General features: G+C 38.6%; 1 protein-coding gene across 1 annotated transcript; it reads right to left on the bottom strand.

The window, feature by feature from the left end:
- Window positions 1-32697: 32697 nt before the first annotated feature.
- Window positions 32698-91687, bottom strand: sorcs3a (sortilin related VPS10 domain containing receptor 3a). The gene is made up of 23 exons (XM_067584386.1): window positions 91618-91687; window positions 90303-90367; window positions 89521-89639; window positions 86372-86461; window positions 85765-85944; window positions 78612-78758; window positions 76271-76373; window positions 74635-74711; window positions 73996-74087; window positions 72093-72200; window positions 70851-70968; window positions 70623-70756; window positions 66056-66169; window positions 63350-63521; window positions 55116-55302; window positions 51405-51538; window positions 50060-50183; window positions 49393-49505; window positions 42018-42149; window positions 41819-41918; window positions 39032-39137; window positions 37540-37700; window positions 32698-36319 (listed from the first exon to the last, which is right to left on the bottom strand). The coding sequence occupies exons 1-23, from the start codon at window positions 91677-91679 to the stop codon at window positions 36261-36263; spliced, it is 2697 nt and encodes an 898-aa protein (XP_067440487.1). The 5' UTR covers window positions 91680-91687; the 3' UTR covers window positions 32698-36260.
- Between the last annotated feature and the right edge of the window lie 52492 nt (window positions 91688-144179).

Here is a 144179-nt window from a genome sequence, read left to right as displayed (position 1 = left end):
GGCTGCTGCTTAGCTGGCGAATCTGTGGATGAGTCAGGCTGAGAAGAGTTTGGCTCCAAGGAAGGATGCAGGCTTTGCTGGGTAGACGGTGTTCCACTCGTGCAAGTCAGAGGGCCCAGGTCACTCCTTTATGCAGTCCTCCGTTTTGTGGCTCTTGTACTTGTTAAATCAGCCAGCAGACTTGTGTGGTAGCTGCTGGCACTAGATAACTTTAGTTTCTGAGTCTTAGGCAGGCTCTCGTATCTTCTGCCGTAAAGAAAAAGAGTTCTGTGTGTGTCTGCTGTGAGCAGGCCACACAAGAGAGCAGAGAGCTGCCCCAGCAGCAGCCGTGAGGAGAAAGAGAGAGAGAGAGTAGTTTTGTTAAGTTGATTCCATGGGTGGAGTTTCACACCTTAGGTGCGAACAACCAAGGACTCAGGTTTCTTAGAGTCTTAAAACATGCGGTCAGCTAGTGAGTCACATAAGCAGGTGACTTGAAGCTAGTGAGTGCAGAGAGGGAGGAACTGAATCTCACAGGCTTACTCTGCCACAGCTACATCCATCTGAGCCCTTATTTAGCTCAATAATAAACAGTACTGTGCTCTAGGTTTAATACACAATACAAACTATAACTCAGTGTATATTAAAGGCAAAACACACATTACTCCCTAAAAAAAGGAGTAAAACTAATCCATCTAAAGCAACATATTCCTTTGGCATTTAGCTTGAAACAGCATAAACCAGGGGTGGAGCTAGACTCAGCACAGAGAGTGCAGAGCATTCTCGAGGGGCCTTTGTGTTAAAGTCATTTTAAAATTCACAACTGTAAAATAGCTGATATATCCTATCCTATCCTGTCCTATCCATCAACACAAATTGTCACTCATTGAGCCAAGCAAGCCTATGTCTAAGAAAACATACAGTGAAGCCACTTTGACAGACAAGCTTGTTCTGAAGAACTAAAAAAGAAAACAGGTTGCCAGTTGCGTTCAAATGTTTCAGCACCGAGGACAGCATGTGGTGCTCTTTGTGCATTGACTGATGAACAATTCAGCACCACGGCCGATAGACAGTGACAGGCCAGGTGCACTGTCTCAGACATAGATCTTCAAAAACTGTCCTATCTATGTGGGGAGAAAAGTCAATGTGCAGTAATGGCTGCAAAATATATTAAATCTTGTCATAATCTGAGAGAAACAAGCTCTGTAGTAAATGTTTCTGTGTGATTGCATCTGCAAAAATATCTTTTATTATATTGTATTTAATATTATTGTTTATATTTGCATATTATTGTATAATTATTAATCATCTGTCAATGTTTATAATTTTCTGTCCTGCTTTGGCAACATAGGTTTCTGATCTGCCATGCCAATAAAGCTTATTCGAATTTTAATTTGAATATAAAAACCTAGATACTGCGTTCGAGATATGACGTACGTCTGCGTAGTCGCCAAATCAGGGCGGCCAACAGACAGATTAGACCGCTTGGAACAATGCTGCAGGCATGTGCTGCATTTGGCTGTACAAACAGACGAAACATTCAAAACAGGCATTGCAGGATTATTTTTCACAAGTAGTTGGCAATTTTATTGTATTTTACTTTTATGTAAGTTAGTGAATGTGAAATATCACTTCAGACTATCATGAAAATAACCTGATGCTGTTGTGATGATGGCTACCTAACAAAAACATGGTGTTACTGAATAATTATTAAAGCACTACATGACCAGGGGTTAAACATGATATTTACTTGTTTGATTATTTGTATACTTTACTTGATAGAAAATTATCAGCTGGAATGTGTTTGTGCTCATGAGATAATACACACTAACTAGCCTAAATTAGCTAGATCTAGTAAACTGCTTGCTTAATGCACTGGCTGCACCATTCAGCTATATGCCAGAAGTAATTATGAGATGGCCTTGTTTTTGTCAAAGGTTCCCCAAAGATCCTGGACTAAGGAAAGCTTGGGCCATAGCTGTCAGATGGAAGGATTTTGAGCCTATTAACACATAGTTTTCTGTAGCTGTCATTTCAAGGCAGATGATTTTGACAGAGCTGGGCAAACTGTGATTCAGTTTTTGCATCCTTTCCAGACTATCTGAACAAGGTTAGCGTATTTTCAAATCATAAGATTATAGTGTTCTTTTTGGTAAACCTGTTGATCTTGAAGATCAGTGAAGGCCTGATGATGCTATCCGTAGGTACCGTCAAGGTGATCCGCTCAGCAGAGTGCTACATTCAACAGACCACAAACATTTTAGCTGCAACACATCAATGCAGTATTTCCCTTGTCAACCACATGGTCTGGTCTGACATAGGTTCCGAGGATGTGTTCAATCTTGGTGACCATATTATTGGAACTCAGGACAGTATTGACAATCAACACTTTCTCACATTGTCATTAGATGTCAGCACCTCCCACAAGCTAAGGCAGTACCACATTGCCAAACTTCACACTCTGCAATTGCAAAGTGGTAACTTGAGAAAGAAGCTCTGTATAAATGTACTGTTTCATGGATATTAATCACTAGAACAAAAGGTGTTCACATGTTGCTGAAAAGTGTGCCATGGAGAGGAACTGAGTTTGTCCAAGACAGGGAATTACTTTGACTCTTACCTAGTTGCACTAGAGCCCAATTTTTTTATGTCTACATATGACTGCACTGTATATCTGAACATTGATCTCGAACACTTGACACACTACATTGTATGTAGTATTTATTATTCTCTTATTGTATTATATTATATTATACTAGGTGGCCTATTCGAATATAAAATAGACACTGCGGTCTACAACACTACAAAGCCTATTCAAATACAAAGTTGACAGTCTATAACACCATATGCAGTGACACTGACACGTGCCGAGATGCAGTAAGCATGGAGTTAAACCACAGATTAATAACATTCTGACTGATTTTCTCATTACCAAAATTTAAGTTAATAAAGGCTAATTATGGATGTTTGTAACTTCACTGATCCCCGAAAAGGTGAAAACACCCAGTATTTCCCAAGAAGAGTAGTACAATTAGAGAAAAATCTGAAAAAAATTAACAGAAATTGCTCTCATTTTGCTGTTTTATACTTTTTATCATCTTCTGACCCCACATATTTATCAAGGTTAGCTAAATTAAATCTGAAACTAAGCATTCATAATAGCAGCTCAGACAGGTCATTATTAAAAAAATAAGGTATACATGTCATTTTATCAAAACAGTTACTAAATTCAGAGTGTTTCATAGTGGTGTAATACAACAAACTACATTACATTCAATTAGAAAACTCTAGAATGGCATTTAGAAAGCATATTTATGTCTCAAAAGACACAGACTCAATGCACATACAATAAAAACAGGCCATAGTGCCCCTGCTGGTGCTGTTTGCTGTGTAAGACGAGAACCCCTTGGCAGTGGTAGGGGCTGTGGAAATAGGTGTAAAAATCCAGTTTTTATTTTTATTACACTTTTAATTTTAGGATATTAGAGTGTTAAAATAAGTGTTTATGAATAAACTATCTTAGAAAGGAGATCCCCACACCGGGTCTTGAACTCCAGTCTCCCAGGTCATAGACAACTTTGCTGACTGCTTAGCTAAAATTCTGTATCACTGGTGTGAAGATAGACCTCTACTTATTTATACACCCATAACACAGAGACAGCACACTGTGTAATGTGTAGGGAAGAACTTCAAAGGTGATTATTGCTTTGCACTTTTCATTTATTGCCTATTTTTTTACAAACTGTGGAAAGGAGAAGGGGAACAACTGGTTATGGAGTCCCTTGGGAGCATTTGCATGTGTCAGTAACTCAGCTTTATCTCTGGGGAACACCCCCAACTCCGGAAGTGATGTCCAAATTAGGAAATGTGCATCATGTAGCAGGTGGGTGTGACTCCCCTCGTTGAGACCTGCTGATAGACATAACAGAGGCACAGAGGAGAGAGACTGAGATAGTGATGTAACTGACCTGCGTGCTGGAATTTAACTTTTTTTTCTTCCTACAAACAAATATTTTTTAAATTATTTGTATGAAACAAATATTTGTAAAAAAAACCCACTATTTGTGCTTTGTATTACCCTACTGGTAATACCATGGAAAAAAAGTACAGTACAGTTTCACCTTACTTGCTGAGTAAATTGTAAAACCATCTGCAGGAACCACAGTTAATAATTCCATAGTTCCAAAGGTAAATTTAATAAATGCTTTACATATGGGTGTAGCCATGAAAAATAACTATATAAGAAAAGGTACTTTATTGGAAAGTACTATCTTAATTTCTAGATAGTACATTATTTAACTTTGGCTGTTACCAACATAAATGTTTGACTACTACAACTACAGTTGTAACTTGAACTGATGGGAAATAGAGGAAGTGTTTCTAAGAATTGGTTGCCTGCTTTTCTAGGAAGTATGCAATTATATCTGAGTTATTACCAACCTAAGCCTGTCACAACTACACAGTACTTGTGTTAGTTGATGGGTAATAGTGGACATTTTTCTTAGTATTTCAGCTGTAATCTCTGTACTTACCTACTTATTACCAGTGGTAATTACCCAATAATATACTATAATTTACCATATATTTACTGGGCAAATACTTTTTAAGTAAGGGACTATAAAAGGAAGGAAGAGATGTGTTACTGCTAAATTGAAATGAAGTGGTTTTCTCTTATCTGTTATTCATCCACTACCAGACATCATTTCAGCACCAGGAGCTGTCCACTGGATGACCTTTCAAGTGGCATAAAACAAGATACAGAGGTAAAAATGATTAGGGTACATTTATATAATTTCTCTTGGACTTAATTAGGCTTTACTGTTCTACCTACCATAGGTTTCTTAAACATGCATGCAAGTTTCTAGTCAAGTATTTTGGTACCATGAAATCATAATGTGAAGTTGAGTGCTGTCAAGGTTTTTCATTCCAAGTTAAAATTGGATGAGATGTATTTTGTATTTCAAGGGAGTGTTCAAGGAGCATCGCAGGCTACATCCCACATCTTTGTCCCACATAACCCCAACACTGTGTGTGTGTATGCATTTTTAGCAGTGAAGTCAACAAAAGCAATACAGTAGCAGTGTTGTAGCAGTTGCATGTTGCTGTTAATGAGCTTCAAATTAGGCTTGTTTGAAGTTAAAAGAAATCTCTAGATGAAAGAGATGTGTAACAGCATAATGTGAGATGGAATGGAATCCACAAGCAACACATTTTTAACAACCGAAGCCTCCTCATTTCAAAAAGTTATACATTGTATCAAGTGACTTTTATAAACAAAACAATAGAAAACACTTTGAATTACCACAATGTCAATGAGATGGTCAATTGTATAGGATATGTATATCATATTTCTGTATTACAATTCTTTTGCGTTTCTTGTGTAAACCAAATGAAATATAAGACCACAGGCTTTTTCCTGTTTTAAAGAGAGACTGAGGTGATGCCTCAGCACAGCTGACCAGGTCCTGTCACTGCAGATAATTTAGTACCCAGACCACTGCTGTTTCAATTTTATGCTTTTCTACACACACATTTTTAGGACTGACTACACCAACAGCATCACAATTGAAGCAATCTTTAGCTTTGTGAATACAATTTTATTCATATTTCCAAGGCTTTGAAAACCATAACAGACAAATCAGTTCACCAGTATTTTAAGTTTTTGTAACATCTGTGTTCATATGTGCTTCACTTAATATTAGCGGAGGAGTGCTGTCATTAGGAAAGCAGATTCCATCAGGTAAAAGCATACTCTCGAACCTGAATAAAGGACAAACATTAAGTTTTCTCCATTTGTTCTTTCTGAGTTTGTTAAGTATTGATTGTATTTGAAATCCTGTTAAACAAACATTACATTTCAGTAAAACATCTTCCCATCATAAAATTGTAGATACATAGGTACATAGAAATGTAGATGTGATTGTGGATTTGGGCCTAAGAATCAAAGAGAGACTGAAGGTCATATCAAGGTAAAGTCATTCTTACAACATATTGTCTTTCATGTGCTGCTGTATGATAGTGATGAGTGTATCTGATTTAAAGTATTTTGATGGATGTACACAGCCAAACTCCACTCGAGCTTTTGTATTGTTAAAAAGTGATTTTTCCACTTTCAGTTGTTTAATCTGGTTTCATGGCCCATAGATTTACCCCTGCGACATCATGGAGTGTATTTTTCACATTAAAGATCTGATCTAATAATCACATTTGAAAGAAAATGAATTACTTTCATTCAAGATTTCCCAACATGACTCCATCTACATGTCTTATTAATCAGACAATTGTAATTTGCCATTTACACTGGTTGAATACCACACAATTGTATGTGCGCTTGCTTGGGTTCAAACCAGGAACATGTAAAAAAAAAGAAGTGACATTTGTAGTTTGCTATAATTTCAATTTTCAATTTTCAATTTCAGTTTTATTTATATAGCGCCAAATCACAACAAAAGTCATCTTAGGGCAATTTTCACACAGAGCAGGTCTAGACCGTACTCTTTAATTTACAGAGACCCAACAATTCCCCCTTGAGCAAGCACTTGGTGACAGCGGTAAGGAAAAACTCCTCTTTAATGGTTAGAAACCTTAAGCAGAAACTGGCTCTTGGTGGGCAGCCATCTGCTTTGACCGGTTGGGTTGAAAGAGAAAGAGAAGAGGTGGGGGGCAGAGAAGTAGAATAATCTGTTATTAGTTTCAAATGGCAACTCTGTTGTGAGCATGCAACAGCATCAGTAATATCATCATAACAAACTCTCCTTTATGTATCACTTTCCCAAACTGATTTGTAAAGTATAAAAGCAGAAATTAATGAGAGGCGGTAAGATAAACAATAAAGACTATGGTCTAATGTGAAAATCTATTTAAATTTGGCAAAACCATCCACAATCCAACATCATTTTATGTAAATGTGCTCATTACATGATGTTAGTCCACCCTCGGAGCTAAAAAAATCCCAAATGTGCCACAGCAACGTACATCCAAGCCAGCATGAGCCATGAATAAAAGAGACATCATCTGCCATCCCAAACTGTGATGTCCAGCTGTTAGTGACGATGCAGAATTCACTAAAACAACCTCAACAACCTCAACAACAACTAATAAAAAGAACAGAATCTAGAGCCTCAACTAAATACTTTTATTTCTTAAGTAATTTACTGAACCACTAAAGGCAAAAAAGCCAGATAAGGTGAAAATGTTTAGGGTAATAAATGCATACACATATACAACAACTTTGCAGTTACCAGTAGCTGCACAAGTTGTTTCTATGATCAACAGCTTCCAAGTGTTTGACTGCAGTCCATGCACACTTCCTTCTGTCGCACTTCCGAGCCTGGCCAGGTTGTCTCCTGGGGGAGAGATAGTGTGTGAGAGGAGTATAAAAACCCAGCTTGGGTAATTACATCTGTGAGCGGAGCCAGTGGTGGAGGCTCCAACACAACTCCGTCCCAACGAGCCGGAATCCTGTTGTAGCATGAGGAGACACTATCTGTGCCCGTGCAGTAAGGATTATATCAGTTGAAATTTGTATAACAGTTCACATAGCCCTGAATACCGCTACAAAACCCTACATCCTGCCAGCCTTTTCCTAATGTTGAATTTTCTGGTAACATTGTCTCTGCTCCCTGAAATAAATGATGTCTTCTACATCACATCCCAATGCCATCATCTTTTCCTACAGTCCTGGTCACATTCCAAAGCTTCTCTCTATTTACAGCATGCTCCCTGAGAGACTATGAGGGCTAATATATTCTGTGTCCAAATCTACATGTTGCATCCATGCCACCTGCGCATGTGTTGGCCTTACTCTTTGGGCCTTGCAGGAAACGTCTTGCAGTAACCACACTGTCTGTCTCTCCATAGTAGTCTTCAAATTGCAATTAGTTGTGAAGAGTAGAGGCACAACAGTTGGTGTATTTGTAATAAATGTATAAAATAGGAACTGGCAAAATGGTTTGGCCACATGTGGGCTTCATAATTGTTCTACGCTTAACTCTTTTCAAATTCCCTAACTCCCACATGTTTAATTTGATTTTATGCACAATTTGCACACGTCTTGACTGTTCTCAAATTAGACAACTGGACTATCAAAGCCCTTTTGTCACCAAAATGGCTTGGCCACTTTAGCAGCCTAAATACAGCATGCCAGGTTTCTGGACTCAACCCAGACATATGATGAATGACGTGCCAGAATCAGCTCAGATACAGGGGTCTGATCACAGGTGCCAAAGCTGGCCCATGTGCTGATAACTGGAGCTGACTGTCAGCCCAAGTTGGCCCAAGTCCACACCACCAAAATCTAGCCAAATCTGGCTTGGAGGCCAGAACTGACTTGGACTTACAACTTGGTTTCCAATCAAGGCAGAGCCACAATCATCCTGACGCAGCTGGTCTCTTGGGTGGAAATAAAAGCATAAAACCGTGAGTGATGATCACTCAGTAGCACATCAAATACGGTCAGTGACCATTAAGTCATCTCAGCCCAGTATCACGCCAAAGTGTGTAATATATCCACCTGTCCATCGTGTCAGTGTCATGTTTTGCCTCGCCAAGGTGTGACAAGTACACGCATGTATACTCAATGCCAACAACTCCATCTAGCGGCTGCAGTAATAATGACCCAGAGAAGCGACACAGCTCAGATGATGTCTATAAATGTGACAAGTTTCCACATTAGGAGAAGGCAGGTTGTGTCGATGGCTAGATGGTTAAATGGCAAAAAAAGGACATAGCTGCAGAAGACCGCTGTTCACTTCTTGCAACCGCAAGTGTCTGTTTCCAACCATGACTCGGGACAGTTTTTTAGAAACGGTAACTACAATTGTTGTGGTGTCTACTTGGGGTGCGCTGGAATACAAATACATTATTCAGCAAAGCACAAATAGTGGGTTTTTTATGAACATTTATTTCGTACAAATAGTTTAAAAATTATTTGTTTTTCGTGAAGAAAAAAACAAACATCACATACCAGTGTACAGGTCGGTTACATTGCTATCTCAGTCTCTGTTCTCTGCTCTGCCGCTAAATCTATCAGCAGGTCTCAACGAGGGGAGTCACATCCACCTGCTACATGATGCACATTTCCTAATTTGGACATCACTTCCGGAGTTTGGGGTGTTCTCCAGAGATAAAGCTGAGCTACTGACACGTGCACAGTGCACCCGAGGGACTTTCCATAACCTGTTGTTCCCCTTCTCCTTTCCACAAAGTTAGGTTGTAAAAAATAGGCAGTAAATGTTCCTTTGAAGTTCTCTACATGTTACACACTGTATATTTGTCAGATGGACACAAAAATGACTCAAATAAATGCTTATGTTACTCTTTATCTGGATGGATGTGCAAATAAGCAACTGTTTACTAGCATGTTGGCCAATCACTTTGAAAGGTGATACTAAATGAATTTAGTATTGAACTTCCTCATAGCTGGGTAACTGTGAGAGACGGATTAAAAGAACAAAGGTCAGAGGCCAAGACCAAGACTCTGACTTTTAGTCTCTAGTCCCTGGATCCTACACCTCCTTTGATGCAGTTAAACTCAAAAGACTAAACTTGTCCTTTTAGTCTGTCTATTTAAACACATTTGTGCTCATCAGGGACGGCTGTGGCTCAGGAGGTAGAGTGGGTCGTCCACTAATTGGATGATCGGCGGTTCGATTCCCAGCTCCTCCAGTCCGCATGTCGTCTGTGTCATCAGTGTGTGAATGTGTGTAAATGATTCCATTTCCTCTGATGGGCAGGTTGGCACCTTGCATGGTAGCTCCTGTACCATTCAGCGTATGAATGGGTGAATGTGATTCGTTGTGTAAAAGCACTTTGAGTGGTTGGAAGACTAGAAAGGTGCTATACAAGTACAGTCCATTTACCTTTCATCTTGACTGGTGAATAGACTTTGACATGCAAAATCAGAAGTCTGAAACTGAACAACCATAATCAACATCTCATCACAGGCATAAGAACAACAAACAATTTTCCTTTGCTGACAAAACTGATGACTGTTCACACTTCAGCTGGCTCTCCCTGCTCACTCGGCTCTGCAGGAAACAAATGGACTTCTAGTGATTTGTGATAGTGTTGCTCACAGCTTGAACATACTTTAACTGCCTTTTTATTCATATGTTTATAGCTATTAGTTCATAATTCAGTACAACCACAAAATATCCTGTATATTTTCATGTCCTTGCAATTATTATTATTTGTTTTTTTGTATTTTATACACCCGGTGACACAACCATAAAGAATGTAAAAAAAAAAGATTCATCCATATATACACCTATATACCCATATACACACATTTGCACACAAATATTTATATGTACATACATTGTCTGATATCAGACAGAACTGTCAACTTGTCACTCTTCATCAGTCAACTCGACTTGGTAGAGTGGGCACCATCAAAGGTCTGGACTCAGGAAAGCACATATATACATTCATACCTGCATACAGATATGCCTATATACACATATATACATTTAACTAAAAGGTGTGTTAATAATATTAACTACTATACTAACTATTATATTAACCAACCAAAGAAAAAATAAAAAAAGGTGTGTGTCTCCTCCTCTTCTATGTGCACTGAATATGTCTATATGTTTATTTGTTTTCCCAAGATCTGTCTCTGTCCTATTGTAAATTCTTTTGTTAATCTGAGTTTAAGTAATTCCATAAATTAATGGTATCACTCAGTTATTCACTTAAACCAATGCGTTTATACTCTGTCTCTTCATTTCTGACTCTATAAGTTATTCTCTCCATTTCTGAGATTTCCTATATTGTTACTTTCCATCTGATGGACTTTCTGGTTTTAGCCAATTCCTAGTTATTTGCTTCATAGCTGCGATTCTGAGTATTCTATATAGGTACTCGTCCGTTTCCTGCATTAGCTCTGAAGTTAATTTTCCATGAACAATATATATAAGGTTAATTGTTTCTTCATATTAAAAATACCCATAATATCCACACTGAATGCCAAAATGACTTTAAAACAGGACAGAAAAAGAAAATGTGCGAGTGGTTTGCCTTTGTCTCACCACATTTTCTCCAGCAATCTGATTTCAATGATGTGTTAATTTTAGAATGTACATTTGGAGTAACAAAAACTCTTGTATGTAATTTTCATGAAAATTCCCTCAAATACTTAGATTTGTGGTTTTATGATTTTCTCTGCACACTTACTCCCATTATTCTTCCTTAAGCTGTTTCCTATTTCAGAGATCAATTTTGTCGAATCCTATTATTGGTGTCTATATTGTTCTCAAGAGTTTTATATATTTTTGACACAGAATTTTTGATTGCTTGGATATGATTTTCATGGTGATTGAAAGGAAGTTAATTAAAGTGTGCATTTCTTGAGTAGTTTTTTCTTTTGTTTGAAAGATAGGTCCTTACTTGCAGATATTTATAAAAATTTACTTTGTACCAAATCATATCTAGAGACTAATGACTGAAATGATTTTACGGTATTGTTGGTCAGCTCTGTAAATATGTTTTTAATCCTTTTGATGCCCATGCTTGCAGTATGTTATCTGTTCTGTTTGGTTCAAACTGAAATTAAAAAAAAGAAATACCATTGTTTGGAAGTATATCAAGTTGTTATTTATTCTGTGGGTTTTACATATATTTTTTCCAGCTTTTTAGTGTGTTATCCACCAATCTGTTTAGTCCTTTAATCCTTTGTGTCTATATTCGGTAGTGTTTTTATGGACATTGGTATGGATTCGTTCTCGATCGATAGCCTTGGCTTTTGCTCTGCCTTTCAGCTATTTCGTTATTGTATTTATTTGTGTTGCGTTGAAATAGCTCTGCGGTTTAAGAACGGCTAAACCACCCCATTCTTTTGCTTTGGTTAATTTATTACATTTTATTCTTTTCCTTTTCTTATTCCAGACAAAATCAGTTATTAATCCATTCCACCGTTTAAAAGATGCTGTAGGAATTTTTAAATGTTAATGTCTGAAACAGGTTGAGAAGCTGTGGGGGGATCATTATCATTTTCCACCTGTTCAGTTCATGTTTAATTGTATCATCTTTTAATTAAGTCATGATTTACAAGTTTACTTCTTAAGTTTATATGCCAGAACTTTAATTGAGTTTGGTCCTCCATCAAAATGTTTTGATGTTTTGGAAATATAAGTGATATCTCTATTTCTTCTGTCAACAGTTTATCTAGTTCTGAGCGTTTCTTCTTTAGTTGCGTAGTAATAGTTGTGTTAGGGTTAAGTTTGTGCTGATCCTTTAGGAGTTTAATTTGTCAAATTAAACTTCCTTCCTTATCCTGTATACAGTTTTAGGAATATGGGCTTTTATAGTAGTAGCAATGCCCTTTCCTCTTGAGCTATATGTGGATGAGAATACTTGTGAATTTATTGTTTTGTTTTTTTTTGTTTGTTTGTTCTTTTGTTTTTTTTTTAACCTTTATTTATTCAGGGGAATTTCACTGAGATCATGCTCTCTTTTTCAGGAAAGCCCTGATCACATTCACACCACAGTCTGATCTGCTGGCCACTGAGCAGCTCCACAGCAGCAGTTGAGGTTAAGGGTCTTGCTCAAGGGCACCTCAGTGGTGGTAATGAGGGAGGGGCAAGTGTTGCTTCTTCACTTTCCCCACCCATATTTATCCTGCTGGTCCGGGGGATTGAACCAGCAACCCTCAGGTCACAAGCTTGCTTTTCTAACCTTTAGGTCACCACTTCCCCCTTACTTAGCTTTTTATGTTCTTCTTGTGTCAAACGAGTTTGTTGGAGAAACAGTATATCTTCTTTTTTACTTATTCAATTGTTGAAAGACTTTTTTCTTCTTAATACAGTTACTGAGGTAGGGTTCAACGTAACGCAAATTGATTGGCCAGTCAATGGCCTGTCTGGGCCAGTGAAGACCAATCAGAGTCTGTGACATGAGCGCGTTTTAGGAGATGTCATCGTTTTCAAGACACTTGACTGATGAAATGCGTCGTGATTCACTGAAATACACGTAGGGAAGACTGGGCTCTTAGCCTGCTAGCCTCTTACTGGTGAATCTGATGAGTCAAATATGGTGTAACACTGGTACTCGAAAAAAATGTCAGTGAAAGAAACTTGCGAGACTATGAAAATAAAGAGGGCTGTCTACTTTTGTGGAAGCAACAATAATCCAGGGTGGAAAACAGCGACTGTGTTATGTCTTGTGCAGTTTGCCAGCTAACTAGCCAGTTAGCATAGTTATGTGCATGTGTTCTGTGTGACAGCAGCAGTCTATGCAGAGGACATACAGCTCTTCGTTTAAGTGTTAATCACCACAAACCACGAGGCATACTGGGTAATGTAGGCCCAGCAAGGGCCCTCCTCTCTATGCCAAAACATGACAGAAAGTTGAAACTGAAAAACAGAAAGTTGAAGCTGAAAACCAGTGACACTGAAAAAAAAAGATTACATTTTTTAATGCCAGTGTTTTATTTTTTTAGTGGAACTTTTTTCAGTGCCTATACAACTTTTTCCAATACAAGTGTTTAAATGCCAATGTTTCCCTTTTCAGTTCAGGTTTTGATTTCAATGCCAAATTTTATTTTCGATGCCAAAATTTAACTGTTGCTGTTCTGGCCCCATACCTTTTTTCAGAACTTTGATTTTGAATAAGTCAATGTAGTACTTTATATTATGCAAGTGACAGCACTTTTGGAGAGAAAAAATGCAAAAGGAACAAACTTGACTATTCTTTCCCTCTATTTTTCTTTCTTCTTGACTGGGGAATCATTACATGCAACATTACTCCTAAATCAATGCTGATTGGTAGAAGATGTGTCATGATGTACGTAGCTGTTGGTATTTTCCTGCTCTCAGTTGTTGTTGCGGCAATCTGGCTCCACTGGGGTAATAATTGGAGTAGAGGACTAGATATTGAATTTTTAATTTGCAATACCCTGAGAGGAGAGTGACCCGCTGTGCGTTGAAGTTATTGGGAGTAATTCAAGTCCCATTAAGAATTCTCCTGGTATGTTAATGGAAGTTGATGAAGTGACCAGGAATCCATAGTCACTTAGCAAAAGGGGGGCAAAAAAAGTGAGGAGGAGTGACAGTAATATCCACTTTGAGATTCTCCACTGTGTTCTGATGAAGCTCTGTTACTGAAAGGATAAATATGTGACAATAATGAGCCGGTTATAAGTTAGAAATATTCTAAAATGAACTCAATAAATGTTCTGTCTATTCCCTTGAGTGCAAGCAAAGTGAGAGTGAAAGAGCTTCAAAGCCTCAGATCTGTTTAGCAGTCTGCAGGTAACCAGGCATACAAATTATTGCTCCAAACTGCTTTTCTCGAATGTTGTCTCCCCCTCAGTGCAACTAAAACAGCTCGGGAAGTTTTATGTTTATCTCAGCTGTTCATCTTGATATGTGTCTCCAGGTGCTTTGAAGTGGGTACTTGCCTCCTGAAAGCTACAGCCCATTCTCATCTTAATGAACAAATCACCTTGTAAAATATGTGAGGCACCCTATTGATGAAATGGAAATGGGAATGCTGACCCAGCAGCATCGTTCAAGCACTGACATAAATTACCAATTCGGGCCCCGTGTCTTTCTTATCAGCACAGCTACAGTGATAACTAAAAAGACTAATTAATTTTCATTTAGCACTTTTTAAATGGTTTGCTATTCTTAATCATTTTGAAATATTCCTGACATCAATGTATTTCACTTATTTTTTTTTTGAGATGGAATATTTATGGAAAGATGCTCTAAAGGAAATGTGAGTTGATGACAAAATGCATTTTTAAGGTGCCCAAGAGAAAACTGACATACAGGTTGGTGGACCATTATAGTTGCTGTATGTAACATAACTTGTCCATGTACTAGTTAACATAAAAAATAAAAAAGTTACAAAACATCTTCATTTAAATATAAAGCTCATTTCATTATTTCATTACAATAATTACAGAAAAACAACTGAGTGGGCTGATTAGCTGTCAGTATTGAGACATTGTTAATTTGTTTCTGAACTCACATCTGCATAGCATGTCTCAGGGAACGTTTGACTTTTTTTCATTTAATGATTTTTTAAGTGTCTTGCAGCAATTTCAGCGGTTGAATAATAACAGTATCTTTCTCACACTGATGACATGGTAAATGAACAGCCTCTGGCACACATACTATACAATATCCCTGCCAGGCCTGGACTGGCAATCAGGAACACCACAACTTTTTCTGGTGGCCTGGCCTGCTAAATGGCCCAGCAGGCCCACCGCAGCCTACATATTTATTTATTTTTTGACCCTGAACACAACACTGCCCTGTGCGCTGTGACAGCCAGGCTAGAATCAGGGAGACAGACAGAGAGAGAGAGAGAGAGAGAGAGAGACAGACAGAGAGAGAGAGAGAGAGAGAGAGAGAGAGAGAGAAAGAGAAGTTGGCAGTTACACATTTCATGTGGCAGCAAGTGCATTTAGAGCAGTTAAATGACTTAGCAGCAAGATGGACGGTGGGAAAAAAGAGGAAGGGTGGAGCAGAGAGGGAAAGAGAGAAAAAAAGAAAGGCACTTGTAGGAGATGCCGCTAAATGCCACCAGGTTAGTTAGTAAATAAACATGTTAGCTAGCTAATGTAGCTAAAGTTACTGATGCATCATCATCGTCCCCTGTCAATGTTAAAGCAGCCAAGAAAGTGGACAATCAATGATAAAGTGGTAATTCCCTTTCAAATGTCCTCAAAAACATTGATGGCATAGGCATAGGTATATCTAGTCTAGTTAATGTGGTCAATATTATTTGAAAATTCATCCGTTTTGGTTAAAATTTCAGTCAGTGGCTTCATACTTTGAGCTCATAATTTAAAATTACTGAGACAACACAACATCTTCCGTCACAGTATTCAGGCTACTGTAATTTGTTGAAATTTAAAGGTCTATGTTATTTAATGTTTGTTAAATAATATGATGTTTATTGAGTAGGTTATTGTGCTCTTGCTCTGTTCTTTGAATATGTGGAGAGAGTTGTTAACTGTATTATATTGGTACATTAAAAGATATGGTGTGTTGTGCTCTTGCTTTTTTTTCTTTTTGAGGGTGGAGAGAGAAGCTTTGGTGCCACAGTAGATCAGAAGCCCACTACTTCAGAACAACCTGCAGGTACAAGACATTTTCTATTTTGTTAGTATATTAGTTGTTTATTTAGTTATTTATTATTTAATAAATATTGGTTAAAAGTTAGTCCTTGTGTCGTTTCCCTCCTTAATGATATGTACCTTTGGTTTTATTTGAGGTTCATAACAGTACATTGTACTAAGCAGTTGTTGGCTCATTAGTTTGTTATTCATATGCACTAAAATTCACCAGAATGCGGGAATTCAAGTCTTTGTAACTAAAATGTTCCTAATGGGGGACCCCAAGACCCCCCACTTAAAAAGTGGCCTGACTGGGGCTATATTATGTGGTGTATTTCCCGGCTTGAATGATTTGTATAATTGCGTAATTATACAATTTAAAACTAAGTAGCTTTACTTACTAATAACGAAAAGCTCCTTGGTAAAGATGAGGCTGGTATGTACAGATGGGTGACAAATTAAAGGAAAAACTAAGTGTCTTAGTAATGTGTTTGGTTACCGTGTGCTGCCAGAACAGCTTCAATGTGCCTTGGCATTGATTCTACAAGTCTCTGGAACTCTACTGGAGAGATTAACACCATTCTTCCAAAAGATATTCCCTCATTTGATGTTTTGATGATGGTGGTGTTGAGCACTGTCTAACACGTTAGTCCAATATCTCCCATATGTGTTCAATTGTGTTGAGATCTGGTGACTGTGAAGGCCATAGCATATGATTCATATCATTTCCATACTCATCAAACCATTCAGTGACCCCTTGTGTCCTGTGAATTGGGGCATTGTCATCCTGGAAGAGACCACTCCCATCAGGATAGAAATGTTTCATCATAGGATAAAGGTGATCACTCAGAATAACTTTGTATTGATTTGCAGTGATCTTTCCCTCTAAGGGGACAAGTGGACCTGAACCATGCCAGCAAAATGCCCCCCAAAGCATGACAGAGCCACCAGATCCCCTCACTGTAGGGGTCAAGCATTCAGACCTGGGCCAGTTTCTGCTTATTTTTAATTAGTCACCCATCTATATATTGTACAGGAATGCAGATTTGTCATGGCAGGAGCCCTGTGCAAACTTGGCGTTCTAGTTCAAGTTAAATTGTGCAGCACAATTTTGTAGAAATTAAATTTGCAGTATGTTCACCTTAAACAGCATTAAGTATATCTAACAACATTATGCAGAACTTTAACAGAAAATTAAACCCTCAAACTATGCACAACTAACAATGCTATTTACTGTTTTTAATATTTATGTCACCACTTTAACTTAAAACCATAGAATGCATATAAAGATGGACAAGCCTTGAGTTACAGCTTATGGTCGGCGCCATCTTTTCTGTTTGGAGCCAGGACCTTCCAAATAAAGAGTGCAGGGTGTTGCCTTTCACACTCTGCAAACATGCCCCGCTACCTCGGACAGAAGTGAACACTGAGTGCTGCACACTCGGGTTAATGTTAGCAACTTTAGCTGAACTGTTCTAACAGGGAAGCTATTAGATAAGTATTAGAGGACCTGAATTTAGCAACTGAGGCCACAATGACTGAAAAAAATGATAGCATCTAGTGACAACTGGGGGCATTGCACTTTAAGGTACTTCCACGTTGGCTTCAGCCTCAAGCCATGATAGTTGATACTTGCTTAAAACCAAAGAAAATGACATTTGACTTTTTTGACAAGTCAAGTTGGTGCATTTTAATATGGCAGCACAATGAGGAATCCTCTCATGTTGTTAAAGAAATGAGATGGATTCACCGTGGAATGAAATACGTGAAAGTCACTTTTCTTGCTTTCTTGGCAGCAAATTCAACAGTAAGATCTATGTAATTAATCTCGGATGCAACATAATTTTCAATTGATAGAATAGTGAGCCCACACAATCTGTCCTGAGACACTGATGTATGCAGGCATTAAAGTGGGATTTGGCAGGTGGGGGAACCCTAAGATCCGGTGTAGCAGTGCAGCGGGGAAAAATTAATCACCTCAAAATAACTCCCAGATTGATTTATACTGTGAAATCTGGTGGATTTGATTTTGTTTTTTGTTTTTTTGTTTGTTTGTTTTTGTTGTTGTTGTTGTTGTTGACAGTATATGTGATCACCTAACCTTCTTTTAAGCACCTATTTCTTGCTGTGGCTCTGGGCTGTGCTGCATTTGAATTAACCGGATAACTTCAACAACACATCATGTTTATGTCCACTGCCTGATTAAAAAAAATGAAAATGAATGAAATTACTTATGCAGGCTTTAAATTTTATCATGATCACACATTAGTGTTAATAATGTACTTTCTAATTGGGAAATACTCATTCCAGTTTGAGGGCACTTTATGCTCCTCATACTAGCGGTGGGACTAGTGTTGTGGAGCTAAAATTACCCCCCACCCACACTGACAGCAAGCACAGACAGACCAGGGGAGGAGGACCCTTGTAGGGGATTCCTGACAGTCATCACCAGCACTGCCGGTTGGGGCAATAAGTGTGCCCCAGCTATCTCCCTGGCCAGCGCATGTCAGTCAGGAACTGACTGGTGTCAGCTACCATAGCTACTGGTAACTAGCAAGACAGATAGCTAAGTTGCACATAAAACAGCTTGTGTGTTTGATGATATTTGTGGAGCTCTGTTTGAAATGTTGCATTTGAAATTACCTACCACTTCAGAAAAGAGCAACTCCATTTAGGCTCGTTCCCCTTCTGTTAGCTAGCTGGAGCTGAAGTACCATGACTGTGACTCTATGGACATCTGCACACATGAACCCACTGAAGCGAAGTGATGATGTCTGTTGAGTGTATGGGTGGGGCTGTGAGGTGACTGATTTGTTGAGTGAGTATCTTGATGGCATCAGCTGGAAGGAACACCAGGCTGCAGCAAATGAACTTGCTTGACATTATTATGTATGAAAACTGCCAATCGCATTCATTGAGTTATGAATCGATGGTGCTAAACCCCCCCAGATGATTTTTAGGAAACATGGGGATTGAAGTGCTGTAGTTGTTTTGTTCTCTTAGGAATCATATCTCTGAGTATCCTCAGTTTCTGGACCTATTCTGGTACATTTATGTCCTGAGATTTGGACATGCTCAGTCTGTTGCAGTGCCTTTGACAAGGGCGTAGGATTGGTTTTAACTTTGGTAGGGACATTTTTTGTCAGACAGCCAAAATAATTGTGTATGTGTACTTGCTCTTTGTCACTTTTTTCTCTTTCATACACATGTGCACACACACATACACAGATAAAATCATGTAAGATGGGTGGGGAAAAATAATTCAGAGTTTATGGGCCAGTTTGGGTCAATTCATTCAAGGAGCACTTTCATCTGAAGAGCACTTTCATCTGTGAGACCTTTTTGGTAATTAATTCAACTGCCTACTAAGCTCCTGTGAGACACGTTTTGTTCTGAGTCGGAGTGAAAATCAAGCTTAATTGACCTTTAAACTGATATTTAATCTTTGCCAGATTGCAGCATAGGCATTTGAGGAGCTCTTACCCTGTTGCTTGCTGTCAGTGTGAGTCGCAATAAATAACCAACACGGACAATAAAACTGGCATCCGCTTTCAATCACATGCTGTAGACAATTGTTGGTGCCTCATTCTGTACAGCCAGCTGTATAAAAGCCAATCTCACTGTGGGTCTCCCAGTATTTGGGTGGAACAAATCTCATTGCCAATGTATTTTATGATGAAATGTAAATTAAAATTTCTGTTCACAGTGTAGCATCTTGGACTGATGTGAAGCTGCCTGATGAGTTTTCTGTACTTGAACTCAGCGAAGACTTCAAGCATTTATAGGCAAAATATCAAATACAGCTCAAAAAGAGAGAAAAAAAATCCTCCCATTTGGCAACCAAATCACAACACCCATCCTTTCAGTGAGGCGCAAGGCATCAAGGACAAGCACCAATTTCCCAGTAGTGAAGGAATACACCAGGTTGCCTTCTTATATGCAATTCCAGATGCCTCATTAGGGCTTGATGTCTTTCATCATTATTCTTTCATGTAATTCTGTAGCACACAGCATCTGCACTCTTCTCACAGTGTTTGTTATTTATGTAAATCATTTTCATCAAAAAGCAAATAAACATCCTTTGAAAAAAAAAAAAATTGAAAATCACAAGGTGAACAGACAACACTGGCCCAATCCTAAGGAATTTATAACTTACACAACGCAGGTCAAATGGTTTCTAAAACTGTCAATCCTCTGCTATCTTGAGAATGAAAGACTTTGGACGACAGGTCCAAACAGAAATTTTGATGCAAAAATGCCAAAAAGGTGTGTCTATAAATTTTACACAGGAACAGTGCACACAAAGTCCAGTGAGTTTCTGACCGACTGCATCAAATAGTTTTTTGCTAATAAAGCTGTTATGGACAATGTGTTAGCAAAGAGTGGCCCATTTAAACACCCAGCAAACATGGAGTAACATTAGCATTTATTTAGAGTTGTATTCAAATATATATCCAACAAAATTACACAGTTATTTTATTGTCACTATAAAAATATTGATAAGTGCAGCTTTAAGTTAACAGTTAATTTATTTGCTGATGAAGACAGTGAGATACTGTAGAAAGCTCCAGAACAAGCAGTTAAGTGTACCTTGAGAGTGAAATTTCGAAAGAAACAATGTAACTCAGAAGCAATACAACCACAAGGATTTCAGGGAAAATGATTTTATACAACTTGGATTTTTATTTTTGTTGCCCCAAGCAAGTTTGTATAATTTATTTTGATGAGAAAATGAAGGTTAAAGGTAAATTCACCAAAACTAGTCCATTGTACATATCCATCACAGTTTGCAGCATGACTTAGCCTACTAGTTCATCCTTGACCTATGACATTTGCTGTAGTTGCATGGTTTTTCTGTGCAATGAAGGATTATTATTGACATTAAAAGTGTGCTCACTTTTAGCTCCAAATAAAGTGGCCAATGTGGTAAAACTATCATCCTGTTTAGAACCTGTATAAGTGTCTTGTCACCTATTTTTAGGAATGTGGCGGTGTTCTGAAATCTCAGTCATTCATCTGGTGAGTACAATGTTATCATCAATAGATAGAGCAAGTAGCCCAAGCCACGTAAATAAAACGTGGCTTGGGCTACTTGCTCTGGTAGGTTTATAAAAGTTGTTATAAACCTAAGTTTATCCAAAATTTTCCTTCAACTGCTTGTTTTGTTTCCTGTGGAGATCTTGCACATACATTTGGAATTGATAGGTAAGTAATTTTAGATTGAAATGTCATCCTCCAAAGACATATTGCCCACACAAACAACCAGCAGGTTAAACTATTTTAGAACATCACTGAACTGGGTGCCTCTCATGTATTGCTATGCAGGGTATGCAGTGGTGGGTGTAACCTTATTTCAAGGTTTCTCACTGCAGAGGTGCATACTCCCAAAGAAGCCAGACTCTGCTTTTCCTTGATTGTTGTTGCTACCTCTAAACTCAAAGTTTATAGGGGAATAAATAAACCTCAAGGCACGTCTTGCAGTGTTTATCTCCAATGGCCCAGCAGAATAGGATCACAGTGTATCTCACATCAGAAATCAACCCTTTCTGCACTGTCTTGAATTTGTCGACAACACAAAGCCAATCTTTTAATCATTCTGGAAAAAGAAAAGATTTCAAAATGCATCTGCATCCAAGCAACAGGGTGCACGGATGAAACCTAAGTAGCAGCATAAAGAGCTGAAAGATCTGCATACAAAGTGACACAATAGCTTCAGACAGTCTCCATATGGGGCTTTGGAGCCAGTAAAATTGAAAATGAAAGCACAGATGCTGTCGCAATACATCGGGGGATCACAATTCAACAAAGAGTCTTAGAACTGTCAGGATGTGGCAACAGGACTGTGACTACCATTGCTGAGTAGAGGCACCTTCTGACAGCTTCACTTAGTGCATCATCCCTGTTTTTATGGGAGCCAAATTATCATATTTCATATGTCAGTCAAATATGAAAAGATGGCTGTTATCCACAGGCTAGAGCAGCAGTGTGAAGTGTTTTTCACGTCCAGATAATCTTCTTTATGAAGTACTTTTTGATTAAAGACTTTAATAAGTTTCAATCCATTTAGCCCTCTTAAAAGTAATCAAACTTAGCAAATGCCTCAGTATCTCTTATACTTATCTTTTAATGGGTTATTTTAATGGGCACTGCTAATCCAAATATCTAAATTATTATCAAGATACAGCAATCATATTGATGTTAGACTCTCTGCATCTGATATATCTGTCTCATCTATCTCTGCAGCCTTGCTGACCCCTCTAATTGGCCTCCGTGACCTTCTATTCAAGGCACAGAATCGTGCTCTGAGGCTCTGCCAGTTAAATGAAACTAATTATTTGAAACAAGATTTGTTGTTTTATGACATGCTAAGCATACTTATATTTTCTACCTTGTACCTTCTGTGTTGTAAGCTTGGTGTCATATTTGTACAATTACTGCACAGCTGATAAGAAGCTTGACACTGCGGTGGTTTTACAGTTGTAGAATATCAAATCTAACAGGGTATCAGATAATCTGTAACACTGATTGAAATGAATACTGAGCAAAACAGTCCCAATTTAAAACTGGGTCAGTTGATGTTGACAGTCAGGACAAAACAATTGGCATAGTGTGTGGTGTTTAAGAATTATAATTGTTAGTCTGATGATCCATTTGCAATTCACACTATGAATATTTTCAAAACAGAATAAATACAAGGGTAAAAAAAAGCTCTAATAAATCTATTGTACAGACGGATAGATTTCCCTCAGAAGTTTGTGGAGACACTAACAGAGCTTAATATTGGAATTACATTTGTCAGGTGGGCAGAAACATGATTTTGAATGAATGCTAATTTTGCTCAGTGTCTGCTGAAAGTGTGGTTAGTCAATTGTTTATTGACAAGACCAACACGACAACTTTTTAAGGCGATAATGTTGTGTTTTCAGCTTATTCTCCTGCCCCTCAGTGGACATAAAATCTATTTAATGCAGCTTTAGGCATGTTTGATCTTTACATCTGGAATTACATCGACATCGTGAGTGAGCCAAAGAAATAATAATTGAACTGTTTGAAAATTATGAAGTGAGCCATGCAACAGTAACAGTTTATAATCACATCTGTAGTTCACTTCCTACAAAGTTCAGTGACCTTTAGCTCTCTGCACAGTTACTGCAATGCAAATGTGTGTTTTCCTGTTTCTTAGAGTAAAAAGTAGAAAGGAACATGCAAATTCAGATTCCCTCCAGTGTGTTACTTTCTGTATTTACTTGGTTACCCTTCCCTCTGACAAAAACAACAACAAACAAACAAATAAAAAAGTTAATTAAAAATAGTTATCATCTGTCTGTCAACCACACAAAACAGCTGTACAGCTGTGAGCCGTACAATAAGAGAGCTCTATTCCTGATTGTTTCATACGACTTGAGTGGCACTTAGGTAGTTTTTTTTTTTGGCACAGTTTAGCTCGGTACGGAACAATACTAAATATTCTAGCTTTGAATTCATGACAAATAGCCCTAGGCCTGCCGTTCTAACTGATCAAAAATGCCAGCCTCTCTGACATCAGGTAGATGATGCATATTAATGATTTCCATCTGTGAGTATAAAATAACAAATAAATAAAAAAATATCTTTTTTCAAAGACTGGATTTCTGCATACATGTTTTATGAAGATCTTAAAAGTTTTGTGAGGCAGTGTTGGGATACAGAGATCACTCCTAATTCTTATTGTCTTTATCCAAGTGTTGTAAATAATGATTACTTAATTGCATGAATAAATAAGAGAGAAATTGGTCATGTTGGTGGATCATTGCTCATATGTTATTCATATGGTAACTAATGCAGGGGGAGGCAAAGTTTCCTCTCTGTGAAGCCCAGTTTAGTTAATTGGGTATGAAGCCTGTTTTTTTATGACAGCATTACAAAGGTCAGTGTCCCTGCAGTTTGCCTCACTGGATAAATGTTGATGGAGCTCCTGAATGAGCAAAGAGCTTTTGATCTCACTAAGTGCCTCTGTTTATGTAATGTGCTCTGCTCTCCAAATGAGATTTGGTGGTAGATTTAATAAATTGATTATTATTATTATTACAGAAGTTCAGCATGCATACACCCAGCCTAATGGCTCTGTTCTAAAGACAGTCCTGTGCAAAACAACATAGACAAGTTCCGCTTTGGTCAGGAGTTTTACAAAACAGCTCAAAGTCAACTAATTGATTTAATTAAGTGTTAGCTACTTTGTAATTTCATTAATTACATTACCCTGCACAGGTGCAGCGAGTAGATGTGGTGATAGAGTTTGCATTCCTCTATTAATAATCTCTAGCAAACTGAGCATCTGTATCCCATGGAGATCTAGTTGTTGTAACCGTCTATATGTTTCATAACTCCCAGATCTTAAAGCACATGTCAAGGATAATAGACTCATTTAACTTGGAAATGTTGATATACTTGCTTATAGGCAACACTTGAACTATTAAAATGTGAAATGTTTTGCTCTTTGTTAGGATAAAATCATTGAATGACTTTATAATCTGCAGCTGTGACAGTCAGTTAAACATACACAGTAATTACACTAAAATTAATTAAGAGATAAATCATTTTACTGTATTTACCCTGTAAAAAAAGGAAATAAAGAAAACATATTGCCGCTGTCTGTGTTATATATATTACATATGGATAGATTGAGAATTTCAGCATATGCAGTATAGTGTTACCACTAGAATGCTTTTACTGTGAAACAGCTGCAGGAAATGTTAAGGCTTGCCGCCAAAGGTCATATCAATCATTCTTTGACTAAAGTAGGTTTAAATCTTGACTTCAACATTTTTGCATTTGTGAGCTCATTCTCCTTTAGACGTGCGGTTGGGACAAACTGTAAAATGGTAAAAAGCCTTTTCAGAAGGTCTGATAAGCGGCGACAATTGCTTCTCAAAACTGACAATCTGGCAGCTTGGCCTGCTTTCTGCAGTGGCTGGCTTGCTGTGAATAGGTGTGAAAATAAGAAGAACTCTTTTCCCCATATTTTTCACATTCCCACTTCCGCCATGGTCCGCAATCATCACAGTGTGCTGGCAGCTAAGGATGGAGGAAGGACTGAAATCAGGATGGAGTTCTGAACAACAGCTGGGACAGATAAACAAACCTGTATTCCACCTGTAAATGTAATCCTTTATTTTGAGTAGTCTGTTTATCAATGTATCATGATTAGGCTATTTCTCCTTTCATTATGACAACCAGCTTCTTGTCCCATCTTCAAATATAGCTGTCCTTAAAAATATCTATAACTTCACCCAGTCACGTTCTGATAGTCTGTAGTGGTAGGGTGTGGTATGATGTGATGTAGCCAGTGATATTGTTATTAGTTGGGAAGGTAGGTTTTATTTCCTTTCTACCATTTATTCTAGTTGATCCACATTCAATCTATGATGTTTGCAGTTTGGTTGTAGTCCTCTCTCGGTAAGTATTTCTTTCATCCTTAAATTCCCCTCCACTCAATAATGTGTTTTTCTTCTTGTTCCTTCAGTTGGATGTTTGAGCTTCACTGTGCACAATGATGTATGTGCAGAGTTTGACTCTAGAGGAGGGTCACACTCATCTGCTGAAGGGGGAAAGTTTCTCTGTTTAATGAGCGTACCTACGAGCAGGATTTATGACATCACAAGTAGTTTAGAGTCAATCTTGGTCCATTATTCAACTGATGTGGAAACATGAAGCCTCCAGCGCACATGCACTGAGAATTGACTCGTCAGTATAGGGGACATCTTGTGTCCAGCAGTTAAACGATTAGAATGAAAAATATTTGCATATTCATAAGTTCAAAGTAATTGATTTTTGAATTTGTTGAATTGAATTTGTGTGGAAAAACATATTAGACAGAAATTATTATTCAAAGCTGTGTATTTTATGTCTTAAAACCTGTCTGGAGAGGATCTTTAATTTTCTGCATATACAGTAAATGTGTAAATCTATAGTCTCTCCTCATGTTGCTTCCTTTCTGTTCTGCAGTAAAAATGTAATAAAAAAATCAACCAGTGCAGAAAGTGTAATACTGAGACAGTGGAAGCCAACCTTTACCTGTTTTTTTCCACATAAGCCTGCACCGCTGCCTTGGTCTGTGCCTCCGTCCTCCACCTGACATGCAAGTCTATCAGTAACCTGCACCAAGGGTTAGAGTATGTGTTCAGGATTCTAAGAGCCCTGTAATACATTGTATCAGGCTCCCAAGGTGAAAGGGAGAGACAGGGGCCCAAGATTAATTCGAGCTGCAGTATAATGAGGCTGCTCTCAGACTTCCCCGGTGAATAAAGACAAATGGCTTTTGTTTGTGCCAGCTTTGCCATCTTGCATTGGTAACTCCAATAATTCCATTTCATGTTAAGTCTCATCTGCTGCAGCCAGAGAAAACTGCGAAAAAAAAGTGATATAAACTGTAATTGAGGGAGGCTTTTATGAAGTGACAGGGTATTTTTTATACTCTGGTGGAAGTAATCCCGTGGGGGTGGGTGGAAGCAGGAAGAGCAGGGGTCTGGAGCATCTCAGATGACAATGCTGTCCACTTTCAGGAGAAAAGTCTTTCATCGAGCACAACAAATATCTTGCTTCTAATCACTTTGCTCTTGGCTGAATGGACATTTGCATACAGGTTTCTTATAGAATCCATCAAATGAAAGATTTTACTTGTCAGGGTCAAGAGATGCTAGCATGGATTTCACTGCCATACCGTGAAGTCATACAATCTCTGTGGTGATAATTAAAGCCCCAATCAATAATCGCTGTAATTGCTCCACCACTGTCATATCGTGGCTGTGGCTACATGGTCTACAAGGTCAGATCTGTCACATGTAAGCTGGACCAATCATGTCTACACGTGACCCTAAACCTGACCCTAACCCTTTCAAGTGCAGCAAAGCATGACAGTGTAAAGTGAAGTACTGCAACTCAGTCTTTAAAACACATCGAAACCTGCTTTCTTATCAGCTTCTTACTGTGAGCCATGGAGAAAACACAATATTTTATGCAAAAGTTAAAACAGTTTGGGTTATTTCTGTATCTGAGATTTTTGTGTTTTGTTTGTAAATATGCTCATGTCACCTTTTTTAAGTGGGCAGGGATCTCTTGGAAAAGGGTGGTCTGGTTCTAAATGTCTGTGATTTAAATAGATCACTGACAGCTGTTTCTACAGGTTGGAGAAGCAATCCACCAATCAGAATTATGTATGCAGGAAAAAATGTGGTTGTGGTGACACAGTTTAAATGGACACATTTGGATTACTTCATGTGAAATGAAATAGCAATTCAGGCTGATTACCAGGCTAGGAAAAGAGTGATGTCATGTGCTTTTGTGCACCAATCAAGATTTAGTAACATTTGAATTAGAATCTGATGACAGTTTCTAGGCCACCAAAGACATTTATTCAAACCACAGTCAGAAACTCCTGATGAAGCAGATTACCTGAGTTTTTTTTGTTTTCAATTCTTGAATCTGCATTTTTAATCACAAGAAGCTGTAAACACAGCACTGACATATTATCACCTCATAAAGCTGACATTGCAAACATAATAGTAAACTATTTACACAACCAGCAGATATGGAGAAACATCAGTATAAATTCAAAGTCATGTGTCTGTCCACCTGACAAAAGTTAGATGTTTTTAGCTCTGTTTTAGTCTTCACTAATTTGTATTTATTTTTTATCTTTCTAAAAAAGGGTTGCTAAAGCTGCTAAATGCTCCACTATGTTCACCAGCTAGACAAAAACTGTGTGTGCTGTTTGGTACTGAGCAAGGAGCATAGAGACAATTTATCAGAGCTTTTTTGCTAGAAACAGCTGCCTCCTGTTGCTGGAATCAGGATTGATGAGAGCAGTGAGACTAAAGCAAAACAACACATTTGCAGACCATAAAGCCAAAATAATAAGCTGAAAGAGGCTAAAACACTGTGTAGAGCTGAGGGGAACACAGAACTGAGTAATAATTCTCTGTTGCTTTGTCACTTCGAGTTACACCTTTCACATAATATGTAGTCATTTTTTATTTGTTAATATAAAAATACTGATTATTGCAGCTTTATATATAAAATAACACCTATATATATAAAAAAACACCTTTCAGGGGCTATAATAATAATAATAATAATAATAATAATAATAATAATAATAACAACAGTAATAATAATAATAATAATAATAAGAGGAAGACAAAAAGAATTGACAAAAGTTATAAACTAAAATAAACTATTAAACATTTTCACACACAATTAATGATAGATTAATTACAGACTTGTTTGCTTTTTCCAGCCTTGATGCTAAAAGCTTTATTGCTTCTTGTTTGTCATCTAGATTTGACATCAACAAATATAATGTACGGTATTATTTTAAATGACACAGGCACTGTCTATTTGTTGTATTTTTTCTAAACATGATTTAATAACACTATAATTATTGGAGCTGCTTCTTTTGGATCTTGTCAAAAACATTACTATTCTGGCAGAATTGAATGTGTCTCTAATTAGAAATGGCCTATCACTTTACCTTAGTTTTGTTTTTCCTCTTAACTGCCAGCAAAGCTAAGTGACAAATGACCGCAATGACAAATGACAAAAAAACACATCCAATGTGTCATTAAGTTATATTTGGGGAAAAAAACTGCAATTAATACGCTGTAAATGATGTTAATGTCAGTATATTTGTCAAGGCAGCAGTATGAGTTATTTAAAAGGATAATAAATCATATCAATCAAATCATGGTCTCAAATCAACAAAACAAGATCATCCAACCTTTTAAACCTTAACTCATAGTGGCTTGTTTACCCATAATATACTGTAATGTAAGAACTCACCTGCCTGCTGATAAGTCCTGATAACAAACTCCTTACATTGGACCGACAGACATGTGGAAGGAAAATCCCACCTCCTTACAGAGGACTGCATTAAGCTCACACAATAAAAGCTTATGCACAAGTGAAAGTGGTTGAGGGACTGCTGGGTACAGAGTTAAGCCCAGAATCTATTTCTCATTTTCAGTCACCACTTCGTTCTGTTTTTGTCTCTCCTCATGTCTTAGTGCTTTGAGAGTTCAGCTTAACACATACACATCAAAGATGGTTAATTCTTTTAGTAGTGTAGTTTCTGACTTAAAAGAAAATGGGATTTTTATTGTGTCTCATGGTTGTAGTTTATCTTAAAAGATAATTAAGGTTTATTAAAACTTGAGTCTTATCTTCTGAGCTTTGGCCATAATTTCTATTGGTTATGATAATATTGTACTTACCAAAGTAATTGCTGAGATCCAGTAACACTGTGACGGCTCATCAGGGCAAGACACACAAGCAGCTCGGCATTCAGACAGGTTGAAAACAGTCAGATTATCTAAAGCACTTTACTGGAAGGTAAAACTAAAAGTGAACACGCACAAATAATAATCTGTATAATCCCTTACTCAGAAAAATTGTGTGCAGAGACACTCACTACTGTCATTGTACATGATTTTTTGTTTGTTTGTTTTGTTTTTGTATTTTGCATGAAAGCTCTGTTGGAAACAGCTTTACAGTGGACTCCAATAGTGCCAGACGTACCAACCATAAACTGCTTGTTTCAATAAAAACAAAAACTGCTCATCGCTTAAATTTGAATCACTTACACAACTCTCAGAAATTCTATAGCCAGGTAAGGTCCTGTAAAGAAAACAGCAGCACAGGGGTAAAGTTAGGTGATAACAGTCAACTATCAGACTCGCTCTGCAATGCAAAATACATTAGTGATGGATGTGTTTACCTTGGTGTAGAATTACTAAAAATAGCTTTTATTTGGTTAAGAGGATTGAAATTCTTCATTGCAATCCATTGTAAAGCTCTTCTCTGCAGGGACCATGCTTATCCTACATTGTATATTGGCTATTCATATAAAATAAGTCCCAGATTTTCCTTTAATCACTGTGGCACTGAGTTGGGTCAAACTAGTGTGACTCCAAATCACCTTCCACATTCTAATTTACATACCTGTAGGTCTGATGTTGTGCTCATTGACAGCTGTTTTACCCAAATGGAGAAACAATCAAGACCAATCAATCAATTAAGGCTGTTTAGGCAAGATTAAGAACGGGAATGACATTTTCCTGTGCCATAGCCAGAAATATTGGTATCGGTATTCTTGAAAAATAGCATAATGAAAATGGTGACAAGCTCAACTGGGATTGCAGCAGCTATACAGGTTGTTGTAAATCAACTCACAAAAATTGCAACTCTTGAATTGTCAAAAATGTTGACTGCTTCTATGGCAACCACTATCGCAGCTTCCTTGTCTAAAGTAATGGTATATAACTCACTACTAATTGATTATGCAAAACAAAAGACCCCACCACCTCTGTTTGAAAACAGAAATCAGCTACTTAGCTACCTAACTAGCTTCCTGGATTCATCCATGAGAAACAGCGACAGAAAAACGGCCAAAAAAATGAAAGGAGAAACATGGCTTAGATCCACACAGCTGCCCATATTGCCATAAGTCAACCTACAGAACAAAAGAAAATGGCTATTCAGTCTAATTATCAGGCTTAACAGCAATTTTCCATTTTTTTCACTCAGCACGACTTTCCAACTAATGTATTTCAGTTGGAAGTATCTTTTATGTCTGCACCAAGTTTTTCCTTTTTTCCTTCTTTAACTATAATCGCTACATTACTGAACATTTAATCACAAAATTGACAGACTGACTTGTGTGCAGAACTCCATTCAAAAATGTTGAGATTGAATATTGCTGTCCTTTTCTGAAAGTGGACTGCTCACATAAAACATGATAAAACCTGACAGTTTGACTGACAGACCGACTGAATGTGACAGTTTAACAACAAAATTTGCGGGATTACAGGCAGAGTTTTTATGATGTTTTTATGAACTGTTGAATGTTGATTGAAGCAGGCTACCTAATAGGGATAATAATAATAATAATAATAATAATAATAATAATAATAATAATAATAATAATAATAATAATAATAATGTGCAGAGTATTAGTATTTGTATTTATCAAAGCAGCAAAATTATTTGTATTGTATTTGTATTCAAATAAAAGTGGATAGAGGCTTATTTTTGATTTTATTATGCTTTTAATTTTTTTTAAATGTTTTTAAAGTGTTTAAGAAGTGCTACAATAAGTGATCATGAATAAAATATCTTAAGGAGGTCCCCACACTCTTTTTAGTGGAAACAGTGACCAAAATGACTCATCTTCAGATATTACAATGCAAGCACACAAAGAATGTGTCTTGGCGTTTGCTCCCAAAAAATAAAAAAAATATAATAAGGTAATGATAATAATAATAATAAAATAAACAAAGTAATATTGAAATTAAATTGAAATTTTAAAATTTATTTACAGAATGGAACAGTAATAGTTTTGAAATGGGATATAAAACTTGAAATGAAATATTGGCTGTACAAAGTACTATGGACAAAGAAATGAAGTGTATGAAATATATGAAGGTGACCAAAGCAACAGTTAAATATGACATGTGCATAAATAATTAAATTTTGTGACAGTAAAGGTTGAATGCAATGTACAATCTAAAGTCAAGTTTAATGAAATGTATGACAAGTGACAAGTGCAGGGATTAAATGAGGGGCGTGAAATTTAAAGTCCAGTTTGACAACCCCGCCCTCAACGTGGCATTGATGCACACACACACACACACACACACACACACACACACACACACACACACACACACACAGCGTTGGAGTACTTAATTGGATGAGATGGCTCAATATTAATTGAGGAAGATTGTATGTTTTAAGATAGATCATTTCATATTAAATATCCTCAGCCACATATTCTAGGAAATATCAAATTAAATGAGCGATTTCACATTTAACAATCACAGGCTATAAAACACCTTTTGTGTTTGGATTTGTGTTCCAGCGGACTGGCAACAATTTGAAATGGAATGAAGCCCACAGATGTTAGACAACCCAAAACAGTAGTTCAACGTACCACATCCACCCATAACACAATACCTACCACTATCAAAAACTGACAAAAAAAAATTTTATTTCTCAGAATCAAGGGAGAAATAATAGGTCCACCTAACGGACTGACGCAGACTATTGACTGTAGGCTACTGATAAAATTAAAATAAAGAGGTGAAAACAAGGAAAAAAATCTTAGTTAAAAATGTATAACAATACAGCTTCTCGATTGACAGAAAAAAAAAACGTGATGCAGGCACGAAACATATTTCCAATTGAAATACATTAGTTTGAAAGTCATGCTGAGTGTCACAAAAAAAACGGAAAATTTGTTTTCATGTACATGAATCTATAAATTGAAGTTAATGACTATTTCACAAACTGCTGTGACACTGGGTTGTACCTCACCATACAGCCATGGGCAGCCTGTGATGTACGTTTTGTGGTAGGGATGGTAGGAAATAACATTGCAGCAATGTTACCATTCAATAGTAGTGCCGTATTTGGTTGTTTTGATTACTCCAAAAATTCTATAAGTACAGGAAGAAGAGGAAGAAATGAACAAAACTGGTGGTTTTCTTACCTCTGTGTGCTTCTCCACTGTAGATTACTGGTACATTAACTCATAAACCGAGCAGTTTAATTTGCAATGAGCATAATTTTCTTTCCACCCCTCAGTTCACAGGAATTTCATCACCCAGAGACCAAATGCATTGATGTACAAAAATACATTTATTTGAAACAATTTCAAAATGACAGTTTCTTTACCGTAGAAATATCGAAATAAAGATGAAACAGAACATTACTGATGATGCATGCATTGTAGATTTTTGTGCACTGAAGAACATTATAATGCTTTTGCCTTCTGAAGTATGCAAAAATCTTGCTTCCGTTTTTTAAAAGTATGGATTCCCCCCCAGAGATCTCAAGCTGGTTTTTACAGTATAATGTGGCATTGAGTTATCAGATGAGACAGAAATTTCCAGTGATCAAAATGGTGATTGAATGAACAATGAGGAAATAAACATCAGGAAATTACCCAAATTACCCATGAGCTTCTTTTACTGGTGACAATTCCAATATATCTGTGCAGATATAAAGCACAACATTATCTGATAGCCAGTCTTTCCTGTCTTTACAGCCTGTTATGAAATACTTATTTTCTTATCCAGCAACAGCTGCTACCAAGCATTATAGCCTGGTTATGAATACTGGACCAGTGTAGTTGTCATACATTCTTCACAATTCCAAAGGGTCCAAGAGAAGAAAAAACAAACAAACAAACAAACAAAAAAACACAATAAAAACATGACTAGAGCTGTGGTTAAAGTTTTTGATATTTCTTTTTCTATTCCCCCTAATCCTGTTTTACTAATAAGTTTCAGAACAAAGTGACACCATCAAAGCCCCCACCCAAACAAAAATCCAGCCAAGCAAACAATCCTTTGCTCATGACATGTGTTGAATACAACAAAGCTATAAAACAATCTCTGTTCAGTGTGTATTCTGTCTGCAGTAAACAAGGCCTGGCCTGGCTGTTTGGTTTGAGATGAGAGCACTCTGTTCAAGGTAATGCATATGTGATGTGACAGCCTATATCTCTGTGCAGTGTTCCCCTGCCCCTCTCGCTTCTCCCGCAAGCGCTGTTTACTTGAGCCGAGCATTGTGAGAACTCTGCATGGGGCATCCTCTGCTCAGCTGTCCAGCTTTCTGATTATTGTCTCGCTGGATACCAGGAGGCTTATACGAGTCAACTCGAGGCCACTTAGCTTTTGTAGGGCTGGAGAACACAGTGCTGGTGGAGAGTTGCATGCTGGGAGGACGCTACTACCTCATTTCAAACTAAGCAGAGAGTCAAGTGTTGGGTAGTGAAAGGAGCCTGATGGCATCAGGGAGAGTGGATTAATAACATAAAGCCAGCTTTAGTGTATTGTTTGTACACTATGAGATGTCTAAATAAATACAAATGCTTCTATTCTTCATATTTGGAGACAATATTTTGGTTTTGTTGGATGAACAAGACAGCAGTGTGCGGGCTGACAGAAGGAGCAGAGTGGGCAAATAATTCTGAAGCTCTGTAACAAGTGACAAAGTAAAGCACTCTTCATGCTGTGTGAAGGAAACACCCCAAAACCCTGAGCAAAGGACCCAGTAAGAAATACTGCACTGAAGGGGTTCATTCCAAATTACTCTTATATCCATTTATATATATAAAAAATACAGAGTTGATACATTTCTTCAAAAAGAATTTTTGATATTTGATATTAAATTCAATATAACATATGCATTGTTATATCCTCTAAAATACAAATATGCTATAGGCCTACTTAGTGTTGGGTTCAATAGCATGAGGCTTTAAACACATTCAGGTGGCTAAATATAGACATACCTAAGACTCAAATATTCAATTTAGCTCTCTAGTCACCTTTTGAGAAGGCAGACAATTTTCAGGTTTTGAGTTTTAAATCTAATCAGTGTTTACTGGTTATCTGGAAATGGGATGAGCAGTATAAAATACACCATGTTGTATCTGACATGTAGAAATCATGTAAAATACTTACTCTGCACACTGTATTTTTCATGAACTTCTTGATCACAAAACCAACAGTCCCAATTCATGATCATTAAATTGACAAGCTTAAATTACTGATATAACATGCATAAGTTTAACTGGGAGACTGACCACTGAAAATGACGTGATGCGATCAGCAAGATTGTTTTAATTGACTCAACACTCTGTTGGTCCCGTCGACCTACAGAAACACACACAGTCCACTCACAATCCTAAAGTGGTGTTTCAGACTGATGTTTCTTTCTCCTCACAAACAGCCAAACCAGTTTGCAGAGAACTTAATGTTTCCAGATAATAGCCAAACATTTCATTTTGTCCTGTCATTAAGTTATTTATGGAATTAACATTAATTAATAGATAAATAATCTTTCAATTCCACCTGTAAAAATTCTGGCTAAAGATGAGAAGATTAACGTTATCTGAATGTTTTGTACAATAATCTTGCTAATTAATAATAAAAAAAGAGGGCTGAACGATGAAAAGAAAAAAAAAAGATTTATTATCATCAGAGTTTAGCAAATTTGGACAGGAACCAAATAAAGAATGGAACCCGCCTACTGGTATTTTAGAGGATATACATACACACACATATGTATAATATCACATTTCAGAAAGTTTTGGAATGACTGTCATCATGTTTGTCCCAACATGTGGATATTGTGATTTTGAGCACTGGCAGCCACAATATAGTAAATATTTCATCCTGATTCAGCTTTTGTTCTGAGGCTAAATCAGAAATTTCAGAGCCATTGAATCAAAGGCAAAATTTAATGCAATGATTCCGATGACAAAATAATGCTTGGTTCAGGTAGTTTAAAGACTGTCATCTATGTAAAAATGTCAGACTATCTACTGTACTGTATATGTTTAATGAAAATATAAACACATAGAACATGTTCATGTTGATCCTTTTCATGTCATTTCCAGGGAAAAGGAGGGAAGTTAAAACTATAATAAGCTATTGCAGTTCTACCTGCATGAGCAGATAAACCCCCTGCTACTAGATACATGAATGAAGAAAATAAGAGCAGAACAGAAGTTTAGGCAAAACTGATTGAGCTCTTCTGATGAATGATTAGAAAATAACTATTTACAACACTTGCTTATCTACAACACAGAAATCGTGTCCTCAATTAGAACATGCACAAGTCAAGGACCTTATCAAAACAAAGTTGATTTCTTTAAGTTATGTTTGACTTTTTAAACACACTTTCAAAAATGGACCACTGTCAGATCTCCTGTCATCGCCATGGTACTCAGACTACGAGCATGTAGAAAGTAATAATATATACATTTAACAGAACAGATAATAATATTGTACATTTCAATAATATTCCCTGTTTGATTGAAGACTCATACATTATAGTCTATATATAGGCAGAAATGATTTTCAAAGCAAACTCCTTAGGAAATTTACATAACTCTTCATAGATTTCCACGACAGATATTTCACTCTGCAAATGAATGTTGTTATGTAGCATCCACAAAACAGAGTATGTTCGCCAGTAATTACAATGATCTCATTGAGTAAATTGACATTTGCTGCATGGATGTTGTTGAACTAGACATCCATGCAAGTCTGTATAAATGAGGTCCCTTAGAAAACTATTAACATCAGTTGTGTTGAGAATTACAAAACAGAAAAAGAGAACCCCCGACACTGTAATACTTTGCTCTGTACATAAACTGTTGCGCTCTCCGGCTTTACACACTAGTACAGTTTGGAATCTCCCTTGTGCTCTCGCAGGCATTTCCAACTCCCCCTGAGCAGAAACAAATGAAACAAAAGGAGACAAGCCAAGAACAAAGACGCTTTAGAAACAAGCCAAGCCACGAACAAAGACATTGGCGCTTAAATGCCTGTAAAACAAATAACTACTTTGACACTGATACCACACATTAAGGTCCACTGTTGGACATTACACATTGATATATACATATAAATATATATATTTTAATTTGTCTGAACAGGGCTTTTCGACATTTGTTGTTATATCTTCTTGGTCAATATGAGCCACAACCACTTCACTACTGTCAAGTCAAGCTGCTACATGATTTCATAACTGACTGAATCTACTCTGTGGAGGATTACAGGTTGTATGCAAAAGGTAGCAATGGACACCCAACCCTAACCCAAGCTAAATAAAAATACAGTATTCAGCTGGAATTACAGCAGAATACTGATGTTTGGTGCTTGAGGGTGTCCATTTCTGTGTATGACCTGTTTCTTTTTTTCTACAGCTATTCTAAATTTCTACAGCTAGGTCAGAATCAGCTTGCAATCCTAAACTGTGAAACTACAGGAGCTTCAGCTGTCCTGTAAACTATCTCCGAGCCAGATGAATCCAGAGATTGCACTGACCAGATGACCTGCACTACTTACTGTTGGTAATGTAAAACAGACTGTGAGCATCATATAAGGTCAGAGTAAGCGGTATCTGACTAATTTGCTTTCGGCAACCTGTTGTTTTTGTGATGGACTGAAATATTTCTTTTAAACAAGTCATATTGTGACTAAATACTCAAGTAATTAAGGCCGCTGCCTCTGCGCTCCAGCTGGCCTAATGAATCCCGAGGCCACATGCTTAAATGTGTTGGTTTTATTAATTATTCATTGTTCTTGGAACTGCAAGTCTTGCTAGAATCCACTCTTTACTACATTAAAACCCTTCCAGTATTGTCTCTAATCTGTAGCTCCCTCTGCTTTCATGTTCTCTGAATAATTAAAAATGCTAAAAGGAGATTAAGTTGCCAATTCTCTGTTTATAAAATAATCCAAATTCAAATAACTAAAGTATGCCTAAGGGGTGAATGTGCACACATTTATACTGTCTATTATCAAGTTGACTTTTACTCCAAAATCATCTTATGTATTCACTCGCCAAACCACAAGCCCTTTCAAGGATTGGACAGGGAACTGTCAGTCTATGAAAATGTTCATGAATGAATATCTTCATTACCTTTATGGGAGCTTTTCACTTACTTTTGACCCTGGCATCCAGTTCCTTCTCCATGAGTTCTTTGGATGTGGAGAACTCACTCAGAGTGATTTTAGGCGTGCTGTCGCCCTGGCCCACTGAGCCAATCATCTCCTGCTCTTTCTCCTGGTTCACCTCAGCGTATATGTTGATCCAAGGTATTTTTCTAAGGATTTACGAAGGAAGAGAGTGATAAAAAAAAAGATGCTCAGAACAATGTTAGAAAACCATCTTGTCTTTCTGGCAATATTTTGTAGGAAAATAGGTAACCCTTTATTTTACAGGTCTTTAAATTTTAAATACTAAAATATTAAATACTGATTTACGGGAAATTTTCTGAGTAATTAGCAGGTATGTTACAGTTCATTTTACAGAAATGGTGGCACGGTTTGGTCCAAATTATAAGAGAAAAACAGAGAAAGTGGTTGATTTATTTGGTAGGTGCAGATTAATTATATTTGGGTTCATACAGAGTTGTTAATTTGTAAAATTCTTAATTAATTGAATTAGATAATTACTTAAAAACTCTGCAATGATCACATTACCTATATACTACCAAATTACATATCCCTTTCAAAGAAATGTCCTCAGAAATAAGAGTTACACAGCAGCTACTTTTTAGGAAAGAATGCTAATATATTGTTTTACACACAAAACTACACAATAAAACTATGTTCTGTTAGTTAAAGTGATGTTAAGGGTCTAATTTATTTTAGCTCCCATGAATCTAAGATTTACCATTCTTTCTTAGAGTGAAAACAAACATGTTAAGTTTTTTCTCCATAAGTCATTAATAACTCTGAGATGACAAACTTTTGTTAAAAACCCATTTATGTATATCACAACTAACCTCAAAGAAAGTTCCTCTGTTTCATCATGCTGATATGGACACGCCAACTTTCCTTTCAGTTGTCTTGACTATAATTATTCCTCAGTAACTCATTTATAGGCAAATGACAGTAACAGTGGTATCTTTTCCCATCTGTATTTATAACCACTAATATACATCTTTATTTAGTCACTATCCAATTTATTTCCAATTACTATTCATTTTGGTTATTAATTGCTCTATTTTGTAACTGTGAGATTTCTTGAAAAACGCATCCTCTTTAGACTTAATAGGAAAAATTTCATATCCATAATTAATGACAGCTTTTCCATTTCCTTCCGACTCTTCAAGAGAATCATTTTGAGTATGAATTATTTATTCAGCAAATAACAGCCAAGGCACAGCAACTGCATATTAAATGGTCGTTTTCTCTGCATTTGATCACTGATTAAATTCCAATGCATGTGCCTCATGCATGCTGCAAGTATGTCTACAACCTCTAGGGGGATATGTCAAATCTCCAGACGTGATTGTAATTGATTGGTCCAGAATGTGCTGCTCTGGTATCATCAATAATGGATGATATAGTAATAGATATAAAGTATACTAGGGTTCTATATGATCATGCTGTATGTGCAGCAGGTGGAAGAAATCACAAAGGTGTGTACCTCTTGAATTTGTAGATGAGGAACACTGCTAGCCCCAGGAACACCACTGATAGAAGCATCAGCATAGCCGAGCTGCTGTGTCGAGGGTTTGAGTCCACCAAGGGTGCTGTGAGAGTGGGACAGAAGACAGAGAAGATTCTGCTATTGTTACATGTAAAAGTAAAGTTGTCAGAATCCTGCATATAACCATGTATAACTGTTCATCATTTATAATTCTGGCTTATTTCCATCTGAATGGTCTAGATGAATGTGTATTGTCCCCAGGGTGCAATTTGTGATAAAATCAGGGTTGGGGGTGTGTTTTTGTACTTGTCAGGCTAAGAAAACAGTCTGCTTTGATGACAGACTTCTGTCTTTTTTATTCTTTCCTGTGATAGGGTCATCATTCTACCACAGGATGTTATCACCTCGTATCTTACCATATATAATGTTTAGGCAGTTTACATTTACTTCACAATAATGTAAATTCATGTGTATTGTTCCCAATAATGAAGCAAAATAAAGTTAAGTTAGGTTATATTGAGTTGATGGATGCCCCACATACAGCAGTAGGTATATAACTATATAACTATATGTATACGTGTGGATGTGTATGTGTATGTGTATATAAATATATACACATAGTAAAATAAAGAGGTAAAGTAATGGTAAAATAAATTAAGTTGCTGAAACATATAACCTTATACGAACACAATAGGATGTAAACTGCATATACTAACCAAGCACTTTATTGTGCAATCTAACGCAAACCAATACAACAGCTCTGCCATTAATTCTACTTTTACGAAGCTTCTACATTTTCAGTTTTTGTTGAGGTTTTCAGAAAGGTGATTATTCTACTGTATGTTTATTATTGAGGTCATAGGTCATGGGTGGCGCACTGGACTGCATTATATTGAAAAGTATTCCTAATATTTTGTCCTCCCCTTTAACATACATGAGAGGGGCAAAATATTAGGAACATTTTTCAATCTAATGCACATCACCACAACCCACTACAACCTAATTGTGAAATAGCGCCAGTTGTCAGTTGAAATAGTGCTCCCATCACTTACATTGAAAGCACATTTGAAGGAGATCTTTTAACAGCCAGTGTGAACAGGGTGAAACATTATAGCGAGTAAAACCTGTTTCATTGTTCACATGGGCAACTAACTGTTGTTTTAAGACAGGCTTGAAAAATTGTGAACTTATCTTGTAACTCAACAGTGAACTTTGCCACTGGAGACAGCTGTTCATTCCTGTTTCTAACTACAAGAGCCACATTTCTAACCACAAATCCGGCCAGTTTTAAAAAGGAATGAAACTACAATTGTCCACTAACCTTAACCCAGTGGTTATTATTGTAGCCATGACGATGAAGGTGGCCTAACTTAAGGAAGTAGTACCTTTAACCCGCACTACATGTTTCTCTAACCTTAACAAGGTAACCATTTTAACCTAAACCATGATCTTTTGCTAACCCTAACCAAGTGGTTTTTGTGCCTAAACCTAACCAGACCTTAACCACAGTGTTGCCACATCATAAAATATTATTATTTTTCTAACATATATATATATATATATATATATTCACAATAATGATGCATTAAAGATGCATTATAAGATGAGGCACGTATATATAATATCTCAAATGTCATGATTCTGATGCAGATAATTCATACATTTCAGGATATAAAATGTTTAAATGCACTAACTTACATTTATCTCTGATTAATGTCACAGTACATGGTTTTGCTTTGTGTTCACCTTAAATTCTTCTCATTATTTTGTAGAGTGCAATAGTGTCTGTCATTGCAAGGAAATCACATTGCATTTTCCACCATTTCCATGTTAGCTCTTCAGCTCAGAGACAGAGGCGCATATGCTGGTGACCTTTCTCGAGCAGCTTGAAGGCTTTTTAGACCTTTTCTGAGGAGGTGAAATATAAAGAGGGATCCAGCTGGGTACACCTCCAATGTCATTAGAGTGCAGCACACCACAGAACGTCACAGAGCAGCACATGCCACCCTGTTAATACCCAGCACTTTGAGCTACAGACAACTCATGGCTGTGTGCCTCCAGAGAATGTGTGCCTAATGAAACCAGCCAAGCAATGAATACAGTTTAAGATCTGTCCAGCAGTAGGACATAGGAGACATAGTGAGGACTACTGTGGACTAAGCCAATAAAAGTGTAGTTTTCCCAACCAACCACAGTATTCACAATCGATGCACCTGCATGAATCCAGCATGGACTTGAAACTCATAACAGCATTTTGTTTTTTTTGGTGGAAGTGCATTTAAAGGTCTCAAACGTCAACCAACCATTCCATTTTCAGCAGTTATGAACTAAACAGTGCTGTTGACTCTTCAAGCATTCTGAATTCTGCCTCTGCCCTTAAATTGTACAGTGTTCTTTCTCAAGGACTAAATATTCAACATAATTATACTCAGTGTAACACTCATTTTGTGGTTGAATGGCTGTAAAAGAAATAGAACAGATGTTCAGCTTTTGATGGCAGGCATAAAAAATCCCTCGTCTCAAGGAGCTCCACTTAAAATCAAACCCCTCCCACACTCCCCTGTGTTCTTTTGCCTGGGATGGAGGGAGACTGACAGGAATTTTAATTGGTGGACCAAAGAAAAATTCTTGTTGTCAAAACAAGATTATTACATTTCTATTTCTTGGCACTTCAAAATGACAAATAAAGAATGCTAGTGCATAACAAAATTACCCCTGCAAGTTAATATTATGGCTGATAACTTAATGGCAGTATTGAAAGCAGTGAGAGCAAACGTTTCTTACCCAGCGTTAATTGTGTGTTGTACACAATCACCCTTACACCAGGCTTCAGCTCAAACTCCACCAAATTTTGGTTCAGTGCACTTACAATTATGTCAGACACCTGTTAAACAGACACAGCATGGTATTTTCAGTCAGAATAATACAGCTTGATATGATTTCAACAATTTGTCATGTAAAATGCAATCATAGTCTTCCATACCTGCTCTAGCTCCTCCTCACTCTTTTTCTTGCCCTCTGATTGGTTCTTATGAGGTAACAGGAAGAGCTCAGCAGCTGTTGGAACTCCTGGGAACACAGCTACCAAAACCTGCTCTTCTGGGAAGTCGGACACCTGTGGTGAGGCAGGAACATGCTCCATTAGCTATCACACTGTGACAGGTAGCTTTAAAAATAAAATAAAAAACATGTGTCTTTGTGCTGTCACTGCTGGGCCCATAAAATCATGCAATTACATCAGTTTTGTCACCCAACTCATATGAAACAAATTACTAAGTGAATCTAGAATAGGAACTGCATTTATCTTTGGCATCAAGACTCTGACCTGGTCATTTCTGCCAAGGATGCACCAAGTCCAGCACAGCTAGGAGTGGGGAGTGACAATAACTTCCCTCTAGGCACAAAGCCTCAGAGCAAATGAATGTGCACAACACCAACAGCTTAAATACACCACCCTAATTAAAAGAGTGCGCTGGATAAATGTTGCAGTGAGAAGAGTATGCCATGTGAGTGTAGTGGCAGACTCGAGATGACTGCCTGAACTAGCTTTACTGCATTAATTGTGCAGTTGCTGTAGTCACTCCCTGCTGCAACAAAACAGGCCAGTTTCTGTATAACAACTGTTACCAGACAGCAAATGATGACTTTATGGACTGTATTAAAGCAAGGCAAGCAATTTTTTTATTTATAGAGCATGGTTCTTTAAAGTAAACTCAATGTGCTTTACATGAAAATGCAAGTAGTAGGTCTATACCTTTTCAGAAACTGCAAGATTCTGCATAACCTTCCATGAAAAGTTACTTTTCAATTTATGTCCTTAAATTCTCATTCAAGATATAATTGCCTGTCAATGAGTCTCTGCTGGAAGATAAGTGGTTGTATAAGTTTGGAAGCTTAAGCTAGAAAAGCAGCAAAGGTTCAGGAGTTTGTCCTGAAGTACCTGATTTTTTCAACCTCTTCTCACAGACTTTTAGATGCCTTAATGCTTGCTTGTGGCATTACATGTCATTTCTGTCTGGAATATGTTTTCTTTTGACACATTTTGAGTAAATGCTTCAAACATACAAAGTAAAAAAACAAACCCAAATCAAAAATAACATTTGAAGTATTACTGGTGTTGCTAGTTATTCTTTTTTTAAAGGTTATGTTTTAAAAGTGAAATCCACATTTTTATGTCAGTTACTAACTGACAAGACAGGCCATGATTTTTGAAGGACAGCAAAGATTTTGACTGAGTATCAGTAAATAATGTGAATATATGAAATGTAAAATAAATCCATAAAATCAAAGTGATCACAAACATGATGAACTGTATCCAACTGTTCTTTCCAGTTTGATTTTAGTATTTTAGTACTATTTGAATCAGCATTCACCAGTGCATTAGTGTATTAACTTACCATCACCGACAGGCAGTGAAGTTACTATTTTCCCTCACAACTACTGCTGTTCTACACTGTTCTTTAATTGAGGGAGGGAAGCAGAGACCAAAAAAGAGATAAAAGAGAGGCTGTGAAACTGAGAGAGAGGGTGCTACAGATACTGATAGCAAAATAGTGAGAGACACAAGGACACAGAGTGTTAAATGCATAATGACCTTTATATCTAGTCTTCCTCTAGTCTAGTAACACATCAGGCACCGTGTTCATATTGTACAAATGTGTAAAATGTTCAATGCCAGGTTAAGGTCAGGTGACTAAACTGAAAAACTGGGATTATAGTTAAATACTGTATTGGTCTGAATATAAGATGGGGATTTTTCCCTGGAAATACATCTGAAAAAGTGGGATCATCTTATATTCTGGGTCTAGACAATTAGGTGTACTCCTATACGGAGTATTGCATTATGGGTTGTTTGTAGCATTAATGTTGCTAGGCTAGCGAGTGTCTTACAGTCTGTTTATAGTGAGTGTGTTAGAGTCAGTTAGCCCTAAAAGTGTTTCATTAGTCCAGTTTAACCTGCAGGAGTTTCTGAAGGTTCATGTAATGTGTTTTTCTTCCATGGAGGACATAAATTCATGATGATTGAAAACGAGTCCAAAGCGACTTTCGACGTCTCTGCTGCAGAAACGGAATATGTCAACCTGCCAAATACCACTGTCACAGCTGATAAGGAGCTCAAAAAGACAAACAGTCTTATAAATGCTAACTGCCAGAGAAAATCATTTTTGACTGCTTCCAAGAGTGTAGTAGGAGAGATTTTATTATTATTTAAATGTACATTTATTTAAGCATATCATAAGGTAGAACAGTCATGGAATGATTACAGTGACTGAATGTCAAAGACTAACCTGCCTTCAGGCAAATAGAGGTCATTCATAAGAAACAAACAATAGGGAACAAATTTGGTGAAAGTTTTCTGGCTTCATCTCAATTTCCATGGATGTCAAAAGCTTATTTTTCTTTTTATAAAAAAGGTGAAGCCAAACAAATGTTCTGTCTTTTTTGATGTTGTTTTTTTTTGTTTTCCAGAAAAGGATTTTTAAGCCTTAAGTTTATACAAGCATAGAAGACAGAGTCTAGGTGGTGATTACTCTTCATTTTAGAGTCTGTGATGTTTTTATGTTTTCTCTGTGGCCTGGGCAGACAATGGAGTGGGTATAGCCAAAGCACATCAATTATCAAGCACAAAAATCACTACCTGAGTACCAAAGTAGTGAACAAATGATAGCTGCGGGCAGGACTTGCTATGAGAGAAGGGGTGGTGGAGGGGGAGATAAAGTGAATAGGATGACGGAAGAGGCAATAGCCCCTGAAAAAAAAAAATCAATACACGCGGACCATGTTTGTTCTCATTGCAATAAGTTATTAGTTTAAAAAGCTGGCTGGCTGCTCTGGAGTGCTCCCTTTCAATGCCTTGCAAATGTACTGCTGGATAAAAAAATCAGATTGGGATGGTAAGTAGGAAGGGAGGTGAGGCCTGGCTCAAGTTGGTTTGATAAAAAAAAATATTCCACAGTGCAATATTTATGTGCAAGTTTATTTGAAGAAATACTATTTGAAGAAGCTCTAGAGGGACTCAGCATGGAAGCAAAATCATGTGCATTCAACTGAAAGGTATTATCTTTCTACACATTCAATACATTTTGTTTTTTGCATGTACAACTTGTTTTGAAATGCATTTGTTCTTTTTTCAAATAGATCTATGTATATAGTATTTTTGGCATTTCCATATGTTGTTTAGGTAACACTGTCACCTGGATAATCCAGTATTCATGCTCAACTAACTGTCAACAAGAATAGATGTGTGCTCCAACAGAAAAGGAAGTGAGTTCTTGCCTTGCACCATTTGAGCAAATTGATTCTCCCCAAACAGTCAATGTACCAACTTCACAGACATTAGCTATAAGCTAGCTAGAAACTGACACTCAGTCTGTGTGTGAGACTGTGTCGGTGTGTGTGTGTAGCAGCTTAGCCTCTGACTGATCTCACAAGAGAACTATTTTTTTCCTCTTGTCTCTGCACGTTTACAAAATCGATTCTTAAGGTCCTGGGATAAGGAAGAATTTTTACCTCAACTTGAAACATTTTGAACTCGCGCAGATGTGTCTTTGTCTCAATTTTTACGGTGCTGAGCATATTCATACATATTTTCCAGTCTTTTCATTAACTTTACATGCAATCGTGGTACTTCTAATAATTGCATTTTGTCTGAGCACACGTTAAGAGTCTACAGCCAAGCTAGCCTCTCTGTGAGGCTGTTCTTAGGCACACCAGTGCTTTGAACTAAATGCTAATGAAAATGTTAACATGTTTATGTTTAACAGGTAATATTTACCTTGGTTGTCCTCTTCAATGAGTTTTTGCTAATTAGTACTAAAAACAAAGTACTGTTGAGGCTGATAGGGAATGTCATTACTTTTGCAGGTCTTTGGTCATATATTGGACAAATGCACATTTTGACCTGATGTTGTCAGGCACTAGAGGACGCACCACCAAAGTTATTATGGTTCATCTTTTGGGAAAAATTATGCAGTACCAAATTTAATGGCAATCCATCCAGTTGGACCTTAGTCAGGAAATCACTAAGATCATGGGGATTCATTATCTGGGAACCCTGAATGTCTGTATCAAATTTGATTTGTGCAAATCAATCTTGACAGTGTATGGACATGCTTTATTTCACTGGATAATTAAAATTTATAACCTACTGTTGGTGCCAGATGAAACATGAGTCAAGCCAATAGGAATCATCCTCTGGGGACCTAAACTATGTTTAACACATTTTATGGCAGCCCATCCACAAATTGTTGAGATATTTCATTCGAAAACCAAAACTGTCAACCTCATATTGGCGCTAGAGAAAAAGTTAGGGGATTACCAGAGTCAGTAGGATTCATCCTCTGGGGACCATGCACTGTATGTTAGTACCAAATGTCATAGCAAATTTCCAATACCTGTTGAGATATTGCTGCCTGGGCTGAGGTAGCAGAACAAGGGACCAACTGACTGACATTCTCATTCCTCGAGCTATGGGCTAGCATTACTACAAAGATGTCTTACAAACTGTAAGCTGATGTGTTGCTCCCACTTTGCAGACTATACAGTATAACACTTCCACTGACCTCTAACACTAACTTATGTATTTATAAAATGAATCCTAATATTAGTTGGGATCCAGATTGTTTTTCAGTTGTTAGCAGAATCACTTAAAAACCCAATATTCATTCTAGTCATTTGAGAGTAAGTTAATTATCAAAATTGCAATTGTTCAACAGAGTGAAAAGAGGAAAATATCACATTACTCTGTGTGATTTACAATACATCAGTTTGATGAGAAAGTAGTTTGTGCCTTAGGGGAAGCAATAGGACATGATAGCTTGATAGCTTGCATTAACCTTCAAGGGAAGCTGTGGGGGAGTATGAACATTGTAAACGCTATGAGTTTGAGCTGAGGGAATGTGAGAGGGAGGTGGCTGGAGATAGACAGTGGAATGAAATAACCTCTATTACTGAACGTGCATTCAGGACTAGTAGAGGCAGTGGCACTAAAATGAGCCTAGGTGAAAAGTGCAAAGTCATGACTTGAAAGATTCAGCAAGTGGGCTAAGCGGCACAGCACCCCAGTTAAATGGACCTTGACTTTAATTGCAAGTTGTTCCCTTTCTCATCTTCTATTTTATTGTTGGGGAGTTGTTTACTATGTTGAAAAGCCATCAGTTCTGTACTGACTTCTGTCTCAAGCAAGAGTTCTCAACCATAACAAAATAGAGGAAAAATAACCCTTCCTGTCACCACTTGGATAATATCTTTGATTGGAAATGAACTTTGTGTCATCTCCAGCCTCATAAACAGGTCTACAGCCCCTTCATATGGGTAGTGATATCAAACTCTAACAGGATAAATTGAAAAGATGAAAACAAACAAAAGTGACATGTCAGCCACTGTCCACAAGCATAACATCATAAAAAAAGCACATATCGGAACTGTCATCATTTTCACCTACTGTTCCATGTTAATACTTCACTTCAAGGGAATGCTGTAACATTGGTTATATTCTGTAACCTTAGTTCTATGATTACTGGTAGAGCCCCTCTAATGTGGCTCTATAGATTTAGCCAATCATTTTTGCATAGTTGGGCACTGAAAACTATGAATGCATATGATCAGTTGATTAGGAAGAGTCCTTTCAAGTGAGCAGGGGTTCCCAATATAAAACAGCATGACTGTACCTGGCCCTCATATAATCTAATCTCTAATAGACAAGCTTTTTAATATAAATTCCAAATATTGATTGTTGATGATTATTGTTAATGACACTATGATTTCTCCTCACTAAATACAATAGGCTGGAAATTAACAAAATTGTAGGCGCTAACTATGATGTAATGGAAGAACAAAAACAAATTTACAACTTATCACATGACCACAAACTAATTGCCACATTGCAAAGCCCTCTGGCCTTCTGAGAGTCTGGGGCCCCTGGGGAGTTTGTTTTTTAACGTGCTCTAATATAAAGCATAATTGTCAATAAGATAATGGTATTGAACAAAGTACCTTTACAAATAAAGCAGAGAAAGGTGTGACAGAGTATACACTTTTTATATAGCTAACAGCAGTTATTTGAACCATGTCAATATTGCAGCCCTGTGACAAATACAAACACTTGCACAGTGTATAGTGTTAGCAGCTTATCATACAACCATAAAATAATTACAGTGGTGCAGCACTGTCCACTTTTTGTAACTATCTAGCCATCTACTCAACCCACCCCCGAAGCAAAAATCATCTTATCAAGTCACTTTATATTGACGTAACTTGAACTGCGTTACTTCCCTGGATCATAATTGCTACGGCCACTGGATGGCTTAAACATAACTATAGGTTGTTTTTGCTGGCCTGAATTTTAGACCTATATTGTCATTTCTCTTGTGAGAATGGGCTGTGAATTACACAAGCCTTTCATAGCTTGTGAATGCATCAACAACCCTGGTGATTAATTTAAGGGTGAAATTTACAGCTTCAGTCCAGCGAGTTCAAACATAAACAAAGCCAGTGTGTGTACAGGGTGCTTAATATTGATTCAGTCTAAACAATGTAGCGGAAAGGTGTTACCTCTGCTCTTGATGGAGAAAAGCAATTTCTCAATATAATTTCTTAATACAATAAAAAAAGTAATATAATGAAAATTGAACAAAACTTCTTTTTCAGGCAAATTATTTTACTTTAAATGACATGACAGTCCAGTTTGAGTTGTAAAATCAATCGACTCAGAAGCATAGGCGTGTGTTTGGGTTATCTGGGTTATTCATGAGATCCCCCTCAACCATTTTAATATTCTTCCAAAAGCGCCCACCTGCAGCTCTAGCATTCAATATGTTGGTAAGATGCCCGAGAGCACAGCACCACCAAATGCAGTCCACTACTCATAAGCTGTGAATGGGGAGATGAGTAGCACTTAACAATGATGGGTGAGCATCCCACACAATATTAGAGCAAGCAGACCCCTCCTACGTTCAAGTACACTACCACATACACACATTAGACACAGTGACAGGTATTGTCACTCGTAGGTCCCAACCAAGCCCTGATTTGATATATTTTTATCTGCGACTTTTAAAATGAAGGAATCAGCACTCATGAAGCCATCTTGGGAGAGAAGGAAAGCAGAGGCGTCTTCACACCTATCTGATGATGAATCACAGGGTGGCCCGAGGGCGTTCTCTTGCCGCACCAATGAGTCCAGAGTATTGGGCAGCACAAGTAATAGGGGTATAGGAAATAATTGAGAAATAGCAGTGTGAGAAAGAATGTAGGAGATAAAAAGACAGAAACTAAAGCAGCAGAAGATGGAGAGACAGAAAGATGGGAGGAAAAATGGAGTGAGAGGGGGAAGGTGAGAGAAAATGAAAATCACTCACTTGGAGCAGAGCCTTCTTAATTACTCTCCCCACATCCTGCCTCCACTCGGGTATGTCGGGGTTGAACTCGTCCAGATTAGGGGAGAAAGATAAAAGTAGAGATTTGAAGAATTCTGTCGAGGAGAGTCAGGGGAGAATCAGCCATTAATTCACCCGGATCCGGGGGCATTATTCTCAGGGAGCTGTGCCAACTGTCATTTTGCTCAAGTTGAGTTTCAGGTAGTTAACACTTGATGAAAAGAAGAGGGTTTCTCATATCCCCTGCACTTCCCTTTGGCTAAATGTACCAGATGCACTTCTAGATAATTAGAAAATGTCACAGCTTTACGCCAACCCATCCGCTGGTAATAAATCATTGCATTTTACAGATACTTGCAGTCGGATTACTTTATTCCAAATGAAGACATGTTCTTTTGAAGTTCTAACAGTAGGCTAATGTGATATATTTTACTCAAGTAGGAGCAGTTTTATTTCGGAAACATTTTACACAAGGCAGAGTCAGAAGATGACTCTACAAGTAATCTAGATGGAAGTATTTGGAAGTATTTAACTGCTTCCATTTCAACAGCCCTTTGTTAGCATGTTACTAATTTAGAGGATGCCAATAGTACAGACTTGTTAACATGTGTTATGAGCTCCCACAAACAATTAGAAAACCAGTACTGACCTTTGACAGCTATGGTCTTGCTGTCCTGTAGTATGGTGTTGGCCGCAGCCACTTGGACTGTGATGGTGTGCATTCCCTCGTTGGGGAAGGTGTGCGAGATACTCCCATCCAAACTTATCACTGGCTGCAAGCGCAGAAGGTAAAGTTTCAAATAATGTTCACAAGCGTGTGGCATGACTTTCTCCCAGTACACCATGCATCATTCATCAAGCACTTTAAGCTGTGTTGCCTTCTTCAGGTGGTGTCCAAGGTCAATCAGTGGTATGACTTGTAGATTCACAAAAAGCAGGATTTTTTATAGAACAATATGAAGTAATCCTTAAGTATTAAGATGGAAGAGATATGTACTATGTTTTGAAAAACTGACTACAGTTCTTCTGATGGGGGTAGATGAAAAGTCAGGGGATCACCAAAGTCATTGGGATTCATCCTCTGGGTACCATGGATATCTGTACCAACTTTTATGACAATGCATTCAATAGCTGTCAAGACATGCCACTAGATGCCTTTCCATCCACCTGTTTTTATTAATATTTTCAATTTCTGCATAAAAAAAAGAACTGAGTGGAAACGCTGACAATGGATCATGACGTTTATGAATCATGTGACTTAAATATTCACTGAAGCTCCTGCTCCACCGAAGAGATGAGAAACAGTGGCAGACAAAAACATCAGATCTGTGTGGATCTTTGAGACTGTATGGCTCCTCAGATTAATGCAGGAAACAAACAGAAATGTTATATATAGTTTAATGGCCCCCAGATCACCAGATGTTGATCTCAATAACCTAACTTTAAATAATACCGCAGTAGGTGGAAACATGAATTCATTTGAAATTTCTTTTGTTGATTTTCTGGAAATTCGCTAAAAAATTTCATTACATTTAGATGGAAACCTATAGCTGCTGAAAAACAAAGATAGTGACCTTAAAATGATGGACCAATGAACTGACCAACACTGGCATTCCTAGAGACACAACTATGAGTATAGAATTAGTCAGAATCACTTTTTCGATGGACCATATATAAGGAAACAGTCTTGGACACCACACTGAGGAAGGATAGATGGCCAAAAACGTTTGGTGAACAAACACAGCATACTGGAGAAGAGGTGTTTCCCATTTTCATTAGCTTTGACTGAAGCTCACCTCACTTTGTGCAATCTCAAAGTTAGAAACACATCTTAATTGCATTTGGTTAGATGCCACACCTTTCAAAACTGTATGACAGATGCAATTCTTCACAAAAATAATGATGCTTTACAAAAATAACAGAGATAAAATCCAGCATTGCAAGCAACAGAAACTAAGACTGAAATTTATATTAATGAGTCTTAGAGGAATTACCTCAGTATTGTTGCCTAGCCACCAGAAGTAGGTGACTGTGCGTGAGTGGCTTGGCAAAACCACTGCTGTGATGTTCACTTCCTTGTTCCTTATGACCACGAAGGGAGCAAGAAGCTGGACATGCTCCACTGGACCTAAGAAAGAAACACCACAGAGGAGTTGATGGCTACTTCTAATGAGGCACACTTGAGTGTGTGGTTCCCATTCAAATGAGAAAAAGCCAGTTGGCAGGATCACAATTCCCAAGTACATGGGGTGTAAGGCTTATTTCAGGGAGAGAAACATTACAAACAACATTCCCAGCACTTTGCTTAGTGCATTCGAGGATATGATCCACCCTCATACCCTGGGCAGGATAAGTGGATAGTGTGGATGGATGCGTACATTTTAGGAACAAATGTAGTATAAATATCACTTCCAGAGAAGATTTACTGTCAGAGGCAAACTATCAATGTGTTGCCAACTTCACAAGCATGAAGCAAGCATTAATATGACATAATGGATGGAAAGTCTTTCAAAACTCTAAAATGTATTGCGTCTTATAACCTTTTGGATGTAACTTCAAAAATGTGAATATCAGCTTCTCATTCATGGTGACAGATTATTGCTACTTGTCAAATTAGACAAGTTGGTTCTTTTTATGTCATTTGAAACAGTATGAGAGTGAATTAAGGAAATAATATACCTTGAATCCATCCACATAAAAACAGTCACATCATGAAAAGATGGCAACAAACAGACAAACATTGTAATGGAATCATTCTTCCTGTTTTGTGCCTGATTTTTATACTACAATAAATGCAAAGTTAGCTGCTTGCTGGCAGGTGTAATGAGATTAAATACAGTATAGATGTTTTAACAATGTGCATGCTGTGATGACAGGAGATGAAAGACTGTTACACTATGTGTTCTTGTGATTTTTCTTCGTCTCAGATTCAGCGTTGTTTTTGTCACATCAAGTTGTGACAATTCAATTGTTATAAATAACTATGACAGTAAGTTGGTACTACATGTTTATTAAATATCTTATCCTCATTACATATTTGTCATTGCCTTTTGTGTCTTTGAACAGGTTAAATCAGACTTTGCTGAAACAAGGTTGCTAAATACAGTGTGCATTTATACATATTCTGGTTTGGTAAATTGATGACATATTCTAAATTGTTTCACCTTACATTGCTTTTATTTCACTAACAGTAACGCAAGAAGTGTAGTTAGCTGTTGTCAAGTCAACCTGGTTCATTGTCTCTCATCTGCTCCGCTCAGAGGACACACACTCACATGCACGGAGCGTTCACCCACGATGAAACATAAATGACAATAAAATGCAGTAGACGCTCACACTGAGCTGAAATGAAATGAGTGTACATTAATTAAGTACATAACATAAATAAACAGTGTCTACTGTGTTTTGCTATCATTTATGGTTTCTCTCTACTTCTTCTCTCTACAGTTTCTCTACTCTGTTTCACCGCGAGTGGGGCTGAGCACTCCGTGTGTGAGTGTGTGTCCTCTGAACGGAGCAGAGGAGAGACAGCGAACCAGGTGAAGTACTCGAGTTGACGACAAATACACTTGTTACATTACTGTAAGTACAATAAAAGCTTTGCTAGTAAAAAGCCAATAAGATTAATTTATCCCCCCTGATATCATTGTCCATCTGAATGTTTCACAGCAGACATCGTCATATGCCAATTCTGTAGACATCGCCCAACCCTAGTTTACCATGTAGCATTATAGCATTCTACTGTTTACTGAAGAACTATGAAGATGAAAGAGAGACTCATTGCCACCATGATGACCATTCCAGAGCTGTACAACACTGCCACAAGGGAATACAAAGACATCGCCATGCACTCGCTTGACATTGTATTGGGCTGCAAGTCGGAACTTTTAGTTAGTATTTCTATTTGTGTTATGATCAGATATGTCAAACAAATGGGCCATGTAATGACACGCCCACACCTTTAGTTTGAAGGCAGTCTTGTTTTGTCAGCACTGACATTTTAGCCAATACCATGATCTTTCCCTTAAAGCTTAAACAAGTGATTTGAGTTGCCTATTCATAGCTATAATATTCTTAATCATGCTTTAGTTAATTACAAGGGGATAGTGTAGAGAAATCAAAAGAAGACATGATCATTAAAAACCTTCCCTCATTATGTTGATGCAGTAAAAATGGTACTCCAGGCAATACAATGTTTCTTTCAAAAAGCATTTGCTGCTGCAAATCATTTGTATGTAAATGTAATATTTAGAGGACAGCATAGTCACTCCAGTCAACCTTGAGCAATTAGTTGCTAACACATTTTATTCACAGGCCTACCAAAAAGCAAATTCATCTCCAAGATCACAAAAACATTTATGTGTGTGCTATAAAACAACAGATAATCAAATCCTTTCTGACATTCAGACAGTAAAAAGTAGTGACTGCAAAAAATCATCTCAGGTCTACATGGGTGTGTAACTGTGGTGATGGCACCTAAAAAAGTCCTCCTCTAATACTGAAAATATGTTGACGCCATCATGTATTTTTTGACATACCTTCTGGGTAATGCTGCAAACCTCCCCACTAAGAACCTAATAGGACCTGACAGGGGTCTAGGTTGCTTTACACTAATCTCAGGGATGAAGTTTCCCGCCGCGGACAGATGTAATTCACTACTTTCGTGGAAAAACTCCAACGAATGGTTCGTGCAGCGCTGTGGTCTGGGGTGTTCGTCTCGCCGAGGCTTCTGTTAACTCTCATCCTCTTTAACCAGAACTAATCTTTATCCCCACTTTGAGATGCTCAGTGTGTGTATGTGCGCATAAGTGTGTCAGTGTGTGTGAATGAGAGAGAGTGAGAGACTCATTTGGTATTAAATATACTCAGCTGAGAAATCATTGTAGTAGTTTTTGGCATTTCCCTTAAAAGCATCACCTGCACTGTGAAGTAAATCCTGCTAAAATTACTGCCGTCAGAAATGTATGAATGCAGAACACACTGGCTGACACGTCGGATGGCCAGAGGTTGAATTAAAATGGATTGAACAAATCAATGAAAGAGCAACACACAAGATAATGAGACGATTCAACACATACTGAGATTATTCCCTTGGAAACTTAAATAATATAATATTTTATTCCTGCTGAAACCATGACTATACTGTAGTTTGTTAGGTATGCGTAAAATGTGCTCCACTTTAAAGTAAGCCATTATTGTGGTGTTGTACCCTCAGATAACTGGCAATTAGCTGCAGTGGCCTTAAAGGCCCATTTCTCAGTCTCACATTCTGCCCACAGTGAAACCATGCATAAGCAAGTTAGTAATGACCTTCCTCAAAAATGTTGTTTGTGTTTATCACAGCTGCTATATTACATAATCCTGTGTATAGGTCAGTACAGTTCATTTCAGATGAGTTTAGCATGGATCAACAGTGTGGCTGTCATTCAGGTGACACCTGGAGCTAGCTATTGTAAAATGTACAAATGAAAAGAACATATTGCTGCTTTAGATTCAAATGTTTGTCTCCCTTATGAGTTGTGAAAACCATGTTTGCAGGATGTTAAAAAAGCAGTTTTCTTTTTTTTTGAGGATGTACTTTTGAAACTGCACAGTGCATTATAAACCCAGGTGTTGGACGGAAAAAACAACCCAATAAAAATTTTAACATATTAACTTCAAAGCAGCAGCATGTCATTTTATTTTGTCACAATATGTACACTTACATGTTACATGCAGGAAGAGTGTTGTGGTGTCATAACCCAGGTTGTTCTCTGCCATGGCTGTGACACGGAATATCCCAGCAGACTTGTAGACATGTTTGATCCCCTCCTCAGTCCAGCTCAGGTTGGAGTATGACACGGCTGTGCCATCACCGAAATCCAGCTGGATGTTGGTCCGTAAAGAGTCACCCTGAAACACAGCACCGCAGGGCTTTTTTCAACTATAGCTTAACACCCTTTATAGAGAGGATGCACTGACACCACTTTTTCTCACCATGTGAAACCCCCTTCCTACTACAGAAAGGCAAAAAACCCCTAAAAAACATCAGGTGACTGCTTCAAGAGAGGAGAGCCATGATACAGCGAGCAACTCAGTGATCTGTTGATGTTGAAATGTGGGTTTTGGTGACACACATGAAGCTCAACATTGGTAACATTCACTTCATGTATATATCAAGACTACTGAAGGTCATTTCAAAAGACAAAGAATACCACATTGGTCTAAAATATAACAGAACGTGCTATAATTTCATGATGTAATCTCAATCACCAGCTAAAGCTCTGGGTGTGAGTGCACATTAGTGTGAGCAGCAGTTTTGGTGACAAGTGCAATCCTGGAACAGCACACTGCAAATTGAAAAAGAGGGTTAATGTTGTGTGTTATCAGTAAGAGGAATACAGTATCAGGAGGTGGGTGATGAGCTGTGTTTTAATACTGACCAATCATGTCCGCTGTAAGTGCAGAAGACAGGATCCATTTCTCTGAGCAGAAAACTGTTCCTTCTCAAATTTACCGTAAGCCAAATATTAACAAGCAGCATTCCAAGCTGAAATAGTTCAGGAGACAGTGAAATTTCTGTCTGTACATAATGACATAGAAAGACATGGATATCCATGCAATCAGGCAAGGAATGCAAATTATATTTTTGGTAAGAATCTATTAATCTATAACGTTTATGTCATAAAATTGTATTTTGGTGTGCTTTGAAATCTGTGTTCGATGACACAACGCATGTGAAACTGAATATACCTGAAATGTTTTTGTGATTTTAGAGAGATCTGTTTTGAGAACCTCAAGCCACCAAAACTATCTTTTGCGCTTTTGTTTACAATAAGAGATGGTCTGAGCAGATGGAAAGACAAACACAATTTTAAGAGAAAATGATTGCACTGCTGCACCTGATCATAAACATAACCTCAGCAGCATCACTCCACTCATCTGGAGCGATGAAACAGGTTCAAGTACATAGAACAGATCAACAGAAATGGCACTGCGAGTGCATTAGTGCTTTACATTAGCACTAGTTGCATTGCAAGACCTATTGTAGGAGGTCTTTAAGCAGTCCCGTCAGGAATTTGAAGCTAGTGATTTAATGCACCCCAAACAATCCCAGCACAAGATGCAACAGCTTGCAATTTTGTCCAATCTTAACAATATTTTTACACAAAAAATAGTATTCTCTGTATTACTGTATTCTCTTAGGAAGTTGGATTTTCAGGCAGACACTTATTTCCACGCAGTGTGTTACTGCCTACACACTGCACCAATCAAGACTCCAGCTTTACTCTACGTATTTGTACTTCCTCCAGTTCCTTTCAGATGGATATACATGAATAAAGAAAAGGAGCAACCAAGAATGGTCAGGTCAAACAAAAATGAAATAAAAGCTTACAACAAGCTTAAGCTTGTCGTAATGACAAGGAGAAGTAAGCTGCACACAGATCACCACATCTACACACAGTTCACACAAGTGAAAATTATGCACACTGATCTTGAAATATATAAGAAGTGAGTTTTTTTTAATTCATTTTAACAGCATTTGTGTCGTCTTTTAAAATGTATGTTCATTTTCACCAGTTTATAGTCATGCTGTATAATTATAGTACTTAGATATAATTGTATAGTTAGATAAATACAGTTCTTTCAATTATTCCTCTCCCAGACTAGTAAGTTCAAGTATGAATGTCTCTTGTATGGAATTAATGCTGCTGGTTTCAAAAGTTTTGTCTGGATAGTTCAGCAGGAAACTATTTTTTCATATTTGTTTTGATAAATGTAGCAGATACTAACTTGCTAAACAAACTGGTAAACATAAATAAATGTAATACAGACAAATATTCGCAATTATGAAACTCTGTTCTAATGAGTTCTTGCATACAGATGATGTGTTCAGAAGTTAATCCATTAGTAGAATAATTATGGGTAATTATTTACAGTCAGCTTTGATTTGATCCTTGTGTCCTTAAGTTTTGAATATCACAGTTATTAATTACTTGATATTTTAATGTTAAGATGATACAGCATTTCTGTATATCAATATGTGTGTGTGTGCAAGAGTACGGCTGTGTGTGACAGGAAAAGAGAGAGTTTTGTATGTGTGTGAGACAGAGAGTGCACATGTGTGTCTGTGTAAATATGCACCCACCCCACCATGTTTGCCTTTGCATGGTGTGTGAGTCTTCAGCTGCCTGCACAGAGTCCTCTGGGAATCACATCTGGCACTATCCAAGGATCAGCACACAGCGCAAGTGTTGGTGGCTCCAGCTGCCACTGCAACCAAATATGCGCTCACAACCCCCCTCCAGGCCTGCGAATGCAAACTCCCAGCCTCCCCTTGGCACATTGTAGCGCAATGCTACTGGGATCTTCATTTGTAACACTGCATTAGCATGCCGGCTTCACCAAAACTCACAATGACACTAAATAAATAAACCTATTATTCATTTTCTCTTTCCTGCTCTTTGGCTCCTGCCATCCCTCGCTACCTGAGTCCCTTCTTTGTGTGCATCTGAGCGTGAAAACGCAGGAGGTTTCGTTGAGTGTTCTGGGGATATTTCATGTCACTTTGCCTGGAAAATGATATCTTTGATAAGTGGCTGGAGAGAATAGAGAACAGCTAAGAACAGGGTTTGATAGTGCGGGCATTGTTAAGAGCTGTAATGAGCTGGCGCACAAACAAAACTCGGGCTTGGTGGCGTCGATGTCACTCAGCTCTTCTCTCTGTTTCCTGTACATTCTGTGTTCATGCTTGGTCTCTATATCAGCCACCATGGGATTTGCTAATCTGCATGAGACTGATGCTGACCCGTCTCTCTAAATGTCACTCTTTGTGTGTGAGTATCTCCCAGGGCTGAGCAGATCCAAACACATCATGGCTGGAGCTTTGAGGCTGGGACATCAGTGTTGATCCACAATAGAGGAACTGTTGTACATGTTGACAGGGGTTTGGATACACAAGGCAAGCATTTGTTCAGGTGTGTCAAATCTGAACCCACAGTGTCAATGTGATGAGTGACAAAAAAAAAGACACTGCAGCTGTAAATGAATGTGGGAAGTTGTTCATGTTTTTTCCACAGTATACAGCTGTAAAGTATTTTTTTTCCCATTAGATAGAGCTATTCATGACAAAGATACCACTGGAGAGAAAAAATGTCAACAATTAAAATCTATGACATGTAATTAAATTAATGTAATGACTTAATTTAAAAGTGCACTTATTAATATTTTATATACACAATGGATCAAATGACTTTGTAAGTTAAAGGTATTGCTCATAGTCACAAACACTGAGAATGACCTGTATCACCAACAAGTAATTAAATGGTTTCATTCCAATGTTATAATTGATTGTTTTCAGTTTTTTAAAGATGATTATTATTGTTAAAGATGTTATTGTAGTACTGGTACTATTATTGTTCCTATGCCCAGTGTTATTTGGTATGTCAGTCATGTTGAGATAATTAAAGATAAATGCTCATTTGTTATAGTAATGATACCTTGCTACTGGAACTACGTAGGTGGCACTTTTTTCTAGTTCTGCTTTGTACATTTTGTTGTGTTGTGATTGCTTGCTGGCTCTGGTGTGGACTTGAAAAGTTCATCTGCATTGGAGTTAAAGCGTTCACCAGACTGTGCCGCTGTTTCCACATCCTCCACAGTGAAGGAAGATAAATGTTATACTCCTGATCCTGAGTAATCCTTCCTCCTGCACATAGATATCTACATATCCTTTGTTGGTTGAAGCTAACATTATTTATAACAATGGTAATTTATGGAAATGGTTATATTCAATTTTTTAAGAAAATGTGAAATATTTGACACAATTATTTGACATATTTGAGTTAAGAAGCGGTTGCTCTTCTACACTAAAGAAAGTCCGACTTAAGTAGCTTTTTGTTTGTTTGTTGACTTTTTTTTATACTCTAGAGCTGAACTTGAAATGGGTAAGGAAAGCTAAATGATCACAAGAGAAAAATGTGTAAACTAAGACTAGATGTAAAAAAAAATTATAGAATGGTTTGAGCTTACTCATTATTTTTCTTGTATGCATGTGTAAACAAGCAACTGTTTGCTAACACGGTGATAGTGTGTCGATATTGTACTTTCAGCTCGTTTTGCTGCCCCCAATTGGCCAAAAAATCATGAGTTGCAGCTTTACATATTACACTTTTACCTAACTGGAAAGGTTACTTGCAACTTGGAAGTGAAAAATGAGCCAGTGCCTGATGGGAAATAAGATTGAAAGGGTTTTTTGTGTGTGTTTCTCTTATTAACTAATTTGGGCTAATAGCTAAGCAAGTCAGCATAAATCCATCTAATATTATGATTGAACAGAGTTTAAACACTGCAGTTAATATTTTAACTGGGAATCCACAGAAGTTGTGCCTGTCATGTTCAATCAGAATGTTTGTCGGCAGGATATTCCATCTAGCTTTTCCACTGGGGCAGAAATAAGTTTCACAAAAAGATAACATGAACAAGAACAACTGTAGAACATTTTCTCCCAAATGTGACTAGAGTGTGAAACAGAGAACTGGCTGTTACAAATTCAAACTGACAAATCAATTGTTAGGCAGATCACAGGAAGCTTACATTAACCAAGAAAGAACCACTGTGTGATTCTTTTAAATTTTAACCCCTTTTGGTGAGGACTGAGGATGCCATGTGATGCAGTGATAGCCACACACAAATCGGAAGAGGGGATCAGACCACACATCTACAGTATATCCAGCTGAACACTACTGTAAGTGAATAAAATCCAAAAATTCAACAGTTATAAATAAATCCTTTCAAGTTTTCACATCCTGAGGCGACAATTAAAAAGCTTAATAAAACCCAAAATAACCACTGACAAATTGACTGGAAAACAAAGCCATGTCTGTCTATGAGAGAACAAAAATAAAGCATGCTGTCACCAGCGTCTCCTCTCCAACTTAAGCACTGAGCTGGCAAAGCTTTTCGTTACTTTAGCTTTGCCAGCAAAAGTGAAGCCAAATCTGATTCATGACAACACTCGACCAAGTGGGAAGCCAGTTTATACACAGGCAGGATTTAATCTGTCGTACTTGTTGATATAAAAATAAATCAGCCACCGAGAACAAAATTTGCTGTACAGTATGCATCTTTTTTCAGGTTTAGTTTGACAACAAGCAGGGCTGTAGTGAGGACTTTAAAATATTGACGTCATTAGTTCAATATCCCCCAGCCTAACCCTCCAATTTAGACAAGCTGCTAAACTGCTATAGCTGCCAATGAAAAACTTCACAGTGGCCACTTGTGGTGTTTTACAACATACTGTTATACATTGCTTTTCTAACCCAGGCTAGCACCATGGAAAGTGAAGTTAGGCAAGGCACTGGTAACACCTCATACTTTACAGAGAAGACATGTACAAAATATCACTTGTTATCTGTGTTCCAGAAAATGGAAATGAAAAACATTCATTAATTGTATAATTAATATAAAGAAAATGTGCGTTAAGTATTTATATGCCTTATATACATTTTATTACTGTATAAGATTAAAACGCCAATTATATCATGGGAAAGTTTGACTGACAAATACCATTACAAATAAAATATGGATCTAAATGCTCTTTTGCACTGTCAGGGATATAAATCTGTAAATACCCCTTTATTTTATTGATGATTTATCATATTCCTTGATATAACAAGGCTGATTCATTCTAAACACAAAAAATATCAGAATCTCCCTATACAAACCTACCATGTGTAATCCTCTTGGGAGAGTCTTGACAACAGTATTCACTAGAGAGTTGCTGTAGTTTTCACAGAGCCACAGGTTTAGCAGTGATCTGTTCCTTGTAGTCAGTTTGTTGACATGCATTATTTGTATAATTTCATCATGCAGTTATTTGTATTTTTCAGCAATGAAGATGAGCCTAATGCATTTCAGACATGCTGTTTAAACAAGAATACTAAGCAAAGATTCTCAACACTCCTGCTGTATATTCCTATATAGTTTCCTCCACCACACTCAAACTCACACACACCATAAACTATAAACACCAAATTATTCTAAATGGCACAAAGAAAATACAGAGAATATCTAAGTGTCTCAAATTCCCCCTGTATCCTTCCTTTGATGCCAAATATGGAATGGCAGTTAAATTCTTTATGAATTGTTTGAGATTTGGTTGGTGTCATTTAGGCACAAACCAATCACTCCTCTGCCAACCACTTAGTGAAAAGTCAGTCGCCTTTACAAAGCCCATCTGTAGCTGTAATTACTGTGTTGCACTGAAGGGTTCCCAGCCAATACAAAACCAGTTTTGACCAGGAAAATATACCATGTGGTCCTGCTGATCTTATCATATCCCAAAACATGTGTCCATTTTTTCATAGTTTTCTCCTTTATTTCTAAATGTGGATGCGTGCCACAGAGTCTTCAATCCATTAAATATTTAAGGCCATTTGCTCTCCCCAAGAAATACACCCATTGCAGGCTTCATGAATATAAATTAAACTTTGAATTCATCTTGAGAATTTTCTCAAATAGGGCTGATGCCACAAGGATTCTTTACCCCACCCCTCTCTTCTTTTATCACATTGCTTTACCACCCACCTCCCTCCCTCCATCACCCCCCTCCTCTTTCCATCAGACAATCCCCCTCTTAATGAAAGAAACGGGCCTCCATTCCTCAAGTCATCACACAGTAATATGACAACTGGGCCTGGACAAGACCCTGGGGGGACACACTTTCCTTGAGTTGTTGCAGAGGCAGGAAAGCACGGAAAGCACTCCTGTTGCTAACGCCCTAAAGCCTGCTGCCAGCATCAACAGACCGTATTCTACCTGTGTAACATGTGAGCCAGTTTCTCAGTGACCAGGCGGCCTGGAGGGCCTGGCTCTGAACACAGCGTTCTCACTCACTAACAGGGTCTCTGGTGAGGTCTTTTACTTTTGCCTCTGGCTGAGAACTCTAGCATTGCGTGGGCGAATTGGAGCCATTTGACTCTATTAAACTTTAGAGAGTGTTTCGAACAAGGTTACTTTCCTAGACAGAACCAGACAGTGTATTCAAACTTCAGCATTCATTTTCTTCTGGTACAGACTTATTCTTTGGTCTGATTCCTTGTTGTGCAGTAACAAACACATTAAGTTTATTTCATGTGTCTTAAAACTTACATTAATATATATTTACATTGAGTAATGCCCAACTATTCTATAGAGACAGAGCAGAATTAAGTACCACCTACCGTGGAGGGGAAAACAGTTCATTGCTCTCTGTATTTGTATTTGTATCTATATTTGTTGAGGCAGCAGAATTATTTGTATTTGTATTCGAATAAAAGTGGAAAGACACTTAAAAATCCTGCTTTTGTTTTTATTACACTTTTAATTTTAGAAAATTAAAGTGTTACAATAAGTGTTCATGAATTAACTACCTTACGAAGGAGGTCCCCTCTTTGCCTACATGTGCAGCAATGCAATTTGTCACTCGTAAGTCAAATATCTAAATGTCAATTTTAGGCTAACTATATTTCTGTTAAGCTAAGTTAAGCTAAAGTATTTTGGCAGAATGCAACTTGTGTTATAGTGGAATGTGGATAAATCAGAAAGCTATGCAAGCAAGCAAGGTAAGGAGAAGGGATAGTGAGAAAGACAGAGAATACTGAGTTTGTCAATATACCATTTCCTCTCTGGTAGACAAAGGGTGCTAAAATAAAATAATCCTTTGACATGCTGCAGGCATTTTGTTATTGTTTCAGCCCTTTGTTCAGCCCGTTGCATATTTTGGCACCAATTTTTTTCCCCTCCGTTGGGCGTGGTTTTCAGAGTATGACGCATTGCGCTCTGTCTCTATGGACCTTACTAGCTTCTCTTAGCTCATTATCTCTGCCCCCTGGTGGACAAAAATCATTGAAAGCAGCTTAAATAAAAATCCAGGTATCTATTCTGACTAGTGAAGGAGCCGTGTTGGTTGTGTTCTCACCTCATCCAGATGCACCAGGAAGGTAACGTTGCTGCCCAGGTTGGCAGTAAGTTTGCCATCTTTGGTGGTCAGCAGAAGTCCTTTAGGAGGTCTGTTGGGGCACTGTTGCTTTCTAGCCGTGTACATTTCCTTAACTCCTTTGGTGCAGTTGTTTAACACCACTTTACGGTACCTTTGAAAAGATACACAAGTTGGAAATTCAGAGTATTTCTATTCTATTATATCCTATAATATATATATATATATATATATATATATATATATATATATATATATATATATATATATATATGCACAATATATATAATCTACTCTAGTCTATATATTAGTTTTTAAAATTCCGCTTGATGCTACATGAGCTTGTGATTTAGAAACAATTTTGTTGAACTCAGCAGAGTGGTGTGTCAGTACAGCTGTTGTGTTTGAGTGGCCCCACTGTGAGAAAACTAGACTAGATGACAACTGACAACACAAGCTGTGTCAGAGGCTGAGACACCTTGCAAAGCTTAATCATAGCAGTGGTGAACAAAACACTACCACTGTGATTAAGCTTTGCAAGGTGACTGTCCCCTGGAGAGCCTCAAAAACTAACACAGAAGACACATCTCACTGACACAAGAAAGAAAAAGAGAATTAAAGTAAATTATTACACCACAGCAAACAATATGAAGTTATTATTAGTTTATAAAATGTGCAAGCTGTACTGCAGTAGTAGTAATTTTAACTTTATGTGGTAGTAAATTTGGGTACTGAAATAACTGAAATGACAAAGCAAATAGAAAATAGGGACGCTCTGATCAATTGGGCAGTGATTGGAAATTGTCAGTACTCATTACAAAGTATTTCATTGATGGTCCCTAGTTGATCAGATACAATTCAATTTCAATTCAGTTCTACAAAGTTGATTCCCTGATTGAGTCCTTGAGGGTGCAATTAGAATGACAGACATATAAAACAGACAATAAAACAGACATTAAAAATAAAACAGACATTAAAAACATCTACAAAAACCACATTGATAAAGTGCAAAATGTATGGTTTGTTGGCATCTAAGGTGGTGACAGGGGGGTGGGGGGTGGGGGGTGGACAGGAAGTTAGATGCTGACATTAAAGAGACAAATTGCCTCAAGAACAAATGTCCTTCTTCTTCTGACTGTCAAGAATCTAATGCTCCGAAGGCGTCTTCTAGAGGGAAGCTATTTAAAGAGGAGTTGAAGATGTGTGTAGGGTCTTGGAGGATGGAGCTGGCTTATTGGACAGTCTGGATTTGGTGAAATGAAGCAATACAATTTTTGAACAAGTGTTAACGACAGTGTCAAGGCACTTCTTGTTTTGGATATTTAAGAACTGACACCAGCAAATGAATGAAATGTAAGGATGCTTTCAATAAAACAATTGTAGAAAGAGATGAGTATTGTCCTGTTGAGTTTAGCTTGTGGAGGAAGTATCACCTATTTCAATGATGTGAAATACCTGGAACAACTAAATAAACTTTGTTACACTACCTTTAAGTATGACAGATAAATATGATGATGTCTTCAAAGAAACTAACTGAAGAGAATGTTGGGGAATGAGGATAAATTCAGTGTGTAAGTAGCCTGTAGCATCTTGTAGCAACTTGTAAGTAAAAGTAGCAATACTACACTGAAAAAAAGTCCTATACTCAAACTTTTACAGTACAAAATTGATATGTACTTAAAATATTAAAAATAAATGTATTCATTATAGGTACAGAATTCCCCCTTTCCCTATTTTTTATCTTGTGTGAGCAAAAGATTATTGATTCATTAAAATGTAGAACAGCATTTAATGTGGCTGGTTGAGGAGGAATTAGTTTGAACTATTATGGTAAATCAATGACCCTGCACACCCATGCTCCACCTTCACAGATATTTTCACTTATTTTTCCTGATTAGATCTTTTCTCATGGCTGTGTAGAGACGTACACAGCACTTGGCTTTCTGGCTCTCCTTTTGGTGTTTTTGTGGGAGAAATTATAACTTAATCATTCTTATTAGTAAGAACTCAGTTTGGTGACTCATGTAAATCCCTCCAAGGTTTTTCCTAGGTGGGTATAGAGAAACTACCTTTAAAAATGCATTATATTTTTTAAGTTAATCATATGTTTTGCAGGTAAAATCAAAGTAACTAATAACTACAGCTGTTAAATATATGTAGTGGAGTAAAATGTACATTATATGTCTCTCTGAAATGTATTGTATTATATTATAAATTGGAAACACTCACATGAGGTACTTTAGGTACTTGTATTTGTACATGAACTACAAGTACCTTCAAATTTAACCTAGGGACAGCATACTAGAGTTAATGTACCTCATAGTGTACACTTCTGCCTAGATCCCCACAGGCTCATCTCTGTTAGCCGCTGTGGGACTGCTAAATTCAAAGCTCTTTCCTAAACAAATGGGACTTTGCAGGGATTATTTTCATTGATGTATCAGACAGTTTTATGCCCACAGTGTAAGGCAACATGTCAGAATCAGGTTGTGGGCAGCCGCTTGTAGCTGCACAGCATCATCATTCATTGATACTTATCATAATAAAAACTGTGATTGCTATCGGTTCTAAAAAAGCCCGATTGAGCATCCAACAGAAAGCCTCCAAAACACACACATTTGTGCAAAAAATAAATTCATGTCACATGAATGTATTTAGCAGTAAAGAGTATAAATATGAAATCCTCACCCTGTGCTGTTGAGGTAGTTTTGACCCTGGCTGCAGCTTCTGGAGACAGTGGAGGGATTGAACCAGAAGGCAGGCCTGCAGTTCCCATCGCCGCGGCGCTCATATCCATAATCACTGTCAGACAACAAAGCACATCCACACAGCATCTGATCAATATCAGCATGTGAAAAGGGACATATTGTCATACAGTATGTTCCACATCCCTCTCTTATCTATTTCTTTATAACTGGTGACCAAGGGCCTGTCTGGCACAGAGGCACATCATTATTATGTATTGATTAAGGCCACTGTTGACAAATGCGCCACAGCCGTGTGATGCAGTGTGTATGGATACACATCCAGGGGGGAGTGTGTTTTCTTACACAAGGATGACTAACCCTGACCTGCCTGCTGAACATGATTTACATCTCACAAAGCAAGGTAAGCAAGTGCCCATTCTAATAACAGTCATGACATTGATTTATCAATTAATTAGCAAGCCAGAACAAATAAACTAAACTAACAAGCCTGTGGCTTACTAGTCGAGTTTGATTCTGTGACTACGACAGTGTGAACTATTCATTAACAAGATGTCAAGATATATTGGTTGCGCAGGCACATATGACCAAAGAGGTAAAAGTCAGGACGGTGTCCATTTTGGGACAAAACAGCTAGAACATATATTGTGAATGAGCTTGTGTAGACCTGTGTGAAAGTTAGATGTGCACACAGAATTGGGATCCTAGTTCAACCATTTTATGGTATTAAAAATAAAATCTTTCTATATCATCAAAGAATAATTAAAGACTAAAACTGTGTTCAAACAGAACCTTGCATTATTTGCACAAGTTTGACCGTTGGATCATTTCTGCTTATTTGCCCCAAATAGCCAAAATAAATTACTGTAACTGTGAGCTAGCTAGCAATGGCAGGCACCGACCATGTCTGTTGGAGAGTGTCTGTGGGTTTGTGTTCAGTTCAACCTCTGACTGAACCCAGAGCTCATCACAGACCCCGGTTCTTTCTATTTCCCTCCAGTCTCTGTCCTTTTCCCCTCTCTTCTCTTTACGTTCATGAAGTACATTCATAAAGCCTGCAAATTATTCACCTAAGTTGAAACAATTTCAACTTGCGCGGACGCATATTTGTGTCACCTGGGGCAAATTTGAACCTACTTGCTTCTTAGCGTTGACTTGTGTCATGCGTATGTAATTGTGCCGCACTAAAAATTTGCTTTGCACTCTGTCTGAACTTCATAAGACTCATTCAGTGCCAACTGTAAGTACAAGATAGTTTTTGATACTCTATGCTACTTTTTGATCAGTACTTAGAAAGTATCAAAGTGGATTAGTCCTAATCTTTAATGAATCAGCCTCTTCAGCCTCTTCTATTGTAGTGTAAATACAGTATAACAATGCGTCATATACAGACACGTCTCCACTATGCAAAGTCATTTAACACAAGTCTAATAAATATGCACTTGGGCTAATCATGTGCCAGACACTCTTCACACCTCAAATTAAGTTAAAGGATTTGGGCTTTTTCTGCTTTGGTGGTTTTTCAAGTCCTCATTTTAGAATTTTAAGCATGCATCAAATAATACCCAGTAGAGACAGAAAGAGTAAGATAGACAGGCAGAAATCAGACTCAGACACAGAAAGAAAATAAACTTTACACTAGTTCAATGGGAACCAATTAGCACTCACTCTCTGACTTTCTACAAATACTATTTACATAACTGCTGTATGTTGGGATGGCTTTTTTTTTCTTAAGATAAAAAGTACAACTGTTTGGGATTAGCATACAAATTGAAACTATTTACACCCCCACATCGTCTCAACAGAATTACAAGCATAGCAAGCTAACAGACAGACACTATGGAGACAGACATTATGAGCAAATTGTGTAAAATGATCCCAAACTTATCAGATTATTGGAAAACACGCAGCAAATGGAGCAAATTAATGAGACACATGAATAGCATATGCAATGGAATTCATCTTAAATGGCTGAAAATTGGCCTACAGAATGAACAGTGCAAATGGTGTTTGCATAGAACTCCTCTCTTGTCCAGGCTGCATGCTTGAGTTGTTGCACTGTTAATTCACTGATCACAGAAAATGAGACACACCCTGCTCACAGCTAAGGAATAAATCACCCACTTTGCATATTTTTGAATGGCACTGACCATCTCTAGTTTGTAATTTTGTCTGTTGCTGTAATATAAACTCTGCTCTGCTGCTGAGAAATCAACTCTGCAGTATTCCCATGAGAGCACACACCCATCATGCTAATTTTCTTCAAAATATGTCCATATCCACAAAGTGAATTTAGTAACAAAACCGTTAAGAAAAAAATATATATGTAAGAGGACAAGTGGTCTAAAAGTAGCTTTATAGCTCAAAACAAATGTGTTATCTCTAGCCTGCTCCTCATTTCTGTTTGAGGCTAGCGTCTCAAGGCTACGTTAGCCGCTACTAGTATAACCAAGTGGCAACGTCCAGAGCTGAAAAATGAAGCCAAAGCAGATGTGCCAAAACCTGCAGTTGAATGACCATTTGAGGTTGGCTCCAAAAGCGAGGCAATCTCCTTAGACCCCCATGTTAAAATGCCCAACTTTACAGCAGGAATAAACATGTTTACAGCCTGGTACAAAAAACGGTTTTGGTCATTAAAGCTTATTTCCCCTTTCATGAAAACTCTAACAGGGTTGAATTTATTTATAACTCACCCGTTTAAATTCTATTGAGCCGTAAAGTTATGCATAATGAAGAACATGGCTGCTTTGAGTGACAGGTCCGCCAGCCGCTAGGTGGCTTGTTTCAGCCATTCAGCTCGCCTCTTTGCCCATTTTGGATTGGCTGGGAGTGAGGCAGAGTCACGCACTGCCAAAATGGCGACGGCCGGAGCGGCTCACTTGGAGCTTCAAAACCGCTCTTCAGAAACCAATGAGTGGCGTCACGGTAACTACATCCATATTTTTATACAGTCTATGAGTGTAACACACCTGAATCTCCAACCCAACCAGTGACTGTATACTGTATAAAGATGGACGTAGCAAGATGTGTCGTCACTCGTTGGTTTGCATTGAAGCCAGTCTGAAGCCCAGAGTGGCAGCTTTTCCGTGCCAGGACTTTCCAAATAAGGAGTGTGGGGTGTTGCCTTTCACACTCTGGAAACATGCTCCATTACCTCAGACCTAAGCTAACACTACCTTCGGGGAACACCAAGTGATCCGCACATGGGCTAATGTTGGCTACTTTAGTTAAATTGTGCTAATTTGTGTGCAAATCACATTAAACTCACTGAAATATTGCGACAATAGTCTGGCTCAGTGTGAGTCCCAGAGCTGGAGAGAGCAGGTAAGACAACTGTCTATCACAGCTGTCAATCAATGCTAACACAGCAGACATCAAAGCTACTATAAGTCTTCAAGTCTTATAAATGAAGCAATAAAAATGACCACCAGCACACTTATTAGAGGGCCCACATTTATTGATTGTGATTATAACGATTCAGTGAATAAGATGATTGACTTTGTATTTCTAGAGAGGAGCTGATGCTTTTTGAATGGGAGTCAGTTGGAGCCAGGGATCTTTTGGTGCCAGCATCCGGCGGCCATCAGTGGTATTGCACTTTAAGATACTTCAACATTGGCCTCAAGCGTTGGTAGTTGTCGCTTCGACCCAACTGTTGGCTGTCAAACTGCATTATGAGTAATGTATGTGCCAGATTTTGACATGGAATACAAAGACTATCTCTGGTTCTGCTGCATCGATTTTGATCCCTTTTAAAACCGTTCATCCTGAGTCTGACAATATTGTTGAGCAGAAGTCATGACATCATGTCTGCTTCTGTAACTCAAAGCAATTTATGATTCAGCATTTCTTTCATCTGTGTTTCTGAAAAAATAAAGTGTTCCTTGGGTTTACTTTACAAAATCTGGGATAAATTGTCAATTAGAAGTTGAAATTTTTGCCATTTTAACAAAGTTAAACAACAACAAAAACTACAATAACTTTGATGCTGTAGGGAAATTAGGTTTTGTAAAATATTGAATAAACAATACCATCCTTATCTAGACATATGGAGCGAACAACACAACATATTGTTGAGAGAGGCTATGCTCCAGGGCTGGACTTTTAGTAATTTACATTAAGTCAATGGGATTTTAAATGAGGTTTTCCTACTTCTGGCACTTGAGCTCTCTATAGTTGTGCAATGCTAAATCTGTGGAGGACTCTTTTAATGGAAGCTGGATGGTAGCTATTTTTTAAGAAGCCAGGGCTGTTTCTTACTATTACTTTTACATACAGTAGCATTTAACTGGGTATAGCATTAGCTAAATGGTCGGTTGGGTCACATTTATACTGTTACAAACTTTCATACTGTAGCTAGCATCTGCCCAATTCAAAATAATTAAAGTACAAACACATTAGAAAGTTCTGAAAATATCAATGAAAAAACACATCCATTGAAAGTAGTGCTATCAAATTAACATGAAGTGCTCCCTTAGCAGACAGTTGAGGGAGACATAAACCCTTTTATGAAGGAAAGAGCTACTGAGCAAAGACAAACTTCATCTTACCATTCGAAATCATGGGCTCGGCAAATACAGGACTCAGCTGAGAGAATTCTGGAGTAGTCCTTTCCCAGCATACAGTAGTTTCCAGGTCTGCGCTTCATGTAAATCTGTTTTTGTCCCATCACACATGGCTCACCCTGTGGGAACAATGAGCAACATTACAGAAAGTGATATTGCTTTTATTGCATGAACTTCAGGCATACCTGAATCTCACAATGCTTTTTTTCTTACCTGGTTGTGCAAGTGCCAGGTTTGATAGTCTTCCTCTGTGCATCTCCTGCTGAAGATGGACTTATAGTCTATCTTGATGAGCTGCCATTCAGAACGGTGGCTGAAGTGTCCAAAAAAGCTGCAGTGGCAAATGACAAACTTCAAGAAACTGATTATACTTTAAAACCATAAGAAACATGTTTCCTCTTTACTTAATGATAATTGTGGTTTATTACAACTTGGGTCTAATTTTTTGTAATTTTTACCATAGTTTCAATCTGTAATAATTCCATTGTACTCCAAAGTAATTACTGAGACATGGCTAAAACACTACAACAAAGTCAGATGGGGCAAGGAATAAGCAATAAGATGACCAAACAAGTTGGAAACAAGCCAACAGTTTAGCCAGATGGGTTATAACATCTCAAGGAGTCTCAAGAATATTCTGTGCAGTCAAGATGATTAAAGAGATAAGAAAAAAAAAAGAAAAAGAAAACTGCAGCACAAATGTTTGCTTATTTTTCTTGACTTTTTTCTACTTTTTACTTTTGTCTTGTGAAGTACTGGATATGTTCATCTCTTCAGACTTTTAAGGGCTCTTCAAGTGAAACAGTTTGAGAAGGAAGTACTGTATCACTCTGTGTTTCAGTTGCTCAAGACTCAAGCAGACATTGCTTCATTTTAAAGGGTCACCAGTCAAAAAGGTCGAGAGCCACTGGTCTAAACCACTTTAAACCACTTTATTTGGGGATTAACCCCAAAGTGAGCACACCCAAAAGGTCAGTAATAGTCTATAATTGCACAGCTTAACTGTAGGAGCTCACAACTACAGTAAGTACACTAGGTCTAAATTGAATCAGGAAGTTGGTCTGTAATCTGTTGGATGTACACTAAACACTTTAAACGATTTTATTACTGACTTTGTTTGTCACACTCCAAATCTCAGCTATTCACTTGGTGAGTGTATACTGACCCAACTGTCAAGAGTTAAGTTGCATTGTGGGTAATGTATACACCAAAGAAGAAGAATGAGTGGAATAAAAACAACAATATCTGTCTGACTCTGCTGCATTGATTTTGATCCTTTCTTTTTTTTATTGCCCATTATGTGTCTGAAAATGTTATAGGAGTGCAATGCTAAATGAACCGAATTGGTAACATACCTTTCAACTCACACTCGGCCCAACAATAACCCCTAAAAGGACACAAAAATCAACACCTTTTAACACGTCATTTGTTCCTTTTGGGATATTTAGGACTTACGTCATGATCTGGTTTTCAGCCCCAGCCTCCACCAAAACGCCGTCCACGAACAGAGGAACTGAGGAAAAGCTGTGCTGGATCCACTGCCTCCCCTCATCAAAGCTGACCCTGTGTATGTGTGTCAGAACGCATTCCCATCACAAACCCAGCAACAGCAATGGCACAGAAACAGACACTCTCTATTAGAGCCTGGTCATAGGGGAGGGTTTAGGTGAGGATCAGAATGACTGGCTTGTCTAAACAGACGAGTCTAAGACTACGTCCACATCAATACATTTTCATTTTGAAGCATTTTAAAACAAAAACGATCTCTGTCCAAACAAGCGTTTTAGAGCCGTTTCAGAAATAATCTCCATCCATACTAACACGCCTGAAAACACATATCACATGACCATTCATGTACAGTGGGTATGAGCGACTGGACACAGGAATTGCTGCAAATTGCCCGAATAATAGCTTGCCTATAGTAGCATTATAAAATGCAGAATTTAACTGCACAACAGCTGCTAGCAGAGACAGCAAGAAACACCTGTAATTCGTTATCCATGTTGAATTAACCATTGGTAGTCAAGACTGATGTGTTTTTTTCTGGAAAAGTGTCACCGAATAGAGGCGTGAGGAATCAGGGAAGGACACGTCGTGACTGATGAGACCCAATCAGGAAGCGAACGTGGGTGTCTGTGTTATCATTTTCAAAAGTCACCATTTCTGCCTGTCCAGACAAAAACATGGTGTTTTCAAAAGTCTCCATTTTAGAGGTTCAAAAAAGCCAGAATAGTGTGTAAACATAGCAAAAGTTATGCGTTTTAAAACAAAAACGGGTTAGTGCGGATGTAGCCTCAGAGCTTCTGTAGCTTGAGGTAAATATCAAAAGCCTGAGCATTAAAGGGATATTTAAGAGACAATCTGTCTGGTTATCAAAGCAAAGATGCACAAAGCTGCTTTCAGAGCACATGAAGAGAGGGAATGTTTTGGTGTCAAAAAGAAAAAGAGCCACGTCACGGGTCCGGAGTAAAGTTGACATGGGTGAAAAAAACAAGACCAGAATAGAACTTTTTCATGTTCAGCTACAAAACTGCAAAAAAAAAAAAAAAAACTGGACAGCTTTCATCATTGGGGCCTGGACTCTATTGATTCTGACAGCTTATCAACATTGGTGCAGAAGTGACAACAACTAGGAGTACCTGAGTGTGACATGGGTAGAAACACTGCTGAGGCCTGTGCTTGGAGAAAGAAAATCCTCCCATACCGCCTCTAAAACCCCCCCACTGCCTTCATTTGGCTAAAAGCACTGACAACAGAAAAAGCGTTGACATGCACCTATTATGAGATTCAGGTCGGGGAAGTGTTTAACTTTACACTAGCTGAGAAAGCAATACTGTTCAGTAGCTGCTGTACAGAGGCCATGTAGATACACAGGCTTCTTTCTTTCTGTTATTTTTTTTCTCCTCCTCTACCATCACACTTAAATTGGTTGGGAGACAAAAACCCAGCAGGCTACACTTCACTGGCTCTAAAACTAATTTCAAAATTGTTGCAAAAGCGACTGGAGAACAGATCTGGTCTCACTTGGATTAGCCTGCACTGAGGCAAAGCGTAGGCATCCGATTTGGCAAGAGGAAGGCAACATGTTAATGAAAACACTAAAAGGGGGGGGCTCAGACTGGCTGGCTGTTAATGATAAGTGGCTTGAAAAAAAATCTCTCAAATTAGATTGCCTATGACTTTTCTGCAGGAGCCACAGTCAAAGTGCATCGCTAAATGGATCAAGTGTCACATATAATATATACATGCTCTTTTTTTTGGTGCATAAGGGTTGAATTAACCTAAAAAAAAATAGCTGTAGGAAATAGGAAAAGTAATTTAAGACAAGTGTCCAAAAAAGTTATCTAAATGGACATACCACAAGTGTCTGGTTGGCACAGATGGCTGTTTCACAGCAACAAGGGCTCCTCCTTTATCCAGAAACCACACGTTGTGCTCCTCTTCAAAAATCTGAACAGACATATGCATACATTCAGCCTCACAGGGAAATAAAAATGTAACAAAAAACGACTTTCATCATTTACAGGAAGTTCTGAGATGAGGAATTTGGTAAACCCCACCTCCAAACAGCTATTGTCCAATCATAGCTTAGCGACCAATGATTTCTCAACATGCAGGAGCTCTAATAAGACAGCAATGCTCTGTACACAAAGAGTTTGGAGGGTGATGCCTTTTCTTACTCGAGGACAAATTTGTTAGGAAAGAATTAAACCTCGTGTTTATCTTCTCTAACATTAGCTTACAAATGTCAGGATGTCTGATTATGTTGTTTACTTCTACTAAGTGGTAAATCTGCTACTGGTATTATTGTAAACTGCATGTGTGCCATGCTGTAGTTGAAAGCTTGACATGCATAGCAACAGTTATTAAATGTTTTTTAGGATAAGACATGACACCCTAACACAATATTACATTTGGAAAGCCATTAGCTATTCTGTCAACATTTCACACTGTTGTACAAATCTGTCAGCTGGCTTGATCTCTGTGTGTAGCTCACCTGTCTCCAGCTATTGCCAGCATCAGATGATATGAACATGCCAACATTGTTGTAAGACAGCTCTGCTCCAATATTTCCTGCAGTGAAAATGCCAACAGAATATATGACATAACATAACTGCAATGAGATCACACAGATAAAGGACCATATGTGTTTTAAATACATGCTGCCAACCACACAATCCACATCTGTGATTAATTTATTCCTCTGGCTTGAGCCCCAGATCAGCTTGCTGTCTCTCGATTCATGTGAATTATACAAAGAAGACCCAAAGTTAATTCCTATGGATGCCTGCATCATTTAGACAATATAATGTGAGATGTGGAGGAGGAAGGCAGGTGCCTCCTTCACTCTGGCAGTTTGCAGTGTTACAACACAATGCCTCCAAAGCTTTTTTTCCTGTGAGTGTGCAGCGAGTGAACTGGCTTCTTCTGTTGATCTGCTCTACTATCTTGGCCACGACTCAGTAAATAGGCATGTGTTTGATCTGGATGGTGTTTGTCATGTTGGTGAGATGATCTCTGCACCAGCTGATGTCTTAAAAGGCGCAGCAGGCAAAGTGAATCACGGTGCCAAAGCAAAAGCTTGGCCAGTAATACACACACACAGGCCCACACAGACATACTGTGCAAGCATGGCAGCGGAGATGTATGTTTATTCAGCATTCTCACAAACCGAAGACAATACAGACAGATCCAAAGTCAAACACACACTCACGCATGAACGTACACACACACAGAGCAAAAAGGCAGACTTTTTTCTGCTGACACTGCCACTGGTACTTACACATCTATTTTGTCCTCATCTTTCTTGCTTCAACTCTCTTACACTTGCAGGCACACTGACACATCACAACACAAACTGTTGCTTTTTCTCAAGCATGCATAACTGGCTACATGTCCTCAAAACAAGTGGATATTTTTGATTGAAATAAATAAAAATGTGATCCACAACAATAAGTTTGCCCATAGAAGAGGTTTAGATCTTGCCCAGTGTAGCTAAAAGTCCCCCTCCACTCAAAAATCTGTTTTTCTTCTTGTTTCCTTAGTTGGATGTTTGAGCTTCACTGTGTAGAATGATGGATGTGCAGGGTTTGATGCTAGAAAGCTGTTTTCACAAATGAAATTGGAAAGTTTTTCTGTGCTCATTGAAAATCAGATTTTTAGGGAAATGACTTTATAGTAAAGTAGGAGACATCTTGTGTCCAGCACTTATACTTTTGAAATGGACAATATTTGCATATTCATAGTTTCTGCAATTTTCATGAGGCATTAAGAGTAGATGTAATTTTAAGGATTTAAAAGTGGTAATCCTACTTTTTTTTATGCAGAAAAACCATATCAGACACATTATCATCCAGCAGAGTATTTTATATGTCTTACTACATGTTGAGAGTGGGGGATCTTTAATGAGGCAGAAGCTTAAGTAAGAGGGCATGGAGGTGTCACTTCAGTGTTGCATTCACTCACAGTACAGCCCTACATCCAAAATACCTTTCTTTTACCATTTGATATGTACTTCATTTTGCAAGCTGAGGCCAGACAGTGTAATCATTTTTAAAAAGAAAAAAAATTGTCGAGTAGAAATATGTTATATTTATCAATACTGTGTGGTTTTACAATACACAACTTCTCACCTGTGGCAACTATGACCCCTGGTGCAGAGCTCTTGGTAGAGATTGTTCCTGACAAGTAAGGGTTCTCTGACATTCGCAGTTGGAGATGAAGTGAACAGAAAGGCTGAAGAAGAGGAAGAACAGCTGAACTGCATGCTTACATGGAGGAAAAAAATAGGTTGACACAGATACAAAATACTGTACATTCATCCAGAAAAATTCTATGTGAAAACCATCTCTTAGTTAAGCCAGAAATCATTTTGAAAGAGAGCACATCACTTTGTTTCTTATGTTAGACCATATTTACTGTAAATATGATATAAATCAATCTTTTTCTCACTGTGCATCAGGGTATTTAGCTACCAGGTAATGACAGGGGAGAGGAAATGTGAATAATTTATTTGAAAATGATAGGGTCAGAACAAAATGCTAGAACAAAAACAAACCATCAAAACACGAGCCAGATTCATTAGTCTTCCATAGAGAACCAACTGTGCCTTCATAAGTTTTGCTAATTGCATTTAATCTGTCATTAATACAAAGAGCGATGGAATTTGCATTAAAAGTGTGAAGCCAAGTCTCCGGGGCATGCACACAACAGAAGACAATTACATTTGTTCACAGAGCAGAAAAAAACGTGTCTGCTTTCATCTCCGCAGCAGACAGCATGTCACTGGTGTAAGGACATCAAGGGCAGTGGGACTGAACAGGGTAATCAAAAGGAATCTGCGGCAGTAATTAAAATGTCACATGAATGTGCAATCACAGTGAACCGGTAAGCCACACCACACAGCTCCAAAATCACCTCTTAAACCGTGTGAAGTCCTCTTAATGTCTCAAACATGATTCCTCCTAACAGTCAGCCTATTAGTTTTAGTTGCAGGGAGGCTGTCTAATGAGGAAGCTGACAACATCAGCAAATACAGTGTATCTGGATCTGCCAAGGTAGCACCTTATCTGACTTATTTTAAAACCACAACTTCCACTTCCATAAGCATATTCAAATAACACTAGCATTAAATATACATAAACATCATTATCGTCATTAAACAAAGTTTATGCCATTGTATGATCCCAGTGCTGTAAATTGAGAAACTAAAGTATAATATATATGTTTTTAACTTATTTTTTTCTAAATCAGTCTCTTTCAGTTATGCAGTATCCATCAAAGCATTTTCTGTTTGGTACAGTGACGTTTGGGTGGTGAAAAGTCTCTGTGGTTTGTGTACATTATCCTCTAGTATTACACTTGCTTGAGGATGCTGAAAAAAACCCAATAAAGTGTTCTTAAAACAAAGACTTCAGCTATAAATGTTAACAAGTTGTTAATAAAACCTAATGAGCTAAAGATAAGCAGGTGTGTGACTGGAAGTTCGCTTGTTCAATCCCAGAACTGGCAGATTAAATCTGGCTGGGAAGACTTGAGCCTCTCTCAACACCACCACCTAAGTGCCTTCGAGTAACCCAAACTGCACAGGTGGAGCTGCTCAGTAGCAAACACATCAGAGTGTTTGCACTGGGAAGCTTCCAGGTGTGACTGTACACCCCTGGACTAGCTGAGCAGTCTACTACTAAAACCAGTAGTTAGCGATGTGGGCAGTTACTAACTACTCATGCGTAATATAATTTTAGTCAACATCACTTGATTTACAGTAGCTTATATGAAAAACACTAATGTCTGTATATATTTACATACAATAGGTTCCACTACATTCATTCAGGTGTGGAGCAACGACAATCCCCATGTATCATATTGGCTTATTTATCTCTATTTACCAGCACATTGTTACTGCAGGAGCCCAGCTGCTTTCTTAGCCAATCAATTTGCAGTAATCTGCAGTAATATTGATAATTTGTTAGACTACTGATGGTACTAACACACCACTTCCTATGATTGTTTCACAATAAATACATTGGAATATTGGGGCAGTTGTATGCCTTTACTGTGAAACAATCACAGGAAATGTTGACAATGCTAGCGAGGAGCACTTGTTTCGACCTTAGAGATTTTTCAGCAAGATAGTTTGAAAGATTGCATGGATGAAATGGGTCATTATCTGGTAAATAATGGTAGAAGCAGACAAAAAACAGCAAGAAAGAACAAGAACACCCATCCGCTGTTCTTAAGAATAGCCACAAAGATCTATAAAGCATTGGTAAATTATTTAGTAACCACAAATAAAGCCATTAATTCCAGCTTATGAACTCTTTATAAAGGGTGCTTTATTACAAAGTGATACGACTCATTCAGAAATTCTGTATCCCAGTTTTGCTTCACACAGTTGTGCATGGCATATTTACATCTAATTGTAAACATAAACACAAAAATCTTTTGAGCTATAGTAAATATACAGTGTCTTACCAGTATGCAGTGGATGTCGTTTCCATCCAGGTCAGTAGCAGGGGCCTGCAGGAGCCTCCAGTCCCGGCCTTTATTGTAGGTGATGAAGGTCTTCACCTGGTTGTCTTGCCTCTTGTTAGCGATCAACATGCCTTTAATTCCTGCCACCTGATGGACACAGACACACAGGTTGACTCTAATCTTAAACCATTAATGCAAACCAGCAGGGAGCGGTTTACATCTCTCCAATGCCTCCATAGCAGTTTGGTTTTCAGTTGCAGATAACATAGCATACCTAATACTCTCATCAGAAACGGCATTTTGTGTATCGAGGCAGAAATCTTCACAACACAAGCTCAGTAGGGCATGCTTATCCTTTCTTGCTGTGTCTGACAGTCTGGCAGACACCACCAGCAGAGTTGGCTGCATTTTCTTATATCAATCTAAGTGCTATCTGTAATTATATCCTAACACGTCTCAACAATGCAGACAGTACAAAATGATGGTCGTTGAGAAGTGACACCTTGTCTGTTTTCTCACAGTGAACACACGTACACAGACACACATAGCACCAGCCAGTTGTTTCCCAGGGATTAGACACATCCCTCAACCAAACGGAGGCGTGATATGCAATGGAAAGGACAGAGTCACTCCAAATGGTTGCCATAGTGAGGAGCTCCAGTTGGATATGTTCCCTCCCTGAAGGGGCATGTCTGTATAAGTGGCACTAATAGGCAGCACATTTGACATTGTCATAGAAACATGGTGCTCAGGATGGATGCAGCTAACGAGGGTCCTCCAGTCCTTATCTAACCCCACCTGTCAATCACTGCAGTAATTATTTATTGCCTCCACCTCCTCTACCATTCGTGCACACAAACACACACACACACACACACACACCTGCACGCAAACAAGGAGAGGCATGCGTTCCCACAAACATACTTTTCTCTTTATCCATCACTCACAGCATCCACTCTCTTGGCGACAGAGTGAAGGACGCAGATGTAGAATTCTCTTCTACAGCACAGATGACTCTCAGCAGTGTAGCATTAAAGGGATACACAAACATTTTGGGGGATTTACTTGTTTGCTGCTTTTATGCGCAAGGAGTTCAAGCAGTTCTGCTATTTGCTGCATGCCAAGTGAGTGAAAACGAAAAAGAGAATAAAGCATGAAGATTGTGCTGCAGCATGTCTGGAGGAAAGACATTGAACATCCTGCTGGTTTCAATAATGTCTTACCTTCGGCAAAGCATATCTCAGTAATGTGAGTCATAACTTTGACTACGATGTACAAGTGGCGAACAGTGCAAAATCTTATATTTGATCTCTTAACACTTTTTTCACACAGCCCATTCTGAGGCAGTGGACATTGCCTTTGGAACTTTTGTGAATCTACTACAATTGACTCTGAACAAACATTTCTATTTGCTGATACTGTATTCAGCACAGGACACTGTTGACTTAGTTCTTCTATAATACAATAGGGAATTCTTAAATAACACGGGGAGGGGGGGGGGGGGGGGGGTGGATTTGACTGGTCAGCATTTACTGCTCATGGTATCTCTATGCATGATCCTATTTTTGCATTTCAGACCCAAAACGTCCTGTACACTTATTATATTTCACAATAACTTGGACTAATATTTATTTTCATTATCATTTCCACCTTTGTGTGGAATCGAACTATTCACTGTATCACTGTATCGATTTGGCAAGTGTTTTTAATGTATTGACCCTTTTTATTAATTAAACAAATATCTACTTGAGAGCTTGAGATTGAGAGCTTGAGAACATTTGTTTCCTCTTTAAAATCATATTTTTTTCTGTCAGAAGAATACCAGTGGGTTATAAGGGATTCCTGGAGCCCTACACTGAATGACATCTTCAATTTGTCCAAAATTCAAAGAGATTCAATATACAGTCTAAATACAATCTCAAACAAAACCACAGCTGTGATGTTTTACATTTTTGTTTGATATATTTTTTAACAATTAATTGATTTTAAAAATTGTTCTTTTTTTTAATTTATTCATTTGTTAATCGAACTAATTAATTATTCAGCTACTCATTTCATCACTACTTTGTCCTTAAATCTGCATTTCTTTATTTTTCAGTCACTCCGTGGCAGCAGAACAAGCTATAAACACAACGCTTACATATTATCACCTTATAAAGTTGTTAAGGTGAACTTGTTAGCAGACAGTTGCCTATTTACACATACAGTAGACACTGAACAATGTTGACATTCATTTTGAGCTGACATATGGCAAATCTAAGTCAAACATTCACTCTTCTTTTAGCTCTCTTTCAGTCTGCCATATCCTGAAGCAAATACTTGGCTCATTAGCTGCTAAATGCTAGAGACTAGCTGGTGAACAGAGTGGACTATGGCCACGTGTTAATTTGAAAATCTTTCATAGATTAAAACATGGCTGCCAATCTGAAAAGGCTGCTTTTCATTGAAGATGAACTGTCTTTATTGAACAGCAGGGAACAGCCAATTATTTAATGTGAAGCAATTTAGCTTTCCACAGAATATTATATGGCTCATTTGTTGAATCACAGCGTGTTGGAAGGAAAACAAACATGAAGGGCCACATCCTCATGAGTGTCAGCATCATCTAGATCATCTATTACTTTCCACCTACAACAAGCCACTCCATGTCTTCAATCAGTCATTCAGAGCTGTTTATAGCGATGCGAGAGAGAGATAAATGATTTCTGATACAGTGAACCCAAGCTAATCAGAGTGATAATTGTCGGAGAGCCATCTGCTAAACCACCTTCCAGACTGAAGGGAAGTTTAGCGGATGATGTCGACAAAAAACTAGTTTGCACAACAAAAGCTCATGATTACAGAAATTGCTCTTATGCAATCCGATTGACAATAAAATAATTCCTCTAATTTAGAAGGTAATTGTGCAATTTTCTGTGTGGAAATAGCATAATTGATTTTAGGAAGGAGGATGCAAAGCAAATGGAGGCCCTCAGGGAAGAAACCTGACTTCTAAGTGGAAGAACAAAACAACTTTCACATACTTTGCTGTCCCCCCTCTGGTCTGACTGGAGCTGTGTCCTCTCTGTGGAACATTAGGTCTGTGAAGTGCAGTTTGTCAAGGCCTAGCAGCAATAAATGGGATGAGTTCCATAGCATATATCTTCCCTTGTGTAATGGGTCTGATTTATCAGAGACAGCAGTGTATCATCTATCTCTTGTTTAGGCTCAGATCAGGAACGGAGCTGTGACCGTATGACAAATGCAATTAAAACGCCTTATCATCTAGTGCTGCATGGTGAAATGCCTAAACTACTGCTGCATGGTAATAGGAACTGCACACTCACACACACACACAAACTCAGACCCACACACACACCACATACTGTGCAGGAGAAGTAATGGCATTGTTAATTACCACAGCGCTGCCACTGCTGCTGGCCAATATCTCACTTCCTTCACTCTCTCAGTCACACCTGCCAGCGTAGGAGTGATAAACTTGGTTCACCAGGGAGTGGAGAAGATGGGAATTTTACTTTCCTGCTATGAATGATAACGCAAACACATACAGTAGCTAGCCAGTAAGCTAACAAGGTCATTATAAGTCCAGAGGTGCATGGCAGTGAGCTCCATTAAGTATGCTCTTTACACTGTGTATGTCTGCTGTCAGAGAGATAGAGGACCACTGGCTGTAATGCAAACTTATCTATACTGTATAAGACAAGTAACGGCAAGACCGTGTGAGCATTATATACATTGGGGTCTATGAGTCTAAGACTACTAGTCAAGATACTGCTATTTTGCATTCATTTTGAATGTAATACTGTTTTTTTTCATTACAAATGATAATATCAGCTTATTAATTTGAGTGAAAAGTTGAATCTTTGGAAAATCTACATGAATTTTTGGAATATCTTACTATTTGGTCCCCCTTTTGCCTTAATGACAGCATTAAGGGTGTGAATCTTTGGGACAAAGATTGTTTTTCTAACGATTCTATTCCATTCTGATTCTTGGTATCCCATCTGCTTCAGAATCGATTGTCAGTTCAAAACTCGATTAAATGAATAGAAAAGGAGGCACTGTTCTCAGTCTCTTGCTCCTGTATACTGTGTACCATTGAAACCATTGACTGGTGTCCTTATTCCACTGAAATAGAATATGAAACTTAACTGGCAATTAAGATAAATGGCAGAGTTTTTATTTTAAAAAGTTGAATGCATTAATTAATTAATAAATCTCATCTCCTTAAATACACCTTTCTGTTATTGCCATAAATCTCAAACTTGGATTCATCAGTAAATAGGACTTTTTTCCATTTCTTAGCTCACCCTAAGTGTTTGGCCTTGTTTCCCCTCTTGAGAAGTGGTTTAGAAACTGCTACTTGTCCTCTGAGACCACTACAAGACAAGAGTCTTATTTTGACAGTACTTTTGCTGATTGGAGTCTTGCATTCTTTATTTAGCAAATTCTGTATCTGTGATGAAGTTGCTTTTCTATCTCTCAGGGAATTAAGCTTGATGTATTGATCTTCTGATGGTGTGGTCAATTTTGGTCTGCCTGATCTTGCTTTGGATACAACTGACCCAGTTTCTGCAAAGCATTTTAGAGTTCCATGCACCGCCCCTGTAGAAACCTTTAGTCTAGCTATGATTTTATGCTGAGAAAGCCCATCTTTGCTTAGAATAACAATTTGATTGAATTGAATTTTGGTTAATTTTGCTTTTCAACCAACACCCATTTTACAAAAAGTTGTGATGTAGTTTTCGTTTGTGAGAGCTGTCCAGCAGAGCTAGCTTGTCTGCCCTGGTTAGCTTGACTTTTAGCTCATCCTTCTTCACCTCAAAGCGTTTTCAATGTGTTTAGTCATAGTAACTCTTGATGGCATAATGTACTGGGGCTTGAGGTACTGAACTAGCTCTTTCAATTACTCGCCCTCTACCACACTGATTGGCAGCATATCTGTCTCAATTATTCGGGCCACCAAATGAGTGATGGCAGACCGTAGGATTAGCATGCTAGGCTAACAGTCTGTCAGCTGTGTGACTTTATATCCACACCATGAAGTCTTTCAGAGCACACAAGCACTGTAAACACACCTGTCATCTGCCCAGCACAGCACTGTTAAATTGGAGACACTGCAGCTACACTTTATTTTTAGAGAGTCTATTGGCTACACACAGCACAGCTATGCTATGCGCCATGCAGGGTGGTAAAATGGATCTGTCACATCTCTGTGTATCTGCAGGTTGGTGATCCTGTCATTGTCAGATCCTCTGTCTGAGACACTTTGGTCAGTAAAGATGTGTATTTAAAACTTATGGGGCTGCGGGGCTGTGCTCACTCTCAGTCCTGCAACGTACCAAAATTTGGCACCCATTGATCTAACGTGAATAGCATTAAGTCATGGGTTCAGTATCAAACCTATGCAAATTAACCTATAGACCAGCATGCGTAACTGGTCAAAAATATTCTCGGCGGTTATCTGATTAACGGTTAACTGTTGACATCTCTAGTCCTAAACCGATCATAACTGAAAATATTGGCCTGTGTCACTCTTACATTGCCTTGCTTGTAAAACTTTCATGTCAGATTTTGTTGTTGTCCATTGTTGCATTAAAGTGGTCCTCCAGTGATTTAATATTGCACTTCCATAAAGCTGGTGGACTCAAGGGACAGACTAAAAACACAATGTTCAAAAAAGATATCCTGACCTTTAGTCCCTATTATGGGTCAAAAATGCTGGATCCTACACTTCCTATAATGCAAATCATTTTCACCAGACCCTCTGTGCCTGGTACACACCACTAAAGATGTGCAGAGGGCCCAGTATTTGTATTTGTATCTGTATTTGTTGAGGCAGCAAAATTATTTGTATTTGTATTCGAATAAAAGTGGAAAGAGGCTTAAAAATCCCTTTTTTGTTTTTATTAAGCTTATATAATTTTAGAAAATTAAAGATGAAAATTAAAGTGATGTCCAAATTAAGAAATATGCGTCATGAAGCAGGTGGATGTGACTCCCCTCATTGAGACCTGCTGATAGATGTAACAGCAGAGCAGAGGAGAGAGACTGAGATAGCGACTATAACTGACCTGCTCGCTGGTATTTGACATGTTTTTTTTTTTCTTCCCAAAAACAAATAATTTTAAAAATAATTGTGTGAGACAAATATTCATAAAAACCCCACTAGTTGTGCTTTGCCGAATAATGTATTTGTATTCGGGCACACCCCGACACACAACATCTTTCAAACTCCATACCCACAGTTTGTAGAGGAGGCTTTCCGTTAAAAATGTGTAGTCTGATGACATCATCAGGGTTATTTTCTCAGAACAGTCAAAGCTCCTTTAGAGACACAGAATACATTATACAACTGATTTCACATGCTGTGTACCACTAATGACAAGAACCTGATCTCAATGTGTAAAATTGGTGGACCCCTTTAAAATACCTTATATAAATAATAAGTACTCTAATGGTAAACACATGCTCTTTTCTCATTCCAAGTAAAATAAGGGCTGTATTTAAAATAAAATATATAACAGAGAGCTTTTGAAAAAATGTGCATCCTAAAATAAAGTAGATCGATCATATTAGGCTCTTAGATAATTTATTTTCTGTGCCTTCAGTTTGGATTTGAGTGGATATGTTTGCTCGAAAGATTTGTGCTGTCTCATAGTGGTGCTTCACAGTGGTCTCATTTGAGACATATTGGTTTTGAATTGCCTGTGGGTCTGTCCATTCTTGATTAAAAGCTCTGTTTTCGCTGTCTGTTTTTCTCTTTTTAGAGCACGTCATGTGAAATTACTTCTCTGACTCGCGTATTCTCCAACTGTAGACTCTCGTCTCATCTCTCCCCTGTGTGTGTGTGTGTGTATTTCACTCACTGACTCCAGTCGCAATGTATATCATAATACACAGATTTGATTGGCTAAGTAGCATCATTTGACATGATTTACAATGCATGCAATTGGTCTGTGAGTTTCCTCGGCCGCTAAACCAGTTACAGTGAACTCACACTCGACACTGCACTTCCTTGGGTCCCCAGCAATACACCCACCAAGTGTTAAGTAGATTGGAGGAACGGTTGTCAAGAAAAGCGAAGAACAGACAGACATACAGACAGAGACTATTAATAGTTGTTGGATGACCAATTTCATCAGGTGCCTACCTCGTACAGGTCCAGCATCTGGTTCCCCCCGGTTCCCCTCGTGGTCTTGACATTTTCCATGGCCAAGGTGAAGTAGATCCCTCTGGTGTCAGACAGGTAGAGGTTATAGGTGTCGTTCTGGTTCCACTCCTGCACCGCTGCAAATACCTGCTTCTCATCAGTGCTGACAATGTGTAAATCCTATCAGGGAGCATGGAGAGATTAAGAGGAGTTATGACTGGAGGCGGAGAGGTGAAGGATTAGAACATGCTGACCCTGTGGGACTGGTCATGAGATCAATGCTGTGGTGTGAATATAAATGGTTGATGACATATTGTAAGGTATAGCTCACTCAGGTGTTCACTCTCAATGTAGTACTAGAGGTAAGAGTATGACTTACCTGTAGGGCAGTAAGCCAATTTTTAATTGAAAACAAACTTTTGACATGCCTGTGGCTTAATGTATCTACATAAATTTCACCATTGTGACAGTATCAAATTCAAAGGTTTTTCAGGAATATGGAAATACCTAATTCACTATATCACATTCTGAAATTAAAACAGATTTCTATGAGTCATAGAAAGTAAAAAGTAAAAATACTTGTCCGGTTAATTTTGCTGCATCTTACCTTTGGCAGGGAATATTTAGGCAGTTTGATTTGGATGAATGAGTCTCTCTTGTAGGATACGTAATAAGTGGCTCGTCCTGATGTAGGAACCTACAACACATAAATCTCACTTAGTTGCATACACTGAACTTTGGTTTAATTCTAGCTTAAATTTAGCAACATTATTCTTCTCTTTGATTTTTTAGCACTGCTGTGATGGAGCTCTGCAGGTGAACAAATGCAGAGAACACCTTGTATGAAGGCCTCAGGTGTACCTCATCACTGAAACCAGATCATATTTCCTCCAATCAATTAAAGTTGTGGAAGCACATCAATCTCTCATTTTTTTTTGTCCTGGTGGCTTTCAAGGTGCTGCTGGATACACAGGGTATCCAGGGGCTTTTGTTTTGTTTTGTTTTTTTCTTTTTTGGCCATTTATAGTGATCTCCTGGCTTGCATTCAGAGGATGCCCTCTCTCGGTGTTAATGCACTTGGTGGTTTCAAAGTGGACTTTGGTAAATATCTCGTAGGACAATCAATACTCTCATTATTCTTTGTCAAGAGAAATCTTTAAGTTACCTAGCCAAGCCTCATCTGCTGTCCAGGAAAAAAAAAAAAAAGTTGTCCTTAATGGTCTAGACCCTTTGCAAACACTCCAAGCTGTTAGTTGTTAGCTTATGCAGCAAGAAAACAGGGCTGCTCGGTGTTGGAGAATTGTCATTAGCCTTGAGGCCACGGAAGCTGCACTTTGTACACAGACACACACATAGAGACACACTGAGCAAAGTGAGACTGCAGCTTCATAACCTACTTGCTTTCCCGTCCTATCAATAACAACATGAAATTCATTAGAGGAAAACCATCAAATCAAACTTGTGGCTCTCGGTTGAAGAGAAGTGATATTACGCAGTATTAATGTGGTATGACAGGGCCAATTCTTTTACTGATCTTGTCAGTGCTCTGAATGGCTCAGAAGAGAGAAAACAAGCTGTGAGAGGAAATATAGCGGGCTAGCAGTGAGCACTGCAGAACAGTCCCACATGCAATCGAGTGAAGGAGCAGGAGATCGATGGCCAGGTAACCAGAGGCGGTTTGAACTTTAAGAGGAATTGGTATGATTGATTTTTTTCCCATCCCTTTCAGGGTCTTTCGTCTGTGACGCATACGTGTTAAAATGTGGAGGTGCTTGAATTGAAGGGGAGGTTTAGGTTGAGTACTTGTGAGTTTACTTGAAAGACTTCAGAGAGGTCAAACAGGATTGAAGGATCTTTGGAGAACAACTCTATTTCTTTGTCTAATGTGCTGCCAAGTCAGTGAGGGTTCTGGTCCCTGTAGGTAACTCAGGTAAGTAGGTTTCTGAAAAATTACTTTTCTCTACTGAATTTTAGTGGGATCAAACAGCAGGAAGCAATATTAACACTACAACTTAAAATAATACAAATAATTTCTGAATTTTTAATAGTATCACTTATTATCTTCTTAAAATATACTTTTAATAACTCAAAGATAAAAGTACATTTAGTGCAGTAGGATTATCCAGGGTTACACGGTTTGCACAGGCTGATGTCAGAATGTGTGATGTTTGCTATGTTGTTGGAGAGGTGAGGGGATCAGGATGTGGAGGATTTTATAAACGTCAGTTGTAGTGTCAGGGAAGGTTTTTAGAGGACAGAGGTCATCTACTCTCTAGGGCAAGAGTACTATATAAGTTTAGAAGCACTTTTGTTCTGAAAATAGTGAATTTTATCAGATGATTGCAAAAAGAGGTGCCAGTAGATGCATACTGGCCTTTGCAACAAGATAAACTTTTAAGAGGTGAAGATGTACTCACAAAACGTAACCAGATACTTTTTTCCCCTAAATGCAGGTGCTGAAATCACCTTAAACAGACATCAAGCATCACAACCGTTTTTGAGGTAAATTTGAATAAAATTGGTGTTGTTGTGGACTAACCATGTAATTATTCTGACTTGTCCTGTTGACTTTTCAATGTATGAAACCTCATTTACACAGTGTCAAAGTAAATAATATTCACACTGTAGAGGAAATTAAAATGCAAGCCATAAATTTTATCTGTGTTATTTGGAATTCACATTATGTACCATTTCAGATTTTTCTGTGGCACAAATCATGATTGATATGACACACTGGGCAGTGGCTAGGATGAATATTAAAACTAGTCTGGCACTGAAAACAAAGCACAAATTTTCAGTTGAGGTTTAAGTACAATCATTTTTAATATTTTTTTCTGTGCTAAGCAACATTATGTAAGAGGGATTGTGTGGAGCCTCTGCATAGAAAACAGATCTCCATGACGACAGCAGAATTGGAAATATTAAGATACTACAGAAGCAACGACCCCAAGAGGACCTAAAATTACACGTGAACTGAACTAATTTTATATGAATATTCAGTCAAAGGATTCTGTGTGACCGGATCAGGTGATTGGGTCTTGCATAGAGCCAAACTCACTCAATGCCCAACTCAGTTGTGAGCAGCTATTAGGTCATTATTTAGATTTTCTGGCCAAGACATTAAGCCTGTATTGTTAAGTCTCACCATTCATCAAGTCCCATACACGATAATCTACCTGCCCAACACAAAACAGCAGTGAGCCAATGGAAATATATGGCTAGTAAATAAATCAAGTGTCTACGCTAGCAAGCTAAAGTCTGAACATATTTTTCTGAGGAGCTAGCAGAACAAACCCAAGATAGAAAGTGACTGGATAGCAGAAGGTGACCAAAAAAATTATTTTAAAAGGATGCTCGTGTTGTTCTGTATCTGCTGGATCTGCAAGTAGGCCCCTGTTTGCTAACAGGTTAGCCAAAACTAAATAAAGCTGGATCGTAGGTTATTTTTTGTGAATTTGTTTAATCTTTCTGCCAGAAAGCAATCAAAAGTAGCTAATGAAGCTTAGAAAATTAATATGCAACATAATAGGTCATTGTAACACCAATTAAAATTCACATTTCATACAAAATAGCTAAGTTGGTCATAGTGACTCCTCAGTATACTGTATAACACGCATTACGTCAGGATTGATAATGTCTAGCATTATCCATCATGTTGGATGTTTGTTTATGTGAAAGTTCCTTAAAATCGAATATATTATCATTATTATTATCATGTCCCAGGTTGCAAGTGGGCCTCACTGTTTAGAGACCTACCTGTATGAATATGTAGTCATCTTGAACCACCAAAGAGCTGATGTCGATGTATCCAGGGAATGGGTAGTTCCTGTTAGCTTCTGTGCACATCTGAGCTCTGCATGTGACATACTGCACACCTGTTACATTGGAAGACATACAGGAAATGTGAGAGGTTTGTAACTACCGATGTTAGTATGCGTCTTATGTTAATATATAGAGCTGTAGCAATACCTTATCTGTTACAAGTGATACATTTAGGTCTGTGTATGGTAACAGTTTTTTCTCAGTTGTACACATAATTAAAGTAATGCTCTAAAAAATATTTATGTGACTTGCTTGAAGTGTGTAGCGTTATATTCCACCCATCCATGTAGTCTGACATTTTCCCTGACTAATTGCCTCTCTTTTTTATTGTGATTTTTTCTTATCATGTGTAGATATCACAAACAAGCATCTCCACCTGTCAATCATACAACCGTTACATGAGAAAAAAAAAACAATGCTTATATCTCAGAGAGACGCAACTCCGACATCACAAGCTGGCATAAACAGTTCCACCTTTGTGATGTATGGAAGGCCTTGGTAGTATTGCCATTCAGAGTTATGGAGCTGACATTCAGAAAGTGAAAGGGAAGAGAAGAAAGGCCATATTAATCAAGAATCATGCACTGGGTTTATTGGTGGGGCGAGCCAGCACTGTTTCCCTGGGGACGCTTTCTATATTCTGGGAGGAATTCATTCCTATAGAGATCTATTCATTACTTCTCTTTGATGTGTATATGTGTGCAAGAGAGACTCACTTCCATCTGGTGTGTGAGCCTCCATGTGGACCAGATCTGGCTCCTTGTCTAGGCCTGAGACAGACCTGCGAAAGAATGACAGACCTTAGAAGAATACATAAGCATAATGACAAGGAATAGAAAAGGATGTAAAAGAAAAAAAGAAGAAAAGAAGACCAAAGAGTTGTCTGTGCAACGAAAGGGATGGATGAGGGAACTGCAAAAATAAGGGAGAAGGCTCTAGCAGAGGCATTGTGTTCCAGTTATTTCCAGTTCTTTAACTTGGTAAAAAATAGAAGAATACAGGAAAGTTTCCACCCTAGTTTAAATGCCACATTATGCCATCCCAACAACTCTACGATAGGTCCCCTCCAGCAAAATTCAACAATACAAAGAAATACAAATATAGTTTCCCCATCATTGGTTGGGTGGTACAGGGTCATCACACTCTGCGACTGTAAGTATCTCAGTAAAATCTTGCTTTCTTGTTCATTTCACTGCTTGTGGATTAGACTGGATGGATGCAGCTTTCCCATTGTGGTGATATTTCATATCCCTTGGAGGCTGATGAAGCCATTGTCTAAATGCAGCCAACTGGAGGCCTGCCTTGCCATAGCTACAGGGCCATCCAGTGTTTAGATGTCCTTGAAGGGGCTTTGGCAGTGAAGGGCAAGCCGGCGATGGATTGTGCACATTATTTAGGATTATGCTACAGTGGCATGGAAGCAACTCCAGATTTATACAAGTTACCGTGGATATAGCCAACGGCAATCCCGGGCACACCCCAGTCATCTCAGAGAGAGAGAGAGAGAGGAGCAATGAGCTGGAATAGATCTGGGCCTACGTTTGTGATGAGTGTGCACTTTTAGACATAGTAGGTACACTGCAGGGGGAGTGAGCAGCAGACGTGACTGGATGAGAAGCGACAGGGACGGCCCGGATCCATTATTAGTCATAGCTCCTTGTACTGTATGTATGCTTCTGTATCTGCATGTGTGCATCTGTAGAAAACCTCCCCCCTCCTTCTACTGCTAATGTAAAAATAACAATTTAACATTTATGTGCAATATGTCTGATATGAGCAGGGCGTGTATGAGAAATGAAGTGGAATGCCACATGCCCTCAGATTCTGCATGCAAAGTGTGTTCTGAAGGAGGGGATAAATCTCTGCATGATTGTATCAAGGGTAGAAAATGCACAGAATTTTAGCAGCAACCACCTTGTTTCAAGTCGTCAATATCAATATCACTTGTTCAGTCACGCAGAACACAAGCAACAGTTTCTGCATTTCAAAACTTTGGTGAAGAGGAATGGAACAGAAGGAGAAATGACTCACCAGTAGAATCTGTTTGGCGTGACGTGTTCGTGGATGAGCTGCCATTTTCTTCCAAAGTCCATCGAGCTGTACAGCTGCAGAGATAAGAGGAGAAAGTCTTGTTAGCAAGATAAATGCATATTTCTACATTCGTCCGGCTTCTAATTAGACTGGCTGATTTAAAAGTTGTAACAGTGACAAGCGAGCTTGAGACATGGCCTGATAATTCTAGGCAGAAGGTTAGTCTGGGGCTATAAAGCATTATCGGGAGATAGGCTGACATAGCACTGAACTGCTATCATCATTACCAACTGCCTATTGGAGCTAACATATTGTCACAGATATAAGCATCTCTATCCCCTCTCCCCTTACAAATGAGAGCTATAGGTTTAGAGAAAGCACGTTACAGGATTAATAGCACGCACCTGAAATAGATATGAAATGAATGTGGTCACTTTAAGCTTGATCAGCAAAAAAAATCAGTTTGATTCATTAGGTTTTAGACTGTTGTCGTATTAAAAACAAATGTTGGACACAGAGCCGCAGCAACCAATCAAAACCTGCAGAATGAGCTAACATGAATGCGAGGAATGATATATAGCTAAGTTGACATGTAGGTGTACAGCATGAAGCCAGTGGCCCAATTTCAATGTACTAATTACATTTTCTGGTGCTCGGGCAAACAATTAATAACCCGTGTATTTCCCAACGCTGTATTGATTGATGTTGTAGAAACAGCTCTTTACATCTTGCTGCGTCTGTGCATTGTTATTTCCTTCCCGTGTGGTGAGTCCGTGGCCCCAGTTGAGCTCTACGTTAATGTTCCTACTCGTTGCCTTTTATCACAGCAAATCTGACACTTACTCTGATAAAAGGATACAAATTTGTCACCCACTGCAAATTTATTTGTCAGCTTTGCAAGGGCAAATCTATCTAGTTATGCCAGCAGGTGTGTTTTCCATAAACAAACTATAATACCAATGTTCTAAAACATGTACAGCAACAGTGCCAGACAAACGCTGATTGCAGTATTAATCTGCTTCTAATTTGAAGATGGCGTGATTGTTTGGATATCACATACGGCATGGATGTCAAACACTATCTTATAATCATTCCATCATATAATCAGCACTTGGAGGCCACGTGACTGTTTGAAGTGCTTGACAATGACAAGCAATGGCAGGAGACCAAAGCATTCATCTTAGTGTCCCCTGCATGGTGGTGGGAATGGATCCAGTGTTAGCTGGCAGCAAACATTTGTCTAAACCTTTATGAAGTTGAGCAGAGTCTAATATACCATAACCATAGGCATCTATTCTGTAGAAATGTTGATTTCTGATTCTTCCAACTTTAGGAAAGAAAGGTGCCCCACTGGAGCCTTTGGGTCGGTATAACAAACAGGCAGGGTCCCTCATCACTTTGGACAGTGACATATGATGCCAGCGGGCAGGCTCAGCCTCTCCTCTCTCCATTCATCAGTTCAATGACATCTTAAATTTTAAAGCTTCTGAGCTGTCACAAAGTAAGCTTCATAGTTTCCCACTCACTTCGATAAATCAAAAGCACAGCCAGCCAGCTGCCATGCCACCAGTGGAGTCGGTGACAGCCGAAGAAGGACTGAAACTCAAATGGTGATTGAGGAATTGCAGAGAGCATGTTAAGTCATCTATTCATGGTGATGGTGGATTTAGAAAACATTTGGTTGCTCTGACCTCATTAGGTTGCAGGTGGGTATTAAGCTGAAGGTGCTGTAGATTTAGAGGTCTACAAATAATGTCTTTGTGGGGTAACAAGGGGACCAGTATTAACTTACTGGCTCCATATGCTATTGCTCAAAGTAACAAACCAAAGTATCCACAACCAAAGCAAGAAAACTTAATAATAAGTCAACTTTGAAAACTATATAGAAAGGTATTATAATTTTCATAAACTAATAAAAACATAACAATAATGTAAAAGATGAATGAATTGATTAATCTGATGACTGCTGTAATGCAAAGTCTCATTCAATGCATCTGCAGAATCATATAGTAAAACTGTATATTTTCCACCTCCCCACAATATCTGTTGATTTGGCTGCAATTAACCATTGCACTAAGAAGCAGCAATGTTAGCTAATGTTACGGGTTCTTGGAAGGAAAAAGTAACATATTTATGGACTAAATTAACAATACCACATTATTAGACAAGAAGAGACTACACGAGAACCATGAAGGCCCTGTTAACACCTGCGTCTTGAGTGACCACTTGTGATCAGATCTCACTTCCCCGCTATATATGCAAATAAATATGTAAGCTACATCATTTCAGCTTCAAAGACTAATTTAATCCAAAGCTGTGTTCAGCTTGTTTGATTGCAGGATAAACAAATGCACAACGCATTGTGTGCCCTCTCACGAAGATCAAATGCCCGTCCTATTGATTTGATTGATTTGCTCAAGCACTGAAGATATATATATATATATATATATATATATATATATATATATATATATATATATATATATGTAATAAATATAGGGTTATATACTTCGATCTCCCCACAGCTTCCCATTGAGAGAAGCTGTGCACATTTCCACATGAGGCACGGCGGCGTAACTTCATTGATTATTTAAATCTCTCGACACACCAACAGGATCGGTCAGGATCTAACGTGAATGTTCTGCGTTCTTCTACACCTACAAAAGGTCAGCAGTTACACACATAGTCAAGGTTCATACACTGAAATTGTTTAAAGCAGCCATCCTCCTGAGAAATCTTGAGCTCATTATGTTGAACAGCGCAGCAAAATTAAAAGATGTAGTTATCAACCTGACAGGACAGAGGAAACGAGTTGTTTTCTGGTTTTGATTTAATTTCTATTCCAACTGCAGATTTGAAGAGGAAAACGAGTTAGGGGAAAAATGGGGAAAAAAACAGGAAGTGGATTTGTTTTTTTTTAATTCACATGAAAAACGGAAAAGCAAAATAATGCTTTTTATCCTGTTATCAAACAAGTAGAACACAGCTTTGGACAGAAGATACATGGAGTGGGAGGCAGCAATGTAGTGCCTAGTGTGCTGGAAATAGAGGACGTTAGTTGAGTAGGTGGTCCTTTAATGTGGCCCAGGACACATTCGCATGCACACTGCTAGAAGAGTGTGGCCACATGCAGCCCAGACCTCCTCCGAATGTGGCCTGAGTGATTAGTTGTCAATGTGTTCTCAGTGCGTCTTGGGTGTGTTCAAACCCGTACTTAGGGCTGTCCACTTGTGATTGGATCACCTGAAAACTGAAACCAACAAAAATCAAATGACTAAAATGTGACTTAAACTATTGTATATTTTTGTCAAAAGTCTAAGACTAAAATTTGATCAAAATTAGGTGTCAAATTAACACTGATTGCAACAGTTCTCAGAAGAATAATGGTAGTTGCATATGCCATACTACAGTGTGATTATTTCTTATGTATGCCTTTTTTAGGCATACATGCAAAATATGCTGCCAAAGCTCCTGTATAAAAACAAAAACACCCAGGGGTCGAAGAGGCCGTTTCACAGTGTGACTAAGCTTCTTTATCTCAGGAGTAATTCATGTTAATGGAGATACAGTGAAAGGCACTCAAACACTGTTTACACATAAGGTGTCAAAGCCAAAAAGAATGTCTCACTCTGTGGTATAGATCAGAGTTAAGGCCTTGGAGGGCCATATCTCACAAGAAATTAATTCCAGGCAGCACCAGTTTTATCACATTTAGCCATTAAACAATTTAAAGTTCACTGCAGGCATATAGGCATAATAAGCAGGTTTTGTTTCAGTACTCTTAGCTTAGGAATTACACGGAGGTATTGGATTTCACTGTTTACATATGGGGAATAAATCTTAAGGTTTATGTATTGGTCTACATGTGTTTTTCCTCTTGTAGGCTTGACTTGTGCTTTACAGGAAACAAATCTACACGGGGAGGTGAGGTAAAACAAACACAGGCGGAACCTAAATGAGAGATGAATTGATTCAAACTCTGTTCTCTCACAGGAGAGCTTACATATCAACCATTGAAAAATGAATTTCATGAAGCCTTTTCATGACTTTTTTTTCCCTCTCTTGGAGGTGTGCAGGGAATGCTTTGGGGAAATTCACATTATTCCATTTGCTGTTGCTATCCAACTATTTAAAGCCTGGTGTAAGTGCACTTTTGCTCAAGATGAAATATGAATCAGAATAAATGATGAATGACTGTGCTACAGCGGCTGTCTTCCCTTGAAATCAATTAAAAAAAGGAGTCTTAGTGATGATGGTGCAAAGACATGTCCCCTGCGAACACAACAACGTGGGTTTTCAATGTTCCAGGCAAGGCCAACCTGCTCCCACATGCACAAAAGAAAACTGACCCTGCTGCTCGTTTTCTGATACAAACGAGCAGAAGCTACTTGTTAGCAGTGAAGCTGCAGTACCATCTACTAAATCTACTGATCCTCAGTCACAGACAGAGATCATAATCATGTATTTGCTTAACTCTCACTGTGAGCTATAAAAAGCCTGCAGACAGAGACAACCCATTTTTCTCACAGCACATGATAAAATGTGTTGGACTTCTGCAACTAGTGACAGGTGGCCTGTGCAGGACTGTTTTTTTCAACTCCACAACCGTTCATTCCCACAGGATTTACGACCATTACCAGATGCACCATGCTACTCCCGCCTGAACTTGCAGACATACCGATCACTACGGCCTGCAACAATGCTCTCCATTGAAAGTCTGTCTGCTCCATTTTGCAATGACAATAAGACATTATGGATTTTACTGGAGGCAGTGGGAACTAAAAGTGGATAAAAAATGTCGGGCTTGCGCCCATGTGTCTCCCGTTGTTTATGTTGTTTCCCATAGCAACAGGTACAACCAGATGCTGAATGTCAGTGATAGTGTTATTGTTTACAGACCAGATTAGTATTAAAAATGATTAGTGTATTTCTTGTAATTAAAGGTTTTCTGTCTTATGTTACCTCTAGTGGTGTCTAGGCTTTATTAATATTAATACAATGGAGGTGATTGGGATTTCAAATGTGGTGCTCACAGCATCGAAACATTCTATTTAAAACATTTAAAAACAACATTTCTCTCCAGAAATAATGCTCCTGATATTGTGAATAATCAAAAGACCTCACTACCATCAGCTTTCAGTGGGACCTCATTGGAAAGTAATGAAAACTGTTCATATTGTGTTGGGATTGAGGAATAAATCTCAGAGAATGGTATCTCAAAACCTGGGAGAATAACACCAAACCTATATGCATGGCTACATCGAATTAGAGGTAAGGAGGAAAATGTGCTTTTTTGTGATTTGGGTGATCTATAGCCTGGTTCCATACCCACTTCACACATCTGTGTTTCAAAAAGGTATAGTGTTGTGCTCATTGACGGATGTTCCCCGGTTGGAAAACAGCCAAGCCAAGCTCAGAATGGAGACATCATCTTGCTGTGCTAATTCCAGAAAAAAACGCTAAGCAGGCCCAAAGATGACATTTTAGCCCATGAGTATTTGCAATGACAATTTTGACTGTCCACTCCTACCCATGTTAGCATCCTGAACATGGAACATTTGCATTGACTCCCTTGCAGTGTTGTGTTGTGTTGACCCTCCTTTACAGTTTGCAGAATGATAACACTAAACTGGACCCTTTGATTGACCCTTTGTGACCAAAAAACAAAATATAAAGCAAGAAAAAGAAGGTGTATCATACACTCAAGAGAACCTCCTCTCACTGAGAGAAATTTTCTTTCTTTGCTTCAAGATATGGGTCCAATTTCATCATGGCTTTTGCCCTGATGTTGGGATAATGTGTGTAAACCTGAAAAACACCTTTGCTATGACACACTGCAGTAACACAAAGTAAGGCATATGTTTTTGCCTTTTTTCATTTGCACAGTTCTTTCTGCAGTATTGCAGAGGCAACACTCTGCCACCCAGAAAAGCTTTGTGCATTAACATCAAAGCACAAATAGCTCCACCAACACATAAAAGTTCTGAGAAAAGAATCAAGACTTGGGAGTTATGGAAATGATAACTGCCACATTATAGGCCCCTGTGTCCCACACAATTACTATAAGTCACTTTTATAACTCCTAATTAAGTCTCCTATAAATTCTTGATGCATCTATGTACAGTGCTCTAAATCAAACCGCTTCTGTTGGCATCGCCTTGGCATTATCCGTATGGGAGGGAAGGGGAGGACTGGTTTTATACCCTACAATTTATGGAGCGTGCAAAGTACACAGCAGTGGGGATGATCCTATGGAGGGAGGTATAGGAAAGGGCTATGCAAATTAACCGTCAGGATTGTTCTGAGTGAGAGTCCATAGGAGTCCAGAGTATAACCTTCTCATTACTTGCTACTGTATATCTGTCAGTCTAAAGAAAATGGTACTTTTAAGATGTTAGTTCATCTGTCTTTTCAGATTGGCATACCTTCTTTTTCTCAACAGACACACATGAGCATTAGAAGCCATATTAAGGATTAGAAAGTAACATTTTTGCCCCCCAGTGCAAGGACCCAGGGTTTGATTTTCCAACAAACGCAATTAGCCGTTTTTGCTCGTGGGAAGCCAGTGAGGGATCAAGTGAGTTCAGACAACTGTTGGCTGTTTTAGCCATTGAAAGGCAATTTATACTTGTTTGGCGCAATTATCTAAATAAAGGTGCACTTACTTTGCTTTTTCCAGAGCTTTCAACTGTGTCTTCATCAATGGATGGAGTTTTCTCTCTTGTCATGGAATTGGCTAAGTTGTCATCATAGAACTTAAGTCAAGTGATAATAGTTGGGTGGAAATTGTAAACTTCATGACAACTGAGCAATCCTGCTTATTAAAATCATGAGATGTTTGTTGAAAGCTCTGAAAAAAAGCTTGTGAACGGACATAAAGATTAAATTATTTTGTAAAACTATTTTCTAGGTGAAGAATGAACTTTCAAGCTCCATATAAACCTGGATTTTCATAATCTAAACTTTCATAATAATGACAGATGTGATGTATCATATACAGATATAAATAGCGACCACAGTTTACTCTAATCATAAATTCAAGAAGCTTTGAAAGTTGAAAGCTTTAATATAAAATCACAGCACATCAGTGGGATAATTATGATTACAGCATAGCTATTGACCTCATAGTGTCATGCTATTAAGCTGACACTGTACATTTATGTAAAATAGGTCATCAAGGTGCCTAATCCAATTATTTCTACAGCTAATCACAAATTGTCCATATTTGATCATGCCCTTTTATCACATTACATGCAGGGAATACTCAGAGCCATATTTTTCATCTTAGGAACATTGTGTGTCTACTCAAAGATCAACAGTTCTTATTATCACAGCCTGTACTAAAGGTGCTTCTTTCTGAACCAAGAACAAATCTCTAGATTTATTTTTCTACATGTATTTACTTTGCCTTGAAATACATTCATTTCACAAAGCAGAAAGCATACACAAATAAAGTGTGGTTTTCAACCACTTGCTGTTAGTGCACACTCAACAAATTAAAATATTATCCTGTATGATTATCAGTGTCAAACACTAATGTGTGCCCAGTCAAGTCTAACAAATGGATTCCCTCTGGCTTTGTCTCTTCTGGGTACCCCCAGTGAATCCTTGTTATGCTATCTTGTTGCCTTATAGTTACATAACAAATGATAGCAGGCAGCACACCTGCCTGGTAGTCACACAGGTACCACTTGTAGTCTCAGATGACAGTGAGACATGTACTTCAGTTCTCTCTTCTGTTCAGCTGACCAAGCACTGTAACAGCACGTGCTTGGAAAAAGAAAAACAGCCCCTAATATCTACTGTATAACGTTGGTTGCTGGAGTTCATTGAAGATTCCCACACTGCTTTTAATTTTAGCCTGTCATGTACCGTATAGGCTGACATGTAGAAAATAGCTCTCATCAACCTGGGCCTTCAGGCAATCTTTTTTTTTTTTCCACTTAGCAATAATTATGCTGTGAATTGCTGTGCCCATATGCATGAAAAGGAGCCCTATTATATCCATTGTGCTAGCAAGTGCACTGTCTATATTGTTCTGATCATGTGTTTCAAATTAAAGTCCATTAAAAGTACCCTGGGAGGGCGGGCCCGCTGCAGCCCGATGGAGCGCAGCAGAGCTGTCGCAGCTGAGGACAAGGGAGCTGAGCACTAAAGATACCTGCCATCTGGAGAGTCATTGAGTTGAGAAGTGCACTGCAGCAGCTGAACAGCCTTTTTGGCTCGAGCTCGATATCACCTTTCAGACAAGGGCAGGAAGGGGATCTTTTCAAAAAGACACACTGTGATAGATTTGCAGTATTTGTTTTGTTTCATGAAAATCTTTACCAACTGCCATTTTGGTTATCACTCCATTTTATATGACCACTTTTTATATAAAGTCCAAATGAAATTACCTTTTTTTCTGAAATGGCATACAGATCTTCCTAAATTATATATCCTATGCTCCCTTTCAAAAAATCAGCACCAAAAAGTGATAAATGTATATATATATATATATATATATATATATATATATATATATATATATATATATATATATATATATATATATATATATATATATATATATATTGTTTGTTTGTTTCATGACAACATCACATATAGCCTATTATCATCACAATTCCTTGTTTTTTTTCAAATTTTTTTGTATAAAGAAATAATGTTACCCTTCTACTATTGGTTGAAAGTGACAGCCAGACAACAGTCACTACACCACACATTAAAGAGCCTCAAACTGTGACCTGCGGCCCACATTAGCTTTCCAGCTAATGTCTCCTTCTCCTCCCACAGGCTTAGATCCACATCTTGTGTTGCACCTTGCTGCTGATCAAGCTATAAAACAAAAACCAGGAAGGAGTGCACTGATAATGTTAGTTCACAGGTTAGAAAGCTCATTAGCTACAGCTGAGTCAGTTAACTGGTCCTTATTCTTTAATACCACTGCTAGCTTAGCTTCTGTTTCCACTGCAAGTTTGTGTCTTGTGCCCCTGATGGCTCAACTGTCAATCAAACGTATATATCTCCTTCTACCTTTAATCATAAAAAAATATTAAACATACATTTTAAAATCAATTTAACTTCATTTGAATATTGACTGAAGAAGGGATCACTTGTATGATTTCAGCTGGATTGAAAATATAGACAGTCTGCTAGACAGGTGTCATTATAGATCTGCTCGAGGTCCTGTAACATTATCGAAATATATGTCTGCAGCTTAAGCAGAATGTAAGTTTAATCGGAGGAAAGTGGCCCTGCTGGAAACCACTCTTGGCTATAATTGGTTTGCTACAAAAATTGCTTTTTCACCAGTGAACTGCTTTACTCTGTATGACGTTATAACATCCTTTTACATATATATGTCACATATCAGAGGTTTAAAGGAAGAATCATATATAGCAAGCAAAAAGGTGTCAGCTGAGGATTACAATGACACAGAATGATCCTGAAAGCAACGCACTCAGGGATGTAGACTCACTGCTTCCTATTAAATAAGGTTTGAATTAAAAGAGCTTATCTAAAGAGGACTCCTCAATACCAGAATCTATAGCCACAGACAACAATATCACCCGTATTAGTAATGTTATAAAATGGAAAATGCAAATTCTTTTTATGGACTCAATGCAAATGAAAAAGAATGAAAGAAAGAAAAAAAAAATTAATCCTGAATAATGTCTTCTCCCTCTCTCCCTGAATACTTTATTGAGTCTGATGTCCCCATTGCATTTCTGAAAACGTTTAGCCAGGATACGATTCAGCTAGAAATAATTAACAGCATAAATTTGCATCATTAGAGTGGATTAAGTCAAACAATGTTTGCATATTGAAGGACTGAAGGGACTGTGCAGCTCTATCAGAGAGGCGGTTATGCCGGTTCTTTTCTCAGTCAAGGTGGGCTGTTAGATTCCCATGGGAGCAGATGGTGGAAAATATTCCCACTTTTTCTGGGAGACAAGTATGCAGACACATCGGTTGTGTTTGTGTCTTGGGGAAACAAAGGCATATATGTTTGTGTATGCCTGTATACTAGCATGAGTATGTGTTACGCTGTCCACACATGATCAGCAATAAAACCGCTCTGCGCTGGCTGTGCCATTGTATTCCTATGGCGAGGGCGGGGACACCCAACTAGGTAGAAGCGCCTCCCTTGGCATGGAGCACTGCTCAAAATTGCCACCAAGCGCTGCGTTCAAAGTGCAAATTATTTGAACTTTGACTTCGGTTGCTGCTGACCTTTCAAGCGTGACCAATGAGATAACAGCTGTATGTGACGTAGCCAGAAGCGACACACACAAGCAGGGGAGGTAGAGAGCCTCTGCACCAAGTATCTGCACTATGCCTTGACCCCTTCCTCGCGGTAAGCGAAGAGCAAATTGTTTCTTATAATCTGAAGGCAGTTTAAGAGAACAGCAATGGAAAAGAATGGCAATTACAGGCAGCAGTGTAGTGTGTTCTAGTTGTCCCCTGAGCCTCTTCCAGTCACAACCTTAGCAGTTAAAGTATTTTGCCCATTTTCCTAGACAGAGCAGTTTCCCATTTCCCACTGCTAACACCCGCTCCAAAACCTATGACCCTGAAAGACTCGGGCAGCTTATCCAGATGTGCCTGCACCTGTTTATGTATATCCCTGCAAAGCATTTAGACAAAAATGTTTTTGCCACTGAAATATCTGTCAAAGTCTGTCAAACTGTGTCCAGTTTATGAAGGTGAAGCCTAATCAGGGGCATGTGACATTTGACAAGCCAGAATCACATTAATTGTACAGGCCTTTAGACTTTAAGATTATTCAAACCTATCAATAATTGGTAAAAGTAAGTAATCCAGCCTTCCAAAGACAGTTTTCTTGTCTTGACAGGCTAGCACATATTTCACAATGGATTAAAGACGGAAGACTACAGATTAGACAACAGATTGCGTTATAATTAGTTATGTGACGAGACAATACCCAAAATCCTGCGAGAACACACAATCTTGTGTGTCTCTGTAACAAAACAGAAACCCATTAAAAACTGTTTTCCTAAATTGCACTGAAAGACATAGAAAAAGGCAACGCTAAACTTTTTCCACTATGTGATGTCCACAGTCCAGATTACAGTCATAAAAATGTACCATTCCTTAGGTGTGGTTTCCAGCAGTAACTGTTTTCACAGTTCTAGGTCACCTCGTATACAGAGGAATATACAGTAGACACGAATAAATCTACCGTATTTCCTCAAATAAAAGACGGTAGTCAATTAAAAGCTGGGTCTCAACCAATCAAGGCCAGCCCCAAAAACAGGCCGGGGAAAAAACAAAGGTGGATAAACTGGTGCCTGTTATGTAATGTGCATGCCAGTTAAGCATAAATAGTAGTTACCTGGAAGTGACTCCAGTTCTATAAGTACAGGCATAGCCCTCTAGCTCACAGAGAGGGAAGGGGGATGGAGGAGATGCAATATTGTTTAAATACAGGAATAACTGCGCATATTTTAATAATAATCATGGCAGCAACACTACATAAGCATGGTAACCAGGGTAATGCCGGTGAACATACAATACATCCATGTGCTACCCACATGCTAAAGCTAAATGGTACACTGCCAAAATATTCCAGGTGGAACTCAAGCGTTACAAGTATTGTTCCGCATGTCAGAGTAAGTGGATTACCAGTAATGCAATAACAAAAATTTAACAGAGAAAATGGAAGCAGATCAGAAAAAAAGGAGGCTTCATACTAAAATACTAGCAAATATACTTATCAAATAGAGGGAATTAGAAATAAAGGCCTCTTTAGAATATAAGCCAGCTTCCAGTAAAAGCCTGGTATGCTCTGCTCAGGTAAATAAAGGCCCCGGTCTCTATTTGAGGAAATATGGTAAGGTACACTTTAGGAGAGCTCGGCCTCCCAAGAAAAACGACACTCAGGTCGTAATGCCAGCCGCCAAAAAGACCTGTAGTTACGTTTGAGTGACAGACGCCATCTAGCGGCACAAGTGGTGCAGTTCATATGACATCTATATAAGATGACAAATTTCCACATTCAGAGGGGGCAGGTTGGGTGGCTGGTTAGATCCTGACAGAGACCACTGTTCACTTCCTGTTTCCAACTGCAAGTGTCAAATTTCTAAGTTTGAGTCGGGACAGTTTTTTTTTAAAAAAAAAGAAAACATAACTATGATTATCATGGTGTTTACTGTTGAAGTGATGACAAAGGTTGCCTTACTTTAAGAAAGTAGTAACTTTAACCCACACCACGTTTCAAGTGATCATCTTAATCCAAACCATGATGTTTCCCTAACCCTAATCATGTGGTTTTTGTGCGTAAACCTAACCAGACCTGAACTACAGCATTATCACACCATGAAACATCATTAATTTTTATTGGTTATTTTAATGGTTTTGGAAAGCTCCGATAAAGGATGTTGTCCTGCCGATTACTGCTGATAGAGGCGCCTGATTGGAAAACGCTCCTATGGGGCATTCTGGAGTGCATGGTGAAATAACCTGTTTGGTCATTTAATTTGGAGGACTTGTTGCTTTAGGCACATTGTTGAGGAGCAAAAAAAGTGTCTTTCTTCTGATGGACTGAGTTGTGACTAGCGAGTAGATCAATGTCATGTAACATAACTGTAAAGATTTGTGCTTTTATCTATTCACAGACATGAACAGATGTACACTTGAACCCCAATATTGCCAAGGTGATAGCCGTCCAACAGAAGACTCCTGGCAGACTTCATAACTTCTTCAGGGAACAAGTGCCAGCAACAACATTACCTCAACTGAAAATGACTCTGTCAACTAAGCTCAGTCATCACCATTAGTCAAGCGGAAGAGTAATTCAGCTTATCCCCATTACACATAAGACAACAATATGGCACAGGGACGTCATTGGGTGCAAGACTGGAAAAAAGTGATGAAGAGCTCAGTGAAATGAGATTAAATTTAAACAAGTGCAGCTACTGTCCTGGGGGCCTTACATGGATGCTCTTTGAGCAGATAGGTGGAGGCTGCATAATGATGAGACACTTAGTTTCCCTACTGTTCAGATTTATGGGCTCCAAGGCCTGTTACGATCATTAAGGGGATTGTGAAAGGAGAAGGGAAATGGGGTTGAGACTATACGGGCTTGGGAGGAGGTGGAAATTGCACAGAGATTTTTTTCTGGTAACACAGCACTTTTGAACCATAAATCTTTGATCCTCTCCTCCCTATTTGTGCAATGGCATTTTATAATGGAAGACTCCCTATAATTTCACACTTCAATTAGTAAATTACTAATGGTGTCCTAAAATACTAGACTTGGGGTGGTAATAAACAAACAGGTCACACCCTGAGGGAACCTTCTTGACTGAAGAAAAACTATATATTACACAAGGTTAACAAAATGTAGTGGCTTTTGTTTGATTGTGTTCGAGGTTAGTCAAATTACCCCCAAAAGAACTATAGCAACAATGAAATAAGGAGGCATTAAAGGAAAAATAACCCTTGAAACAACAAAATAATGACTGTTGCATAATGCCTGCAAATAGACCAGAAGAAACCAAGATTCCATGAGTTGTTTTTTTTTGGCAAGTGCTATACAAACATCAGCAAAATCTTACCACCACTAAAACACAATGAAAAGGAGTCATTAGGCATTTGGAACATGTTGAATAATTCATATTGCATAACCAACTTAAATCAACAAACATTTTCTTTTATGTTACCTGGGGTAGATTTATAATAGAAAAAACTGTATTGTTGCCCTGATGACTCTTAGTCTCTTGAGATTAGCTCAGTTTTTTGCTAATGTTTGCTGTGGAAAGTACAAGGAAACTTGTGCATTTAACTGTTTTTTGCTACCATGCTGAAGCACCACAGGACAAAAATATATATTAACTAACCCATGAATGCAAAACATCCTGGGATGTGGTTTTTCAAAACTTGCGTTAATTTTATGGGGGTAGGTTTACATTTTTGACCTTGAAAGCAGCAGTTGACAAAACAATCTCAACTCAAGGTCCACCTACTCACTTATTCTGGAGCTTTCAACCATGGTCATGAATGAATTGTCCACCTTGAGCAAACATGGAGGTCCTCAACGTGCTCAGAGCCATGGAAACTTCAAACATCTACAGTTCCATGACAATAGAGCAAATTATACTGCAGACTTGTGATACAGTTGAAAAGTAAAATAGCAAGCAACAAGCAAATACAGTAAGTGGACCTTGAACTGAGATTATTTTGTTCATGTTAGTTTTGATCTGATTTGAATAAATCCAGTGTTTTTGCAACCTTCTTGAGCTGCCAGTTTTAGGACTTCCAGTGGTACGAAGTACAAAAAATGGATTTAAAGTTAAAGCACTTATTTTTATTAATTCAGTGTATCTTCTACCATGCAGAGCAGGTTCACACTGGTGACAAAAATAGTACTTTCCAGTACAAGTTTGCTAGATTATGTTTTGTGCCCCCTTGCTGCATTGTGTTTCTATACACTGACAGACTCGCTCGTGGGATGGCGGTGACTAAAATAAATGTCATAATTGCCTGTAGCCTAAAAACATACACCTTGACTCCTTACTGTGAGAGAACAGCTCAGAGATAAACCTGCATCCATCCTGCTGCCAGCCACCGCAGAGACAAGAGGAGTGAATGATATAAACTGTCACATCACCCCCCACAGAACAGAAATATGCAAACCTTTAAAGTGTTTTTTCTTACCTCTGTCGGTGTGATAAAAGGGAACGAGTTTGATTCTAAGAAGTGATTTTAACTTAGCGTGTCATATCAGGGGTTGGCTCGGCTACAGCATCAGCAGGGCAGACGATGAGGGAATACACCGCAGGCCTGTTTGAAAACTGATAAACAAGCCAACAAACAGATCAACTGATATCTATTCATCTATTGCTGCACCAAAGGATGTCAGCAAAGCCTCCATAACAGATAGAGATGGGTTATTTAATAAGAATTCAAGCATGATCCATCAATCTTCATTTGCCCTCATTTATTGGTTCATTTCCTTCCCTCTGTTCCTACGTCCCTACCTTTCTCTCACCCCAACCCTTCCCTTTACCACACACACACACACACACACACACACCCACTGAACACACACACACACACACACACACACACACACACACACACACGTGCCTGCTAACAGCCCCCTCACCTTCAGTCTCTTTTCTCTATCACCTGCACCTGACAGCTATGTTTCTCTTCTGAGAAGAACTAAAAGTGGACTGACAGGCCCACACAGCTCAAGGGGAGCAGTGGCCACGTAAAAGACACGTAAAGGTTACGATGAATGTTGAAATATCAAAGGCCCCTCCTTCAGCTGGTGAATTCTAAACACCTTCAGAGGACAAAGGGTGTTACCAAGGGCAAAGAGGCCAGTCTCTATGTCCAAACCATCCTCCCAGAGGAAACATTCCCACAATCTTTTGATATAATGAAATATTAACACTGTGGTATACCATACAGCATACCAGTTTACTGCATGGTATTTGCCTGGTCTGAAACTACTAAGGCAGCATACTTAGATTAATCTGTCAGGGGTCCCTGGGTTAGAGTTAGCGTTAGATTTAGAAGGTAGGTTGATAGATTCACAATTTATTAACTTTGGGACCAGCATTAAAAAAAAAACAATCTCAACTTAGGTCTGCTTATTTGTTTGCTCTGGAGTTTTTGATTGTGGTCAAGAATGAACCGTCAAATTTTGACATAAATTTTGACACCGTTAAATTTCTACACAAAGCCTGTTAGGTGATAAAGCTTTAGTAGTGCAGTTTCCACGTCAAATTTGCAATTAATAAAATGACAAAAACTAAATGATATCAAGTAAAACCTTGAACCTAGGAGTGTGGGGCCCTTTGGTAGTTACCACTTTGCCCAATTGGTAATCTAGCCTTTTTTACATTTTTTTTCCTGCAATTTCAAAATAAACAGGTTAGGTAATAACTAGTGTTGGAAGAAGATTTTAGTACTCAGATCCTTTACTTAGTTTAAGTACCAATGCGACAATGTAAAAATACCCCATTGTAAGTAAAAGTTCTGCATTCAAAAATTCTACTAAGTACAGCAGCATTATCAGCAAAATATACAGGTACAGGTTCTGCAGTAAAATTGCCCCTGTGACTGATATATTATTCTAATTGACATTATTAGATTGTTAATACTGATGCAACAATGTGTAAGCAATATTTTACTGTTGTAGCTGCTTGAGGTGGAGCTAGTTTATTGACTTTAGTAAGGTTATTTAGTTCAGTGGTTCCCAATCTTGGGGTTGGGCTGCCTTCAAAGAGTCACAAGATAAGTGTGAGGGACTGTTAGATGATTAATGGCAAAAGGAAAGAAGGAAAAATTAGTTCAAATTGTATATTCATTTTTTAAACTTTTCTGACATTTGCTTTTTTTTAATGAAATATTGGATACTTTTACCTCTTCGGGTGTTGAACAGTTATCTAAATGAAGGCATGCAGTCTAGAGGGGAAATCTCTCTTTGGAGGAACTATGAAACAACTCGTAAATCAAGATATTTGAGACATGGCATGATGATCCATGTGGATGCTGTTTTTTTGTAAGGAGCCACAAGCCAAAAAGGTTGGGTTTAATCTTTGAGAATGCATTGTATTTTATAATCTCAAATTAGGCAATAGACATAAAATGGATATACTGATAAAAAATTATTTTAACTAAACTATTTAGCATTTATAAGCAGTACATAAACATTATTAAATGGTTTATAGCCCACTGTAGAGTAGTAAACAGATTTAAGGTCATTTTAAAGTATTTATTAATGTATTTGTCAACAGCTAAAACTCCTTTTGAAGAATTTATAAATATGTATAAATGTATAAATAATTAATGAAGTTTGAAGTTGAAGTTTGATATCATAGTATAAAGTAGATGCAATCATATATCTTCAGCTGTTCCAAATATACTGATCACAATTTTAAACTTGCCTGTCAATGATTTGTACATGTGTGTAAACAGTAATAAATTAGTTAGATGTGTTAGTGAAATAACACCTACTTATTGGAACTACTGTTTAATTTTGCAATATTCATCCCTGCTGTTGCTAAGACATGCCTAGGAAGATATCCACATTGTGTGGGCATCAATAATATCAACAAATCACAGATAATTCCACCTTAATTCACAGAGGTCTATATAGGATGCATATCCATGCTCATTAAAAGTATATACCTAGTAGTAACAGTATGTAGGTTAAGATATTAACATTATACTCAAGTAAAGTATAAGTACTTAAAGTGGACATGAAACATGAATGATTTGGCACTGGTAATGCCCAAATATATTAGAAAAACACCTGGCCTAAAATCAGTTGTTAAAACCACAGATATGACAATTTTATTTTCATAATTTCTACCTAGCGTTCTAGCTAGCAAGCCGCCATTTTGGAGTGATGTCATTGTCTACATTACAGGGTTACGGACATTTATAATGGTTGTGGTCCATTTTGGTCACCTTGCCATCTCAAACTAAATTTTATGTCATTTTGGCTGTTATATTGTGTAGCCAGGCTCCCATCAGATAAATCCTATGCTGCAGTGATGCTATGGAAATCTTTAGGTTTTGGGACATGTGTCGGACTGTGTGTCCAACTGTGGTTCGGGGTGGGGGTGGGGCAACAGGTGCTCATGAATAGTGCTGTTGGGAGTGAAAGATGTGTTCAATTACCCTGTACCACTGTTGTCAGAGCATGTTGGGCGGTCAGTAGAGCACACATTATAGGTGGTGAAATTGAAAGCTGGAGGAACTTGAGGCTGGCCCGACCACTAGCTTGCCCAACTCAAAGGTCTTCTCCTCTATGTAATCTTCCTCCAAAAAATGTTCACCGCAAACCCTGGACTCAGTGCCCACCGTAGGAATCTCTCTCTTCAGTGCCACTAGCCAGTGCAGCAGTACTGTTCTCCAATTCAGCTGCAGTTTATGAAAATGGACTGTTTTGTCCTTTGCTTTAACCCAATAAAACTCATTTTTACATCCAGGAGCAATACAATAATGGCCTCTTTTTTGTATTCTTCTGTCCTGTGGCTCCCCAGTCTCTATCTGTGTCTCTACCATTGTATATGTAGAACTCAGCCAGTCCAACCAACCCTGTGATGTCACAGGCTATAGTACTGCAAGATGGTGGCGTCCTTGTCACAAAAGATATAAAGTGGTTTCTCTTTTCTTTTATATGTTTATATTTGTCATGTTTGTTCTATAATTGTTGATTAGAGTGGAAATCCTTTTTAGTAAATTATGTTAACTTCATTAATTGCTTTATATCCACTTTAAAAAGTACAGTGCTTGAGTAAATGTGCTTAGTTACTTTCCACCACTAGTAATAACGCAAAGACTCACTCAAATAAAGCCCTAAAGCACACAAAGCACAGTCCAATTGTGGCTTTGTTCCCATGAAATCAATGAGCTATATATAAAGACTGAAGTAAAATCTTAAGTGAGGGCAACCAAGGAGAAAAGTTTCTTCTCCTCATTGCTGTTGCCGCACTCCACCGTCGGCTTGGCAGCACACCTCCATCTGCTGTTTTGACAACGGATTACTATTCCATCAGAACGAGTAACTCCATCTGTTCTGCCTGCCTTTCCTTGCCATGTAGCTGTCACTGCTTCACTGTATCCATAATTTCCCTTTGATTTCAGAGCTCCTTTCCCTGTTTCATCATGCCAGACGCAACAAAACCACAATCAAACATTTCCCGATGAATCAAGCCATGCTTGACCTGGTGTCATCTCTCGCTATCTCACTCTATTTCAACTTCATATCGTGAAGTTTTCATATGCCTACTCAATTGCACAGATGCACCTCCCACACAAACTGTCTGAGGCTTGTAATAATGTTTTTTTCATTTGGTGTTTGCTCTCTGTTTGATAGTACATATGCTGTATGTGAGGGGTTTGCATTTCCACAAAGTGATTATGACCCTGCCAATGCTTTTTCTTCTCAATACCAAGCACACTTCTTCTACTGTTGAGAATTAACCTGCCAAAGACAGCTCCCTCTATGATCATTTAGTCATGATCTATTGTATTATTACTGTTTCACTTGGAGCCATCCATCACCTGACTAATGACATTAATCCTTCTGTCTGTAGCAGGCTGCCAGCTCAGTGCCATGGAGAGTGTTGGTTGAATCCCATATGTGTTCCAGTTGAGACTCAGTAATGCCGCTGAGACATCAGCTCCCTGCCACAGCAGCTGCCCCTCCAGCAGAAATACAAACACACAAATTAAATGTTTGCTTGGACCTAAGGTTTGTTTTGTGCCGTCTTAGGGTAATGCAATTGTGGTGCAGAGTGAATACGCACCGCATTTCCGTGTGAATGATTCTTTATGAGGTTAGGGCTGAACCATGAAAGCCCCTGTCCTCGTTAAATTCAACACTTGCAGTGTGAATATACACTTTTGGCTCTTTTTTTTTCTCTGAAGTGCAAGTTCGATTATTTGCTGCTCTGGCGTTTAGGGTTCAAAAGACATGCGAGGAGGGGGAATTTCAATTTGTCAGTGTTCGACTTGTGTTTCTGCAGGCTGGTCAGAGTGGAGCAGACCAGCAGGAAATACACTTTCTGAGTGTGTGTGTATGTGTGTGTGTGTGAGTGTGTGTGTGTGTGCTTGCGTGCGAGAGACCGCTGTTCAGAGGTGTGCTGGAAAGTCACAACAGGCGCCTGACAGGAGCATTTTTAGAACATGAGAGCAAAACAAAAATATGTCAGTCATGGTCTTGTTTGTGGAATAGCTGATACCAAATCATTTAAAATGTCATGAATATGATATGACTGTAAACAAACAAAGGGAACAAAGGTACAGTACATTATAGACTGGATTTTAAATGGGACTCAGCCAGTTTTTTTATGCACTATTGAGCCTGTGAAAATAGTTGTATAATGTCTGCTGTGGCTATGGAGGAAGTCTGAGAAAATAACGGTGATGATGTGATGAGGGTTAGATGTTGTCATTAGGGATTGTCTCACCATGGCTTGGAATTTTTTAGAATTTTTTAAAAGGAAGTCTGCTTTACAAAGGGGGGATGACATTGACTACTCTCACAAGTCCCTGAACTTCATGGCAGTCCAACGCTAAAATGCTGGAGTACTCTTTAATAATATGAGGGATATGGAAGCTCATAATGTTGGTAATAAATATGATAATTATTAATGACAATTAGCAGCTAGAGGCATATTCCATTCAGTCATAGGTCAGAAATTCACATGAGGAAATAGCAGATTGCAAAACAAGTTGTGATTACAGTGTACAGCACTGTACTTGTCTCTGATGCAATTATTGGATGAGTTAATCACTACACAGACCATTAGAGAGTCATGGCCTTGTCTTTCAAGTTTGTTGAGGTGTGAGGGGAGGTATGGCAATATTCTGCTGTGACTGACTCACTGTTTGCAAAAAAAATCCCACAATTCCATTGCAAATGACATAAAGGTTAATGTTTATCTTCTTTCTTTATTCTTGGAGACATGGATTTCTCTGTAATATCCTTCAAACACTAATAAGCATCTGTCAACACACCATTAGAAATATTGTAGTTTTGAATTCAGCTAAAGGATATGAAAGTCCCTCATGAATAAGTGAAGACATTAGAAAAACCCACCTGTTATTGTCTGAGCTTTAGTCAAAAAGAAAAAGGCAAATGATTTTAGGCAAGATGTCCTAACATTCAGTCTCCTGGGAGCTTGGATGGTTCACAGGGAGTAAAATAATACAACTCCTATTTATTCTTTGTGTGGAGCTTCATTTCTCTACTGTTCTTCTGTGAAGGCTGTTTACATAACTCACTCACTTGGCAGCAGCAACATTGGCCTTATTCTCAGAAGCCAACTTGGGACTACATCAATGAGTAATTGTCTCCACAAACACCTAACAGCCAAGAGATAAGCCTGGTAAGGTCACTTAGAGTTCTAAATCTAAAAATACCATCATTTACTCAAGGATGGGTCTGACCTGAATGTTATTTTTTTAAGTCATAAAAGAGAATCAAGAATTACAACAAAATACTTCACTCCAACCTATTTGTCCTGACATGGATCTGATGTCTTACTAAAGAGTTTCACTCCTGCCTCGAAGTTAAGTCCTCTGGGCTGCACTTAACCACGGCTAAGCACCAACTTATAGCTGATTAAATTCAGAGTGACCCAGTCTGAAAACTATTAGCCAGTTACAAGCTGAGAACGAGCATATTAAAGCTTCCCGCTGCTGGCTCAACTGTCAAGATGAAGTGTCGAGGCTGCGAGGGAAATCAGGTCAAATTAAGCGACCAATAATATCTGTGTAAATCTCTTTTAACTAACTAGACGAAGAACATATTCTTTATTTGCAACAACAGCCGTGGGGAGGTAGTTGCAGTATGCAGATGACACACTCAGGAGGGGAATGAAAATGAGTCTAGCAGAGGTGGTAATCATGCCTGGGCCTCTGCTTTGGGTGCCAAGGTCCTAGTATTAATGCAAATTAAAGCCACATTAGTCACATTCTCATAATACCTACTGTAATCTTAATTGCAAGCACTGACCTCGACTACCTTGTTAGTGTTGAGATGCCAAATCCATGTCTCAGCTGCTTCAGCCTTCTTGAACTCGTCACTGCTTGATGTATATCCTGCCTTCATGACTGAGCTGTATTTAATCAGTGAGATCAATAGCTGTTACCGCCATCATCTGAGTCTATTTCATAGGCGAAGCAGGTGCACCTCATATTTTGTATACGCTGTAATTTTCATAGAAAATGTAAGCTGCTACGGGCTGTTTTTAATTAACATTAGGAAAGACTGTTTTGGAATAATATATCAGCGATGACTGATGAGTATTTTTTACTCCTTGCAATCCATCAGAATAATTCTGTGTTTTGCCCAGAACCTTGGCTGAAGGCAGACAGCACCTCTCTTTGAACTATACTCCTACCCAGACTTCACAGGGAGTTGAACTTCTTGAACTTGGCTACCTTGTTCATCTTAATAGTTACTCTAAAATAGCAGCAGCTGAATTTTAAGGCTTCACGCTGAGTTAAAATGCTGGAGCGAAGTTGTAGAGCTCAAATTAAAGTTCTGACTTTTTTGCTTCTTGTGACCGATGTGTGAAAATAAGATTCAGATGTAGATGAGAGACTTGAAAGAAGGGAAGGATTCTGTATAAAGCAAATCTCAAATGCTACTCAATTAGCCAGAGTCATAATATTTAGAAGTACATAATACACTCAATTAAAAGGATGCAAATAAGTAAGAGATTCTTAATATCTGGTAAACATAATCTACTGTACAGGCACTGTATATGTATTCAGTTGATGGATGTATTTATACATGTCAATGTGAATTGTTCACCCATTGTTGTAACTCCTGTCTGCCAAGAAAAAGCCTGACATTGGCTCATGCAGTGACAACCTTTTCAAAGGTTTGCCGTTGTCAGGTTTGATATGGCCACCACTGTTCACCAATCATCACCCTCCTGCACCATGCCTCCCATGTGGGGAGATCACTTTGGCCCTCAGGACAGAGTCATTGACCTTTGCTGGGTACAATCTTAGAGTACTGTGTGATGATGGTGAGCAGAGCTCCACAGTGTGACAAAGTCCAGTGAAGGTGACACTATGACAAGGACTGGTATAGACTGGTATACCAATAGTTCTGAAATAAAAGTCAACATTCAAAATAACAGCCAGTCTCAAAAAATAGCTGGGGCTGTGCTCTGCTCAAACAAAATGGGACAGTTCCAAATAAAACCAGAGAAAAACAATTTACCTGCACCTTAACTGTTATAGTTTAGGCAATGGATTAAGCATAATCTACATTTCCACAGCATTATTTCCATCTGTACAACATAGTGGTGCCATACTCACCAAACCATGGCTTTGAGCTTCTCTTTTATACAGAAATACTGTTCTCACTGACTAAATCCTTCTGAACTATTGCATTTTTAATGCCCTTTCAACAAAATTCAACACTTCCTGCAAATGTTTCACAATGAAAGAACCAAAAACTCATAGTTGAAAATTCTGAATTTCACCTGATGAATGTCTGAGAACTGAGGAGCGGTAAAACTGGATCAGTCAGACCACACCTGGAGGCTCACACTGTGATCAGATCTTAGCCAGGTGTAAATGTAATCCATAAAGCCTGACCACATTCTTAAGAAGAAAAATCACCCAGCAAGGTGAGAGGTCACATAACTCCACCTCTTCCTGCTACTTTAAGGAAGCTTGGCAAAAGCTAAAGAGTAGTAGAAGTAGCTTTGAATCTTCCCTCATAAAAAATGAATGACACACATCCAAAGCATTGCTTCCCTTGACCTGGAATCTGCCATGTTTGTTGACAAGTCAGCCAGCCCTGCCTAGCTAGCATGTATGCTTTGCATGTTGAGTTCTCATCACAATATGGGTAGAATCAAGATAATAAGGGTGCTTATTAATACCAGATGTAAATGCAAAGCCTCATGGATCAGATGCCATTATAAGATAATGATAGATAATGTATCCTGTTACAGATCACATGTTAATATCAGGTGCAAATGGGGCCCATAAAGTCAGTACAACTGATCGACAGTGTTAAAGTCAGAGATCCAATGCACCTGTCAAAAAGACTTTCTGGTACACAAGAACTTTGTGGCAATTGTTATGTTAAGGTTTCACAGTTAAGTGTCTTCCAGGGAAGCAAAGTAATTGGTGTGTGGGTATCAGAAAATTTCCACACGGTGACTACTTGGCTGTGGCTAATCATGTTTGTGGCAAAACAAATAATGATAGGATATCTAGATTTGCATTGGTGTCCTGTATTTTTCAATATTTTTGACAGTTCTGTCTGTTCCCTCAAAGGTCAGGACTATCAAGATGGTTGGGCTTCTTACTACAATATGATAATATATACCTAAATAATAGGTGATTATTCTGTAGAAATAAAAGACTGTAATGATACCCTGTCTCAAATAAATACCTGGTTCTCTCTTCATTTGAAGGAAATAAAGGCTCTAACTACTCTTTTACAATTTACAGTATTCAACAGAAATTCATATTCAGCCAGTGAATAAATGCTTCCATCAAGGTAATTAGCTAAATTGATAAAAAGCATGGGCCCTTGTGAATATGTTCTTTGTATAACACAAAGGTAGAGACGGTGCTAAGTGAATCACATGCAGCTATTTGTGGCACAGGAAGAAAAAGATGACATCAAGCACAATCTCACCTTCTGGTCATGACTATAGGCTAAGGCCCAGTCCTCTTCAGTGGGGTGGAATGAAAGGCTCAGGATGTAGAAAGTGAGGCGATACTTCTGGTAACTGGCTCCCTCATCAGAGCTGATGAGCACACTGCTCTCAAACTCCGGATCAGTCAACACCATAATCTGAGAGCAGGGAGAAGAGAGAAGTAGAGGAAGGAGAGACATATGCGTGGGAGTACAGGTGTGAGTTTTTGGACGAGAGAGAAGAAAGGATTTGAAGGGCGAGTAAAGATGTGGAGAGATGAGGATGGAGATGAAAGAAGGTAGAAGAGAGATGTTAGAGGCAGGAGCAGCGTCAGCAGAAAAGCCCTGGCTTTTGGCACACATCAAGTTTATGCTTGGCAAACAACTAAACTATATTTCCAACTTCATTTCATGAATGTGACTCTGGCACTTCTGTTGCGATCGCTCTGTGACTCTTCCTGTGCACTCTGAGGTGAAGACTTGGAGTTTTCATCATCTCTCTCCAAAATAAGATGAAGGTTGTTCACAGCAATAAGATGTGAACTGCTGTGTAAACCAAGACAAACCAAAAAGTACACTTGAGGCAGGTTGGTTGTAATATATTACAGCCAACATATATTACATATATTACAGGTGATGGAGCATGTAGTCTAGTTACAATTAAGTTCTACATACAAGGTATTAAGCAGCCGTGCATTAATCTGCATATACAGTATGTTACTTTCTTTATCAGCTAGTCCTTTAGCATGTAATGTCTTTGCATTTCTCCTTCCAATAAAATTCTAATTTAAAATTTAACATTGCTACTGTGGTAGAGGCCCTAATTTCATGCTTGGGATATTTCTGCCAGAGCTATCACAGTTATTACAGAATTCAATAAGAACAGGAATTCCACAATGCATATTTCTTTCAGCTAATGACATTTAGAGTCTTTGTGGAAGCAGATAAAATGGTCACAGGAATTCCTCCTTGAATAAAGAGAAGGTGTTTGAATAGGTGTGTAAGAAAATTGTATTCTTTTGAATCAGACTATACTATTACATGTTTCCATATTAGAAGATTTTAGAATTTCAAATGTTGGAAGAAAAATCCATCATCAGTACATTTAACTGGATATTCCATTCAACTGGATAACTGAATAGCAATTTTGTGGGCTAAATATTTAGAAGTCAATAGAGGTGTTCATTCAAACTATATGATGTTCTTCTACTGGTGACTACATATTCCTTATCCTTTCAGAATCAGATTCCAAATCAGAAAAGCTTTGTTGTCTATCACAAGGTGATGAAATTATATCATTGACATGGCTCACAAGTAGGTAAAAACACACAGTAGACATAGAGTAAAAGATGACTGAAAGAAGATAAACATACTGTGGTAAATATGGCGGTGCAAGAAGTGCTCAATTGTAAGCTAGCCTGCAAAATCCAGTGCTTGTTTCCATATTAAAGCTGAGTTAATTAATTGATTTTTTTGGACACTTGTGAGCAGCAGACTAATCTGAAACGCAACATTATCATCTTATAACAAATGCTATGGCAAATGTGTAACCAAACAGATGCTTATTTACACATACAAAGCAAGATAAGCGTTGTTAGCATTTCTTTGGAGAGGGGGTGGAAAATATGGCTGTAAAATAATAGTTGTTGACTATTGATGCAAACAGTCACTGAGGTACTAACAGTAGTCAGCTGAGTCCAGCTGATCAACATTGAACTTTAAGCTAACTTCAACTCAGTGCAGACTGTGTTGTGTAAAACATGACCTTGCTTTGTGCATTGACTGTGACTGCAACGCTAGCCTCTACTCTTCTCATCTTTTTATTTTTTTCTGTTGTTGTGACGTGCCACTCTGATAAATTACCACAAGTGAATGTATGATCTAATGATTTATCAATTGTTGTCACCCACGCTAAATTAACAGCAGGGCTGAGCTCAGACTGTACTATACTGTACTGTAGCCAGTACAGGTTCATGTTATCAAACCTCTTCCACACCACTTAAATTGTTCAGTTTTTTAAGATTTATACAAGTATTATCATGAATGATATGATATGGCACACCGCAGTTTGGAGTCATGTATCTGGCCACCTGACGCATGTTCAGTCTTCTGCTGTCTGAAAGCAGCACTAGCCTTAACTTGAGTCTTTCATCTGGCTTAATCTGCAACCCCCATGCCTCTACAAGGATTGTGCGGTGGAATTGTGGGTATAGTGACTGCGCTCGTGGCTCAAATGGCTGTTTTCTCTCGTCAATTCTGTTTGAATTGGAAAAACAGCAGCACATTTGTCACTGACACAAATGCTAGTCCTCTTTCCAGAGATTTAACCAGAAACCCTCCCTGGTGGTGATTTAGATAAATTGTTTTTCATTAAGAGCCAATAAACAGGCAGCACATTCTCAACCTGGATTTCTCATTGGCCCGCGCTGGCCGATCTTGCCATTCATTACCTGTCACTGTGTAATGCCAAGGCCTCCTGATATCTGCCAGTATTGTAGAGGCTTGTCAGATGTAATTTACAGTTTTTAAGCAGTAATCATATTCTATAATATTATAGTAAGCAGCAGTTAAATAGAAAAGTAGAAATGCCTTGAAGAGGTGTATGCACATACATTTTATATTAAATCTACCCTTGCTCTCTGTTCAAGCCTTGAACTGAGTGATGACTGTTATGTTCCCCTCTCAATGCTCTCCATATTACTATAGCCTTCAATTGCGGTGCTTTATGCTCATCTTTTCTCAAGCCTTGGTTCAGGGAGGCTCACAATGTGCTTTTTTAATACTGGGAACAGGGCCTAGAAAGTATCGTCACATTCACATTACTCATTTACTGCCATGTAAGTGTGAAAACAGCCACATTATTTCCCAACCTTACACATTATCGTAACAAGCCAGTTTCTGTCTGTCCCCCCTGCGATTAGACAGAACCCACAACCAATTCAAGGCCAATACAAAGGCGGGAATTGGAGCAGTAGCCAATTTCTCTCCTGCCTACTAAAACAATCACCCACACACAATAATTACTCATTTCCAAAATCACAGTGACCAATAGCATTAGCAAGGGGTGATTAAGATTTTCCTCACAGCATCCACTCAGCCTTTGTGAGGAAGCGGGCGAGTGAGGAGGGTAACAATACTAAATCGATAGAGGTTAGAGGGATAACCTTTGTGTTTTATCAGCCTGATGTTGAGCTGTGCATAAGCTGGAGCACACAGATAGAAGCCGGTAGTTGTCAGATCATGAAGTAAGTGGAGGTATGGATCAGAGACGGAGGGAAAAAGACACCCTGCAGCAAATGAATCACGTCACGCCAGATCAATTGAGCTTAGTGTGTCTTTGACGGAAGGTTTTAACAGAGTTATCGCTGCAGTATGCTCATTAACCATGGATCAAGACTTAATCACCCACATTTAGCTATCATGTTTTCACTGTCTTGCTTCCTCAATGGCATTTTAAGCATGCATGTCTTTATTTTTAAATTAACCTAATCTACCAACCGTTCAATCAAGCCATAGAGCTCAGAAAAAGACATCAAAATTTAGCCATGAAGATTCATGGGAGGTGTCATTTTCAGAGGCTTTGCACTAAATGTCATTACTATCATTCAAATCTATAATGTGACATTGTAAAAGGTCACAGCTTTGGCTTTTTCCACGGGCAATGTAAAAGAAAAAAAAATTATACATATGCTCCTCAAATCACTGTAGTGGACATATAATGATTCCCTTATTGTGGTTGAAAGGAATATCTCAAAGAGCAGCGGACGATTATATCTTATAGTGAGTGATTGGGCATCTCTTTTTATCCAGCAGAACACAGACGGAAGCTAAATAAGGCCACTCAGATGCAAGGAGGCTACAAAGGAATGTAGCCAGAATACAGGCAAACTTTCATCCATCTAGTGGATGGCAAATCGAAATAATTAGATCAGAGATAAGGTGCCGAGGGAGAACTGGCCAGCGGGCAAAGCCAGAGGTCAACCATTAGAGTAAAATATTCTCATGGGATTGTTACTAGTTCTTGAATGTCATGTCTCACTTACACAGTAACATGCATGCAATAAAACATTGTTTTTTCTTCACAGATCTGTTCAACAAATATCAAATGTTGTGAATATGTTTTCATTCTATATACATTTGGTGAAACTGATATTAGGATTGTGCTGTTTCTAGGTGTTATTTACATCATATATATTGTTTAGTAAGAGTGTGAATTCTTTTTCCCTCCCTGGGATGTTAATAAAGTTTATTAAATGAATGGTAAATGGACTGTACTTGTATAGCGCCTTTCTAGTCTTCCGACCACTCAAAGCGCTTTTTACACTACGAATCACATTCACCCATTCACACACATTCATACGCTGAATGGGTACAGGGGCTACCATGCAAGGTCCCAACCTGCCCATCAGAGGAAGCTTACCATTCACACACATTCATACACTGATGGCACAGCCATCAGGAACAATTTGGGGTTAAGTGTCTTGCCCAAGGACACATCGGCATGTGGACTGGAGGAGCCGGGAATCGAACCGCTGATCTTCCGCTTAAATCTTACATAACTGAAATAACAAAAAAAGTATGTCACATCAGTGATAGAGAGAATCTAAAGGACTACATTCCCGCTATGCCCTTGATGTGGAATTAAATTTTCTCCACGTAAAAACGACAGGAGTGAGTCATGAAGAGTAATCAGCGCCGGCTATGATCTGTTCCTCGCCCTGACATGGTTTAGCTCAACAGTCCCAGGATCCTATTAACTACTGCGCCATGCAAATGTGCTCATGGTCAGTACCTTGGCTCTGCCTTGGAAAAGTGAGGCTGATGAACCTCCACAACTCCGAGCACACTCTTGCCACACACAAGAGTTATGCTTTATTTTCTGTGAGTCTGTTGCCACTCTGCTTTGTATTTATTTAAAATATATTTGACCAGGCAGTTCAACCTGAAGTAAGCATAGAATTTTTTTTAAGTTTTGCAAAACCTGTGATATTACAGGAAAATTCTCAACTCTACTATAGAGTGGCCATGACTTGTTTGCCACACTGTTATGCTCATGTCCTATGGTTTCAAATTTTCATGGGTCCTTGAATCTGTGCAAATTGCTTTCATTCTTGCCTGTGTATTCTGGAGAAAAAATAAGTCTGCATACAAAACTATTTCTGTTGCTGTGTCTTGTTATTGAAATGGCCTTTTTACATGTTTTAAAGCAAGACTAACAATGACCCCTCTAGCCATGAGTGACAGTTAAACGATACAACCTGACTTGTGGAATGGAACCATAAGCAGAAAATATCAAACATGTCTTCTGTTGAGATAGTGTGTGTTTGCTTCACCACTGAGATAAAACCACTGAAATATTTATCTGTTAAATATTAAAATGTATGTAAACGTAACAGTAGTACAAGTCAAGAATAGTCATAAAGTCAGTAACTAAACTTTAATATTATAATTTAAAGTTTGCTAACATTAGCTAACATTAGCCACCATTAGCTACTGGTCATACCAGAGCAAGTAATGCTGTAGCAGTCAAACCCCTGTGTGTATTGAACTGATCAAAGCAGCATTTTAACACCTATGTAATCAATTTCTTCTCCCTTTAACATCGAAGCAGCTCATATTTACTCTGGTTCTTTACATGTACTGTAAGAATCATAAATTATACGTTATATTGTTTTTAAAAAAATGTTCATGGAAAATTGCTGATTGATTGCAGATGTACTTGAGTGATAGCTGAGACTACACTAACTCAGACATGCTCATCAAACCCATTGAAAATACTCAAATAAGGACTTAATATTGCAACTAATTGTCATGTTAAACTCCATGTTAAACTGTAATGGTAATATCTCCAGCACTGCGCTGCCAGAGGAATAGAGCAGTTTAACACTGTGCAAATTTCATTCCCTCCATATGCATACAATCTGTTGTAATTAGTGGTGGACTGCTAAAGAGTTGGGTCAATTAGTATTTTTTCATGTAATGGTCTTATTTTTTAGCTACAGTACTGAATACATATTGATACAGAAACAGCTGAGGGGCAGTCTAGTCTACAGATGGAGACTGCTGTAACTGAGCTGCTTACAGCACTCTGACCTCTTGGCTACGATTCCACTTGTCTATCAAATTGTGCTCGGAGCACCAGACGGGTGGAGTTCACCACACGAGGGCAAATTAGATTTACTGCCTGATACTGTGAGTTGTGTTTCACAGTATAGAGTGTAGAGGTTTAGACTGTTTCCTATACATGGATACACAGTATGTGATGCATAGATGAGTGTAATCTTTTAGGAGATCAGTTACCCGCATAATTTAATTCAGACAGTTTAAAGGCTGAATGTGATTTTTTAATAACAGGGAAGTGATGATTCTTTCACTATTTTTACATTAAATTAAATTAACAGAAAACTGAGACAGATGTTAAAAATGAAGTGCAAACCATATACTGATCAGTTAACTATTTTTTAGAATTATTAGAAAGAATGAAATTAAACATAATTGACACAATTCTCAGGCAAAAGAAAGAAGTTGGCATATGGTTGGCAGCTGTCAGTGCTCATACGTTTATTTCTTGACTTCCTCTTGTGTGGCCTGAAATTCTGAAATTTCACTTTGGTGGTTGCCAGAAACATCTTTATGTAGGAAAGAATACATATAGTTTCCTGTGTCCTGTGTGTAATACTGTTCACTAACTGTATCTTGCAGAGAGGCAATGCTGCAGACTAACACAATATCCACAGAAAACTCTATACCAGAGGTTCTCAAATCCACTTCAAATAATGGCTGAGTCTCCAATAATAGGTGGGTAAAAACAGAGAAGGGGTGGAATTACTTGCTCTCCATCAGTACAACAACAGAGTTACTCATACTCATTTCACAGTCTTTGTTCACAAATGGATTCCAACCTTTTCAACTGTGCTGTTTTTATAGTTAGCATTAAGTTATTGTGAAAGAAACACAATATTTCCTGTGAATGTTTCAAATTAAAAGCCTGGACCCCATCTGAGTGGTTGGAAGGCTTTTAATGTGAAATATCTGTGCTGGAAGTAGAGAACGGCACATTGGATGTGAACGGAATGATTAAACAGATTGGTAAGTATGATTTGACTCTGTTGTTGTACTGATAAACTAAGTGCTGTGAAAATGTACAATATTATGTAATATACAGTAGGGTTCAAATGAATGGGAAAGTGGTCTCAGACTTTTGGACCCTACTGTATATTATATATACAGTAACTGAATTCATCAACAAAATGGGTAAACATGAAGCTTTGATTTTGCATTGAGAGCAGACAACATCAACAGCAAATCAAAACAGGAGCAGATCAGAAAACAGGGAGGCCTTTCACTAAAACAGAATAATATATCATTTTTAAATAATAAGGTTTACTTTGTAGGTGATGGAAATGAACACTTGCAACATCTTACCTTTCTCTTATTAGTTGGACAGGCATAAAGGTAACTCAGAACAGTCTTGGATCCGACTTTGTCATTCATTCTCTCATATGTGGAGCCATAGTCAGTAGATCTGAATGGAGAAAATAAATGGAAAATACAGTCAATAGCAGCTAAAGGCTACTGCAGATAAACCAGACAAAAGATGACTGAAGTTTTGCTGAAAAGCTAATGGGTAAACAGACTGAGGATTACCAGGACATTGTGTGATTCATGTCAAATGATATTTATTTTACAGTGATGAAAAAGAATGCAATATCACACCCTACGGTAAAACAACAAGCAGATAGAAGCGGGTATGGATTGTATATATACATTTATTCTGGCTGTGTGGCTATAGAACAAGAGGAGGTTAACCAATCATCTATGGCTGCCAACAAAAACGAACCATTCGAGAATGTCTGGGGACCCGGCACTGTAAATAATTAATTCTCTCCCAATGACTACTATGAAATAAAATATGACGAGTGCAAAAACATGTGGATGTTCCTGAACCCATGGGCTTTAATAATTTAAGAGTGGGAATGAGCCTGTTAGCCAGCCTAGTCCCTTGAAACTCCACATGAATCCATCACCACTAGTAACTACCAAATCTGCCTTCAAGTAGAATATTACAGCATTTACAGGGCTGTAGTTGCTTTTCCTTTTTTTTCTTTTTCTATGAATTTTGCATTCATGTGGCCAGTATTTTCAAATATGTCTCTCTGTGGAGACAGAAGCACCCACCCACAACTGTGGCATAACTCCCATTTGGATTTGCAGTCTACTTCACGGTGTTATGAAGAAAGTGAAGATGATACCTATTTCAGTGTTCTTTCCTCTTTTAGTCAGACCGTGCTGCTTGCGCTCCTTCAGCAGGAATGGGATTTTAGTGAAAATTGCAAAGAGATTTCTGTGATTGAAATTCATTCCTGAATGCCTCTCAGAGACACAGTAGTTGGTATGATTACAAAGCACAATAATGAGTCAGACAGACAGCATCATTTCCACAGCATATTAAAGTGGAGGTGTGGGGAGAAGTGCTGCACTGAGAATGATCCTGATTTGGAACCAGGTCAGGGAACTACACTGAAGGAGAAGAGGAGACTTCATAAATAACATATAAACATATGTTGTTTTTGGCATAACATGGGTTAGCACTACTGCCAGGCATCTAGTCCTTCATCAAGTCACCATAATGCATATGCTTAGATGTCTTAAATGGAAGTGGTGATATCATTGGCTTGGACAGTAAAAAGATGTCTGCTCACGGATGCAAACCAAGATTAAATGTGACACCCCCCACCAAATATCCACACCCAGCACAAGAAAGCTAATCAATATGAAAAGGAGAATGAACTGATTTTATATAAGAAGATGGCAGAATGACAAAAGAAAGGTTTCCACCCTTATCATGTTCTTTGAAACACTTTATAGATAGAAACACTGTACAATGTATCCAAAAGGCAATAGATTCATAACAGCTGTGTTCAACAGGCACTGGACTTTCTGCTTACAAGTCCTTCTAAAACCATTTAGCTAAAAGCATAAAATGTGTCCAAAATATGAAATATGCTGTGTTTGTGTGGACTGTCAAAGGTAAGTTTGCTGCTAAAAAGCAAAACTTACTGCCAATTAAACTGAAATAAAACCCACTTAATTTACTGATGCAGTCTGTTCTCATTGGAAGACATTTAGGTAGTTATAGGTGCCCTGTGGAGATTTGACCACTATGAGTGCAATGGAGCAACGTTTTTATGAGCAGGCCCCTATTTTGTTTGTATCCTTTACATGCATATGAGGAAGCATGAGCAAATGTGTGCCATGTTACCAATGCAGGTTTTGAAAGATTCTAAAAGATCAGCTTTGCAAATATTTTATGGTGAGGGAAACTCATTCAAGAAGGGATACACACAACACATTTTGGTGAGAAACAGACATTTGTTTGTTTACAAGAAAACTCCACAGGGTAGAGGGTTTACAGTACATTATTTTTTCACAGTTATTTTCACATGAGACCATTGTTCAGGCTCTGGTCAATAATCCCAAGCAAACTTCTAAATATGTAGACTTTATAAATTAATATCTAGAGTGGGTGGAGACAATAAATGCAACACCTACTTACAGTGTAATTCAGTATAGTAAAATAGTCCTGTGTGAAGATGGTAATATTTCTCTTTATTGTGATGGGGTGGGAAGGATGTTAAGTTGTTGAGCTGTACAGTTAACTGCTGAGACCCATAATTTGTTCACTGTACAGTGAATAACACATATTTTCTTACTTGAATTAAATTCACAACTTTGCATAACAAGTCAGTCGATGCCAATCAGCGGCTATAATGCTTTACAAATACAATTCTACAATTAAATTTAGACAAATTGAAAGTCTTTGTTACAGGCCGAGCGTGTTTCCAGCCAACTTTGGCCTGCCCTTGGCCCTCTAATCACATTAAGTCTTCAGGAAGTGACAAGCCTAATTTGACCTGAGCCGTACTTTTAAGCATTCTCGACGATGCGGAGAGGATTATCCATGCTTATATTTCATAGTACATCAATTACTGCAGTGCCTTGTTTTCTTAAAAAGGCATGATGCCTTAGGCTTTTAACCCAAACTAAGCGCTGGGACCTTTTTTGTTTTTATTTTCTTGTCATTGGTTGCCTGTATATTTAAGAATTGATTTAAGATTGCATTAATTACTTTTAAGGATTAATTATTAGGGATACTAGTTTCTAATTAAACTAAGATATGAAACTCTTGTTCCCCACTTCTGTATATGTCACTGGAAAGAGACCTCCAAGTGTGAAACCCAGGGTGTGTGTTTTACACTGCAGCACACACACACACTTCTTTTGGCTACATCACTCATCACCTTTTTCACTAAATCAAGAAGAGATGGGATGTAGCATTTGTCCTGGTTGAGAGCCTATCCAGTGACCGTCAGACAGGTAAGTATCTGAAGGCATTTCTACCTATTTGCTCTTGGCAAAACAGATGCAGGTCTGGTGTGGCCAGTGATTGACAATTAAGTCTTACTGTCAGTGTCTCACAGCAAAGAATACAGTAATGATGGTAAATAATATGATGGTTACATATTGTAAACGTCAGTCCAGAAATAAAGGGCATTTACTTCTAAAGTGGTTTGTGGGCATTCATGGTTTCTATGTCATCAGCAATATAGAGCTTAATTCACTCATATCCTGTGCCTGAAAAGTATCCCACACAAATTAAACTATTTATCTGCAGCTCCACCGTGCCTTTATAACAAACATTAGGTGTTTTTCTGTTTAAAGACTTTGTAATACGCAGGGCTACTTCAGTTTTGTTGTGGGACAAACTGACTATCACCATCTGGAGGGTGATGGGAAAATTTTTGCTCTGTCCTGTAACCAGCATCCTTGCTGTTTCGTTAGTCACTGAGAACTCTATGTTTGAGAGAAAAGAAGAGCACAGTTCGCCTTTTGTTCATAGAACTAAGGTTATATTGCATAACCATCATTTTCTGTAAAGTAATATGGCTACATATTTAAGTCTGCACAGGAATGAACCTCTTCCTCTTCCTTGCTTTTCAGTGCTTCCGCACTTCATTGACACGTTTCAGTCTTTTTTTTCCCCCCATCAGCTCAGTCCATTGAGACTCTTGTTTACTTCTTGTTCTGTCTGGTTGCTGTGTGCGCAGAAATGAAGAGGCAAAGTTTCTCACAGACAGTTTCTCGAAAAATACTGCCATTGGTTTGAGTGTTCTACATATTTTCAATGTGAGGCACAACACCAGTCTGCAAAAAGCAACCTGTTTCCATATCTGTTTAAACAAGCAGTTTGTGAGCTTTTCTGTGGAATTAATGGCTGTCTCTGCCTTATGGTGAAAGATAGCGGCTGGAAATATTTTTTTGTGACTATCAGTAAAAGAGATTAAGGCAGATTTGACTCAGGATGTTACATCAGACTCTCTTGAGTCGATGATCCTCGGTAAGTCCGTGACCATGAAACAGACTTACCACATTGGCAATACTATGTTCTTGGGGGTACAGTGTTTAAAGAGCATAATCGATTGCAGAACATGCCAAAGCTACCTCTATCACCCTCCTTTATGTGCTCAGTCTTTTCAGTGGTTAACAGTGTTTTAACAAAAAAAAAAAAAAATTAGATTCCGACATTTGCAAAGCAGGTCAGAATTGTGACTTCCTCTTGAAATGAAAGTAAATTCAAAAATACAAAAGATGTGTTCTGATGTCTCTGAACTATCACAAAGTGGAGGTTTCTGTTATTTTTCTTTTGTAAATTGAAGTCCTCCATTTTTTCAAGCGCCAAAGAGAGATACAGTGCAGTGCATTGCAGTGTGTGAACATCAAATGACTGGGAAAAAAAGGCAGGCAGAAATTGCATTAGGGAATGTTTGTGAGGTTTTGCCAGATGGCTGCCAGTAAAGCAGAACAATTCAGCGTTGGTGTACAACACCGTTGACCATGCTCTGGGGAGTGAAACAAAGAAAAAAATCCATCCACTTCAAAGACTGAAGGATGAAAACTCCAACCAAATCATCTTAGTTTCTCAAGCTTGTACGAGCAAAACACATCACCCTGAAGCGTATGGGAATTAAAGAGAAATGAAGTCTGTTGCAATGTTGTTCCAAGGAAAACAAAAGGTTACTGATCTGACTCCTCTGACTGTAAACCTGACTGGCTTGCTGCTCAACAAAAACTGTTTGTGAATGCATGCTAGTGCATAAGAAACAGCAAAGAGGTACAATGAGAACAGAAAGCACCAAATCAATATTCATCAGGGATCCAAACATGACAGCATCATCAGGTGGTTGTTTGGAGTCAAACCAAAACAGTAACAACTCAATTGTCTGTCCTCAGAAAGAGAGTCACACAGACGCAGGAGGCTCAGAAAGTGAGAGAGACAGATAGAAAAGGTTTCTTAGCAGAGAACCCTGCAGCAAAATCAAGCCTAAAGACTCTGAACACTCACTGAGTGTTGTGCTCGAAAAACATTCACAGCACTGGTGAGCTGAAGCGTTCTGTGCAGTGCTGAGGGGTCAGAGGTAGAGACGCCTGAATGCGTCGCAGACATTTCCACTGCAATTGTCTGAATTGTTGCAGTCTTTAGTCCCAGGAACAGACTCTAGGGGGATGACAAAGCCAATTCTATTCCAGCCACAGGTCCTTGACACAAGCCTGCTCTCTGGATAGAATCCAGGGAACTTAGGGTGACCAGGAAAAGAACAAAAAAGAACTGTCACCACAACAAAACACCTGAGAGTATGAGACACCAGATTTGGACAAGCTGAAAATCTTCTTATTAACCTTAATTTACCAAGAAAAGGGTTGGCTGAGCACTTGTGCGCTCCCTCTACACTACGATGCTGTGAATTCATATACAGACTTATATTTATGTGCACACTGTACAGAGCTGGAAGAGCAAGAAGATCCTGGGTTTTAATTCTGGTCTTCTTTTCTTCATGTTTGTGTGGGCTTCTTTCTGCTGCTCTAATGTCCTACGACTCCAAAGACATGCAGTTTAGCAAAAATTGAACCTCCTCAGTAAGCATTGATTTGGTGATTTGCAGGTCAAATGACCACTAAGCATCTACTTCACATTTGGTTGAAAGTCTATGTGTCTTAGTAATAGGTTACATTAAATTTCGGTGACTTCAGAGACAGGTGACAAATTCAAGGAAAACACATAGAAATATAACGAATGTAGATGCTTTAATGGTCACAGAATGGTGTGACTAGTGTAAGGTTTAAAAGTGAAGTTAATTTATACATTCAAGTTAATTCACAAAATATATATTTACAATGTTTACACAGTTAATTATTTATATATCTGTGCTGTATTATTTACATATTTACAGGTTCAAATATTTACATCAGCATCCTGTGAAGGTTGAAACAGTATTGAATCTGCCTCTGTTGTTTTACCTCATTACAGTTGGATCTGCCTCAGTCTAGCCTATGATTGGTTGGTTTAGTCACATGTGCCTTAGAGACGAGGAAGTGTTGTTGTTATGACTCTGATGCCGGGAACTAGAGTAACAGTGCTGCTTAAAAAGTCACCTGTCTCCATACTGCTATTTTCTCTTATGTCAAATTACCACCTATCGAACCCTCACGTTACATTTAGTTTTATTCCCCTAAACGGTGGATATCGTCACTTTTTGCTACCAGGATTTTTTTTGCCACTCTTTGAGAGCAGCGGATGAACTGTAAACGGAAGATACTAACGGAGATATTAACTACTTTACCTGTTTCTTTTCTACATTTTCATGCTTTTTGTGATTTTTGAGCCGGACATTTTTCTCCTACAATGTCGGCTGATGAGTGAATCTGTGCATGAGCCGCAGCCTGCTCCCGTGCGACATCAAACGTCAGTGGACGTCACGAGGTCCAGCGCCGCACATGTAGCCCCACATACTGTCTCCAGTGCCCTAAAAATTGACCTTCCACCAGTTTTTAAGGGAGATGGAAGAGAATCTTTCACAAGTTGGGCTCGACGTTTTGAAATTTCAGTGCAGGCTATGACTCCACCAGATGCAGATTTATCTACACTGATGGCCTCCATCCTCCCAACTCGCCTGGCAGATGCTGCATTTCTGTACTGGGACAGCTTGCCTCCTTTAACCCAGAAAAACTATGGTTTAGTCAAAGACAAACTCAGAGATATTTTTGGGCCAAAATACTCCTTGCCCTTCTTCCAAACAAATGTGAATGCTCGCCCGCGTAAACCAGGTGAGAGTTTGGATGTGTACAGTGCAGACATCACTCGTCTTGTGCTTGAAGCCTTTCCCAGCTATGACCACAATGCGATAGAAGGTGAAAAATTCCGCCGCTTTGTAGCCGGCTTGGACCCATCCTTACAGTCAAAGATTCATGAGATGGGTGCAGACAACCTTGATGATGCCCTGCTTATTGTCAGCCGCTGTGAGAGAGCACGTGCAGCACTGCATCTGACCACTGCAGGATCCCCATACACTCTGCCTTCAGAACAGGTAGCTATGGTACGTCCTAACCCTGTTAATGACAAACTCCTGCAAGCAGTTGAGCAGCTAACTCTTACTGTAACTAACTTGAAACATGAAGTACAGCATTTACAAGAGAAACACTTGCTCAGCGTTTGGACTCCAGACCTGACAGATCCTCCTCCTGTGATACTCGTTACAGTGCACGCAGCTCCTCTCCCTCACCTTATCATGCCAGACAGCACCCCAGAGACTATTACTCGCCTGAGCAGTATTACAGTCATGATTCAGAGTCCCACTATGAACATTGTCCTCCACCCCCTGTGCATCAGAGACGCAGTGAGCGTGGCAACAATGACGAACGTGACCGGTATCACTCTCCGTCACGCCCATCCTATCAGTACTCCAGGTATGGTCGTCATGACAATGACATTAACAGATACAGACACAGTCCTAGTCCAGCTCCACGGAGAAACAGAGATGGAAGTCCACATACTAGGAGCAGTGTTCAATTCCAGTCACCTGAAAGACCTGCACACCCCAGCTCCAACCGACAGGCAAACTTCCATTAGCTGTTGTTGAGGGGCAAACATCAGCTACTGCATCACAGCCCCAGGATGATTCCCCACAGTCAATGCTGGACGGCAATGACTCACAAACTGATAACTCTGTCTCTTCCAACATCTTTGCTATTGTTGAGAGCACTGAAGTGTGTGCTTTAATTGACTCAGGCTCATTTGTCTCCATTGTGAGTGAAGATTTTCTAAACTCTCATCTAGCTTTAAAAAAACTCCCTCTGACAGCCTCCTCTCTGCCAGCTCATGCAGTCAATGGACAACGCCTGGACATCCTAGGCAAGTTAGCCATTGGAATCAGACTTGGAAAACAGGTATGGCAGCAGGAATTTGAAGTTCTCAGGGGTGCTTTTCAGCCAGTCATATTGGGCTGGGATTTTCTGGAAAAACACCATGCCCTCCTTGATCTCAAAAAAAAAAGTACTGCAACTATGGAACATGAAAATTCCCCTATTACCCAAAGGACATGAAGTGGCCGCTTGCTGTAATGTGTCTGTGCTAGCACCCACTAAGATACCAGCTATGAGTGAAACCCTTATCACAGCTTGTGTGTCAGCAGCTACACCCGCTTCACCTATGCCAACTGATTATTGTGGTGTTCTCATGCCCAACCCATCCTGTGCCATCATCGTGGCACACTCTCTCAGTGAAGTTCAAAATGGCACAACTGTGGTTCGACTCCTCAACCCTTCCAGAGATGACATTGAGCTGCATCTTGGACAACACCTTGGTGAGTTTCATTCTGCCTCTTCTGTTGACATCGTACCAGTTGGAGAGACATGTGCAACATCTCCTGTGCACGATGAAGCTCCTCCAACTGTACAGATTGATGAACAAAACCTGTCAACCTCTCAAGTTCAGTCACTGAAATTATTGCTTCACAAGTGCTCAGCAGTAATCAGTACACACTCAGAGGACAGAGGTCGAACAGGCATAATCAGGCATCACATTCGCACTAACGAGGCCACACCAATTAAACAGCGAGCCTACAGAGTAACACCAGAACAGAGAGCAGAAATACAGACTCAAGTTCAAAACTTGTTAAAAGCAGATGTCATTGAAGAAAGCTACAGTCCTCGGGCTGCGCCAGTTGTTTTGGTGCGCAAGAAAAACGGCACATGGCGTTTCTGCCTGGACTATAGGAAACTCAACGCAGTGACAATCAAAGATTCACACCCTCTTCCCAGTGTCGACGACGCACTGGATGCGCTATCAGGCTCTGCTTGGTTCTCCACAATGGATCTTCAGCATGGATACTGGCAAGTTGAGCTGGAAGAGAAAGACCGTGAAAAAACAGCGTTCACGACAGGCAGTGGACTGTATCACTTGAAAGTTATGCCGAGGGGACTCACAAATGCGCCAGCCACATGCCAACGCTTAATGGAGATGGTACTTCGAGGTCTCCCCTGGAAAACCTGCCTTGTCTATTTGGACGATGTCCTCATTTACAGGCGCTCCTTCAGTGAACATCTCGAGCACCTGGAAGAAATACTCTCCAGGTTCCAGTCAAGTGGCCTCAAGTTAAATCCATCAAAATGCAGTCTTGTCAGAGATCAGGTGACCTTTTTGGGCCATGTTGTATCCAAGAACGGCATTCAGCCAGACCCACGAAATGTGAAAAGTATTCAGGACTGGCCTGTTCCACACTCAGCAACTGAAGTCAGAGCATTCTTGGGACTTTGTTCATATTACCGCAAGTTCATCAAGAACTTTGCACATCACAGTGTTTCACTACATGCACTCACTGAGAAGAATGCACTCTTCCAATGGACTTCTCAGTGTCAGGATGAATTCACCTGAAACATGCTCTTTCAAGCCCACCAGTGGTTGCATTTCCTGATTTCATGTTGCCATTCTCCCTCTACACGGATGCTTCAGGCTCTGCTATTGGTGCTGTGCTTGCTCAGAGACAGGGACATCAAGAGAAAGTAATTGCATATGCCAGCCATGTTCTAACCAAAGCAGAAAGGAAATGGTCAACCTACGATAGAGAATTCTGGGCTATTGTCTGGGCTGTACCTCATTTTCGCAACTATCTCTACAAACAGCCCTTTATTATTGTCACAGACCACAAATGTCTCTTGGGTCTCAGAAAAATACCCATTGACAATGACAGAACTGGTCATCGTGCATGTTGGGCTCTTGAGCTTGATCCTTTTGACCCACCTCAATGCAGATGCACTGTCATGTCACCCTGCTGACACCAGATATACAGAGCAGAGCACCTCCTGCACTGCTCCTCCTAGTCCACATCCTGATGAGAGACACTCAAGCCCTGTAAGTACATCTTGTCCTATCAGTTCTCTACATCACCGCAGCTCTTGCAGTACTGATCCAAAACCTGTTCCTTATAATGAGACTTTACCACAGCCTTCTGGTCCAGACTTACAGTGTGCTACACAAGCTGTCTCCTCCACATTTGTGCTGCAACTCCCTGAAGAAGATCTTAGAAAGGAACAGCAACAAGATTTCATACTGTCAGAGGTCATTAAATGGACAGTCAAAGGTCAGAAACCACCATACTGGTGCATGAAAAAATGCACACCTGCTGAAAGAACACTTTGGAAAGAGTACCACAGACTTAACTTTCATAATGGCTTGCTCTGTCGTGAAGTTTTCAACCCATCCACTAAGTCAGTGTTGCACCAACTTGTTGTCCTTCAAGCCTTAAAAGACACTGTTTTACAGCTGCTGCATGGAAATCCAGTAACTGGTCATCTGTCTGCAGATAAAGTCCTGAAACGTGCTCAGCAACTGTGCTACTGGCTGTTCATGTCATGTGACATAAAGATGTGGTGCAAGCAATGTACGCCATGTGATGCAAGACAGAGTCCTACACCTCACCACAGGGCTCCGACGAAGACAATTGTTGCTACGGAGCCATTCCAAAAGGTCGCAGATGACATACTTGAGCTTCCCATCACAAGTTGTGGCAACAGGTATGTGCTTGTTGTTCAAGATTATTTCTCAAAGTACGTCAACCTCTATGCCATTCCGGACCAGTGCTCCACAACAGTTGCAAAATGCCTGTTTGAAAGCTTCATATGTGAACATGGTATTCCGGAAATGCTGCACACAGAATTTGAGTCTGACTTGGTGAAACACCTGTGTCAATTGCTGGGCGTCCAGAAAACACACACAAGCCCATATCATCCTCAGTGTGATGGCATGATTGAGAGATTCAATAGAACACTCATTGAACAGTTAGCCAAGTTGCTTCTTCAGCAGCCGGGTGAATGGGATGACTGTCTCAACCAAGTCGCTTTTGCTTACAACACCAGCCCTCACTCTACAACAGGTTTCACTCCATTCTTCCTCACACACGGTCATGAGGCCAGGATGCCTGCGAACCTGCTGTTGCCTAACAACACACCATCTCCATCTACTCCAGGTTCTCCTGCTGACTATGTTGCACAGTTGACCCAGAAACTTCGGTCAGCTTTTAGTGTGGCTGCATGGAACAGAGACCGTGCCCCTAACCAACAGAAACAACAGTATGACAGAAGTGTCAAACACACTCCCTATGTTTCTGGAGACCTTGTGTGGTTAAGTGACCCCACTACATCAAAACAGAAACTCGCTCCTCTCTGGAAAGGCCCCTTTGAAATATTGGAGTGCCTCGGATCTGATGTGGATTCTCCTGGAGTGACATACAGGATTCATTATCTCCTGGACCAGTCTGACAAGTCTCAGATCGTCCATTACAATCGTCTCAGACCTTACAATGCTCCTGTGCCGGATCATGGACAAAAGACACCTGATTGTGACTCACCATTGCAGCCTCAACTCCCCTGCTTGACTGCATTGTCAGGTGCTTTGCCCTTTAAACCTTCAAGGTCTGCCGCACCAAAGAGCTACAATGTACCTGGCTGCAGCAGTGCCCCTTCAGTGGCCCCTCGGATCTCCCAGCCCCAGCCCCAGCCCCAGCCCCATTCTCAGCCCCATTCTCCCCCATCCCCTGCCCCTTGGACTCAGTGTTTCACTGCTCCCCCTTCTACCACTCTGGGTCGACGCTCTGATTCTTCACTGCGCCCCAGCAGGCGTCAGGTTAAAGCTCCCAGATACCTTATGGACTATGTTTTGAAGTGAGACTGTTGCTTTGTTTTGTCTAGTAGCAGTTACTTGTTTTGTTTCCTTATATGAAACGGGGACGTTTCTTATGTGAGAGGAGGAGGAAATGTAAGGTTTAAAAATGAAATTTATACATTCAAGTTAATTCACAAAATATATATTTACAATGTTTACACAGTTAATTATTTATATATCTGTGCTGTATTATTTACATATTTACAGGTTCAAATATTTACATCAGCATCCTGTGAAGGTTGAAACAGTATTGAATCTGCTTCTGTGGTTTTACCTCATTACAGTTGGATCTGCCTCAGTCTAGCCTATGATTGGTTGGTTTAGTCACATGTGCCTTAGGGACGAGGAAGTGTTGTTGTTATGACTCTGATGCCGGGAGCTAGAGTAAAAGTGCTGCTTAAAAAGTCACCTGTCTCCATCCTGCTATTTTCTCTTATGAAAAGTGTCAAATTACCACCTATCGAACCCTCACGTTACACTAGTATACAAATGATTCATGTGCTATGGCCTTCACTGTCACCAGATCTCAACCCAGCTGAACATCTATATGAGATTTTGGACGGTTGTGTCAGACAGTGCACTCTACCATCAACATTAAAAAGAATATTTTTTGACCTCAATGCCATTAGTTTAGAAGCAATATCTGTGTGTCGCAACTATGGTTATGGCTAAGGAGAGATAATGTTTAATGGCTAATAAAGTATGGTTTAGGTATAATTAGGATTAGGCAACTAATTGTTTAGGTTAAGGGTTAGGGTTAGGGTAGGGTTAGGGTTAGGGTTAGGGTTAAGATCATGTTATGGCTAATAAAAGGTATTGTATCTGTATTTTAATGTGTAGTGGGACCTGCTTGACAAAGAAAAACTGTTAATAATAGTTAGATTTAAACTAGATAAAAAAAAGTAATTTCAGACCAAATTTAGCCCAGTTTGAACCTACAGTAGATGTCCAGACATCTAGACAAACTGAAGATCAATGCTTACTGAGTCAGAACTGCCCACAGTGTAGTTTGTAATGTTTTTGTCTGTCTGCATGGCCCTGCAGCGACTGGTGACCTGTGCAGGGTGTTTCCCTGCCATTTCATCTGAGGCATGAAGAGAAAGGCTCGAGCCTCTCTGTGAGCCAGAAAAGGAGTACATGGGCAAATGAATGGATGGATGGATTGCTCAGGGCAATTAGTCTGTTGCTTGTAGCCAGTGTTAAACTTCATTCAACCAAAGGATTATTAAGTGTTTTATTCCAGAACACTAGGCTGACGCTCTCTAGCCAACATTCAAGCAAAAACACTTTTGTCATAGTTCACTTTTATGATAAACATTAGCGTTTTGGTTCCATTCAAAGCAACAGTGGTCCAATCATTTCATATTAGATAGGGCAAAAAACTAAACTCTCCAGGGGAATAGAGAGAACAGAGTCAGGCCTAACACTGTTGTTCAGTAATGACAACATATTAGAAAAATAAAATATATGTTCAAATGTCTGGTTAACCATAGACAATAGTTTTTCAGGTCTGTCTCAAAACAGTCAGAAGCCCATATGAGTATTGAAATAGGTTTTTCTTGCTGTAATCATTCCTCCTGTTCATACTGACCATTAGTAGATCCCTTCATAATGCACTGAAAATGTAAGTGATGGGGGACAAAATCCACAGTCCTCCTACTGTGCTAAACTGCATTTAAAGGTTTATCTGAAGCTAATATGAAAGCTTCAGATATCCAAATGAGTCAAATCAAGTAAATTTCTTCCAACATTTGTCTTTTTAGTGCCAAAGTCCCTCTTTTTGTTACTATACTTCCACCGCAGCTCAACAGGGAAACACTGTCCGACGAAACACAAAGAGGGAATTTGATACTAAAAACACTGTAAATGTGGCAGATATCCACTTGATATGACTAACTCAGACTGCTGGAGCCTCATAAAGATCATCTTTTAAATGCATTTTGGCATTAAATGACTGTGTGGACACACTGTGGATTTTGGCTTCCATCACTTACATTGAAAGCACATTTGAAGGGGATCTTTTAATAGCCAGTATGAACAGGAGGAATGATTACAGCGAGGAAAACCTCTTTCACTGTTCATATGGACACCTGACTGTTGTTTTAAGACACACTTGAAAAAACTGTGAACCTGTCTTTTAACAAAATGTAAGTTAGGTTTGAACAATATGACAATATATACAATGAGACTATTACTTTCCGTCGGATATTTTGCTATGCTGTTTATATCATGGTACCACAGCTATCCCTTTATTGTTTTGGGGTGTATTCCATTGTAGCAATGTTGCAAATCAGTGAGCTGGACTGCTTTATGACAAATATTGGATTTTTGCAGCAATGAGAAGTAGTAGCTTAATTTGTCAGGTATAAGATTTGCCAGACGAGCTGTTTTTCTATTGATTTTCCATAAAATGTACAACATGATGATATTTATATTGAAATTACGATATGAAACTAGAAATATCATGATAGAGGATTTTATCCATATCACCTACTATATAGGTAATGCAATAATGGCCCATAATGAGCAGCATTAGTTGTTGAAAACTCCACCTGTAGGATTCTCATATGATTATAGCATCTTTAAGTTTTTGTTTGTAGAAAAATGAGACAATGGCAATTGTGTTACTTCATTCAGTGTACTGATTTTTTGATACTAATGCTAAGAGACACCAGAGTCAAAAACATAGTGGCTTTAAACAGACTATTCTGATTATTAGGAAAGAAAGTTAGTATTTAATTTCAAAATATTATACAGGAAGAGGTAGCATGTAGAAGGCAGTAGGCATATATGTGATAAAGGCAAATACTTGCAGGCAGAAAAAATATGGTGGAATCATGAGATTTTATAGAAAGTATATCAGATTCAGACTTTCAATTGAGATTCAAGTCATATACTGTATGTAGCATCACTTTTTTAATGGCATAGGACATTATCCATGAGCTAGAAAATGTTCCCCAGCATCTAAACTTACATTGAAGGGGAGTAAGTATCTGCAGGAAGCTCTCTGAAAACTGAGTCCTCTATGTTTACGAATAAATAAATCACTTCTTACCACTGGTGCACCAAAACTTCAATCTCGTTAATATTTATTTTCATATATGGTGCAAATGTCTCCTCTGCAAAGGTAATGTTTAAAAGGGATTCTTTAAAAAAACACAGAGAAGTAGACAGAAGACTATGACACTGTGATTACTCATTGTTGCTTGCTAAAACCAGCATGTGACATAGTATATCATCAATTGGAAATATACAATACATTTCCACTGGCTTCCATAAGCAAATGGATATTCAAGACAGATAAAAAAAAAAATTTAGGACAATGAAAAAACACTGATATTTGCTGCACGGCAAGTGAATAAAAAGTGTGATATTACATGAGATCTAAAAGAGAAAAAAGGCATGAAGGGTTTGTGCTGCAGCAAAGGCAGTGAACATCCAGCAGTTTTAATAATCACTGCCTCCGTCAGCAAAGCATATCTCAACAAGGAGAGTCATAATGTACAAGCTGTCAAGGAGTTTATCTGTGAAATATACACTCACCCCTTGCTGTACTCTTGTGAAAACTTGCACACCAACTGAAGCAGACACACACAGTCATTCTCAAAGTTTGCACTCACGCGAGCACACACACACACACACGCTTGCATCCTTCCATGTTTTCACCCTGAGGCAAGTGCTGCACAATCTCTCCCCTAATGCAGAATCCACTGAAGCATAATTGAAAATGACTTCGGAGAATTGCCACATTGAGATTGGAAGATACTTTATTTGCAGGTGTTTCTGTAGAGCACGGAGTTGTCAGTGAAACACACGTAAGAGCAAAAGATGGTGAAGCATGGAAAAAATAATGGAACCTCAAAAGACTGAGCACTGTAAGTCAAAGACTGTCTCCCTTTCAATGGATTAAGAAATGTGTTTATGTGCATATTCATCTGTGTGTGTGTGTGTGTGTGTCTTAATGTCTGTGTTAGTGGGAGATAGTGAAAGGAAAATATAAAAGCAACCCATGTGTGAAACAAACAGAAACAGGAAATGTGCCTGCAGAATGCACTAGTATCCAGGCTGCTGCTAATACAAAGCGCTGAGAAAGTGTGCAACAATCCTGCAGTGTCAAACAAAAGATTTCACATAACACTGTGTTGGAGTGTGATACATGTAAACAACAGGCACACAGAAAGGGGAGAGCAGGAGATGATATACAAACTGTAAAAATCCTCACAGTATCCCATGCTGCCATCAGGCCATCCCAAATATAGCCCTGACCGCATCATTGCACTGTGTCTGACAAATGCAGTGTTGAGGAAATACCTTAAAGGAACAGCCGGAGTGGGACAGAAGTGCTGACATTCAAAGATCGCTCTCAGTGACAACATTTGTCGTGTATCCCACTCACAACCCGTGTTCTCCATTCAACCTTGACAGTGGGTAGGGAAGTATCTTTGCTTCATCCCCCTCCCTGCTCACCATGCTCTAGACATTATTTTTTTCCAGAATTAATCTTTAAATAAAGTGTAAAACTTTAAAAATTCCTCCCAGACATGATGATTTTTTCATGAGGTCCAGAAGGACTTTTTACGTTACAAAGATAAATCTGCGTTTGGCATTCACCTTGTTTTTACTGTGGATGCCGGTTGCTGACCTGCTGACATATCATCTCATGACTTAGTCAACTCACCCAACTCTCTTTTCTTCTGCTCTGTCCATTCTGAGGTGAACCAACAACCAGCTTCCCTCGCAGTCGATCAGAGATGCTACTGTACAGTATGTGGTTTAAATCTTAGTCAGAGTGCAGGCTTTGGGGGGAAAAAGCCCCCAGAGTATCTTTCTAACCGCAAAGCTGGCGGGCAAAGAACAACCTGAAATGCCTTCCATTCATTATTCATGCCACGAGAAGGCCTGAAAAACAGCTATTGGATGGCCAGATTATTACAGCTCTATTGCTGGAGAGTGGCAGCACATCACAGTGGCCGGTAGGTTCGAGTCTGTGCTCCAACAATGTCTCTGGAGTGTTGTTAGTGATGATAACTGACATGTCGGGGTCAGGAAGAAGTGGAAGTCCATGTTCTAAAAAAAGGACCGGAGAGGTAGGGGAGCTCTCTAGTGGAAAAAGGTCATAGATATAAAAAATATATTTATTCTTCTCTATATCTAGCAAATGGAAATTCACATCATTTATTTTAACTGTATAAGTAAATGCAAAATACAAGAACAGCAAGATATAAAGCACAACATTTTGACTAAATGTTCTCCAACACTGACAGTTAGTCAATTAAATTTTAATTTATTCCAATTAGCTTATCTATGAGCCACTCATTTTATTTTTCAGCTATTTCATTTTCCTTTTTTTTCTGTCTTGGCACATATTTAATAATTTATCTATTCCTTATTTTCCCCTCTAAAATTTCCTATTGTCCTCACCACATTTACAATTTTCCATATGCTTATATGATAACTACTGTAGGTGGGCATGCCCATGTATGTCTAGAGGAATGATTATTCCAGGCTGTAGGTGTTTGCAACATCATTAGAGCAACTGAGAGCAGTGTTGCCAGATTGGGCAGTTTTCCACCCAATTGGGCTACTTTTTATTTAATCTGGCAGGTAATAAATTATTTCCCTCAACAGAAATTCGGCTATATTCCAATAAATCTGCTCCTCCTCTCATCTGAGTAGAATGAGATTGACACTACACTGAGTTCAGTAGGCTGATTTGGTGTTTATGTCATATCAGAGTTATTGTAATTACAAGTTTCTGACTTGCAAATATTATTCACGTCAACATCCAGGTTTCAATTATGACTGGAATTTTTTTTCTAAAAGCTCTGATATATCCATCTTGGCACTTAATAATACAGAAGTACCTAAAAACCAAACAAACACTGACGCCTTACATCAGCCAAAGACCTCCGTTCAATATAATAAAGCTACATTTAATTGTGTGGTGTTATATTGTCAGTGCTTAGTGTTTTAATCTTTGCATGACCAACTCTGTAATCATATGCTTACCATCATGATGACAGGAAAGCTTGTAAGTAATTAACACGGGAATCTTTCTCATCTCTACCATCCATCCTATATGACATTAATGCGGCATCAGCTGAGCATACATCCTGGCCCAATCACTGAGCTTGACATCATCTCATTGTCATATAACAGAAAATTAGGAAAATGGGAAATGCTGCATGGAGAAAATAAGGAATAGAAAAATTATTAAATGTCTGCAGAGCTAAAAAAAAGAGTTTTAATGTATGTAATCGACTGATTCGTGGTAAAGGGGAAAGAAAGTGATTGGAGATTAAAGGAAATTTATACTCCATTTCAATGATTCAACTGACAATATTATATATCCATGTACTTTGACTAATTTGACAACCATTTACTATATTTAAATAATAATTATTATAATTTAAACCAAATTCATCAGTGATTTGGTATCAGGTTTACATTTTCTTTACTATTTTCTTGCAGGATATGTCTAAAGGGATGTTAGAGGTGTAAAGCACAGACACGGGGGTCAGGTGTGCTTTCACACATCATTTCCTTGAATGTATCTATCCCATGGCATTTGGAGATAGCTTAATGATCTGCCTGTAAATGTACTGAGTTACTCTAAAAATACAGCACAGAAATAAATCTTGCTTTTTAAAACTGGTACAGCTGCAGAGGCAAACAGTGAAAAAGAAATATTTCCCTTTTAAATACGTGAATCAATGACTGCAGGAACCTCTCTGAATCCTCCCTGCTTTTTTCAACCGTGTCATAATGGATGAGGGTTGCAAACAAACTTTTGATTTATATCTATCATAGCTCCTTTGGATTTATGCTCATCATGTACTGTGTATGCAGAATCCAATTTTAAATCATTCCCTCCTTTTCTGTCAGCGCAGAAGTCGCTCGCTCGGGATGAGCGACTCACAAATGCAAGTGTTTAGCAGAACACCAGCTGTTTCTCTGGTGGAGACTTGGTAAAGTAGAAGTGATAAAAGCCAGGCAGGAGTGTAAGAAGTATGTGCACGCTCTAAAAGTCTTTTGTTTGATCGCCGGCTCATTTGTCAGCGTGCATCCTGTTGCGGCGGCACAGGGGTAAATACATGGTTTGTTGCCATTTCCAAAGAGAAAGGGGAAAAAAGTGCTCTCCTGGAAGGTGAGTGGGAGCTATCCTTCACGACTCTGCAGTGCCTTTATCCGCTACCTTTCTTCTTTCTGATAAGCAGCTCCAGAGCCAATCATGTGGAACTTATAACTCAGACATGTGAATCTGAAGTTTTTATTGAGGTAAGTAAGCAGAAGGAAAAGAAAATGAATAATAAACTTTTCTCCAACCTTCACTAAACTTTCTTCCTATGCTGCTCACACTCTTTTGCTGTTCACACATTCAGCAGTCCTGGCAGCCTCTCTCACTGTTGGCAGCAACGCTTCCATAATCTCAACAGATCTGAGCCTGTGGCCTCAGCGCCGACTGTATAACTGGCCGTTGTGCAAGCAGTAGGCAGCTGGTACGTGCAAAAACAAAGCATGTACCTAGCTATAGCACCCATGCCACCAGCTACATCACCAGCCACCACAGGCTGCCGTCCAGCACGGTACTGTGGGCGACTGATGTCAGGATGTTGTCCTCGGTGGAAATGCTTGTGTCATTTCAGATAAGCAGTGGAGTCGGAACTCTCAGGCTACCCACTGCTGTCAACAAACATAGGACATTTTGTCATACATTTGTCTATTCACTTATGTTTGGTATGCTTGTGAGTACATTAGAGATTTATTAGTTTAGGATCACACAAAGTGATAACTGTGATATGGATGATTTATAAATCTAATAACTTTTAAACACTAAACAATTCTCAATTAAACATCCCTAAACAGAAAGATAAAGAATTAGCTTTAATCACAGCAACATCTGGACAGCTGATGAGACTGTAAGTTGATTAGAGCAAACCGAAAACAAAGCAGAGCGGCCTCAAAGAGAGATGCCCTTGAATCACAGCAGAATGAATTTCTACATTGCCCCTAGACTAAAGCCTCATGATGAAATCTAACATTTGCAGTGATGACAGGAAGCAAATGAGTATGCGCTTCAGGATATGAGGAAAAAGCCCAAGAGTGTGTAATTAAAAAGGTAAGAATTTAAATATTGTGAGAAAGGATCAAAATAAATGACCTCTTTAATAATGGTGAGGGTGATTTATGTGGTAACACTCAGGGTAAAGCAAGAGGGGGAAAACACAAAGGTTGCTGTAATTCATATGGAATATGTTTTTAGAGTAGCGTGCATTCAGGGTGCACATAATTCTGTGCTATCATTTTTTTTTTTTATTTCCATAAAATGTATGACGTGTAAAGTAATGCCTTCAAATGTGTTTGTTTTGAGTTTAGTGCAGGTTGACAGCTGCTTATGAATATTCCAGTCTAACTAGTTCTGTCAGACAAATACTGTGTTTGACTGGCTTTTGGTGGACACTTGTGATCTTTGTAACTGTCTGTATTGTATGCTAACATGAAAAGCACAGACTGAGACCAGCAGTGTATATGAATGACAAAACAGCTTGGCTAATAAGCAAAGTTCAAAAGAGATTCTTTTTTGGTGCTGTTGTTTTAGTTTTATACCTTCATATTGGTCAATTCTCCAGTGCAAGATTTACGCACAATGCCAATGCTCAGCACCAATGCAGGTCACACTGTGCTTTCAAGGCAGAAAGTGACGATGTGGTGGTCATGGTGGTGGAGGGCTATGACACTTGTTCTTCTAAGAAACTTTAAAGTTTTACTAGCTGATATTCTTCATAATGTTTGTGATTGTTTTATGTAGTGTCTGTGAGTGTCTTTGATGATTGTTTTGTGATTTTTATTCTTATTGTGATCCTGTGCATATTAGGGATGTGCAGAGATCCCAGTATTTCTATTTGTATCTGTATTTGTTGAGTTAGCAACGTTATTTGTATCTGTATTTGTATTCGAATAAAAGTGAAAAGAGGCTTAAAAATCCTGTTTTTGTTTTTATGACACTTTTAATTTTAGAAAATTAAAGTTTTACAATAAGTGTTTATGAATAAACTACCTTACAAAGGTGGTCCCCACATTGGGTCTTGAACTGGAGTCTCCCAGATCATAGACGACTGCACTGATGACTGAGCTAAAACTTTACTCATCGCCTCATTGCAGACAGACCGCTACCTATTTATACACCCATAACACAGAAACAGCACACCATGTAATGTGTAGGGAGGAACTTCAAAGGCAATTATTGCTTTGCACTTTTCATTTATTGCCTATTTTTTACAACCTAACTTTGTGGAAAGGAGAAGGGGAATAACCCTCCCTTGGGAGCACTTTGCTTGTGTC

Source organism: Thunnus thynnus, chromosome 3 (assembly GCF_963924715.1).
Source record: "Thunnus thynnus chromosome 3, fThuThy2.1, whole genome shotgun sequence".
NCBI classification, from domain to species: Eukaryota; Metazoa; Chordata; class Actinopteri; order Scombriformes; family Scombridae; genus Thunnus; species Thunnus thynnus.
Note: the sequence above shows the minus strand (reverse complement) of the source record. Positions and strands in the feature narration are given on the sequence as shown.

Bases quoted from the DNA above. Each gene is read 5' to 3' on its own strand.
- sorcs3a (XM_067584386.1), bottom strand. From the start codon at position 91,679: ATGGACTTTGGAAGAAAATGGCAGCTCATCCACGAACACGTCACGCCA. The intron at 76,374-78,611 runs GTAAGACACTGT...CCTCTTCTTCAG, and splicing joins ACGACATCCACTGCATACTG to CCTTTCTGTTCACTTCATCT. The intron at 39,138-41,818 runs GTAAGAAACGTT...CCACTCTCACAG, and splicing joins CAACACACAATTAACGCTGG to CACCCTTGGTGGACTCAAAC.